A 144,179-nucleotide genomic window follows, 5' to 3' on the forward strand; every position below is an offset into this window, starting at 1 on the left:
CAGGCCCCATCAGTGATTGGGGCTTGGGGGCTGGGGGAAGCTCCTGCATTGAGCATCTGCCCACTGGTGGTCAGTGCTTGTCATAGTGACTGGTCATTCCAGTAGTTCCATTGTAACAGTCAGTTAGGCTGTTATATATATAGACTAGTGGCCCAGTGCATGAAATTCGTGCATGGGGCTGGGGTGTCCCTCAGCCCAGCCTGCACCCTCTCCAATCTGGGACCCCTCGGGGGAGGTCTGACTGCCGGTTTAGGCCAGATCAGGCCTAAATCAGCAGTTGGACATCCCTCTCACAATCCGGGATTGCTGGCTCCTAACAGCTTGCCTGCCTGCCTGCCTGCCTGATTGTCCTTAACCACTTCTGCCTGCCAGCCTGATCTCCCCCTAATTGCTTCCCTGCCAGCCTAATTGATGCCTAACTGCTCCCCTGCCAGCCTGATTGCCCCCAATTCCCCTGGGCCAGCCCGATCACCACCAACTGCCCTTCCCTGCTGGCCCAATGGCCCTCAACTGCCCTCCCCTGCCAGCCATCTTGTGGCAGCCATCTTGTGATGACATCACATGCAAGGGCATAAGGACCAGCTAGGCTTTTATTAGTATAGATAAGGAAAAATTGTTAGTAGAAAAGCTAGTATTGTAACTTTTATTTATAACTCCAAATCTTGTTTTCTACATTAAGAAACTAATGCATTTAAAGAATTATTAGTTTATGTTTGGGGGCACACATTGTATAAAGATGTAATTCAGTGACAGAATTATAAAGGAGCAGAGTTTTTGTATGTTATTGAAGTTAAGCTGGTATAAATTCAAATCAGAGTGTTATAACTAGGGTTTTAAATGTAATCTCTATGGTAACCACAAAGGAAATAGCTATGGAATATATACAAAGGGAAATCTGAAAGGAATTTAAACATTTCAATACAAAAAATCAATAAAACACAAAAGAAGACAATAAGGCAAGACATGGGGCACAAAAATGCTATAAAGCTTATAGAAAACAAATATCAAAATGACAGAAGTTCATCCTTTTCAGTGATTACTTTAAATGTAAATAGATTGAACTCTAATTAAAAGACAAAGATTGGCATAATGGTTAAAAACATGATTGAACTTGATTCTATTTACAAGAGACTCGCTTTACACAAATAGGTTAAAAGTGAAAAGATAGAAAAAGAGATTCCATGCAAATAGTAAGTAACCAAAAGAATGCCAGGGTAACTATGCTAATATTCAACAAAATAGACTAAATAAAAAAGAGGTAAAAAGTACACTATATATCAATAAAAGCTCCAACATGGCAAGACGATATAACAATTATAAATATTTATTGACAGCCCATCAAAATATATGAAGCAGCCCAGCCAGCATGGTTAAGTGGTTGAGCATTGACCTATGAACCAGGAGGTTATGGTACACATACCCGGGCTGCGGGCTTAATTCCCAGTGTGGGGCATGCAGGAGGCAGCCAATCAATGATTCTCTCTCATCATTGATGTTTCTATCTCTCTATCCCTCTCCCTTTATCTCTGATATCAATAAAATATGTATCTATATCTACATCTATATCTATCTATCTATTATCTATCTATCTATCTATCTATCTATCTATCTATCTATCTATCTATATGTCTATCTATCTATCATCTATTGTCTATCTAGATATACGAAGCAAAAACTGACAGAACTGCAGGGATAAACAGATCATTCTACAATAATACTTGGAAATTTCAACACCCCACTCACAATAATGGATCAAAAACCAGACAGAAGATAAGGAAGTAGAGGATTTAATACAATATACCACCTTGATCTAGCAGACATACACAAAACACTTGACCCAACAGCAGCATACACATTCTTCTTAAATGCACATGGGACATTTTCCAGGATAGACCTTCTGTTAGAACACAAATTAAGTCTCAGTAGATTTTATTTTATTTTTTAGAAGTGGATAACACATTTAGTTTTATTATAATCAAAATCACAACACTTTCTTTTTCAACTGATGCAAAGTGCCCCTGCAACTTACTATTACAGATCCACTTTAAAAAGGTTTCCTATGACAACACAGCAAGCCTCTTTTTCCCCTAGACAAATATTCCCAAATTCTTCCTCAAATAAAAATAACTCTATTATAGTAAATGGTAAGACATGAAATAACAGTAAACCAGGCACTTAAAAGGACAGCCAAGAAGTTTTCCAACAGCTTATTAAAAAGAATGTAGACATTTTAAAAAAAAATCCCCACTACCATGAACATAAATTGAAGTTTTCAGCCCTGGCACAAACAGAATTTTAAAAACAGAAATTTAAAAAAATCCAATAGTATATTAACATTTTTACTCATTTGCCATACTGACAGTACAAATACAAATTGGGTATAAGTCTACAGACTCTTGAGCAACAATGTACAGCCTTTCCTCATCCTCCATGCTAAAAAATGCAAAAGTTTAAGGGCCAAAGAATACCAAATGTACAGGTCTTTAAAACCATACAAGTTAGGGTATTCACTAGTTTTAGCTAGGATACATATGGAAGACTGACAAGGGGTCACTTATGTATTAGTATAATAATGTGAAGCAATTAAAAAAAAACTTTAGTGGAACAATCCTGAAGAACATACCAGAATGCAAGTTAGCAATATAAGGTATCGACTAATTTGTTTCAGCCAATTTGAAGCATGTTCCAAAATCTAAAACTTAAATTATTTTTCTGTTAACAAGAACTTCCTATGTTATGAAGTAAAAAAAGACTGAAGTGAAATGTTTTTTATTTATCACAAGTGCTGTATCAATTGCCTAGGACCTCAACAGTGTCATGGAAGTCTGTGAAATGTTCATGCATAATGTTATTGACTTATTTGACTTAAAATTGCCCCATAAAATGAAGTATTAACAAAAAAGAGGTTGAAAAATGGGTTAAAGGAGGCAAATGCAGCATCTCCATTTGGATTATATAAACTCATGATTTCCTCAATTTTGAAATCTTGCAGAGAAGTTATTTTTTGGTCTCAAAATTCAGTGATGACAACATTCTTTACTCCAGATCTTGCATTTTTTTTCATCATCACTGTCTTGTGAATCACCATCTGCTCCATCTACTTCTGGTAAAACTACATCCTCATCACCACCCATTCTGTTCATCATTTCAGAGAAATAATCAAAATTACATATGACTTCATCAGAATCATCTCCACAGTCTTTCCAATTCTTTTTGTAAACAACATAAAATTCACCTGTTCATTCATTTTTTATAATGAATACTAGGGGCCCGGTGCACGAAATTTGTGCACTGGGCCGGGTGGGGGAGGGGGTGTCCCCCAGCCCAGCCTGCCCCCTCTCACATACTGGGAGCCCTCAGGGGATATCCTAGTGACGGCTTAGGTCCAATCCCTGCTCCCCATGGGGATAGGGCCTAAGCCAAAGTCTGGCCTCCCTTTGTGGGAGGTGACTGGGCCGATCAGGGGAAGGCACCAGCCCCATCACTCCACTGCTGCAGCCACTGCCAGTCACCGAAGCCAGCAAGGTTTTTTCATCAACACGGACTCCAGTCCCTGCACCATGAAAAAATGACAACTTTCTTTTTTTTTTTAATTGAATCTTTATTGTTCACATTATTACATTTGTTCCTCTTTTTTTCCCCCCCATCCTCCCAGCTCCCACCCCACCCTCCGCCCTCACTCCCCACCCACTGTCCTCATCCATAGGTGCACGATTATTGTCCAGTCTCTTTTCGCATCTCCCAAACCCCTTTCCCCCCCAAGAATAGTCAGTCCATTCCCTTTCTATGTCTCTGATTCTATTATGAACACCAGATTATTTATTCACTTGATTCTTAGATTCACTTGTTGATAGATGCATATTTGTTGTTCATAATTTTTATCTTTACCTTTTTCTTCTTCCTCTTCTTAAAGGATACCTTTCAGCATTTCATATAATGCTGGTTTGGCGGTGATGAACTCCTTTAGCTTTTCCTTATCTGTGAAGCTCTTTATCTGACCTTCAATTCTGAATGATAGCTTTGCTGGATAAAGTAATCTTGGTTGTAGATTCTTGGTATTCATCACTTGGAATATTTCTTGCCATTCCCTTCTGGCCTGCAAAGTTTCTGTTGAGAAATCAGCTGACAGTCGTATGGGTATTCCCTTGTAGGTAACTGGGTTTCTTTCTCTTGCTGCTTTTAAGATTCTCTCTTTGTCTTTTGCTCTTGGCATTTTAATTATGATGTGTCTTGGTGTGGTCCTCTTTGGATTCCTTTTGTTTGGGGTTCTCTGTGCTTCCTGGACCTGTAGGTCTATTTCTTTCACCAGGTGGGGGAAGTTTTCTGTCATTATTTCTTCAAATAGGTTTTCAATATCTTGCTCTCTCTCATCTTCTGGCACCCCTATAATTCTGATGTTGGTGCGCTTGAAGCTGTCCCAGAGGCTCCTTACACTATCTTCGTATTTTCGGATTCTTTTTTCATTTTGCTTTTCCGGTTGGGTGTTTTTTGCTTCTTCGCATTTCGAATCTTTGACTTGATTCTTGCGCTCCTCTGGTCTGTTGTTGGGTGTCTGTATAATATTCTTTATTTCAGTCAGTGTATGCTTAATTTCTAGTTGGTTCTTTATCACAACATCAAGGGTCTCATTAGATTTCTTGAGAATCTCACTACATTTACCGGCGGCTTCTAGACAGTTCTTAAGAGACCTTAAAAGTGTGGTTCTGAACTCAATATCCTCCATTGACAGTTTTGTCCTGTTTCTTTGTCTCCGCATTTTTTATGCTTTCTTGGTACACCCCCAAGTGGTCTTTGTGCGCAGTCTTGTTGCCTTTAAGCCTTGATTGATGTCGGCAATACCGGGGGTGATTTGACCTCAGGACTAACTGGCTATGAGAGTCAGCTGTGTCTGCAGTGGGAGAGCTTCTGTGCTGGATCTCTAGGGCGGTGCTAATCTAGCTTTTGCCTGAGGCTATCCGGCAAATGGTTCTGCGCCAGGCTTGGGCTGGGCGGGTCCCCGGGGATCTACAGGGCGGGCCAGAGCGAGCAGTTATGGCTGCTCTCAGTTCCTTCCCCAGGGGCTCTGCCTCTCAGAGTCCCAGCAATGGCTGCAAACCTTGGAGAGAAAGCTGCCTTCGAGTTCCGACCGAAGTCAGACAGTCCCGCTTCTCCCGTTTGAGTTTTGGTCCCCAGAGACTCGCCCGGATCTGGAGCTCAGAGTCTGAAACTCCCTCCCGATTGAAAACAACAACCGCGCCCTCCGCCGCCAGCCCGCTCCGCACGCGCACTCCGCACCTCAGTATTTCACTTCAGCACTGCACCTCCTCTGAGTCTGGGTATGATATTCTCTTTCCTCCTACTTGTAGAATTTCCACTCAGCCAGCCTTCCTGTGGTTCTGGATGCTGTCTGTTCTGTCCTTTAGTTATATCTCTGAAGTGGTTGTTCGAGGGCAGCAATCTCCGGCGTTAACCTATGCCGCCATCTTGGTTTCTCAAAAATGACAACTTTTTAAAGGAATTTTCAAGATGTGACATTCACATAATAATAATTTCTTTATTATTTTTTTATCCTCACCTGAGGATATGTTTCCATTGATTTTTAGAGAATGTGGAAGAGAAAGGGAAAGACAGAGAGAAACATCAAAGTGAGAGGAACACTTTGATTGGTTGCCTCCTGCATGAGCTCTGACCTGGGCTCCGGCCAGGGAGGAGACTGCAACCTAGGTACATGCCCTTGGTCAGAATTGAACTCAGACCCTGCCATCAGCAGGCCAAGGCATTATCCACTGAGCCAAACTGGCTAGGGCAGGATATGACATTTCTTAGCCCTCCAGCAGCAGATCTTCGTTTTTTTTGCCAGGAGTATGCTGAAAAACCCTAGATCACCTTTTTGGATTCTTATTACCCAAGTTACTAAGAATATTACCAGTGGCATACAGGGAGCTTAACCAATGAGCGGTCAGAAAAGGTGTTTCCTCTGTAGTTCACACCAATCACTGGCTTAGGCCCCCCCTCATGCCTCATGCCTCTAGCCCTTGCCAGAGGCGTCGACCCCCTTCACCCTCCAATCGCCAGATTGGCCCCTTGCCCAGGCCTGACGCCTCCATCAGAGGTGTCAGGCCTGGGCAGGGGACCCCAATCTCTCCCTGATCACCAGCTTTTGAGCAGCTTCTGGGGCCAGCCTGTGGCTCAGGATGGTGGCTGGCGCTGGTGGCTGCACTGTCCCGCCCTGCCTGCAGTATGCAAATTAGCCACCATCTTTGTTGGCGGTTAATTTACATATCGTGCTAATTAGCCAATGGGAGGCACAGTGAAGGTACAGTCAATTACCATGTTTATCTATTATTAGATAGGATACTAGCATATTTTGAAAAAAACATTATACATTCCTAGTAAAAAGCAATATAATAAATATGAAATTTAAACTTAAAAAAGTCAAATTATTTGCATGAAAGGGGCTTTCATTAGGTAAAAGATGGTTACAAATTTTTTGCTCTTCCATTGAAAAGTAGAGTATAGTTCCCTCTCCTTGAATCTGAGTTGTCTTAGTGACTTGCTTGGCCAATAGAAGCAGCAGAAGTGATGTTGTAGGCATTTGAGGTCAGAACATAGGAACATTGGGAGCTTCCACCACAAACTCGGGGAGAATTCAGCTGCTGACCTTTCTATTCACATGACAGAGAGTGAGAAAAAGAATATTCACACATGCTCTGGGCTTTTCCTTCCCTTATAAAAGCACCAACACCATCGTGGGGGCTCCACCCCTATGACCTCAACCAAACCTAAGTACCTCCCAAAATCCCATCTCCAAATACCAATGGATGAATGGGGAGGGGAACAAACATTTAACCCATAACAATAAAGTTGTAGGCACATACACAGGTTGCAGGCTCAATCACTAGTGGGGGGTGTGCAGGAGGCAGCTGTTAACATAAAAAACCATTGAAACCTGTAAAGACTTTTTGTGAGTTTATTTGAGCCAAACTGTCGACATATGCCGGGAAGCAGAACCTCAAGTAATCGAGATAATGCTCCAGAGAATGGCAGGGTTACATCCGTATTTATACATGAAATTCATTGGTGACAGGAGATGGAAGATGGCAGCGATATAGGCAGACGCGTCCCAGGTCGTGTCCCGGAGCAAATGGAGTGAGCAGCTGAAACTAATAACACCCACCCTGAATTGGCAAAATTACTTAGCTGGTGAGACGGTTTGCAGCCGGGAAGGGCAGAACTCCCCTGGAAAGGTAAAAAAAAAAAAACACCAGGGATTTGGGCAGGAAAGTTTGCCAGACCTCTGAGCCCAGAGGGTTGGGGGGAGACCCCGTGGCAGACAGCCACGTCCCTTGGGACAGGCACAGCCCCTGACTGGGGAAAGGAGATCTGCGGGATTCCTGGCACCAGGGGATTTGAGACCTGGGTTCTGTGATCATGGAGGATGAGCCTAAAGGGGGCAGCCTGAAGAGCTGTCCAGACCATGCAGTGCCGGGAAGACAAGAGCTTACAGAAACTAAGCCTTTCCCATTTCCGCGGCCCGAGTTTGTTTGTTTGTTTACACTGAATCCTGTTCATAAGACATTTCGGATACAGACACTCACCTGTGCTGAAGAGAGGTAGAAGGTGCGGATGAGTGGAATCTGGGGAGAGACTGAGGAGAGAGGGGGGGCCGGGAGAGGTGGCAGCGAATTGAGTGCTGAGACACCCCTGGGCCCAGGATCCAGGCAGCCATTCTCTCCGGAGGTTGGGTCTCCTCCACCTAACCCCCAGGCAAGGAGCACAGCCACACCCAGATTCCACCCTGAATGAGATCAAGGATTAAAAAAATCTCATCAGTCCCTGGGAGTTAACAGGGTCTGGCCTATAGAGGGATTTTCAATCCCAGCAACAACACAGAGCGGGTAAATATTAAGGAACCAGCTCTGGGCAGTGGACTTCCCCCCACCAGTTTTAAGTGCAATAGAGACGATAAACCCAAGCTACTGGACAGAGAGGCCATATAGCCTCAGAGGCCATCCCAAAAGCACTGCCACCCAGAGGCTGACCCACAAACTGACTCTTAGCTAAATACAAATTAAGGCAGTCTGGGAAACAAATACAGCCTGCTTTAAAATCAGGACTGTGGTTTACAACACGGAGGAACAGTGTATCGCAGGGAAATTCAACACTCTCCTGAATACCTGACAGGACTAAGAAACCATTTTTTTTCTTTTTTTTCCATCACCTGATTTTATCCTTTTAATTACTACATTTTTATTTTTAACCAGTGTTATTACTGCTACCATTTTACCATTTTTTAAAGTGCCATTTTATTTTCTCTTTATTTTATTTTGGGATTAGTGTTCTCTATTCTATTTTCATCATTCCTTTAGCATCAATTTTCCCTACCTCAATTTTACCTCTATGCTAAAACCCTTTCCCTCACTTTTCCCCTTTTGTTGTCCTGTTTCTCTTACCCTATTCCTGCTTTAGATTTTCCCTATTCCTTCTGTTTACCTCCTGTCAAAATTTCACCCTACTTATATATCCTATTTCCAATCCACTGCTCTAAATCCTTATACACATATCCCTTATCTTTCTTCACTATCCAATTTTTTTTTCTTCTTTTATCTTTCTATTGTTTTGTTGCTGTTTGTTTGATTGTTGAGTATATTGGTTTTTTTGTTGTTGTTTGTTGTTTTTTTGTGTCTGTGTGTGTGTGTGTGGTGTGTGTGTGTGTGTGTGTGTGTGTGTGTGTTTAGGACTGGTTGTGAGGCTGTTTTGCTTTTTCTTTTTATTTTCTGCTGGTTTTTCCCCTCCCTCTACCCCCCCCCCACCCCGCCCCGGTTATTTTTGTGCTTCTGTTTTCCCTTGCCTCTCTGGATATTATTGGTTGTTTCTAGTTTGCATTTATCTCCAGGGAGCTGTTGCTGGAGTTTGTTGGGATTAGTGGTGGTTCTATAGGAGTTTCCTCCTCATATACATAGCCTCTTCCCCTCTTCTACTTCATTCTCTCTTTTCGCTCTTTTTTTCCCCTCTCTCTCTTTTTTTTCCTCTTTTCTTTCCCCCTCCTTTTTCCCAATTTCATTTTTGCACTACTTTTTTTTCTTCTTCCCTAGTTTTCTTTTCTCTTCTTTTCTTTTCTTTTCTTTCCTTTTCTTTTCTTTTCTTTTCTTTTCTTTTCTTTTCTTTTCTTTTCTTTTCTTTTCTTTTCTTTTTTCTCTTTTATCTTTTACTCTTCTTTCTTCCTTGTCCCCTAATTCTCTTAATTCGGGTGGTCACCTTTATTTGGGGTTATTAATATCGTGAATATATTTGTGTTTAGTGCCTGGTACGTGGTGCCTTGTTGTGTTGTATTTTGTGCCTTTAAATCAACGCAGCAGACCCAAGCAACAGCAGCCTCCTGAGCACCACACCCTCTGTCTGAGGAACAGCAGCTGTACGTGAAGCCTCCCCCCACCAGCCAGAAGAGCCACCACAGCTGTGAACAGCACCCACCAGAGGAGCTGCTGCCAACTGAGGAGCAGCTGCTACCACAACTGCCCGAGGAGCCACTGCCACCCAGGGAGCAGCCACTGAATGACTCAACATCTAGATATGTCAGTGAGATCAAACATGGGTAGACAAAGAAACCCCCAAAGGAAAGAGAAGGAGGACTCTCCAGAAAAGCAGCTAAGTAATACAGAGGCATGCAACACGACAGAAAAAGAATTCAGAATAAGGGTCCTAGAGTGCATAAACCGGATGGAGGAAAAAATCAACAACCTCTGCAAGAAGCTAGAAGAAACAGATGAAAAAGTCAACTACCTATGCAAGAAGCAAGAAGAAACAGATGAAAAAATCAATAACATATGGAAGAAGCTAGAAGAAACAGGTGAAAAAATCAACAACTTAAGTAAGACCCAAGAAGAAATGAAGAGTGACATAGCTGCAATAAAAAACACCATTGAAAGTATCAACAGTAGACTAGGAGAAGCAGAGGACCGAATTAGTGAATTCGAAGACAAGGAAGCAAAACACACCCAAAATGTACTGCAATTGGAGAAAAAAATTAAAAGACAAGAGGAGAGCCTAAGGGAGCTTTGGTACAACATAAAATGAAGTAACATACATATAATATGGGTGCCAGAACGACAAGAAGAGGACAAGGATTAGAAAACCTATTTGAAGAAATAATGACAGAAAACTTCCCCTAATTTGGGGAAGAGAAAAGTCACACAAGCACAGAGGTCCCAATCAAGATAAACCCAAAAAGAAGCACACTGAGCCACGTTGTAATTACAATGGCAAACATTAACAACAAATAGAGAACCTTAAAAGTTGCATGAAAGAGGCAGAGATCTCCCATTAGATTATCAAATGATTTCTCAACAGAAATGCATCAGGTCAGAAGGGAATGGAATGCAGTATACAAAATGATGGAAAGCAAGGTACTGAATCCAAGAATACTATATCCAGTAAGGCTATCATTCAAAATTGATGGAGAAATCAGGAGCTTCACAGAAAAAAAAAGTCTAAGGGAGTTTATCACCACCAAGTCAGCAGTGCAAAAATACTAAAGAGACTGTTGTAAATAGAAGAAATAGAAAGGAAAGAAGGAACACAGGAACAAAGAATAAAAATGGCACAAATCAGTATCTATCCTAATATGTAAAAACCCAGGGTCAGTAACATCCAAAACGACTGAAGGAAGGCTCAACCGATCAGAAGTCAGTGCTGGGTTGCCATGGCAACTGACTGCCAAGGAGGCTGGGGATCAGACCCAAAGAGAGGCCTTGAGAAAGAAGTAGATTCTGATCTATAGCCCCCATGGCAGCAGTTGATCAGCACTTGCCTCTCTCTTTCTCTCTGGGCCTGGCCAGTAGCCATGCCTCTCTTTCTCTCTGGCCTCTGCTGGGGCTGCTGATCAGCCCCGCCTCTCTGATCAGGCCTGTTGATAGGCCCAGAGAAGCTGACTGGCATGGAAACAGACCAATCAGAACCAAATCTGGGTGAAGTGTGAAGAGCCAATGGCTGCCTAGGAGGCGGAGCTTTTGACTCTGACTGGCATAGAAACTGACCAATCAGGACCTACTGGGGTGAACTGCAATGGCAGAACCTAGGTGGGGGCTGAGGAGGGGGTTTTAAGGGCAACAGCTGTTTGGTGTAAGGTGTAAAAAAGCAGTTCAATTTTTTAATGAACTGGTTTGGCAGTATAGGGCATATGGCTGATTATGTATTTTTGTCTGCCAAGAGCATCTCCTCTTGATGAAAAAGGCTCCCCCTCCCCATTTAAGCAATCCTATCCTATATAATCTATCTATACTACTAAAAGGGTAATGTGCTAATTAGACTGGGTCGACCGGCCATCTTTCGGACATCCGAATTCCTTCTGGACAAAGCCATGGTGGTGGGGGCCGAGGCAAAGTTCATTAGGGGTGATCAGGCCGGTAGGGGAGGGCAGTTAGGAGTGATCAGGCCAGCAGGGGAGGGCAGTTAGGGATGATCAGGCAGGCAGAGGCAATTAGGGGCTATTGGGCTAGCAGGGGAGAGCAGTTAGGGGTGAGACCAGGCCAGCAGGGGAGGGCCATTGGGGATGAGATCAGGCCAGCAGGGGAGGGCAGTTGGGGGCAACCAGGCCAGCAGGGGAGGGCAGTTGGGGACAAGATCAGGTCAGCAGGGTAGGGCAGTTAGGAGTGATCAGGAAGGCAGAGGCACTTAGGGGCTATCAGGCCAGCAGGGGAGAGCAGTTAGGGGTGAGACCAGGCCAGCAGGGGAGGGCCATTGGGGATGATATCAGGCCAGCAGGGGAGGGTAGTTGGGGGCAACCAGGCCAGCAGGGGAGGGCAGTTGTGGTTGAGATCAGGCTTGAAGGGGAGGGCCGTTGGGAGCGAGATCTGGCCAGCAGGGGAGGGCAATTAGGGGCAATCATGCAGGCAGGCAGAGGCAGTTAGGTGCAATCAGGCAGGCAGGCAGAGCGGTTGGGGCAATCAGGCAGGCAGGCAAAGGCAGTTAGGGGCAATCAGGCAGGCAGGCAGGTGAGGGGTTAGGAGCCAGCGGTCCCAGACTGTGAGAGATTTATTCAACCACCAGGTTAGGTCTGATCCTGGGCCTAAACTGATGGTTGGACATCCCCCAAGGGGTCACCTATTGGAGAGGGTGCAGGCTGGCCTGAGGGAACCCACCCATGCATGACTTTCTAGTCTATACTAATAGACTATACTCATGCCCTTAGTCTATACTAATAATAGAGAAATATGCAAATTGTCCAGGATGCCTTCAAAGTAACTAATGACCGAACATGAGGCTGCATGGGGCAACAGGCCAGCAGGGGGGTTAGTGAGTGGTGACCAAATGACTGAACAGCAGGCTGCGTGTTGTGACCAGGCCAGCAGAGAGGGCAGTTGGAGGCGACCAGGCCTACAGGGGAGCAGTAAGGGGCAACCAGGTTGGCAGGGGCAGTAAGGGGCAACCAGGCCCACAGAGGGGGGCAGTTGGGGGAAACCATGCTGGCAGAGGGGGCACTTGGGGGAGACCAGGCTGGCAGGGGGACAGTAAGGGGCGACAAGGCCTGCAGAGGGGAAGTTAGGGGTGATCAGGCAGGCAGCCAGGTGAGCAGTTAGGAGCCAGTGGTCGCGGATTGTAAGAAGGATGTCCGACTGCTGGTTTATGTCTGATTGCCCGGACCAGGCTTAAACCGGAAGTCAGATATCCCCCGAGGGGTCCCATATTGAAGAGAGTAAAGACTGGGCTGAGGGGACTCCCCCATGCATGAATTTCATGCACCGGGCCTCTAGTCAATAATAACCTTACATGTAAATAGACTAAATGCTCCAGTCAAAACACTGAATAGATTAGAGTGACTGAATAAATTAGAAAACATGGCCCTAACCTGTTTGGCTCAGTGGATAGAGCGTCGGCTTGCAGACTAAAGGGTCCCAGGTTCGATTCCAGACAAGGGCATGTACCTTGGTTGCCGGCACATCCCCAGAAGGGGGTGTGCAGGATGCAGCTGATCGATGTTTCTCTCTCATCAATGTTTCTAACTCTCTATCCCTCTCCCTTCCTCGCTGTGAAAAAATCAATAAAATATATTTTTTTAAAAAAAGGAAAACATGGCACATATCTAATCTAATAAAAGAGAAACATGCAAATTGACCACACCTCCGCTATGCCCCAAGCCACGCCCACCAGCCAATGAGTGTCAGGGCCAGCCTGACAGGTTGAACCAGGCTGAGGTAGGGAGGTGGGAATTGAGAAAAGAAAGAAAGACAGGAGAATGGGATCGGGAGGATTACAGGTCAATCGAGGAACTGCAGCAAGTTTATTAACCACGCAATGCCTTTTATACACAAAACACTGAATAGGAGGTCTGTCAAGAAGAATGTATTCTTTGTTCCTCTTAATTTCTAAGGGAGAGACAGAGCAGAAGGACAGATTTTCGGTACAGCAAATCTCAGTAAATAGTTACAGACTTCTTGGTAAGCCATGAAAGGCTGTTCTCATTCTACAAAGGTTGCTCTCATTCTACTGATAACCGCCATCCAAACAAGTCTGGGAAAACTGTGTGGGTAAGGGTCCCAGCCTTGCTAGCCCCTTCAGGTGCAAGGACCGTGTCAGCTTACACCTGGTCTCCAACAGATCCCCCTCCTTTTTTTTTAGGCGAAGTTCATGTAGTCCTATTTGCAGGGATCGGATGCTGGATCCGATGGTTTGGAAGCAGACTGGAAGTAAACAGAAAATAATGACAGCAAGGATAACAACAATTAATAGAGACCAAATAAAAGTCTGTAATCCATGAAAGGACATAAGGCTTTGAATTTCATTAAAAATATTCTGTGCTACTTCGCTAGGAGGCAACAGAGCAGAACCTGCATCATTAATAGCTTGAATCTCTCCATGTAATCTACTGATATCTAAAGTAAAGTTAGTCTGATCCCAAACTCCTAACAGGTGGTTGCGAACTCGATCCCAATGCCACATAGTACCATTATATATCTTAGGGTTGACACAAACCCAACCAAACTCAGCATGACACCGAAGGGTAGAATACACTTTCAAGCTATGCATTTGATATCCTATAAGGAGCACAGCTTCTTCTAGTGCATTGAGCCTTTGTTCTATTTTCTTATCTATGAGCTCTTGAGCTCCTAAGGCATCCAAAACGTTCTTCGCCAAGCCATCCACAAAGTGAGCTGTGTGTATTTCTTGGGTTAAAGCTATGGCTGCAGTAGTGGCAGTAGCAATGAGGGAGACTAGAGCCACAAGGCCAGCAATAAGCACTCTGATGAACCTCTTAGGGAGGCTTAGCAAATCATTCCGTTCCCTTAATACCTGGGAGCCTGTATCCCTGTACCAAGGTCCAGTAATATTAACTGGGAGCATGACAAGGGAAGGCTGATGTAATACAACCACCTCATAACCAAAGTTGTATCTAGACACACAGTTAGACAAGTTGCAATGAGTACAAGAAATTGTATACAAGTTGCCCTTAAGTACAATATCTACAATTCCAATAAGGAGAAGGTAAGGAGGAGGCACACAAGCAGTAAGACCTGTGATCACTGTAAGGTTATCATGATGCAAAGAAATGCTACCTAAAGCGGCCATAAGCTTAAATATTTCTAACTGTACTCCTCCCCGCTTGGTGGTGAGTATCTCTTCTACCCAGCCTCCAGGGGTCTCTCTAGCCTTAAAACTACTTCTGCTAGATAGCGGGCTGGGATAGGACCAATCAAGTAACTGGAACTGGAGAGCATTATGCTAAGTGAAATAAGCCAGTCAATAAAGGAAAAATACCACATGATCTCACTCATTCGTGGACAATAGAGACCATTATAAACTTTTGAACAATAATAGATACAGAGGCAGAGCTGCCTCAAACAGATTGTCGAGCTGCAGCGGGAAGGCCGGGGAGGGTTGGGGGGCAGGAGGTAGGGGGGTAAGAGATCAACTAAAGGACTTGTATGCATGCATATAAGCATAACCAATGGACATAAGACACTGGGTGATAGGGGAGGCTAGGGGACTGTCTAGGGCGGGGGGATAAAATGGATACATATGTAATACCCTTTGTAATACTTTAAGCAATAAAAAAAAAAAAAGAAAAAAAAAAAAAAAAAAAAAAAAAAAAAAAAAAAAAAGTAACTGAAAGGAATTGCTAATGGGAGTATGTACCACAGCCAACTCATGACGCAACGCCGCCAAGGTGGATACTTCAGAAATAGCCTGTATTCATTATACAAACATGGAGGCAACTTGGGCGGGATGCCCTGAGAGACGGTACGGGTGATGTCAGACAGGCCATATATAGTAAGGAACCATTCTCGTCGGATCCACCCCTCATACTCTTCAGGGTCTCCACCTCTGCTAATGCCATGGGTATACCTTGGTGAAGGTTCTACAGTAAGACAGTTATTCCAATATTTAATGGCTGTAAAACATATGGGGACCCTGGTTGACCTTCCCTCATATCTATAATCTCCCACCCATTGAGGAGTAAGATAATCTGCACTTGGGTGGCCCATGGTATCTGTATCATTAACAAAAACAGGAACGCTGGGGTCATCCCAAGTAATGGCCCTGAGAAAGGGCGGATCTGGAATGTATGCCCAGTATGGAATCTGAGCATCACAGACCTGAACAGTCAAAATTGACAGCATGGCTAGAAACAAAGTCTCAGCAGTTCGTTGTGCTCCTTGGCGAACGGCCATGGCCTCGGCCTCCGTTGTCAGCTTCTTCAACTGTCCCGAAGTTGGTGGAGATGTCCTCCGGGTCGTCCGCGGTCTCCGTGGTGGCGGTGGCGGCACGGGCGCTAGTGGACCATTCGTAGCCTCTTGAATGGTGGAGTGAGTTCTTGTTCCACTTCGTCCTCCATCTTGACCTTGAAAGGGCTGGACATAGCGGCTGGGGATCCAACGGGGCTCAGGGTCCCCTTCAGGAAATACACAAACAGACCCCCGAGCCCATATCAGAACAGGGTCGGGGCCATGCCATTGTCCTGTAGGTAAGTCTTTCCACTGTACCCAAGGGTGGGATCTGGACAGTGAGGACCACTGTCGCTCCGCAGCGGTTTTGCTCTGAGCATCACTATTTAAAAAATTAAGGGAATGAAGAGCTCTGTTAAGTAAGTTAGCAGGGGTATCTACATACTCCACCTTCGTTATTTTTTCAATTTGCCTTGTTAAAGTCTGATGAGCTCGCTCAACTATTCCCTGCCCTTGAGGATTGTGTGGGATGCCTGTCTTATGCTGGATTCGAAAAGTAGCACAAAACTTCCGGAATGCTGTACTTGTGTAGGCTGGACCATTGTCAGTTTTAATGGTATGGGGGATGCCTAGGCAAGTAAAAGCTTGTAAACAGTGAGCAATAACATGTTTAGCAGCTTCTCCTGTACGAGGGGATGCAAAAATAAAACCAGAAAAAGTGTCAATAGAAACATGGACATAAGCTTGTTATCCGAAAGATGGAATATGGGTTACGTCCATCTTCCATAGTTGGCCTGGTTTGTAGCCTCACGGATTGACTCCTTCTGTGGGAGGAATGAATGTGGTTAGAGGGCATTGAGGACAGAGTTTAACAATTTGCTGAGCCTGTTGCTTTGTGATTCGAAACTGCTGACGTAGGCCAGTGGCATTTTGATGATGGAGAGAATGTGAGGCTTTGGCTGCATCTAAAGGAGATAATGTTAGATAGGCAGTTTTATTAAGTTGATCAGCACAAGTATTTCCCGCAGAGAGAGAGAGAGAGATCCAGGTAAATCTGTATGAGCTCATATATGGCCAAAGAAACAAGGGTGAGAACGTTTCCTGAGTAAAGCTTGAACCAGTAGTAAGAGAATAATCACTTCATATCGGTTAGTGTCATGTAAATTAGCAGTTTCTAAGTGAATCATAATATTTACAATATAACGAGAGTCTGAGTAAAGGTTAAAAGATTGAGTGGAAAGTTTGCATAACGCTTGATGTACTGCTTCGAGCTCCACGTGTTGTGCTGAAGTGTGGTTAGTCTGAAAAACAAAGGGTTGATAATTGATAACTAGGGCAGCTGTGCCATTACTAGAACCATCAGTAAACACCAGAACTGCATGAGAAATTGGTTGAGTCTTGACTACCTTGGGGAAAATGAAGGAATGCTCTGTAAAAAATTGTATGAGTTTATTAGATGGGTAATGAGAGTCTACTGTACTGTGATAGCCCAGGAATGAAAGAGGCCATTTATCATCCATATGAAATAGCCATTGCCTTTGTTGAGCCTTATAAGGTACCACGATGGTATGGGGTTCTTGACCAAAAAGTTCCAGAGATCTGAGACGTCCTGCAAAAATAAGATTTGCTACTGCTTCTGAGTAAGGATAAACTACCTTTTTAGGGGAGGAGTGTGGATGAATCCACTCCAAAGGTCGCTGTTGCCATAAGAGGCCAGTAGGATATACTGGTGTAGCCAATACTAAATACAGCCATGGCTGTGAGTAATCAATTTTTTGTACAAATTGTTTCTTTAAGGCAGCTTCTATGTGGCAGATAGCCTTGCGAGCTGCAGGAGTAAGCTGATGAGGGGAGAGTGGGTTGCTATCCCCACGAAGAATATCAAACAAAGGTTTAAGGTCATTAGTAGTTATGCCTAAAGTTGGCCTAATCCAGTTGACATCCCCTAAAAATTTTTGAAAATTATTTAAAGTCTCTAGCTTGTCTATCCTGAGTTGAATCTTTTGAGGACGAATTTTTCTTCCTTCTATGGTATGTCCAAGATATAGGTAAGGGTCTCGTCTTTGAACTTTTTCAGGTGCAATAATTAATCCAGATTTAAGAAGAGCCTGTTGTAAGTCATCATACACTTGTTCTAATTGACATTCCGTATAGTGAGCTAAAAGGCTGTCATCCATATAGTGTATGATATAAGCCTGCGGATGTTTCTCTCGAACTCCGCGAATTGCCTGACTAACAAACTTTTGACACAGGGTAGGGCTATTAGCCATTCTCTGAGGCAATACCTTCCAATGATAGCGGCACATGGGTTCCTGAAAATTAGTAGATGGGACACTGAGTGCAAATCGTTTGCAATCAGAGGGATCCAGAGGAAGAGTGAAAAAACAATCCTTTAAATCTAGTACTAATAGCTTCATCCCATTAGGGATTGCTACAGAGAAAGGGAGACCAGGCTGTAAAGGTCCCATAATTTCCATAGTCTTGTTTATTGCCCTTAAATCCTGTAAAAGGCACCAATTTCCTGATTTCCTTTGTATGATAAAAATAGGAGTATTCCAAGGACTGGTAGTCTCTTCTATATGCCCTAGCTGGAGTTGTTCCTGTACCAACTCATGAGCAGCTTGTATTTTTTCTTTGGAAAGGGGCCACTGCTCTACCCATACAAGGTCATCTGACTTCCAAGATATCTTGTCAGCTGTGTGGATAACAGGAGAAACAATGACCGCCTGCCCCCCCTCCCTAGAAATTTCCTTGAGCTGGGCTGGTAACAAGGGCAACACCCAGGGCAGACAGAATGTCTCGTCCCCATAAATTCACAGATATCCCTGGCAAGACATATGGCTGAAATAACCCAGAGTGACCTTCATTGTCTTGCCACTTTAACATTTGTGAACTCTGTAAAGGAGAGTTGGTCTGACCTATTCCTTGAAGTTGTGTCATAGCTTCTCTATAGGGCCACTGTTTAGGCCAGAGAGCTAAGCTTATGACAGAAATATCTGCTCCTGTATCTAAAATCCCTGTAAATCTTTTCCCTTGTATAGGTAAAGTTCTCTCAGGCCTTGCATGAGAAATAGCTTGTACCCAATATGCCTTGTCCGAGGAGCCAAAACCCCTGGCCCCCCGAAACTCTGTGGAAAGTAGATTGCCTGTGGCAGGCAGAGGGAGCAAAATCAATTGAGCAATTTTCATGTCTGAGGTGATGGTGATGATATCTCTGGGGGCAGACACCATAATTTTAATTTCCCCCTCATAATCTGCATCAATTACTCCTGGAAAAATTTGTAATCCTTTCATAGTTAAGCTGCTTCTACCTAGTAAAAGGCCAAATATCCCTTTAGAAGTAGGTCCATACACTCCTGTAGGGATGGCCTGTGGTCCCAATTCTGGAGTTAATACATATCACCCTATGGATCCAAGGTCCAACCCGGCACTTCCGGGGATTGCTCGGAATAACTCTTGTATCCGTTTTGCTCCCTGGGGCAGGCTGGGTGCTGTGCAGCCAGCTGGCCTTGAGACTGCACAAGGACAGGAGGGTAAACAGACAATGCCCCTATTATTTGCCCTGTGCTAAACTGTTGCTGAAGAATTCCTTCAATGGTGGTTCCCTTTAATGCGGCCGCAATGGCGACTCCTTGCATATATGAGGGACCAATATCTGTGCAAATGCGGATATAATCTGAGAGAGTCCCCTTTCTTTGATAGGGCCGCAATGCAGCTTGACAAGCAGTGTTGGCATTTTCATATGCCAGCTGTTTAACTATTAACATGCCAGCCTCTCCATCCACCACTACTCGGCCAACAGCCTGTAATAGCCGAGAGACAAAATCCTGATACTTTTCATCTGGCCCTTGAATAATTTTTGAGAGCTCCTCTGTTTTCTGACCAGAGGTGGGTAACTTTTTCCAGGCTCTGATCCCAGCTCCATTAATCTGTCCATAAGCTTCCTGGGGGTATTGAATTTGATTATGGGTATCAGCATAGACTCCTTCACCTACCAGCATTTCATAAGAAATATTAATCTGGGCAGCTTGTTCCTTAGCCTTTTCATCATATTCTGATTTCCACAAGAGATAATCCCCTCCTGATAAACAAGCCTTGGCAATAGCTCTCCAATCATTAGGTGGGAGATCCTCTGAGGCTATAGTTTCCAAGATGGTTAAAGTATAAGGGGAAGTAGGCCCATACTGAGCACAGGCTGTTTTTAACTCCTTCAAGGTTTTAAAAGGCAGCGGGTCATAAGTACGCTCACGCTGTCCCGTGTGAGGGTTCACCTGTTCCATAACCGGGAAGGCGTGAATGCCCAATTCCTCACCACACTTTCGTGCCTCCTTCAAAGCCATCTGGAGAGGGGAAAGTGGAACTGGTGCTGCACAAGGCAGCAGAGAGCACCGGGATCGGCCCCTGCGGCTTCTCTTTTTCTTGCCAAGAAGCTTTAATGTTTCTAAAAAGTGTTCTAACACATTCTCCATATCACTACCCTCTTCAGTTCCAGCAGAAAAATATTCTTCTTCCTCTTTTGCCTGAACAACACCTGTATCATCATCATGATAAAGGGCAGCAGCTTCCTCAAGATCCTCCTCATCTTGAGGATTTAATTTGTCTTTAAAATTTACATTATTTCTTTTTAATATACTGTCTTTTTTAGACCCCTGTTTTGTGCCATCGCACTGCTTCTCTTTTTATCCTGGCTTAAGAGACGGTGGGTTATGGTCATGCCTGGGATCTGAACAATCCCGTATCAAATTCCATAAGGAAATGCATCAACCGGGGTCTTCCTTGGCCCACGGGCTTTATAATGATCGCGCATTTGTTCTCCAACTTTCTGCCACGTTTCTAAGTTAATGGTTCCTTCCTCAGGAAACCAAGGGCAGACCTCCTGAATGAATTTTAAAAAATTTTCTACTTGCTTGTCATTAACCTTAGTTCCTTTACTGTTGAGCATAGACTTTAACATTTGCCCATAAAGGGCATTTTCCCTAGATTCTAACTGTCCCATGCTTTACTCCCGACTATCAAAAAATTGCTCCTCCCTTACATTAATGAGTGCACTCTTTATCTGGAGGAGTTCCTCACCGTCTGCTTCCCAAGTCCTCAGGACCCTGGTTTCAGGAGCCAATTTTTCAGAGCCAGCCTGACAGGTTGAACCAGGCTGAGGTAGGGAGGTGGGAATTGAGAAAAGAAAGAAAGACAGGAGAATGGGATCGGGAGGATTACAGGTCAATCGAGGAACTGCAGCAAGTTTATTAACCACACAATGCCTTTTATACACAAAACACTGAATGGGAGGTCTGTCAAGAAGAATGTATTCTTTGTTCCTCTTAATTTCTAAGGGAGAGACAGAGCAGAAGGACAGATTCTCGGTACAGCAAATCTCAGTAAATAGTTACAGACTTCTTGGTAAGCCATGAAAGGCTGTTCACATTCTACAAAGGTTGCTCTCATTCTACTGATAACCGCCATCCAAACAAGTCTGGGAAAACTGTGTGGGTAAGGGTCCCAGCCTTGCTAGCCCCTTCAGGTGCAAGGACCGTGTCAGCTTACACCTGGTCTCCAACAAATCAGAGAGAGTATATGCAAATTAATGCAACCCAGATGGCGGCCGACAGCCATGGAGCTGGAGCAAGCAGGAGCCTTGGTTGCCCCGGTGATGGAGGAAGACACGCTTCCCACCTGCCCTGGCCGGCTGTAGCCTCTGTTCAAGGCAACAAAGTTTCAATTATAGAAGATACATAAATCCTAGATACCTGCTTCCAGCCAGCCTCCACCGGGAGCTTGGGTGGCTGGGACTGTTAGCCATTAGCCCCTCACCTAGGCTGGCCACACCCTTATGGGTGAGGGTCCCTGCTGGTGGGCTTGGCCAGACTGCAAACAGCCATGAGCCCCTCACCCACGCTGGCCAGGCACCCCAGTGGGACACCCACCCTGATCCAGGACACCCTTCAGGGCAAACCAGCTGGCCCCCACCCATGCACCAGGCCTCTATCCTATATAATAAAAGGGTAATATGCAAACTGACCCTAACAGCAGAACAACTGGGAATGACTGGTCACTGTGACACACACTGACCACCAGGGGGCAGATGCTCAATGTAGGAACAGGGGGAGCTTTGCTCAGCCACAAGCCAGGCTCATGGCTGCCAGTACAGTGGTGGTGGTTGGAGCCTCTCCTGCCTCCTCAGCAGCACTAAGGATGTCCGACTGCAGCTAGACCTGCTCCCTGCTGGCAAGTGGACATCCCCTGAGGGCTCCTGGGTTGCCAGAGGGATGTCCGACTCCAGTTTAGGCCCAATCTCCAGGGGAGCGGGCTAAAGCCAGCAGGTGGTCATTCTCCAAGGGGTCCCAGACTGCAAGAGGGCACACGTCAGGCTGAGGGACCCTCTCAAGTGCACGAATGTTTGTGCACCAGGCCTCTAGTGTGTGTGTGTGTGTGTGTGTGTGTGTGTGTGTGTGTATGATGCAAAGTGTCCCCTTGGGAGTTTTACCAGGAGACTGGGAGTTTGATCGTTAGCTATGATGTGCACTGACCACCAGGGTGCAGCACAGAACAAAGGAAGGGCCCAGCTGGCAACCAGAAGGCCCCAATCCACCCTGATTGCCAGCCAGGCCTAGGGACCATACCTGTGCACAAATTTATTGCACCGGGCCGCTAGTGTGTGTGTGTGTGTGTGTGTGTGTGTGTGTGTGGACACACACACACACACACACACACACACACACTAGAGGCCCAGTGCACAAAAATTTGTGCACTCGGTGGGGTCCCTCAGCCCGGCCTGCTCCCATTCACAGTCCAGGATCCCTTGGGGGATGTCCACCTGTCTACTTAGGCCCCACTCCCCAGGGCATTAGGCCTAAGCTTGCAGTCAGACATCCTTCTGGCAGCCAGGGAGCCCTCGGGGGATGTCCTACTAAAGGCTTAGGCCCCCAAGGGATCAGGTCTAAACCGTTAGTTGGACATTCTTAGTGCTGCCACGGAGGTGGGAGAGGCTCCTGCCACCACCACTGCGCTGGCCAGCTATGAGCCAGCTTCTGGCTGAGTGACACTCCCCATATGGAAGTGCACTAACCACCAGGGGGCAGCTCTTGCATTGAGCATCTGCCCCCTGGTGGCCAGTTTGCATCATAGCAACTGGTCATTCTGCCGTTCAGTCAATGTGCATAGTAGCCTTTTATTATTATTATATAAGATGTCCCCATTTCCCCCCTTTTGCCCCCTCTACCCAAGTCTTGCCCCCCACTTCTCTCTGGCCATCACCATACTGTTGTCTGTGTCCATGGGTTGTGCATATATTTTCTTTGGCTAATACCTTCTTTAAATTCACTTCTTTAAATTTTTATTTTTAGATAAGTGCTTATAACTGCACTATTATATATTTTCTATTATATCATTTAGAATTAAGATATTTTTTAATTGAACTCTTGTAAATTTTAGCACAATTTAATAAATTATGATAGAAGCAATTAGATTTTTCATGTAATGCAGATACATTTCAATTAATATTTTATTAATTTTTAATTTTTTAATATTTTAATTTGAAATAATCTCATACATGTAAAAAAACTATAAAATACTACAGCATATTATATGTACCCTTCACCCAATTTCTTAGGTGTTAATAATTTAAACATAACCATTATACAACTAACAAAATTTGGAATATATTTTTCTTATAGTCTCTTTAATGTTACTTAATCCATTTACTTTGCTTTTGTTAATCTTCACCCAAGGATATTTTTCCATTGAATTTTAGAGAGAGTGAAGGGAAATGGAGCGACACATTGATTGGTTGCCTCCTGCACATGCTCTGATAGGGACTGGGGATCAAACCAGCAACTGAGGTCCATGCCCTTGACTGGAATTGAACCTGGGACCCTTCAGTCACGGGCTAATGCTCTATCCACTGAGCAAAACAGGCTGCAGCTTAATTCATTTACTTTTAATCTGTATGTGTCTTTATATTTAAAGTGGGTTTTATTTTTTACTCACCCTCATAATCTGTCTTTTAATTGGTGCATTTATGCCACTGACTTTCAGAGTGCATGCTGATAAAGCTACTACCATATCAGGTGGCTTCTAGGGCTTCTGGGGCCGGGTTGCCTTGCCACCTGGGACTGGATCGGGTCCCGGGCGGCAAGGCAGGCCGGCTTCTTTTTTTAAAAAATATTTTTTAATTTAACTACACACAACAAATACTTTGATAGAGTTTAGCTTTACATTTGTATAGAAACAATCTGTGGAACTCCTCACCTCAAAACTAAGGTATCTAAAAACAGGGATTCATCAGTGTCGCTTTAAATAAGTGTGTGGTTAAGAGTTGCAGTTCCCATTTTCAACTGAAATGTGTCTCTCTGCTACTTCCCTTGGGTCCAAAACTTAAGGCCTTGGGAAAGTGGCCGAGGGAAAAAGGGTGGCTGCTCTCCTATCCTTCTTGTGTGTGGAGGACAGTGATTGGAACAGGGTTGTCATGGAAGCCAGGAAGTAAAGAAATCAATTGCACATTTCTAGTTGCCAAGGGTCAAAGTCATAACGCATCTTTCCACAACTCCCTATCTGTAGATGTAAAGTTCCGTTATAATGGCCCAAATGCTGTCCCCTCCCCGCACACTCCTTGCCTTCACTAATCATGTCAGTAATTATGGGTAGGCTGTGGCTACGGTCCATACGTCCTCCCTAAAGGCCGGTCATTTTGTCACATTTGGGTATCATTTTTTTGCATTATGTCACTTAGATGCTGTGTCTTGTGCCCAGTTAGGGTCTACCACCCACTAAGAAATGCCTCACCCCACCCTCCAATCCCCAAAGTGCCTAAGAGTTGAAGACCCCCTGGAGACAGTGACTTTTGTGGAGCACCTCCCAGAGATGCCTAGATCATGCCATTGATCTTAGTCCACTCGTAGATGTCCTGTTCGCACACTATGTCAGAGTTGATGAGCAGGTATCTATCACCAATGCAGAAATGCTTCTGGCAGGCGGCACATTTGAAAGACTCCAGGTGATACACCTTGTCTTTCACCCACATCGTCATCTCATAGGCATGGATCCACTTGTCACAGGAGGCGCAGAGACCATCTTGGCCAAAAAGCCCAAAATAGTCCCTCCGGCAGAGCTTGTGGCCCAACTTGTAGTAGAGGCGCCGCCCCACCTCGCCGAGCCGGCACCCGCAGAGGTCACAGCTGAGACAGTCCTCGTGCCAGTACTGGTCAATGGCCTTCAGAAAGTAGCGATCCCCGATGTTCTGCTGGCAGCCTCCATATGTCAGCAGGGATGGGGGAATCTGTAGCCCCTCATCCACGGGCTCCTCAGACGGGCCCAGCTCTTCCTCTTGATGGCCGAGTACATTGGGGAGGGAGGTGGCGTGCTAGGCCGCCGGGGCTCCCTTTATGACTCGGACCCGTGGAGTGCTCAGGAACCGCCGCTCCTGCGCCTCTTCTGGCCAGGGCACTTCGGCTGCGAGCTCACCCCTCCGCGCTCAAGGACAGTCACCGTGCTCCCTGCCTCTCCACAAGTTCCTTCAAGTCCAGGATGGAAAATAGCTTCTTTTCAGAACTGTTGTTCCAAAGATGATGTAATTTGGTGGCTTCTCCAATCAGACCGAGGCTGTCACTCCTCTGCCTCCTCAGCTAATTGCCCTTCTTCACACCTGTTGCTAGTTCCTGGCGCCTATGCCACCTCCTTTCTCCTCCCGGACACTCACAGGTCCTGGTGGACAGCAAGGCCTAGGGCTGATGGGGTGTATCCTTCCCACTTCTGCTCAAGGCCAGTTGCTGTTTGTTGAGTGTGTTGCAAACCCATGGTTAGGGGAGCTGGGCCCCCTGTAGCCCGGTAGTCTATCTGATGGGTGGAGTCTTCGCTCCTGCAGTGAGCTCTCACACTGCATGTGCTCTGCATGAAATCTCCAGATTTCCAGGGGAGAGCCTCTATGCTGTGCCAGATGGCAAGACTGGATGGCCCCAATCCTGCTCAGACCCTCAGGCCCTGGCTCAGAACGTAGCAGGCTGGCTTCTGGGGCAGCAAGGCAGGGCGGGCCTGCCCTGGATGGCTGCGTGCTGGCGGCTTGGCTGTCCCACCCTGCCTGCAGTATGCAAATTAGCCGCCATCTTTGTTGGCAGTTAATTTGAATATTGTGCTGATTAGCCAATGGGAGGCATAGCAAAGGTATGGTCAATTACCATGTTTGTCTATTATTAGATGAGAGAGAAAGAAAGAGAGAGAGAGAGAGAGAGAGAGAGAGAGAGAGAGAGAGAGAGAGAGAGAATGGGAGAAGGGTTTGACCTGGAATTCAGGAAATCGAATGCTGGACTCTGCTAAAATTCACTCTTCTTATGTATAAACTTATATTATTATTTAATTAGTCAATGGCCTCTCAATCTTATCCAACAATGTCCCCCTAATAGTAAAAAATAATGGATGCCTATTTTTGGGGGCAGTGGCAGAGGAAAAAACAGTTACTCTATGGCTGGCTTTGAAATAATCTTTCTTTTAAAAAAGATGTTAATTTTAATTTTGTAGTCTTCCCCATAATGCATGTATTTGCTCTGAGGAAAAAAAAAATCATTTATTTGCCAAATAAACTGATAACTTTTCCAGATCATCAAATTAGTGTTCAAGTAATAAATAATTGACCATCCATTGTTTTTTCAGTCACACAATGCTCTATTTCTAGTCGAACTCTTACAGACACTGAAACAGGTACAAGAAAAGTACATTTTACATAAAAAAAAATCCAGTCAGTTACGCAACCATACTGAATTATGGACACAAAACAAACAAGGCACAATAGCAGAGGTCCCTACTCTATCAGGCAATCCCACACAGTTATAAAAAATATGCCAAAACCATGTGTCTTCAAGTACGGATCACACCACACCCAACAGCAGGAAGAATCACACAAGGGGAGAAATAAACCCGGCCACTGAGGGACTCAGGGTGCCTGACAACATCTCGCGTTGTTTGACCCGCATTCACACATCTAAGGGCCAGGCGAGGCACAAAAAGGGTCTCTTGCTCATCCGAGGCTCTGGCTGGTCGCCGCCCCGCCCCGCCTCGCCCCAGCTCGTCCCCGGCAGTGGACACGCCGGCCCGTTCCACCCTCTGGTCGCATGGGACCCCAGGTCTCGGCCTCCCCCACCGCCGCTGGCGCCCGACGCCTGCGCCTTGCGGCCCTGGGCGCCTGCGGGTCCTGGCGGCGGGATCCGCGAGCCCCGCTAGGTGGCTGTATCGTTTAGCGTCTTCGCCGGCCAGCCACAGCCTTCCAGTGGTTGGACTACATTTCCCAGAGCCCCCGCTTCCTAAGGCGGCTTCCTTTCCGTTTGTTCGCGCGACTTGGGGGCCTCGCTTTGGGGGAGAGCTGTATTTGTGGAGGAGCTTGGGCCAGCGCCGGTGGGACCCGCGAAGCCGAAGTCGCACTGGACCCCGAGGGCGATCCTGAACTGCGCCTTCTGTCGAGGTGGGCGGCGATGCTCGGAGGAAGCGTCGGTGTAATTTCTTGTGTGGCCGTGTCTCTTGTGGATTTGTATTGTGAGACAAGCATGACGTGTTGGTGACTTGTCTAAGTGAATGGGCGTGTGCGACGGTGGTTTTGTGTTTAAGTGTTTGTGTGAGTTGTTTATGACTCTGACGGTTTGATAATACGGCTATGATTGGTGTTGTTACAGGTCCGCGACAGTGCTGTTGTGAAAGGATGTTTAGATGTTCTTGTGTCACTTTGAGGTTGTGGATGTGATCGTATCATGTGTATTACTGGGGTTTTCCGGTGACTTTGAGGTGTTACAAATGTTGCTGTGGTTTAGTGTTTGTGACTGCTTTTTCCTCGACCTGGTACTTGGTTGTGTTTTTTTGACTTATTGTATGACTTGTGTGGCCGTGTTGTCTTTGAGATTGTGAAAAGAGTAAAATTGCTGCTGTGAAAGGGTGTTTTGGGCCATTGTGTGTCCCTGACAGGGTGCTTGGATGTGCTTGAATGATAGGATTTTGTTTAAGACTTGGTGATCTGACAGTATAGTATTAACGTGGTGAAGGTGACTCTGGCTGGAAATGGGATTGTGTCCCTTTGTGTCATCATTTGTATATTTTATGGTCTGTGCCCATATGAGAGTTCAGTGGGATACAGAGGTAAAATTGTTTTTTGGTATTTCTGGGGTTCATTCTGGGGTAGAGTCGGCCTGTGGGTCATGAGTCCCACCTGGCTTTGTCCTTCCCTGAGGACTTCTTTCTTTTCTGGCCACAGTGAGGACCCTCTCCCTTTCCCCTGTTCAGACATGGCCTCTATTGATTGCTTTATTCTGTATTCTTACTTCACCCAGGGATTGCAGTTGTAGGTTCCTTGCTGCTTTCCGGTGCCTTCTCACTTTGGGTATTGGATGCAAGAAGTGACAAGAAGTCAGAAATTTGAGCCTGTGAATGAGTTATTTCTAAGCCACACACCTGGTCTTGGGATGAGAATTTTAGAGCTGGTAATACCTTAAAGAAAGGCCACATAAATGTAATGGGGCTTTCAGAGAGTGTGCTGTATGAGGCAAGCCACACACTTAAGAACTTGTAACACTCCCCTGTAGGGGTCTGTTTCCAGTGCACAACTTTGAATCCAGAAATAAATTCTAGCCCAAGACAGCTGTGATTTTCTTTCTGATACAGAAAGTGGAGGACTGTTTTGACTGCTCTCCATGTTAAATGAGGGTAGATTGGGGGATGGGAGACAGACAAAGGTATGGTCTAATTTAGAATATGACCTAAGAAAGGCCTCGTATTTCATAATTCCATTTTCTTTTCCTGAGAGTAGGGCCCAGAGGAGGAAAAATGGCTGTCATGCATTCAAAAGCAAAGTCCAGGGTGAGTAGATGTTTTCTCTATTTCCTGATCTCCCTCTGTTTGTTTCAGGACATAGGCATCTTTTTCTTTTTGAAATTTCCTAGCTAAAGTGTTTTCGAATAATGCAGGGACAAGGCAGTTTTCTATAGATTGGGAGCAAGGAATATGAGCAGTAAATTGTGATAGATGCTTCCCAATATTCGTTAAGTTAAGGAATAATGGATTTGAAATTCATATTTATGACATAGCAGCATAGTTTTTTTAACATTTTAAAATTTTCAAATGTACACAAAAGTATAATGAACCTGCTAAAATTTATCACTTGCCAATCTTATGTAATTTATTCTGTCTTCAGTTCAAAATCTGTCAGTTTCTGCTTCATCTATTTTGAAGCCCTACTATTAGGTACATAAATATTTTAGATTACATGTCCTAATGGTGGGTTGGCCCCTTTAATCATTATGAAATAGTATCCTTTATCCCAGTAATATTCTTTGCTTGGGACCTCTACTTTGTTTGATAGTTAATGTAGCCACTCCAGCTTTTTACATTAGTGTTAACATGGTATATCTTTTTCTATCCTTTTACTTTTAACCTATTTGTATTCTGATGGTTAAAGTGCATTTCTTTAAAAAAAATTGTAATTATTATTTGAAAGTATGACAGATGTCCCCTTTTCCCCTCCCTGCACTTGTTTCCTCTGTCTCTGTTTCCTCTGCCCCCTCCCCCCAGGCCTTTACCACACTATTGTCTGTGTCCACGGGTCATGCATATATGCATATAATTCTTTGGTTAATCTCCTTCTCCCCTCCCCGCCCTGCTGCCTACCTGCTTTCCCTCTGAGATTCAGCAGTCTGTTCCATGCTTCTATGTGCATTTCTTGTTGGCAGCATTTAGTTGAATCTTTAACTTTTTATTTAATATATATATTTTTTATTGTTGATAATATTACAGATATCTCCCATGTCCCCCCGCCCCTTTCCCCCTCTCCTCCCAGCCTGTTCCCACCACCCCTGGTCTTCACTACCCTATTGCCTGTGTCCATGGGCTATATAAGTACTTTGGTTTATCTCTTCACATCCCCCCAACCCCACATCGAGGTATGTCAGTCTGGTCCATGCCTCCCTGCTTCAGGTCTTATTTTGTTCGTCAATTAATTTTGTTCATTAGATTTCATAAGTAAATGAGATCATGTGATATTTATCTTTCTCAGATTGGCTTATTTCACCTAATATAATATTTTGCAGGCCTATCCATGCTGCCCTAAAGGATAAGCGGTCCCTCATTTTTACAGCTGCATAGTATTCCATAGTGTAAATGTCCCACAGTTTTTTTTAATCCATTCATCTACTGATGGGCACTTGAACTGTTTCCAAATCTCAGCTATTGTAAATAATGCTGCTATGAACATAGGGGTGTGTATATTCTTTCTGATTGGTATTTTGGGATTTTTAGGATATATTCCCAGAAGTGGGATTTCTGGGTCAAACAGAAATTCCATTTTTAATTTTTTGAGGAAACTCCATGCTATTTTCCATAGTGGCTGCACCAATCTGCATTCCCAACAGCAGTGAACTAGTGTTCCCTTTACTCCACATCCTCGCCAGCACTTGTTGATTTTTTGATAATAGCCATTCTGACAGGTGTGAGGTGATATTGTGGTTTTAATTTGCATTTCTCTGATAATTAGTGACTTTGAGCATATTTTCATGTGTCTCTTGGCCATTTATATGTTCTTTTTTGAAAATATATATTTTATTGATTTTTTACAGAGAGGAAGGGAGAGAGATAGAGACTTAGAAACATGGATGAGCGAGAAACATCAATCAGCTGCCTCCTGCACACCTCCTACTGGGCTGTGCCCGCAACCAAGGTACATGCCCTTGACTGGAACCAACCTGGGATTCTTCAGTCTGCAGGCTGACGCTCTATCCACTGAGCCAAACTGGTTAGGGCTGTATGTCGTTTTTGGAGAAATGTCTGTTGAAGTCTTCTGCCCATATATATTTTTTAAAGATATTTTTATTGATTCCAGAGAGGAAGGGAGAGGGAGAGAGAGATAGAAACATCAATGATGAGAGAGAACAATTGATTGGCTGCCTCCTGCAAGCCCCCCACTGGGGATTGAGCATGCAACCCAGGCATGTGCCCTTGACCAGAATCAAATCCGGGACCCTTCAGTCCACAGGCCAGCACTCCATCTACTTGAGCCAAACCAGTTAGGGCTGCCCATTTTTTAATTGGATTGATTCCCTACTTTTTGTTGAGTTGTATAAATACTTCATTCATTCATTTATTTATTTATTTATTTATTTATTTATTTATTTATTTATTTAATTGACTAAGTCAGTGGTTATCAACCTTCCTAATGCTGCTACCCTTTAATACAGTTCCTCATGTTGTGGTACCCCAACCATAAAATTATTTTCGTTGCTACTTCATAACTGTAATTTTGCTACTGTTATGCATCGTAATGTAAATATCTGATATGCAGGATGTATTTTCAGTGTTACAAATTGAACATAATTAAAGCATAGTGATTAATCACAAAAACAATATGTAATTATATATGTGTTTTCCGATGGTCTTAGGCGACCCCCGTGAAAGGGTTGTTCAACCCCCAAAGGGGTCGCGACCCACAGGTTGAGAACCGCTGGGTTAAGTTATTACATATGTGTCCTTATCCCCAAGTTTCCCCCTATCACCCCCCACTCATGCCCTCACCCCCCTGTTGTCTGTGTCCATTGGTTAGACCCATATGCTTGCATATAAGTCCTTTGGTTGATCTTTCCCCCTTACCCCCACCCTCCCCTACCTTCCCTCTGAGGTTTGACAGTCTGATCAATGCGTCTCTGTCTCTGGATCTGTTTTTGTTCATCAGTTTATGTTGTTCATTATATTCCACAAATGAGTGAAATCATGTGGTATTTATCTTTCTCTGACTGGCTTATTTCACTTAGCATAATGCTTTTCAGTTCAATCCATGCTATTGCAAATGGTAAGAATTCCTTCTTTTTTACCGCAGTGTAGTATTCCATTGTGTAGATGTACCACGGTTTTTTAATCCACTCATTTACTGATGGGCACTTAGGCTGTTTCCAAATCTTAGCTATGGTGAATTGTGCTGCTATGCACATAGGGGTGCATATATTCTTTCTAATTGGTGTTTCTAGTTTCTTGGAATATATTCCTAGAAGTGGGATCACAGGGTCAAATGGGAGTTCCATTTTTAGTTTTTTGAGGAAACTCCATACTGTTCTCCACAGTGGCTGCACCAGTCTGCGTTCCCACCAGCAGTGCACGAGTGTTCCTTTTTCTCCACATCCTCGCCAGCACTTGTTATTTGTTGATTTGTTGATGATAGCCATTCTGACAGGTGTGAGATGGTACCTCATTGTCATTTTGATTTGCATATCTTGGATGATTAGTGACTTCGAGCATGTTTTCCTATGTCTCCTGGCCTTCTTTTTGTCTTCTTTTGAAAAGTATCTATTTAGGTCTGTTGCTCATTTTTTGATTGGGTTGTTTATCTTTCTTTTGTTAAGTTGTATGATTTCCCTGTAAATGTTGGAGATTAAACTCTTATCAGTGATAGCATTTGCAAATATATTCCCCCATGCAGTGGGCTTTCTTGTTGTTTTGTTGATGGTTTCCTTTGCTGTGCAAAAGCTTTTTATTTTCAATGTAGTCCCATTTGTTTATTTTCTCTGTAGTTTCCATTGCCGTAGGAGCAGTATCAGTGAAGAAATTGCTTCGGCATATGTCTGAGATTTTGCTGCCTGTGGATTCCTCTAGTACAGGGGTGGGCAACCTTTTTGTGAGTGCGTGCCCAAACCAGCAAAATCTCTGACTCAAAATTCTTCTGCCTGCCAACCCTAATTTTTTGAGAACATGTTACGCCTACTTGATATCTCTTAAGGTGTACATATGTGAGGAACCTTGAAGAAATAATAAAATTCATTTGAGTGACAAAAACACAGTATATAATGATGAAAAATACATTTATTTTTTAATGTATACATGTACACTGATAGTCCAACAGAAAACTTTATGACTCCGTTTGATATTATCAGTGGGACTTTTGCTGCTGCATCACTGATGACAGAGATTTTACATCAGGTTTATATTTTATGACCTTCAGAGATATGCATGAGCTACTACTTTCATCTATCAGGCTACTCCTATTAGGAGACTTAACAAAATTCATCACTGAGAACAAAGATTCACAAGCGTATGTGGATGAAACCAAAACACTGGTCGGATCTAGGAAGGCAGGGAGAGTTAAGGCAGAGGCATAGAAATTGCTCTTCACCTCTCTCGTCAATCCATGTCTATGGTCTTTTTTTTATTTTTTAAAAAACCTTTATTTTCACAGAATACATTTCACATTAAAGATTCTCACAGTGGCATGTTCTCAAAAAATTAGGGTTGGCACGCAGAAGAATTTTGAGTCAGAGATTTTGCTGGTTTGGGCATGCACTCACAAAAAGGTTGCCCACCCCTGTACTAGAGGAATCCACTAGGGAAAAATAACAATTTATTATTTAAAGTTTTATATTTGTGGATATTATTTTGGGACAAGTAAAATGAACATATTTGAGGAGTTAAGTCTGTTTAGAACATGTAATATTTTGATACCTCTACAGGGGTACCTCTTCTCTGCATGGAACTTCTCTATATTCAGAAGTTCTCCAGGCTCTTTTACCCAGGCTTTAGAAATTAGTAATGTGAAATATCAGCATTTCCTAACTTTAAAGTTTCCCAAAGACATATAACCATCAGTAATGATATCAACTAAACAAAGGGGGAAAGCTTTCAAACATTAAGTGATGCATAAGTTTCTGCAGTTTTTACTTATTTTTTTTTATGAAATAATTTCTTTTTTTTTATTGCTTAAAGTATTACAAAGGGTATTACATATGTATCCATTTTATCCCCCCGCCCTAGACAGTCTCCTAGCCTCCCCTATCACCCAGTGTCTTATGTCCATTGGTTATGCTTATATGCATGCATACAAGTCCTTTAGTTGATCTCTTACCCCCCTACCTCCTGCCCCCCAACCCTCCCCGGCCTTCCCGCTGCAGTTTGACAATCTGTTTGAGGCAGCTCTGCCTCTGTATCTATTATTGTTCAAAAGTTTATAATGGTCTCTATTGTCCATGAATGAGTGAGATCATGTGGTATTTTTCCTTTATTGACTGGCTTATTTCACTTAGCATAATGCTCTCCAGTTCCATCCATGACGTTGCAAATAGTAAGAGTTCCTTCCTTTTTACAGCAGCATAGTATTCCATCGTGTAGATGTACCACAGTTTTCTAATCCATTCATCTACTGATGGGCACTTAGGCTGTTTCCAGATCTTAGCTATGGTGAATTGTGCTGCTATGAACATAGGGGTGCATATATCCTTTCTGATTGGTGTTTCTGGTTTCTTGGGATATATTCCTAGAAGTGGGATCACAGGGTCAAATGGGAGTTCCATTTTCAGTTTTTTAAGGAAACTCCATACTGTCTTCCACAGTGGCTGCACCAGTCTGCATTCCCACCAGCAGTGCACAAGTGTTCCTTTTTCTCCACATCCTCTCCAGCACTTGTCGTTTGTTGATTTGTTGATGATAGCCAGTCTGACAGGTGTGAGATGGTAACTCATTGCTGTTTTGATTTGCATCTCTCGGATGATTAGTGACTTTGAGCATGTTTTCATATGTCTCTTGGCTTTCTGAATGTCCTCTTTTGAAAGGTTTCTATTTAGGTCATTTGCCCATTTTTTGATTGGATTGTTTATCTTTCTTTTGTTAAGTTGTATGAGTTCCCTATAAATTTTGGAGATTAGGCCCTTATCAGATATGACATTGGCAAATATGTTTTCCCACACAGTGGGTTTTCTCGTTGTTTTGTTGATGGTTTCTTTTGCTGTGCAGAAGCTTTTTATTTTGATGTAGTCCCATTTGTTCATTTTTTCTTTAGTTTCAAGTGCCCTAGGAGCTGTATCAGTGAAGAAATTGCTTCGGCATATGTCTGAGATTTTGTTGCCTTTGGATTCTTCTAGAATTTTTATGGTATCCTGTCGTACATTTAAGTCCTTTATCCATTTTGAGTTTATTTTTGTGTATGGTGTAAGTTGGTGGTCTAGTTTCATTTTCTTGCATATATCTGTCCAATTTTCCCAACACCATTTATTGAAGAGACTATCTTGGCTCCATTGTATGTTCTTGCCTCCTTTGTCAAATATTAATTGAGCATATTGGTTCGGGCCGATTTCTGGGGTCTCTATTCTATTCCATTGATCTATATGCCTATTCTTGTGCCAGTACCAGGCAGTTTTGAGAACAGTGGCTTTGTAATACAACTTGATACCTGGTATTGAGATCCCACCTACTTTGTTCTTTTTCAGGATTGCTGCAGCTATTCGGGGTCTTTTTTTATTCCAGATGAATTTTTGGAGAGTTCGTTCTAGATCTCTGAAGTATGCTGTTGGTACTTTAATGGGAAGTGCGTTGAATTTATAGATTGCTTTGGGTAGTATGGACATTTTAATGATGTTGATTCTACCAATCCATGAACATGGTATGTTCTTCCATCTGTTTATGTCTTCCTCTATGTCTTTTTTCAACGTCCTGTAGTTTTCTGAGTAGAGGTCTTTTACCTCTTTAGTTAAGTTTATTCCTAGGTAGCTTAATTTTTTTGGTGCAATGGTAAACGGGATTGTTTTTATAATCTCTCTTTCTGAAAGTTCACTATTGGTGTATAGAAATACCTCAGATTTCTTGGGGTTAATTTTGTATCCTGCTACATTGCCAAATTCATGTATTAAGTCTAGTAGCTTTTTGATGGAATCTCTAGGGTTTTGTATGTATAATATCATGTCGTCTGCAAATAAGGACAGTTTTACTTCCTCTTTTCCAATTTGGATGCCTTTTATTTCTTCTTCTTGCCGAATTGCAATGGCTAACACTTCCAGTACTATGTTGAACAGGAGTGGTGAGAGGGGGCATCCCTGTCTTGTTCCTGTTCTTAGGGGAAATGGTGTTAGTTTTTGTCCGTTGAGTATGATGTTGGCTGTGGGCCTGTCATATATGGCTTTTATTATGTTGAGGTATGATCCTTCTACTCCCACCTTGCTGAGAGTTTTTATCAAAAATGGGTGTTGAATTTTGTCAAATGCTTTTTCTGCATCAATTGATATGACCATGTGGTTTTTTTCTTTCAATTTGTTTATGTGATGTATCATGTTTATTGATTTGCGGATATTGTACCATCCTTGCATCCCTGGGATAAATCCTACTTGGTCATGGTGTATGATCTTTCTGATGTACTGCTGGATCCGATTTGCTAAGATTTTGTTGAGGATTTTGGCATCTATGTTCATGAGGGATATTGGCCTGTAATTCTCTTTCATTGTGTTGTCTTTACCTGGTTTTGGTATTAGGGTGATGCTGGCTTCATAGAATGAGCTTGGAAGTGTTCCTTCCTCTTGAATTTTTTGTAGTAGTCTGAGGAGGATAGGTTTTAGTTCTTCCTTGAATGTTTGGTAAAACTCCCCTGTGAAGCCGTCTGGTCCTGGGCTTTTGTTTGATGGAAGCTTTTTGATGACTGCTTCAATTTCTTCCATACTTATTGGCCTATTGAGATTTTTGGATTCTTCCTGATTGAGTTTTGGAATGCTGTATTTTTCTAGGAATTTGTCCATTTCCTCCAGGTTGTCTAGTTTGTTGGAGTAAAGCTGTCCATAGTATTTTTTAACAATCATTTGTATTTCTGTGGGGTCTGTTGTTATTTCGCCTCTATCGTTTCTGATTTTATTTATTTGGGTCCTCTTTCTTTGCTTCTTGGTGAGTCTGGCTAGAGGTTTATCAATCTTGTTTATCCTTTCAAAGAACCAGCTCTTGGTTTCATTGATTTTCTGTATTGTTTTTTGGTCTCTATGTCATTTATTTCTGCTCTAATCTTTATTATCTCCTTCCTTCTGCTCACTCTGGGGTTTTCTTGTTTCTGTCTTTCTAATTCTTTGAGTTGTAGAGTTAGATGATTTACTACCATTTTTTCTTGTTTTTTGAGATAGGCCTGTAGAGCTATAAACTTCCCTCTCAGGACTGCTTTCAATGTGTCCCATAGGTTTTGGATTGTTGTGTTTTCATTGTCATTAGTTTCCAGGATGTTTTTAATTTCTTCTTTGATCTCATAGGTAACCCAATCAATATTTAATAGCATGCTATTCAGCTTCCAGGTGTTTGAGTATTTTGGGTTGTTTTTATTGTAGTTTATTTCTAATATTATGCCATCGTGGTCTGCGAAGACGCTTTTTATGATTTCAATCTTCTTGAATTTGGGGATACTTTGCTTGTGACCCAATATGTGGTCTATTTTTGAATATGTCCCATGAGCACCTGAGAAGAACGTATATTCCCTGGCTTTGGGGTGAAGTGTTCTGAAGATGTCTATTAAGTCCATCTGATCTAGTGAGTTATTTAGGATTGCTGTATCTTTGCTGATTGTTTGTCTATAGGACTTATCCAGTGCTGTCAATGGTGTATTAAAGTCCCCTACTATGATTGTATTGTTGTCGATCTCTCCTTTGATATCTTCCAGGAGTTTTTTTATGAATTTGGGTGCTCCTACATTGTGTGCATATATGTTTATCAGGGTTATATCTTCTTGTTGTATTGATCCCTTTAGTATTATGAAGTGGCCTTCCTTATCTCTTGTTAAGGCCTTCACTTTGAGTCTATTTTGTCCGATATAAGTATTGCTACCCCAGGTTTCTTTTCCTTTCCATTTGCCTGAAAGATATTTTTCCATCCTTTCACTTTCAGTCTGTGTGAGTCCCTTCTAATGAGGTGGGTTTCTTGTAGACAGCAGATGTATGGGTCATGTTTTTTTATCCATTCAGCCACTCGATGTCTTTTGGTTGGAGCATTTAGTCCGTTTACGTTTAAAGTTATTATTGAAAGGTACTTGTTTGTAGCCATTTCTTTTTGTGTGTGTGTGTGGCTGTTTTCTTTCTGAGGTTTTTATTTCTACTTTTTATACCAGTCCCTTTAGCATTCCTTGCATTGCTAGCTTGGTGGTGACAAACTCCCTTAGTCTTTTTTTGTCTGTGAAGCTTCTTATTTCCCCTTCAAGTTTGAATGATAGCCTTGCTGGATAGAGTATTCTTGGATTCAGTCCTTTGCTTTGCATCACTTTGTAAATTTCAGTCCATTCTTTTCTGGCCTGATGTGTTTCTGTTGAGAAGTCATTTGACAATCTAATGGGAGATCCCTTGTATGTAACTTTCCGCCTCTCTCTTGCAGCCTGTAAGATTCTCTCTTTGTCCTGAACATTTGCCATGGTGATTATGATGTGTCTTGGTGTGGGTCTTTTCGGGTTCACCTTGTTTGGGACTCTCTGGGCTTGTGTGACTTTTTTCTTCCCCACCTCAGGAAAGTTTTCTGATATTATTTCTTCGAGTAGGTTTTCTAATTCTTGTTCATCCTTCTGTTGTTCTGGTACTCCTATTATTCGTATGTTGTTTTATTTCATGTTGTCCCAAAGCTCCCTTAGGCTCTCCTCCTGTCTTTTAATTTTTTTCTCCAATTGCAGTACATTTTGGGTGTGTTTTGCTTCCTTGTCTTCTAATTCACTTATTCGGTCCTCCGCTTCTCCTAGTCTACTGTTGATACTTTCAATGGAGTTTTTCATTGCAGCTATATCACTCTTCATTTCTTCTTGGGTCTTACTTAGGTTGTTGATTTTTTCATCTGTTTCTTCTAGCTTCTTCCATAGGTTATCGATTTTTTCATCTGTTTCTTCTAGCTTCTTCCATATGTTATCGATTTTTTCATCTGTTTCTTCTTGCTTCTTGCAGAGGTTGTCGATTTTTTCCTCCATCCGGTTTATGCACTCTAGGATCCTTATTCTGAATTCTTTATCTGTGATGTTGCATGCCTCTGTATTACTTAGCTGCTTTTCTGGAGAGTCCTCCTTCTCTTTCCTTTGGGGGTTTCTTTGTCTACCCATGTTTGATCTCACTGACATATCTAGATGTTGAGTTGTTCAGTGGTTGCTCCCTTGGTGGCAGTGACTCCTTGGTCTGTGGTTGCTCTTCGGGCGGTTGCGGTAGCATCTGCTCTTCAGTTGTCAGCAGCTCCTCTGGTGGGTGCTGTTCACAGCTGTGGTGGCTCTTCCGGCTGGTGGGGCGAGGTTTCACGTACAGCTGCTGTTCCTCAGCAGAGGATGAGGTGCTCAGGAGGTTGCTGTTGCTTGGATCTGCTTTCCAGGGGAGTTCTGCTCTTCCCGGCTGCAAACCCTCTCACCAGCTGAGCAATTTCGCCAATTCGGTGTGAGTGTTACTAGCTTCAGCTGCTCGCTCCATTTGCTCCGGGACACGACCTGGGACACGTCTGCCTATATCGCCGCCATCTTCGAAATCCCAGTTTTTAATTATTAATGAATAGTTTTTCCTTTCTCTGTAACTCCTAGGACAAATATAGCAGTTTGATTAGGTATTGAGAGTAATAAAACTGAATTCCCTTTAAGAGTTCAGTAAATTATAATGCAAAAGCTCATATATAATGTTCAGTTACATTGTGAGTCTTGAGAAGCTGGAGGACAACCTCATTCACTCACCAGAATGTGGAACTCTGTCTCACAATTTCTTGGATACAATTCCTCTCAAACCTTTTCCTCACAGATTAAATTCTAAAACTAGCCAGGTGATTAGGAGAAAAGATTTATCTCACTAGTGGACTTATCTGTTATTTCCTCCTTATTGTGAGATGAATGGCATGACAGAGCAGAGGCAAAGAGGTGTACAATCAATTTTCAAGGTAGTAAGTCAAGAAGACCAGAGCTTCCACAGCATGGCAACAGCTTTGCAGATGCCCACATCCTGATTGTTGAATTAACAAAGCCCAGCATAGGTGAAAGCCGACAGTGCCAAGAGGCCTGCCTTGTCAGCTTTTGCAATGCATCCTTTTGAACATAGTCAGTACCAACTTGTCCAAGGCCCCAATGACTATGGAGAGAGAGGACCGCAGCCAGGGAGTAGTCCATCGCAGTAGAAGGATTCAAATACGCAGCTGGAAGTAGGCCCAGGAGCAATACACTGACAACCCTCTCACCAGTCCAGTGGATAGACGCAGCCTTGGTACCAGAATGGCGGCTGGGTGACAAGTGAATGTGCTGTATTCCACACCATCCTGGGGTGGGTTGGTCCTGGAGAAATGCTGAGATTTGAGCAGGTCTGACCACGGGGTTCGGAGGAAGAGAGCTCGGCCTCCTCAGGCATGTCTATGGTCTTTAAGATAACTTGTTATGTAAAATTATTTATTTATCTAAGATGCACCTACACTGAATTTATCTGAAAAATAAAAAAGTCGATATTAAGAAAAAAATTGTAAATGGAAGTTTATAAGAGAGGGTTTCGCATGCCAGCAAAAGTTACTGGCGTGCCATGTTTGGCACGCGTGCTAGGGGTTGCCCACCCCTGCTCTAGTATTTTTATGGTTTCCCATCCTATGTTTAAGTCCTTTATCCATTTTTAGTTTATTTTTGTGTATGGTGTAAGTTGGTGATCTAGTTTCATTTTTGTGTATGTATCTGTCCAATTTTCCCAACACCATTTATTGAAAAGGCTGTCTTGACTCCATTGTATGTTCTTGCCTCCTTTGTCGAATATTAATTGAGCATAGTGGTTTGGGTCGATTTCTGGGTTCTCTATACTACTCCATTGATCTATATGTCTGTACTTGTGCCAGTACCAGGCAGTTTTGAGAACAGTGGCTTTGTAATACAGCTTGATATCTGGTATTGAGATCCTATCTACTTTGTTCTGATTTTGCAGGATTGCTGCAGCTATTCGGGGTCTTTTTTTATTCCAGATTAATTTTTGGAGAGTTTGTTCTATGTCTGTGAAATATTCTGTTGGTATTTTAATGGGGAGTGCATTGAATCTATAGATTGCTTTGGGTAATATGGACATCTTGATGATGTTGATTCTACCAATCCGTGAACAGGGTATGTTCTTCCATCTGTTTAAGTCTTCCTTTATCTCCTTTTTCAGTGTCCTGTAGTTTTCCAGGTATGGGTCTTTTACCTCCTTAGTCAAGTTTATTCCTAGGTATCTTATTTTTTTTGTTACGATAAGTACTTTATATATTTTGGATATTAACCCCTTATCAGATGTATCATTAGCAAATATGTTCTCCCATTCACTGGGTTTGTTTTCAATTTGATGGTGGTTTCTTTTGCCCTGTAGAAGCTTTTAATTTTGATGTAGTCCTATTAGTTTATTTTCTCCTTAGTTTCCTTTCTCCTAGGAGATGTGTATTGCTGCGTGAGATGTCTGAGATTTTATTGCCTATGTTTTCTTCTAAGATTTTTATGATTTCATGTCTTACATTTAAGTCTTCTCTCCATTTTTAGTTTGCTCTTGTGTATGGTGTAAGTTGGTGGTCTAGTTTCATTTTTTTTTGCATGTGTCAGTCCAGTTTTCCCAACACCAATTATTGACGAGACTGTTTTTACTCCATTGTATGTTCTTGCCTCCTTTCTCAAATATCAATTGACCATAATGGTGTGGGTCAATTTCTGGGGTCTCTGTTCTGATCTATTGGTCTATATGCCTATTCTGATGCCAGTACCAGCCTGTTTTGGTTATAATGGCTTTGCAGTATAGTTTGATATCCATTATTATGATCCCTCTTCTTTCTCAAGCTATTCAGGGTCCTTTTTGGTTCCATATAAATTTTTGAAGTGTTTGTTTTAACTCTGTGAAGTATACCATTGGTATTTTACTTTTATTTCATTTTATTTTTTAAATTTCAAGTAGGTATCTTATTTTTTTGTTGTTGTTGCAATGGTAAATGGGATTGCTTTTTAAGTTTCTTCTTATAACAGTTTATTATTGATGTATAAAAATGTCATTCATTTGTGGATGTTGATTTCGTAACCTGCTACTTTTCTGAATTCATTTACTAAGTCTAGTAGTTTCCCGATGGATTCTTTAGGGTTTTCTATGTACAATATCATGTCATGTGCGAATAATGAGCATTTTACTTCCTCCTTTCCAATTTGGATGCCCTTTATCTTTTCTTCTTGTCTGATTGCTGTGGCTAAGACTTCCAGAACTATGTTGAGTAAGAGTGGTGAAAGTGGACATCCCTGTCTTGTTCCTGTTCTTAAGGGAAACACTTACAGTTTTTGCCCATTGAGTATTATGTTGACTGTAGGTTTGTTGTATATGGCCTTTATTATGTTGAGGTATGATTCCTCTATTCTTACTTGACTGAGAGATTTTATCAAAAAAGGGTGCTGTATTTTGTCAACTGGGTTCTCTGCATCTATTGATATGACTATGTGGTTTTTATCTTTCAATTTGTTTATGTGATGTATCACATTTCGTGTGAATATGGTACCAGCCTTGCATCCCTGGAATAAATCCCACTTGGTCATGGTGTATGTGTTTGCTTTTAAATTTGTGATTTATTTATTTATTAATTTTTTTTTTTGATTGAGGCATTACATGTGTCTTTATCACCCCATTGCCCCCCAGCCCCCCACTCATGCCCTCAACCCCCCTGGTGTCTCTGTCCATTGGTTAGGCTTATATGCATGCATACAAATTCTTTGGTTGATCTCTCCTCCTTACCCCCACCCTCCCCTACCTTCCCTTTGAGGTTTGACGGTCTGATAGATCCTTCTCTGTCTCTGGATCTGTTTTTGATCATCAGTTTATGTTGTTCATTATTTTTACCTAATAATAGACAAACATGTAAATTGACCATCCCTCTACTATGCTCACCAGTCAATCAGGAGAGTATGCAATTAACCCAACAAAGATGGTGGTTAATTTGCATATGTAGGCACAAAGCTGCGGAGCGAAGACTGAAGGCTCTGGCTGGAGCAGGGAAGATTGAAGGATCTGGCCAGAGCAGTGAAGCAAAGGCCTGGGTCCCGGGTGCCGGAGGAAAACCGGTGCCGGCAGCCAGAGGAAGGGAAGGCCTATTGCACGAATCTCTTCGTGCTACAGGCCTCTAGTATTCTATAAATGAGTGAGATCATGTGATACTTATCTTTCTCTGACTGGCTTATTTCACTTAGTATAATGCTTTCCAGTTCCATCCATGCTATTGCAAATGGTAAGACTCCTTCTTTTTTACCACAGTGTAGTATTCCATTGTGTAGATGTACCACGGTTTTTTAATCCACTCATCTGCTGATGGGCACTTAGGCTGTTTCCAAATCTTAGCTATGGGGAATTGTGCTGCTATGAACAAGGGTGCATATATCCTTTCTAATTGGTGTTTCTAGTTTCTTGGGATATATTCCTAGAAGTGGGATCACTGGGTCAAATGGGAGTTCCATTTTTAGTTTTTTGAGGAAACTCCATACTGTTCTCCACAGTGGCTGCACCAGTATGCATTCCCACCAGCAGTGCACTAGGGTTTTTTTTTTTTCTCCACATCCTCGCCAGCACTTGTTATTTTTTAATTTGTTGATGATAGCCATTCTGACAGGTGTGAGATGGTACCTCATTGTCATTTTGATTTGCATATCTCAGATGATGAGTGACTTTGAGCATGTTTTCCTATGTCTCCTGGCCTTCTTTTTGTCTTCTTTGGAAAAGTATCTATTTAGGTCCTTTGCCTATTTTTTGATTGGGTTGTTTATCTTCCTTTTGTTAAGTTGTATGAGTTCACTGTAAATGTTGGAGATTAAACCCTTATTGATGATAATATTGGCAAATATGTTCTACCACGAAGTGAGCTTTCTTGTTGTTTTGTTGATGGTTTCTTTTGCTGTGCAGAACCTTTTTATTTTGATGTAGTCCCACTTGTTTATTTTCTCTCTAGTTTCCATTGCCCTAGGAGCTATATTGGTGAAGAAATTGCTTCAGCATATGTCTGAGATTTTGCTGCCTGTGGATTCCTCTAGTATTTTACTGGTTTTTTGTCTTATGTTTAAGTCCTTTATCCATTTTTAGTTTATTTTTGTGTATGGTGTAAGTTGGTGGTCTATTTTCATTTTTTTGTATGTATCTGTCCAATTATCTCAACACCATTTATTGAAGATACTGTCCTGACTTCATTGTATTTTCTTGCTCCTTTGTCAAATATTAAGTGAGCACAGTGGCTTGGGTCAATTTCTGGGTTCTCTATTCTTTTCCATTGATCTATATGTCTGTTCTTGTGCCAGTACCAGGCAGTTTTGAGAACAGTGGCTTTGTAATACAGCTTGATATCTGGTATTGAGATCCCACCTACTTTGTTCTGATTTTTCAGGATTGCTGCAGCTATTCAGGGTCTTTGTTTTATTCCAGATGAATTTTTGGAGAGTTTGTTCTATGTCTGTGAAATATTCTGTTGGTATTTTAATGGGGAGTGCATTGAATCTATAGCTTGCTTTGGGTAGTATGGACATTTTAATGATGTTGATTCTATCAATCCATGAACAATGTATGTTCTTCCATCTGTCTGTCTTCCTCTATCTCTTTTTTTCAGTGTCTTGTAGTTTTCCGAGTACAGGTCTTTTACCTCCTTAGTTAAAGTTATTCCTAGGAATCTTAATATTTTTGGTGCGATGGTAAATGGGATTTTTTTAAGTCTCTCTTTCTGTAAGTTCACTATTGGTGTATAGAAATGCCAGACTTCTTTGCATTAATTTTGTATCCTGCTACATTGATGAATTCATTTATTAAGTCCAATAATTTTTTGATGGAGTCTTTAGGTTTTTCTATGTACAGTATCATGTCATCTGTGAATAATGACAGTTTTACATCTTCTTTTCCAATTTGGATACCTTGTCTACTTGCTATAGCTAGCACTTCCAGATTTATGTCGAACAGGAGTGGTGAAAGTGGGCATCCCTGTCTTGTTCTTGTTCTTAGGTGAAATGCTTTTAGATTTTGCCTGTTGAGTATGATCTTGGCTGTAGATTTGTCATATAAGGCTTTTATTATGTTGAGGTATGATCCCTCTATTGCCATTTTGCTGAGGGTTTTTATCAAGAAAGGGTGTTGGATTTTGTCAAATGCTTTTGCTGCATCAATTGAAATGAGTATATGATTTTTATCTCTCAATTTGTTTATGTGATATAGCACATTTATTGATTTGTGGACATTGTATCATCCTTGCATCCCCAGGATAAATCCTATTTGGTCATGGTGTGTGATCTTTCTGATTTAATGCTGGATCCGATTTGCTAGAATTTTGTTGAGGATTTTGGCATCTATGTTCATGAGGGATATTGGCCTTTAATTCTCTTTCATTGTGTGGTTTTCAGCTGATTTTGGTATTAGGGTAATGCTGGCTTCATAGAATGAGCTTGGACATGTTCCTTCCTCTTGAATTTTTTGGAATAGGCTGAGGAGGATAGGTTTTAGTTCTTCCTTGAATGTTTGGTATAATTCCCCTGTGAAGCCGACTGTCCCAGGCTTTTGTTTGCTGGAAGCCTTTTTATGACTGCTTCAATTTCTTCCGTAGTTATTGGTCTGTTGAGATTTTTAGATTCTTTCTGGTTGAGTTTTGGAAGGTTTTATTTTTTCTAGAAATATGTCCTTTTCCTCTGGGTTGTCTAGTTTGTTGGAATAGAGTTGTTCATAGCTGTTTTTAACAATTCTTTGTATTTCCGTGGGGTCCGTTGTTATTTTGCCTCTTTTCATTTCCGATTTTGTTTATCTGGGTCCGCTCTCTTTGCTTCTTGGTGAGCCTGGCTTTAGGTTCATAAATCTTGTTTATCCTTTCAAAGAACCAACTCTTCGTTTAATTGATCTTTTGCATTTTTTTTTTTTGGTCTCTATGTCATTTATTTCTGCTCTGATCTTTATTATCTCCTTCCTTCTGCTCACTCTGGGCTTTTCTTTTTGCTCTCTTTCTAATTCTTTGAGTTGTAGAGTTAGATGACTTACTACCATTTTTTCTTAATTTTTTTAGGTAGGCCTGTAGAGCAATAAACGTCTCTCTCAGGACTACATTCAATGTGTCCCATAGATTTTGGATTGTTATGTTTTTATTGTCATTCATTTCCAGGATGTTTTTAATTTCTTCTTTTATCTCTTTGGAAACCCAATCATTGTGTTTTTTTTTTATTGCTTAAAGTATTACAAAGGGTATTACATATGTATCCATTTTATCCCCCCGCCCTAGACAGTCCTCTAGCCTCCCCTATCACCCAGTGTCTTATGTCCATTGGTTATGCTTATATGCATGCATACAAGTCCTTTAGTTGATCTCTTACCCCCCTACCTCCTGCCCCCCAACCCTCCCCGGCCTTCCCGCTGCAGTTTGACAATCTGTTTGAGGCAGCTCTGCCTCTGTATCTATTATTGTTCAAAAGTTTATAATGGTCTCTATTGTCAATGAATGAGTGAGATCATGTGGTATTTTTCCTTTATTGACTGGCTTATTTCACTTAGCATAATGCTCTCCAGTTCCATCCATGACGTTGCAAATGGTAAGAGTTCCTTCCTTTTTACAGCAGCATAGTATTCCATCGTGTAGATGTACCACAGTTTTCTAATCCATTCATCTACTGATGGGCACTTAGGCTGTTTCCAGATCTTAGCTATGGTGAATTGTGCTGCTATGAACATAGGGGTGCATATATCCTTTCTGATTGGTGTTTCTGGTTTCTTGGGATATATTCCTAGAAGTGGGATCACAGGGTCAAATGGGAGTTCCATTTTCAGTTTTTTAAGGAAACTCCATACTGTCTTCCATAGTGGCTGCACCAGTCTGCATTCCCACCAGCAGTGCACAAGTGTTCCTTTTTCTCCACATCCTCTCCAGCACTTGTCGTTTGTTGATTTGTTGATGATAGCCAGTCTGACAGGTGTGAGATGGTACCTCATTGCTGTTTTGATTTGCATCTCTCGGATGATTAGTGACTTTGAGCATGTTTTCATATGTCTCTTGGCTTTCTGGATGTCCTCTTTTGAAAGGTGTCTATTTAGGTCCTTTGCCCATTTTTTGATTGGATTGTTTATCTTTCTTTTGTTAATTTGTATGAGTTCCCTATAAATTTTGGAGATTAGGCCCTTATCAGATATGTCATTGGCAAATATGTTTTCCCACACAGTGGGTTTTCTCGTTGTTTTGTTGATGGTTTCTTTTGCTGTGCAGAAGCTTTTTATTTTGATGTAGTCCCATTTGTTCACTTTTTCTTTAGTTTCAAGTGCCCTAGGAGCTGTATCAGTGAAGAAATTGCTTCGGCATATGTCTGAGATTTTGTTGCCTTTGGATTCTTCTAGAATTTTTATGGTATCCTGTCGTACATTTAAGTCCTTTATCCATTTTGAGTTTATTTTTGTGTATGGTGTGAGTTGGTGGTCTAGTTTCATTTTCTTGCATATATCTGTCCAATTTTCCCAGCACCATTTATTGAAGAGACTATCTTGGCTCCATTGTATGTTCTTGCCTCCTTTGTCAAATATTAATTGAGCATATTGGTTCGGGCCGATTTCTGGGGTCTCTATTCTATTCCATTGATCTATATGCCTATTCTTGTGCCAGTACCAGGCAGTTTTGAGAAAAGTGGCTTTGTAACACAACTTGATATCTGGTATTGAGATCCCACCTACTTTGTTCTTTTTCAGGATTGCTGCAGCTATTCGGGGTCTTTTTTTATTCCAGATGAATTTTTGGAGAGTTCGTTCTAGATCTGTGAAGTATGCCGTTGGTATTTTAATGGGAAGTGCGTTGAATTTATAGATTGCTTTGGGAAGTATGGACATTTTAATGATGTTGATTCTACCAATCCATGAACACGGTATGTTCTTCCATCTGTTTATGTCTTCCTCTATATCTTTTTTCAACGTCCTGTAGTTTTCTGAGTAGAGGTCTTTTACCTCTTTAGTTAAGTTTATTCCTAGGTAGCTTAATTTTTTTGGTGCAATGGTAAACGGGATTGTTTTTATAATCTCTCTTTCTGAAAGTTCACTATTGGTGTATAGAAATGCCTCAGATTTCTTGGGGTTAATTTTGTATCCTGCTACATTGCCAAATTCATGTATTAAGTCTAGTAGCTTATTGATGGAATCTCTAGGGTTTTGTATGTATAATATCATGTCGTCTGCAAATAAGGACAGTTTTACCTCCTCTTTTCCAATTTGGATGCCTTTTATTTCTTCTTCTTGCCGAATTGCAATGGCTAACACTTCCAGTACTATGTTGAACAGGAGTGGTGAGAGGGGGCATCCCTGTCTTGTTCCTGTTCTTAGGGGAAATGGTGTTAGTTTTTGTCCATTGAGTATGATGTTGGCTGTGGGCCTGTCATATATGGCTTTTATTATGTTGAGGTATGATCCTTCTACTCCCACCTTGCTGAGAGTTTTTATCAAAAATGGGTGTTGAATTTTGTCAAATGCTTTTTCTGCATCAATTGATATGACCATGTGGTTTTTTTCTTTCAATTTGTTTATGTGATGTATCATGTTTATTGATTTGCGGATATTGTACCATCCTTGCATCCCTGGGATAAATCCTACTTGGTCATGGTGTATGATCTTTCTGATGTAGTGCTGGATCCGATTTGCTAAGATTTTGTTGAGGATTTTGGCATCTATGTTCATGAGGGATATTGGCCTGTAATTCTCTTTCATTGTGTTGTCTTTACCTGGTTTTGGTATTAGGGTGATGCTGGCTTCATAGAATGAGCTTGGAAGTGTTCCTTCCTCTTGAATTTTTTTGTAGTAGTCTGAGGAGGATAGGTTTTACTTCTTCCTTGAATGTTTGGTAAAACTCCCCTGTGAAGCCGTCTGGTCCTGGGCTTTTATTTGATGGAAGCTTTTTGATGACTGCTTCAATTTCTTCCATAGTTATTGGCCTGTTGAGATTTTTAGATTCTTCCTGATTGAGTTTTGAAATGTTGTATTTTTCTAGGAATTTGTCCATTTCCTCCATGTTGTCTAGTTTGTTGGAGTAGAGCTGTCCATAGTATATTTTAACAATCATTTGTATTTCTGTGGGGTCTGTTGTTATTTCGCCCCTATCGTTTCTGATTTTATTTATTTGGGTCCTCTCTCTCTGCTTCTTGGTGAGTCTGGCTAGAGGTTTGTCAATCTTGTTTATCCTTTCAAAGAACCAGCTCTTGGTTTCATTGATTTTCTGTATTGTTTTTTTGGTCTCTATGTCATTTATTTCTGCTCTAATCTTTATTATCTCCTTCCTTCTGCTCACTCTGGGGTTTTCTTGTTGCTCTCTTTCTAATTCTTTGAGTTGTAGAGTTAGATGATTTACTACCATTTTTTCTTGTTTTTTGAGATAGGCCTGTAGAGCTATAAACTTCCCTCTCAGGACTACTTTCATTGTGTCCCATAGGTTTTGGATTGTTGTGTTTTCCTTGTCATTAGTTTCCAGGATGTTTTTAATTTCTTCTTTGATCTCATTGGTTACCCAATCAATATTTAATAACATGCTATTCAGCTTCCAGGTGTTTGAGTATTTTGGGTTGTTTTTATTGTAGTTTATTTCTAGTATTATGCCATCGTGGTCTGCGAAGATGCTTTTTATGATTTCAATCTTCTTGAATTTGGGGATACTTTGCTTGTGACCCAATATGTGGTCTATTTTTGAAGATGTACCATGAGCACCTGAGAAGAACGTATATTCCCTGGCTTTGGGGTGAAGTGTTCTGAAGATGTCTATTAAGTCCATCTGATCTAGTGAGTCATTTAGGATTGCTGTATCTTTGCTGATTGTTTGTCTATAGGACTTATCCAGTGCTGTCAATGGTGTATTAAAGTCCCCTACTATGATTGTATTGTTGTCGATCTCTCCTTTGATATCTTCCAGGAGTTTTTTTATGAATTTGGGTGCTCCTACATTGTGTGCATATATGTTTATCAGGGTTATATCTTCTTGTTGTATTGATCCCTTTAGTATTATGAAGTGGCCTTCCTTATCTCTTGTTAAGGCCTTCACTTTGAGTCTATTTTGTCCGATATAAGTATTGCTACCCCAGCTTTCTTTTCCTTTCCATTTGCCTGAAAGATATTTTTCCATCCTTTCACTTTCAGTCTGTGTGAGTCCCTTCTAATGAGGTGGGTTTCTTGTAGACAGCAGATGTATGGGTCATGTTTTTTTATCCATTCAGCCACTCGATGTCTTTTGGTTGGAGCATTTAGTCCGTTTACGTTTAAAGTTATTATTGAAAGGTACTTGTTTGTAGCCATTTCTTTTTGTGTGTGTGTGTGGCTGTTTTCTTTCTGAGGTTTTTATTTCTTCTTTTTATACCAGTCCCTTTAGCATTCCTTGCATTGCTGGCTTGGTGGTGACAAACTCCCTTAGTCTTTTTTTTGTCTGTGAAGCTTCTTATTTCCCCTTCAAGTTTGAATGATAGCCTTGCTGGATAGAGTATTCTTGGATTCAGTCCTTTGCTTTGCATCACTTTGTAAATTTCTGTCCATTCTTTTCTTGCCTGATGTGTTTCTGTTGAGTAATCATTTGACAGTCTAATGGGAGATCCCTTGTATGTAACTTTCCGTCTCTCTCTTGCAGCCTGTAAGATTCTCTCTTTGTCCTGAACATTTGCCATGGTGATTATGATGTGTCTTTGTGTGGGTCTTTTCGGGTTCACCTTGTTTGGGACTCTCTGGGCTTGTGTGACTTTTTTCTTCCCCACCTCAGGAAAGTTTTCTGATATTATTTCTTCAGGTAGGTTTTCGAATCCTTGTTCATCCTTCTGTTGTTCTGGTACTCCTATTATTCGTATGTTGTTTCGTTTCATGTTGTCCCAAAGCCCCCTTAGGCTCTCCTCCTGTCTTTTAATTTTTTTCTCCAATTGCAGTACATTTTGGGTGTGTTTTGCTTCCTTGTCTTTTAATTCACTCATTCGGTCCTCCACTTCTCCTAGTCTACTGTTGATACTTTCAATGGAGTTTTTCATTGCAGCTATATCACTCTTCATTTCTTCTTGGGTCTTACTTAAGTTGTTGATTTTTTCATCTGTTTCTTCTAGCTTCTTCCATATGTTATCGATTTTTTCATCTGTTTCTTCTAGCTTCTTCCATATGTTATCGATTTTTTCATCTGTTTCTTCTTGCTTCTTGAAGAGGTTGTCGATTTTTTCCTCCATCCTGTTTATGCACTCTAGGATCCTTATTCTGAATTCTTTATCTGTCATGTTGCATGCCTCTGTATTACTTAGTTGCTTTTCTGGAGAGTCCTCCTTCTCTTTCCTTTGGGGGTTTCTTTGTCTACCCATGTTTGATCTCACTGACATATCTAGATGTTGAGTCGTTCAGTGGTTGCTCCCTGGGTGGCAGTGACTCCTTGGTCTGTGGTTGCTCTTCGGGCGGTTGCGGTAGCTGCTGCTCTTCAGTTGGCAGCAGCTCCTCTGGTGGGTCCTGTTCACAGCTGTGGTGGCTCTTCTGGTGGTGGGGCGAGGTTTCACGTACAGCTGCTGTTCCTCAGCAGAGGATGTGGTGCTCCGGAGGTTGCTGTTGCTTGGATCTGCTGCATTGATTTAAAGGCACAAAATACAACACAACAAGGCACCACGTACCAGGCACTATACACAAATATATTCACGATATTAATAACTCCAAATAAAGGTGACCACCTGAATTAAGAGAATTAGGGGATAAGGAAGAAGGAAGAGAAAAAGATAAAAGAAAAAAAGAAAAGAAAAGTAGGGACCAAAAAAAGGAGTGCAAAAATGAAATCGGGAAAAAGGAGGGGTGAAAATAAAAGCGAGAAAAGAAAGGAAAGAAAAAAAAAGAGCGAAAAGAGAGAATGAAGTGGAAGAGGGGAAGAGACTTTTTATATGAGGAGAATACTCCTATAGAACAGCCATTAATCCCAACAAATTCCAGCAACAGCTCCCTGGATATGAATGCAAACTAGAAACAACCAATAATATAACAATGAAAATAGAATGGAGAACACTAATCCCAAAATAAAATAAAGAGAAAATAAAATGGCACTTTAAAAAATGGTAAAATGGTAGCAGTAATAATACTGGTTAAAAAATAAGAAGGTAGTAATTAAAAGGGTAAAATCAGGTGATGGAAAAAGAAAAAAAAAAGAACAGAAAAAAAAATAAAAAAAAATTGATTTCTTAGTTAAAAAGTGAAAAAAGAAAAAAAAATGCAGTAGTGAAGGTCCTTCGGTTCTTCTATTCTTCAGTGTGGCTCGCCTTAGACCTTCCAGGTATTCAGGAGAGTGTTGAGTTTCCCTGCGATATACTGTTCCTCTGTGTTGTGAACCACAGTCCTTATTTTAAAGCAGGTCGCATTTATTTCCCAGACTGCCTTATTTTGTGTTTAGCAAAGAGTCAGTTTGTGGGTCAGCCTCTGGGTGGCAGTGTTCTGGGGTTGGCCTCTGGGGCTATAGGGCCTCTCTGTCCAGTGGAAGTTCACTGCCCAGAGCTGACTGCGTAATAGTTAGTTACCGGCTATGTTGTTGCTGGGATTGAAAATCCCTCTATAGGCCAGACCTTGTTAACTCCCAGGGACTGATAAGGTTATTTTAATCCTTGATCTCGTACAGGGTGGAATCTGGGTGTGGCTGTGCTCCTTGCCTGGGGGCCGGGGGGAGGAGCCTCACTCTCTGGAGAGAGTGGCTGCCCCAGTCTTGGGCTCAGGGGTGTCTCAGCACTCAATTCGCTGCCACCTCTCCCGGCTCCCCCTCTCTCCCCAGTCTCTCCCCAGATTCCACTCCTCCGCACACTCTCCCTCTCTTCAGCACAGGTGAGTGTCTGTATCCGAAATGTCCCATGAACAGGATTCAGTGAAAACAGACAAACAAACGCCGGCCGCGGAAACGGGGAAGGCTTGGTTTCTGTAAGCTTCTTCTCTTACCGGGACTGTATGGTCAGGTCAGCTCTTCAGGCTGCCCCCTTTAGGCTCAGTCCTCTGCGGTCACAGAACCCAGCTCTCAATTTCCCTGGCGGCGCCAGGAATCCCGCGGTTCTCCTTTCCCCCGTCAGGGGCTGTGCCTGTCCCAGGGGACGCGGCTGTCTGCCACGCGGTCTCCCTCCGACTCTCTGGGCTCAGAGGTCTGGCAAACTTTCCTGTCCAAATCCCTGGTTTTTTTACCTTTCCAGGGGAGTTCTGCTCTTGCCGGCTGCAAACCCTCTCACCAGCTGAGCAATTTCGCCAATTCGGTGTGGGTGTTACTAGTTTCAGCTGTTCATTCCATTTGCTCCGGGACACGACCTGGGACGCGTCTGCCTATATCGCCGCCATCTTGGTTCTCCCCCAATCATTGTTTAATAGCATGGTATTCAGCTTTCAAGTGTTTGAATTTTTTTGATTGTTTTTTTATTGTGGTTTGTTCCTAATATTATGCCATTGTTGTCTGAGAAGATGCTTGATATGATTTCAATCTTCTTGAAAATGGAGAGACTTTGCCTGTGGCCCAATATGTGCTCTATCTTTGAAAATTTCCCATGTGCACTTGAGAGGAACGTATATTCCATGGTTTTGGGGTGAAATGTTCTGAAGATGTCTGTTAAGTCCATCTGATCTAGTGAATCATTTAGGATTGATGTTTCTTTGCTGATTTTTTGTCTAGAGGATTTATTTAGTGATTTCAGGGGGGTATTAAAGTCTCATACTATGATTGTATTGTTGTCGATCACTCCCTTGATATCTTCCAGGAGTTTTTTTTTATGTATTTGGGTACGTATATGTTAATCAGGGTTATATCCTCATGTTGTATCGATCCCTTTAGTATTATGGTGTGGCCTTCCTTATCTCTTGTGTTGGCCTTCACTCTGAGGTCTAAATGAAAAAAAAAAAAAAAGAAAAAACAACAAAAAAAAAGCAAGCTGGGGTAGCAATACTTCAGATATAAGTATTGCTACCCCAGCTTTTTTTTTTTTTTCCATTTCCATTAGCCTGAAAGATATTTCATCCCTTCACTTTCATTCTTGTGAGTCTCTTGTACATTCTCGTGGGTCTCTTGTAGACAGCATATATATGGGTCATGTTATTTTTATCTATTCAGCCACTTGATGTCTTTTTTATTTATTTATTTAATTTTTTTTTTATTGCTTAAAGTATTACAAAGGGTATTACATATGTGTCTTTTTTCCCCCCACCCTTGACTATCCCCTGGCCTCCCCCACCCCCCAGCATCCCATGTCCATTGGTTATGCATATATGCATGCATACAAGTCCTTCAGTTGCTCTCTCATACCCCTCCCTCCTGCCCCCCAACTTTCCCTGGCCTTCCCACTGCATTTGACCATCTGTTCGAGGCAGCTCTGCCTCTATATGTATTACTGTTCAAAAGTTTATAATGGTCTCTATTATCCATGAATGAGTAAGATCATGTGGTATTTTTCCTTCATTGACTGGCTTATTTCACTTAGCATAATGCTCTCCAGTTCCATCCATGCCGTTGCAAATGGTAAGAGTTCCTTCTTTTATACAGCAGCATAGTATTCCATCGTGTAGCTGTACCACAGTTTTCTAATCCATTCAAATACTGATTGGCACTTAGGCTGTTTCCAGATCTTAGCTATCGTGAATTGTGTTGCTATGAACATATGGGTACATATATCCTTTCTGATTGGTGTTTCTGGTTTCCTGGGATATATTCCCAAAAGTGGGATCACAAGGTCAAGTGGGAGTTCCATTTGTAGTTTTTGAGGAAACTCCATACTGTCTTCCATAATGGCTGCACCAGTCTGCATTCCCACCAGCAGTGCATGAGTGTTCCTTTTTCTCCACATCCTCTCCAGCACTTGTCATTTGTTGATTTGTTGATGATAGCCATTCTGACAGGTGTGAGATGGTACCTCATTGTTGTTTTGATTTGCATCTCTCGGATGATTAGTGACTTTGAGCATGTTTTCATATGTCTCTTGGCTTTCTGAATGTCCTCTTTTGAAAGGTGTCTATTTAGGTCCTTTGCCCATTTTTTGATTGGATTGTTTATCTTCCTTTTGTTAAGTTGTATGAGTTCTCTATAAATTTTGGAGATTAGTCCCTTATCAGATATGACATTGGCAAATATGTTTTCCAACACAGTGGGTTTTCTTGTTGTTTTGTTGATGGTTTCTTTTGCTGTGCAGAAGCTTTTTATTTTGAAGTAGTCCCATTTGTTCATTTTCTCTTTAGTTTCAAGTGCCCTAGGAGCTGTATCAGTGAAGAAATTGCTTTGGCATATGTCTGAGTTTTTGATGCCTTTGGATTCTTCTAGAATTTTTATAGTTTCCTGTCGTACATTTAAGTCCTATATCCATTTTGAGTTTATTTTTGTGTATGGTGTAAGTTGGTGGTCTAGTTTCATTTTCTTGCATATATCTGTCCAATTTTCCCAACACCATTTATTGAAGACACTATCCTGACTCCATTGTATGTTCTTGCCTCCTTTGTCAAATATTAATTAAGCGTATTGGTTGGGGCTGATTTCTGGGGTCTCTATTCTATTCCATTGATCTATATGTCTGTTCTTGTGCCAGTACCAGGCAGTTTTGAGAACAGTGGCTTTGTAATACAGCTTGATATCTGGTATTGAGATCCTACCTACTTTGTTCTTTCTCAGGATTGCTGCAGCTATTCAAGGTCTTTTTTTATTCCAGATGAATTTTTGGAGACTTCGTTCTAGATCTGTGAAATATGCCATTGGTGTTTTAATGGGAAGTGCGTTGAATTTATAGATAGCTTTGGGTAGTATGGACATTTTAATGATGTTGATTCTATCAATCCATGAACACGGTATGTTCTTCCATCTGTTTAGGTCTTCCTCTATATCTTTTTTCAACGTCCTGTAGTTTTCTGAGTAGAGGTCTTTTACCTCTTTAGTTAAGTTTATTCCTAGGTAGCTTAATTTTTTTGGTGCGATGGTAAATGGGATTGTTTTTGTAATTTCTCTTTCTGAAAGTTCACTATTGTTGTATAGAAATGCCTCAGATTTCTTGGGGTTAATTTTGTATCCTGCTACATTGCCAAATTCATGTATTAAGTCTAGTAGTTTTTGGATGGAGTCTCTAGGGTTTTGTATGTATAATATCATGTCATCTGCAAATAAGGACAGTTTTACCTCCTCTTTTCCAATTTGGATGCCTTTTATTTCTTCTTCTTGTCTAATTGCAATGGCTAATAATTACAGAACTATGTTGAACAGGAGGGGTGAGAGCGGCTATCCCTGTCTTGTTCCTGTTCTTAGGGGAAATGGTGTTAGTTTTTGTCCATTGAGTATGATGTTGGCTGTGGGCCTGTCATATATGGCTTTTATTATGTTGAGGTATGATCCTTCTACTCCCACATTGCTGAGAGTTTTTATCAAAAATGGGTGTTGGATTTTGTCAAATGCTTTTTTTTGCATCAATTGATATGACCATGTGGTTTTTTTCTTTCAATTTGTTTATGTGATGTATCACATTTATTGATTTGCAGATATTGTACCATCCTTGCATCTCTGGGATAAATCCTACTTGGTCATGGTGTATGATCTTTCTGATGTAGTGCTGGATCCGATTTGCTAAGATTTTGTTGAGGATTTTGGCATCTATGTTCATGAGGGATATTGGCCTGTAATTCTCTTTCATTGTGTTGTCTTTACCTGGTTTTGGTATTAGGGTGATGCTGGCTTCATAGAATGAGCTTGGAAGTGTTCCTTCCTCCTGAATTTTTTGTAGTAGTCTGAGGAGGATAGGTGTTAGTTCTTCCTTAACTGTTTGGTACAATTCCCCTGTGAAGCCGTCTGGTCCTGGGCTTTTGTTTGCTGGAAGCTTTTTGATGACTGCTTCAATTTCTTCCATAGTTATTGGCCTATTGAGATTTTTAGGTTCTTCCTGGTTGAGTTTTGGAAGCTTGTATTTTTCTAGGAATGTGTCCATTTCATCGAAGTTGTCCATTTTGTTGGAGTAGAGGTGTTCGTAGTATTTCTTTTAACAATACTTTGTATATTAATGGGATCAGTTGTTACTTCACCTCTTTCATTTCTGAAATTATTTATTTGGGTTCTCTCTCTTTGTTTCTTGGTGAGTCTGGCTAGAGGTTCATCAATCTTGTTTATCCTTTCAAAGAACCAGCTCTTGGTTTCATTGATCTTTTGTTTTTTATTTTTTGGTCTCTATGTCATTTATTTCTGCTCTAATCTTTATTATCTCCTCCCTTCTGCTCACTCTGGGTTGTTTTTTTTGTTGTTCTCTTTCTAATTCTTTGAGTTGTAGAGTTAGATGATTTACTACCATTTTTTCTTGTTTTTTGAGATAGGCCTGTAGAGGTATAAACTTCCCTCTCAGGATTGCTTTCATTGTGTCCCATAGGTATTGGATTGTTGTGTTTTCTTTCTTTCTTTCTTTTTTTTAATATATTTTTATTGATTAAGATATTACATATGTGTCCTTGTCCCCACGTTACCCTCTACCCCCCCCCGCACATGCCCTTACCCCCCCAACCCCCCCGTTGTCCGTGTCCATTGGTTAGGCCTATATGCCTGAATGTAAGTCCTTTGGTTGATCTTTCCCCCTTTCCCCCACCCTCCCATACCTTCCCTCCAAAGCCCGACAGTCCAATCAATGCCTCTCCGTCTCTGGATCAGTCCTTGTTCATCAGTTTATGTTGTTCATTATATTCCACAAATGAGTGAGATCATGTGGTATTTATCCGCTCTCCAGTTCCATCCATGCTGTGGCAAATGGTAAGAGTTCCTTATTCTTCTTCCTCTTCTTAAAGAATACCTTTCAGCATTTCATATAATGCTGGTTTGGTGGTGATGAACTCCTTTAGCTTTTTCTTATCCGTGAAGCTCTTTATCTGACCTTCTATTCTGAATGATAGCTTTGCTGGATAAAGTAATCTTGGTTGCAGGTTCTTGCTATTCATCACTTTGAATATTTCTTGCCACTCTCTTCTGGCCTGCATGGTTTCTGTTGAGAAATCAGCTGACAGTCGTATGGGTACTCCCTTGTAGGTAACTGACTGTCTTTCTCTTGCTGCTTGTAAGATTCTCTCTTTGTCTTTTGCTCTTGACATTTTAATTATGATGTGTCTTGGTGTGGTCCTCTTTGAATTCCTTTTGTTTGGGGTTCTCTGTGCTTCCTGGACTTGTAAGTCTACTTCTTTCACCAGGTGGGGGAAGTTTTCTGTCATTATTTCTTCAAATAGGTTTTCAATATCTTGCCCTCTCTCTTCTTCTGGTACCCCTATAATTCTGATGTTGGTACGCTTGAAGTTGTCCCAGAGGCTCCTTACACTATCTTCATATTTTTGGAATCTCTTTTCTTTTTTCTTTTTCAGTTGGGTATTTTTTGTTTCTTTGTATTTCAAATCTTTGACTTGATTCTTGGGATCCTCTTGTCTGCTGTTGGATCTCTGTAAATTATTCTTTATTTCAGTCAGTGTATGCTTAATTTCTAGTTGGTCCTTTTTCATGTCCTCCATGGTCTCACTATACTTATTGAGGGACTCATTAAATTTATCGGCGGTTTCCATAAAATTCTTGAAAAACCTTATAAACGTGGCCTTGAACTCTCTATCCAGTTGTTTGCTTTCCTCCGTTTCTGCCATTTGTGACCTGTTTCTTTGTCTCCGCATGTTTTATGCTTCCCTGTGTTGATAGAGTGGCTTTGTGTGCTAGGTGTCCTGTAGGGCCCAGTGGCTCAGCCTCCCCAGTTACCTGAGGTGGACACTCTTGGTGCACCCCCTTGTGGGCTTTGTGCACAGTCTTGTTGTAGCTATGCCTTGGTTGTTGTAGGATCACTGGGAGGAATTGACCTCCAGGCCAATTGGCAGTGAGAATCAGCTGTGTCTGCAGTGGGAGAACTTCTGTGCTGGAGACACCCTTCTGGGGCAAGACTTGCTTCAGTGGGGCTTTGGTGCTCACTGAGACTGCACCCTGAGTGTGTCCCTTATGGATCTGAGGAGTTGTGATCTGGATGGTCCCCCTCTGACCACTGGGTACAGTGGCTCTTGGATCTAAGGAGGTGCTAATTTAGCCTCTGCCTGAGGTTACACAGCAGGAACTACGAAGAGAACTGCAGATTCCCCTTCCTTTTTTTGGAGTTTGGAAGTGCCCTGATGATGCTCAGCTGTGTAGCAATGCAAGCCGCTGTGGGGCCTTGGGCCTTCTCTTGGAAGCTCTGGGTCTATCTGGCCAGGCTGCGGTTAGGTAATTACAGGTTGCAAATGGCCGGGGCATTCATATGCAAAAGCCTCTGCTGCAGCCTGGGCGGGGCGGGGTCTCAAGGAATCAAAGAGCGGAGGAAGCAGCTATGGCGGAGCCTCAGCCCCGCCCTAAGGAGTCGCGAGTCCCAGTGTCCTGGCAATGGCTGCAAGCACCTCTGAGGGAAAGCTGCCCTCAAGCTGGCCCGCTGCCAGAGAGACCAGTTTTTCACCGGTATGAGTCCTGGGTCCCCAGAGACTTCCCAGAGCTGGATTTCAGAGCCGTCGGGAGCTTGTGTCTCCCTCCGGATTCAAAAAGATAGCCGCGTTCTCAGATGCCAGACCCTTTCCGCTCGCGCCGCGAGAGCCCCCGTACCTCTGCACTTTACTTCCGCAGCTCCTCTGGCTCTCAGCGTGCTTTTCTTTCCTTCTAGTTGTAGAATTTACACTCAGCCAGCTCTCCTGTAGTTCTGGATGAGTCCAGCTTGTGTTTTTGATGCATTTATCAATTGTTGTGGGAAGCAGCAATTTCCCGGTGTTTATCTATGCCGCCATCTTAGTTTCTCTCTGTTGTGTTTTCATTGTCATTTGTTTCCAGGATGTTTTTAATTTCTTCTTTGATCTCATTGGTAACCCAATCAATATTTATTAACATGCTATTCAGCTTCCAAGTGTTTGAGTATTTTGGGTTGTTTTTATTATAGTTTATTTCTAATATTATGGCCTTGTGGTCTGAGAAGATGCTTGGTATGATTTCAATCTTCTTGAATTTGGGGAGACTTTGTTTGTGACCCAATATGTGGTCTATTTTTGAATCTGTCCTATGAGCACTTGAGTAGAATGTATATTCCATGGCTGTGGGGTGAAGTGATCTGAAGATGTCTATTAAGTCCATCTGATCTAATGAGTCATTTAGGATTGCTGTTTCCTTGCTGATTGTTTGTCTAGAGGATTTATCCAGTGATGTCAGTGGTGTATTAAAGTCCCCTACAATGATTGTATTGTTGTCGATCTCTCCTTTGATATCTTCTAGGTGTTTTTTTATGTATTTGGGTGCTCCTCCATTGGGTGCATATATGTTTATCAGGGTTATATCTTCTTGTTGTATTGATCCCTTTAGTATTATGAAGTGGCCTTCCTTATCTCTTGTTATAGCCTTCACTTTGAGGTCTATTTTGTCCGATATAAGTATTGATACCCCAGCTTTCTTTTCCTTTCCATTTGCCCGAAAGATATTTTTCCATCCCTTCACTTTCAGTCTGTGTGAGTCCCTTCTAATGAGGTGGGTCTCTTGTAGACAGCAAATGTATGGGTCATGTTTTTTTTATCCATTGAGCCACTTGATGTCTTTGATTGGACCATTTAGTCCGTTTACGTTTAAAGTTATTATTGAAAGGTACTTGTTTGTAGCCATTTCTTTTTGTGTGTGTGTGTGGCTGTTTTCTTTCTGAGGTTTTTATTTCTTCTTTTTATACCAGTCCCTTTAGCATTCCTTGCATTGCTGGCTTGGTGGTGACAAACTCCCTTAGTCTTTTTTTGTCTGTGAAGCTTCTTATTTCCCCTTCAAGTTTGAATGATAGCCTTGCTGGATAGAGTATTCTTGGATTCAGCCCTTTGCTTTGCATCACTTTGTAAATTTCTGTCCATTCTTTTCTGGCCTGATGTGTTTCTGTTGAGAAATCATTTGATAATCTAATGGGAGATCTCTTGTATGTAACTTTCCGTCTCTCTCTTGCAGCCTGTAAGATTCTCTCTTTGTCCTGAACATTTGCCATGGTAATTATGATGTGTCTTGGTGTGGGTCTTTTCGGGTTCACCTTGTTTGGGACTCTCTGGGCTTGTGTGACTTTTTTCTTCCCCACCTCAGGGAAGTTTTCTGATATTATTTCTTCGAATAGGTTTTCTAATCCTTGTTCCTCTTTCTGTTGTTCTGGCACCCCTATAATTCATATGTTGTTTCGTTTCATGTTGTCCCAAAGCTCCCTTAGACTCTCCTCCTGTCTTTTAATTTTTTTCTCCAATTGAAGTACAGTTTTGGTGTGTTTTGCTTCCTTGTCTTCTAATTTGCTAATTCGGTCTTCTGCTTCTCCTATTCTACTCTTGATACTTTCAATGGTGTTTTTTATTGCAGCTATATCGCTCTTCATTTCTTCTTGGGTCTTACTTAAGTTGTTGATTTTTTCATCTGTTTCATCTTGCTTCTTGCATAAGTTGTCGATTCTTTCCTCCATTCAGTTTATGCACTCTAGGACCTTTATTCTGAATTCTTTTTCTGTCATGTTGCATGCCTCTGTATCACTTAGCTGCTTTTCTGGCGAATCCTCCTTTTCTTTCCTTTGGGGATTTCTTTGTCTACCCATGTTTGATCTCACTGACATATATAGATATTGAGTCGTCCAGTGGCTGCTCCCTAGGTGGCAGTGGCTCCTCGGACTGTGGTTGCTCCTTGGGCGGTTGTGGTTGCAGCTGCTCCTCTGTTGGTGCAGGTCCTTTGATGGGTGCTGTTCACAGCCGTTGTGGCTCTTCTGGCTGGTGGAGGGAGGCTTCACACACAGCAGCTGTTCCTCAGACAGAGCGTGTGGTGATCAGGATGCTGCTGTTGCTAGGATCTGCTGCGTTGATTTCAAGGCACAAAATACAACATAACAAGGCACAACATACCAGGCACTGAACACAAATGTATTTACTGTATTAATAACCCCAAATAAAGGTGGCCACCCGAGCTAAGAGAGGTGGGGTATAAGGAAGAAAGAAGGGAAAAAGATAGAGAAGAAAACAGAAAAAAAGAAAAAAAGAAAGAGAGAGAGAGAGAGAGAGAGAGAGAGAGAGAGAGAGAAAAGAGAATGAAGTAGAAGAGGGGAGGAGACTATTCATATGAGGAGAAAACTCCGATAGAACCGCCACTAATCCCAACAAATTCCAGGAACGGATCCCCAGAGTGAATACAAACTACAAACAACCAATAATATCAAGTGAGGCAAGGGAAAACGGAAGCACAGAAATAACCGGGCAGGGGGTGGGGCAGATGGGAAACAGAAAAATAAAAAGAAACAGCAGGACAACCTCACAAACAATCCTTAAAACAACAACAACAACAACAACAACAACAACAACAAAATAATATACTCAACAATCAAGCAAACAGCAACAAAACAATAAAGAAAAGAAGAGAAAAAAAATTTGGATAGTGAAGAAAGATAAGGGAGAGGTGTATAAGGATTTAGAGCAGGTGATTGGAAAAGGGATATATAAGTAGGGTGAAATTTAGACGGGGTAAGAATAGGGAAAATCTAAAGCAGGAATAGGGTAAGAGAAACAGGACAGCAAAAGGGGAAAAGTGGGGAAGAGGGTTTTAGCACAGCATCACAATTGAGGTAGAGGAAAATGATGCTAAAGGAATGATGAAAATAGAATGGAGAACCCTAGTCCCAAAATAAAATAAAGAGAAAATAAAATGACACTTTTAAAAAAATGGTAAAATGGTAGCAGTAATAATACTGGTTAAAAATAAAAATGTAGTAATTAAAAGGGTAAAATCAGGTGATGAAAAAAGAAAAAAAAATGGTTTCTTAGTTAAAAGGTGAAAAAACAATAAAAAAATAAATAAAAATTTGCAGTAGTGAAGGTCCTTCGGTTATTCAACTCTCCATTCTGGCTCGCCTTAGTCCTGCATTCTTGTGAGTCCCTTGTTCATTCTTGTGGGTCTCTTGTAGACAGCATATATATGGGTCATGTTATTTTTATCTATTCAGCCACTTGATGTCTTTTTTTAAAAAATATATGTTTTATTGATTTTTTTTTTACAGAGAAGAAGGGAGAGGGATAGAGAGTTAGAAACATCGATCAGCTGCCTCCTGCACACCCCCTACTGGGGATGTGCCTGCAACCGAGGTACATGCCCGTGACCGGAATCGAACCTGGGACCCTTCAGTTCACAGGCCGACACTCTATCCACTGAGCCAAACCAGTTAGGGCCACTTGATGTCTTTTTATTGGGGCATTTAGTCCATTTATGTTTAAAGTTATTGATAGGTGCTTGTCTGTAGCCATATTTATTTTTTGTGCCTCTGTTCCTTCTTCCCTTTGTATTTCCTCTTTTTACACCAGTCCCTTTAGCATTCATTTCTTGCATTGCTGGCTTCATAGTGATAAATTCCCATAGCCTTTTTTTTTTTTTTTGTCTGTGAAGGTCCTTATTTACCTTTCAATTTTAAATGATAGCGTTGCTAGATAGAGTATTCTTGGATTTAGTCCCTTGCTTTGCATCACTTTGTAAATTTCCTTCCATTCTTTTCTGGCCTGATGTGTTTCTATTGAGGAATCATTTTTTAATCTAATGGGAGGTCACTTGTATGTAACTTTCTATCTCTCTCTTGCAGCCTTTATGATTCTCTTTTTGTCCTGAACATTTGCCATCATAATTATGATGTGTCTTGGTGTGGGTCTTTTCTGGTTCATCTTGTATGGGACTCTCTGTGCTTGTGTGACTTTATTCTTCCCCACATCCGGGAAGTTTTCTGACATTATTTCTTCAAATAGGTTTTCTAACCCTTGTTCCTCTTCCTGTTGTTCTGGCACCCCTATTATTCATATGTTGCTTCATTTCATGTTGTCCCAAAGGGCCCTTAGGCTCTCCTCCTGTCTTTTAATTTTTTTCTCCAATTGCAGTTCAGTTCGGGTGTGTTTTGCTTCCTTGTCTTTTTATTCGCTAATTCGGTCATCCACTTCTCCTAGTCTTCTGTTGAAACTTTCCACGGTGTTTTTGTATTGCAGCTATATCATTCTTTATTTCTTCTTGATTCTTACATAAGTTGTTGATTTTTTCATCCATCTGGTTTATGAACTGTATGACCCTTATTCTGAATTCTTTTTCTGACAGATTGCATGCCTCTATTTTACTTAGCAGCTTTTCTGGTGATTCCTACTTTTCTTTCCTTTGGTGGTTTCTTTGTCTACCCATTTTTGCTCTCACCGAAGGATCTAGGTGTGTGGTCATGCAGGGGTTGCTTCTTGGGTGGCAGTGGCTCCTTGGGTGGTGGCTGCTCCTCAGGCTGTTGCAGCAGTGTCTGCTCCTCAGTTGGCGGTGGCTCCTCTGGTGGGTGCTGTTCTCAGCAGTGGTGGCTCCTCTGGCTGGTGGGGGCAGGGTGCTTGTGCAGCTCCTGCTTCTCGGACAGGATCAGGCTGCTCATGAGGCTGCTGCTCCTTGGACGGGGGCTGGCTGCACACAGCTACTGCTCCTCAGACTGGGACAGGCTGCTGATGGAGCTCCTGCTCCACAGGAGGAGGCAGGCTTCTTGCACGGCTGCTGCTCCTGGGATGGGGGCAAGCTGCTTGTGAGCTGCTGCACCTCAGGTGGGGGCGGACTGCTCTCGGGGGCTGCCGCTCCTCGGACAGTGGTTGGTTGCTCGCAGTTCTGCTCCTCCTCGTACAGGGGTAGGCTGCTTGCACAGCTGCTGCTCCTCAGATGGGGGCGGGCTGCTCATGCGACTGCTGCTCCTTGGACGGGGGCGGGCTGCTTGTGTGCTGCTGCTCCTCAGATGGGTACGGGTTGTGTATGGCTCCTGCTCATGTGACTGCTGCTTCTCGGACGGAGGTGGGCTATGCTCAAAGCTGCTGCTCATCGGATGGAGGGGGCTGGCCATTCGCACAGCTGCTGCTCCTTAGATGGGGGCATGCCGCGTAAGGCTGCCACTCCTTGGCCTGGGGTGGGCTGCTCATGGGGCTGGTGCTCCTCGGACAAGAGTGGGCTGCTCATGTGGCTGCTTCTTGCGTGGTCACAGTGCCCTTAGCTAAAGTGTTGGGCCAGTCAGAGGGTAGCATGCTTCGGAACTCACAGGACCCTTCACCTGGGGTGGCTGGTGTCTCAGTGACCATGAGACCACACCTGAGGCCTCTGAGGAAGAGCCGGCCACTCCAGGACTATTTGCAATGGTAGCAGAGGCTGCCTAGTTAGGCGAGCCTGGTTAGCCTGCCCCCAAAGGTCTTGCAGGATCTAACTATTCCTCATTCACACACCCACACGACCACACACTCCTCTTTTCTCAGTCACTCGCGCTCTCTCTCTCACTGCTGCCTTCTTCCTGCCTCTGTAGTTGTTTCTGGAGTGTTATTGACCCATTCATGGGTGGAGTCTCCTCTCCAGGTACCTGCTTCTGTGGCTTTCTCTCGAGCATATTGGCCAAACAGGATAAAATTCACCTTGACAAGACATGACACAAAGGGAACAAAACACGAATGTACTCACAACACTGATAACCCCAATATAAGTGACCACCAGAGAAAAGAGAATTAGGGGAAAGAAAAGAGAGCACAAATGATATCGAAGAGAGAAAACATGGTATGAGAGAAAAGAAAAAGAAGAAAAAGGAAAAAAATATATATATTTGGGGAGAAAACACCAGAGAACAAACAGGTAAACCAGAACATACAAACACCAAGTACCCAGTAAAGAGGGTGGGGGCAGAATCTTATATACAGAAAGTAAGGTTAAGAATTGGATAAATATGGAGAGGACCTCAGTTCTGTATAGAGGAAGTAGAAAGAGGATGAATGGATAAGAAGAAAGAGAAAGAAAAGAAAATAATAATAATAATAATAAAAGTTAAATTGATTAAAAAGTAGGATTAAAAAGTAAAGTAAAATAAAATGAAAAAGTGAAGTGTCATTCCTTTGGCTGGTTTTAAGATCCCACTCTTCTGTACTGTGTGTGGGACTGAAGGCCTCTCTTTAGGCCAGCCAGGGGGACTATTCCGATTTTTTAAAAAAATTATTCTTTGTGCCACTCAGGGTGTAGTCTGGGTGTGGCTGTATTGGTTGCCTGGAGACTGCAGAGAGGGGCTATCTCTTCAGGAGAAAATGGCTACGTAGGTTGCGCGTGTCAGGTATGACTCAGTGCCAGACTTGCGGTCACCTGTCCTGGACCCTCTCCTCACCCCAGCCTCTCCCCAGACTCCACAAGTCCTGTACCTCCTCCTGCACCTCAGCCACAGGTGAGTGTTTGTGTTTGAAAGGTCCTATGAACTAGGTTCAGTGAACAAAAGCAAAGACCAAAAAGAGGGGAAAGAACTGTGCCTGTGTGAACCCCTCTCCTCCCTGCACAGTGCGGTCTGGGCAGCCATCCAGAATGCCCCCTCTGGGCTCAGTCTCTATGACTGTGGACCCAGATCTGGAATCCCCTGCTACCAGCAGTCCTGCAGACCTTTTCACAGTCAAGTCAGAAGCTGTGGCATGCACACATGCCACAAAGGACAAGGCCTCAGTGCCATGCAGTTTGCCTCTGACCCTCTGGGCTTAGAGGTCTCAGTTCTCTCCAGCCCAGGTCCCTGATTTTACTGTTCTCCAGGTGTCCTCTTTCCTTCCTGGCTGGGGATTGTCTCACCAGCTGTATATACTTCACCAATTCCAGGTGGATGTTATTTGATTTAGTTGCTTGTTCTATCTGCTCTGGGACAAGGCTCGGGACACATCCGTCTATTCCACTGCCATTTTGTCTCTGTGTATGATCTTTTTAATATATTGCTGGATCTTATTTGCTAATATTTTGTTGAGGATTTTAGCATATGTGTTCATCAGGCATATTGACCTGTAATTTTCTTTCTTTGTCGTGTCTTTATCTGGTTTTTGAATTAGAATAATGCTGGCTTCATAAAAAGAGCTTGGAAGTGTTCCTTCCTCTTGAAGTTTTTGGAATAATTTGAACAGGGTAGCTGTTAGTTCTTTGAATGTTTGCTAAAACTCACCTGTAAATCCATCCAATCAAGGACTTTTGTTTGCTGGAAGTTTTTTTAGTGCTTCAATTTTATCAGTTGTTATTGGCCTCCTCAGGTTTTCTGATTCTTCCTGATTGAGTTTTGGAAGATTGTATATTTCTAGAAATTTGTCCATTCCATCTACATTGTCCAGCTTGTTGGCATATTTGTTCATAGTATTTATATTTCTTTGGTGTCTGTTGTTATATTGCTTCTTTCATCTCTGATTTTATTTATTTGGGTCCTCTCTCTTTTTGTTTCTTGATGATTCTGGCTAGCAGTTCATCGATCCTGTTTATCTTTTCAAAGTAAACCCACTCTTGGATTTATTGCTCTTTTGTACTGTTTTTTTGTTTGTTTGTTTGGCTTTTTGTCTCTATGTCATTTATTTCTGCTCTGATCTTTATTATTTCCTTCCTGCTTTCTCCAGGTTTTTCTTGCTGTTCTCTAATTCATTTTGTTTTAGGATTAGATAGTTTATTAGTCCTTTTTCTTGTTTATTGAGGTAGGCCTGTAGTGCTATGAACTTCCCTCTCAGGACTGCTTTTGCCATGTCCCATAGGTTTTGGGTGGTTGTGTATTCATTTTCATTTGTTTCCAGGAAGTTTTTAATTTCTTGTTGATCTCATTGGTAACCCATTCATTGGTTTAGCTTCCATGTATTTCAGTGTTTTAGAATTTTTTAAATTGTAGTTGATTTCTAACTTTATCCCATTGTAATCTGAGAAGATGCTTGGTTTTATATCAGTCTTCTTGAATTTGTGTAGACTTGTTTTGTGCCCTAACATGTGGTCTATCTTTAAGAATGTTCCAAGTGCACTTGAGAAGAATGCATATTCTGTTGCTTTAGGGTGAAATGTTCTGTAAATATTGGTTAGATCCATCTGATCTAGTGTGTCTTTTAAGTCCTCTGTTTCTTTGTTAATAGTTTGTCTGGAATATCTATGCAGTGATGTCAGTGGGGTGATAAAGTCTCCCACTATGACTGTTGTTGTTAATCTTTCTCCTAATGTTCATCAAGAGTTTTTTAATGTACTTGGATGCTCCTATATTGGGTGCATATATGTTTACAAGCGTTATATTTTCTTGTCAAATCATTCCCTTTAGTATTATGAAGTGGCCTTCCTTGTCTCTTGTTATGGCCTTTGTTTTGAAGTCTATTTTGTCTGACATGAATATTGCTATGCCAGGTTTTTTCCCCCCTTTCCATGTGCATGACTCATCAAAGAGAAACAAAGATAGAGGATCCAAATAAATAAAATCAGAAATGAAAGCAGAGAAGTAATCACTGACACCACAGAACAACTATATGCCAACAAGTTTGACAATGGGGATGAAATGGATAAATTCCTAGAAAATACAGTCTCCCAAAACTGACCAGGAAGAATCGGAAAACCTGAATAGGCCAATAACAACTGATGAAACAGAAGCAGTTATTAAAAAAATCCCAGCACATAAAAGCCCAGGTTCAGATGGCTTCACAGGGCAGTTTTACCAAACATAGAAAGGAGAACTATCACCTATACTCCTCAAGCTATTTCAAAAAATCCAAGAGGAAGGTACACTTTCAAGCTCTTTTTATGAGTACATCATTATCCTAATTTGAAAACCACATAAAGACACTAAAAAGAAAGAGAATTACAGGCCAATATTCCTGATAAACAGATGCTAAAATCCTCAAAAAAATATTAGTAAATCGGATCAAGCAATATATTAAAAAGATCATACACCAACCAAGTAGGATTTATTCCAGGGATGCAAGGCTGGTACAATATTTGTAAATCAATAAATGTGATATATCACATAAACAACATAAACAAATTGAAAGACAAAAATCACATGGTCATATCAATAGATGCAGAAAAAGCATTTGACAAAATCCAATACCTATTTTTGATAAAACTTTCAGCAAAGTGGGAATAGAGGGAGCATATCTCAACATGATAAAGGTCATATATGACAAACCTATAGTGAACCTATGAGCAAAAACTAAAACCATTTCCACTAAGAGCAGGGACAAGACAGGGATGTCCACTCAACTCTTATTCAATATAGTACTGGGAATCCTAGCTATGCAGTTGGACAAGAAGAAGAAACAAAAGGCATCCAAATTATAAAGGAGAAGTGAAACTCATTATTTGCAGATGACATAGACAACCCTAAAGACTCCACCAAAAAACTGCTAGATTTATTAAATGAATTTGGCAATGTACCAGGATACAAAATCAACACCCCAAAATCAACACCCATTATTGATACACCAATAATGAATTCTCAGAAAGAGAAACTAAACAAACAATCCCACTTTTCATTGCAACAACAACAAAAAAAGCAGATATTTAGGAATAAACTTAACCAAGGGTGGCAAAAGACTTGTACTCAGAAAACTACAGGATGTTGAAAAGATAGAAGAAGATATAAACAAGTTGAAGAATATACCGTGTTCATGGATTGGTAGAATTAACATCATCAAAATTTCCATACTACCAAAGGCGATCTACAGATTCAATGCAATTCCTATTAAAATAACAACAACATATTTTACAGAGCTAGAACAAATACTACCCAAAATTATATGGAATCAAAAAGAACCTGAATAGGTGCGGTAATCTTGAGAAAGAAAAAAAGTGGGAGGAATCACAGTACCAGATTTTAAGTTCTACTACAAAGCCACTGTAATAAAAATAGTCTGGTACTGGCACAAGAACAGGCATATAGAACAGAACAGAAACCCCAGAAATCGTCCCAAGCCATTATGCTCAATATTTGACAAAGGAGACAAGAGCATACAATAGAGTCAAGACAGTCTCTTCAATAAATGGTATTGGGAAAATTAGATACATGCAAAAAAAAATGCAACTAGACTGCTAACTTCCATCATACACAAGAATAAACTGAAAATGGATAAAAAACTTAAATGTATGCTGTGAAGCCATAAAAATCCTAGAAGAAACAATAGGCAGCACAATCTCAGACATCTCGCATAGCAATATGTTTACAGATACATCTAGGGCAATGGAAACTAAGGAGAAAATAAACAAATGGGACTACATTAAAACTAAAAGCTGCACAGCAAAAGAAACCATCAACAAATTGAAAAGGGAGCCCACAGTATGGGAGAACATATTTGGCAATGATATATCTGATAAAGGGTTAATATCCAAATTATATAAGGAATTTATACAACTTAGCAAAAGGAGGACAAACAATCCACTAAGAAAATGGTCAAAGGACCTAAATAGACACTTCTCCAAAGAGGTCATACAGATGGCCAAGAGTCATATGAAAAAATGCTCACAGTCACTGATAATCAGAGAGATGCAAATTAAAACGACAATGCAGTGTCACCTCACACTTTTCAACAAATGACAAGCGCTGGCAAGGATGTGGAGAAAAGAGGACCCTAGTACACTGCTGGTGGGAATGTAGATCAGTGCAACCATTATGGAAAACAGTATAGAGCAGTGGTCAGCAAACTCACTAGTCAACAGAGCCAAATATCAACAGTACTTCTTCAAAATAGACTCGCCCAGGCCGAAAACTGACTTCTGCACATGGGCCACAAAGTTTCAACCGCACTGAACGCACGCCTGCACATGGTATTTTGTGGAAGAGCCACACTCAAGGGGCCAAAGAGACGCATGTGGCTTGCGAGCCACAGTTTGCTGACCATGGGTATAGAGTTTCCTCAAAAAATTAAATATGGAACTGGCAGTTGACCCAGTGATCCCACTTCTAGGCATATATCCTACAAAACCCGAAACACCAATCAGAAAGAATATATGCACCCCTATGTTCATAGCAGCATTATTTACTATGAGAGGCCCAATGCATGAAATTCGTGCATGAGTAGGCCTTCCTTCCTCTGGCTGCTGGCACCGGCTTCCCTCCAGCCACTGTAGGCACCCGGGACCTGGCCTTCCCTCGCAGAGGGAGGCCCTGGTAACCCGCCACAGCCCGCTGGTCAGTTGCAGCCACGGCAGCTTGCCTCGACCCTTGTAGCCCTGGCTTCATCTGGAAGGTTGTCTGGAAGGATGTCTGGTCTAATTAGCATATTACACTTTTATTATAGACTAGGGGCCCGGTGCACGAAATTCGTGCACTGGGTGTGGGGCGGGGGGGAGTGTCCCTCAGCCCAGCCTGCCCCCTCTCACATACTGGGAGCCCTCAGGCGTTGACCCCCATCACCCTCCAATCACAGGATCGGCCCCTTGCCCAGGCCTGATGCCTCTGGCCTAGGCGTTCGGCCCGGGCAGCGGGGACCCACAGCTGCAGCGGCCCCGCGATTGTGGGCTTCACTTTAGGCCCAGGCAAGGGGCCCCTAGCTCCCGGGACTGCCAGCTTTGACCGTGCCCAGCTCCCATCGCTGGCTCCACCCCTACTTCCTGCTATCACTGGCCAGGGCGGCAAAGGCAACTGATTCTCCGATCATGGCTGGGGGGCAGGGCAAAGGCGGCCCCAGGGCCACCTTTGCCCTGCCCCCCAGCTCTTAGCTCCCCCCTGGGTTTCCGATCACTGTCAGTGTCAGGGGGCTTCTTCCTGCTTTCCCTTTTGCCTCCCTGCATTGTGCCTACATATGCAAATTAACCACCATCTTGTTGGCAGTTAAATGCCAATCTTAGTTGGCAGGTAACTGCCAATCATAGTTGGCAGTTAATTTGCATATAGCCCTGATTAGCCAATAAAAAGGGTATCGTCGTACGCCAATTACCATTTTTCTCTTTTATTAGTGTAGACTAGAGGCCTGGTGCACAAAAATTTGTGCACTGGCAGGGAGGGTGTCCCTCAGCCCCACTTGTGCCCTCTCACAGTCTGGGACCCCTTGGTAGATAATGACCTGCTGGCTTAGGCCCCCTCCCGGGTGGCAGAGGGCAGGCCCAATCCCTAGGTGCAGCCCCTGGTTGGGCTCAGAGCAGGGCCGATTGGGGAGTTGGGGCACAGTCCCCTGTCACACACAGAGCAGGGCCAATCAGGGGTTGGGGCACTCCCCCTGTCACACTCAGGGCAGGGTTGATGGGGAGGTTGCGGCACCACCCCCTGTCATGCACAGAGCAGGGCCGATCAGGGGGTTGGGGCGCTGCCCCCTGTCATGCACAGAGCAGGGCCCATCAGGGGGGTTGGGGCTTCGTACCCTGTCACACACACAGCAGGGCCGATCAGGTGGTTGGGGAGCCCCCCCGTCACCCACAGAGCAGGGCCAATCAGGGGGTTGGGGCACTCCCCCCGTCACACCGGGGCTGGGCCGATGGGGAGGTTGCGGCTCCACCCCGTCACCCACAGAGCAGGGCCCATGGGGGGGTTGGAGCGCTGCGCCCTGTCACACACAGCAGGGCCGATCAGGGGGTTGGGGAGCTCCCCCCTATTAGGCACAGAGCAGGGCCGATCAGGGGGTTGGGGCGCCTTCCCCTGTCATGAGCAGAGCAGGGTGGATAGGGAGGTTGTGGCCCCGCCTCCTGTCACACACAGAGCTGCAGGGCGATCAGGGGGTTTGGGTGCTGCCTTCTGTCACGCTGCTCCAGGGGCCAGGAGGCCTTGCTGCTCCTCTGATCCTGGTGCTAGGAGGCCTCGCGGCTCTGCTTGACAAAGGGGCAGTGAGGCCTCACTGCTCCACTGATCCTGGTGCTAGGAGGCCTCGCAGCTCCGCTGATCCCGGTGCCGGGAGGCCTCGCGGTTCCACTGATCCTGGGGCATGAGGCCTCGCGGCTCCGCTGATCCTGGGTTCGGGAGGCCTCGCAGCTCTGCTGATCCCGGTGCTGGGAGGCTTCATGGCTCCGCTGATCCCAGGGCGTGAGGCCTCGCAACTCCGCTGATCCCGGGTTTGGGAGGCCTCGCGGCTTCACTGATCCCAGTGCTGGGAGGCATATTACCCTTTTACTATATAGGATAGAGGCCTGGTGCACTGGTGGGGGCTGGCTGCGTTGCCCTGAAGAGTGTCCTGGATCAGGATGGGGGTCCCCACTGGGGTGCCTGGCCAGTCTGTATGAGGGGATGATGGCTGTTTGCAGCTGGTCACACCCCTTCAGGGTGGGGGTCCCCACTGGGGTGCCTGGCCAGTCTGGGTGAGGGGCTGAGGGCTGTTTTCAGGCTGGTGGGTGACTGAAGCTCCCAACTGCTCCTTTTTTTTTTTTTATTCTGGGATTTATTTACCTTCTATGGCTGTCACTGGAACTGAGAGCCGGCTTTACCTCTGAGGCTCAGCTCCAGCTCTGAAACCTCGGCTGCTGAAAGCAGGTATCTGGTTAGTTTGGCTTCTATAATTGAAACACTGTTGCAACTCCAGCTCAGCCAGCTGGCTGAAAGCATGGGGATTGTTTTAGCTTCTATAATTGCAACAATGTTTCTTAGACTGCAAGCTCAGAGGCTGGCAGCGGTAGTCGGGGAACCTTGGCTTCCTCCTTCACTGGAGCAAGCAAGCCTCCTGTTCACTTCAGCTGCCTGGCTGCCGGCCACCATCTTGGTTGGCAGTTAATTTGCATATCGCCCTGATTAGCCAATGGGAAGCATGTTGGAGGTACGGTTAATTACCATGTTTGTCTATTATTATATAGGATAGCTAAGATCTGGAAACAGCCCAAGTGCCCATCAGTAGATTAGTGGATAAAAAAAGCTGTGGTACATTTATACCATGGAATACTGTGCAGCAGTAAAAAACCCTTTGAGACCATATGTTGGGACCTGGAGAGTATCATGCTATGTGAAATAAGACAGTCAGAGAAAGTCATGTATCACATGATTACACTCATGTGGAATCTAAGTAACAAAATAAACTGATGAACAGAGTCGATTCAGATACATGGAAGCATGGAACAGAGTGCAGAATCTCAGAGGGAAGACTAGGGTGGGTGGGTGGATGGGAGGTAATCAGTCAAAGACCTTGTATTCATATATGCATAACCCATGGACATAGACAGTAGGGTGCTGAAAGCTTGGGGTGGGGGATGTGGGGCCTGGAGGCAGTCAATTGGGGAAGAAGGGGGCCATATGTAATACTTTCAACAATAAAGAATTTTTTTAAAAAAAAATACCTGCAAAAAAAACCCCTAAATAAACAAATGAACAACAAAAAAACCTTACAAAATAAAATACCTGCAAAAAAAACCAAACAAACAAACAAAAACCATAGCTGAGGAAAAAAATAAGTTTATAATTATATGGATCTAGAACCTCTCACAGAGAGCATTTTTGTCAAATATCTAGATTTATCATCTACTTTAGTATTATTGCTAAACCAGGAAGGCTGGTTTGTTTGAGAAAGATTTATCATCTTGTAAACTTTGTTTTATTCTGAAATTTACTGAGATATTTAAAAACAACTTTAAAAAGTCTCAGCACTAATGGCAACACTACTTGTGTCATTTGACTTATGAATAGCACACACTTGTAGAAGCCTTAATTTGTAGATAATAAATTTCACTTATTCTACACACTTACTTGTATACACACATACTTAATATACATGTCACTTTTTTCAAAATGGCAAACATAAATAAAAATATGTCCACCATACTTAGTTGAATATTATCATCTTATAAATCTAAATTTGTTCATTTTATTTAGTTGTAAGCATTTAATTATTTGTGCCTTCTGTAGTTGTGTGTGATCATTAATATACTTAAATATAACAGCTGGTCATTATCCATTTTTGGCATAATGTATAAATGTGTTGTCCATAAGTTTTATTTGAGGAATGGTAGAGTCGTTTTTTGTATATATATATCTTAATATAGAGAGCGCTGAGTTTGACAGAGATATGAACCACCACCTATATCCTGCTTAGTGTGTATTTTAGGAATGGGAGCAAGTGACAGGAAGAGGAGTGTAACAAAGGTAATTCTAATATAACTCATTTGGAGCTTTGTGAAAGGCATAGTCTCATGGTTCTGTTTTCTCCTCTCCAGCACTGCCTTTTCCAGATGCTGTGCCTCTCCAAGATAGGAATCCAGGAGAGGATTAATAATTTCATGTAGCCATAAAAATCATGGCTCAGGTAACTTGGTGTTTTCTCCTTTCACTTTTTTTGTTGTTTTTGTTTTGTTTTTACATAGTATGTGCATATTTGCATTCCTTATTTCTGAAACTTCCTTCCTAACTGACCCCATTCAGGAATATGCTCCCCAGTTTATTCCATTCTTATAAATGACTAGAGGCCTGATGCACGAAATTTGTGCAAGGGGCTCAGCCCCTGCAGCCATAGTGGCTGCCTCGGTCCTTACAGCCCCGGCTTCATCTGGAAGGTCATCCAGACAAGTGTCCGGACAATTGTTCTGCTGTTCGGCCGTCTGGTCTAATTAGCATATTATGCTTTTATTATTATAGACTAGAGGCCCAGTGCACGAATTTGCACACAGGTAGGGTCCAGCCAGTTCGGTCTTAATCAGGGCAGATCGGGGCTGGGCCTGTGAGGAGGAGGAGATGGTGGGAGGTTGGCTGGCCAACCCTGATCGGGCTGATCAGGGCCGGGCCGGCTGGGGGAAGGGGCCACGAGTAATTGGCCGGTGGGCCCCGCCCCCGATTGGGGTTGGGGGGCTAACTGGGGGCAGGGCCTGCCATGGGGAGGGGCAGTGGGCTGGCTGGCCCAGCCCCCACCACTGAATAGGGTGCGGGTGCTGATTGGGGACCAGCAGCCTGGGGGAGGGGCAATGGGTGGTTGGCTGGCTGACCCTGACCCTGATTGGGGTGGTGGGGGCCCACAGGGTATGGGCTTGGCTGGGGGGAGGAGCTGTGGGAGGTTGACCAGCCAGCTCTGCCCCCTATTGAGTTGGGGGGGCTACCAGGGGTGGGGCTGGCCAGGGGTAGGGGCTGAAGGCCAATCAGGGTGGTGGGGGCCCATCAGGGGCATGGCTGGCTGGGGGAGGAGCTGCAGGAGGTTGGCCGCCCAGCCCCGACCCCTATTGGGGTGGGGGGTGCCATCATGGAAGGCTGGCCAGGGGGTGGGGCTGCAGGCCTATCATGGTGGGGAGGGCTAATTGGGGGCAGGGCTGGCCAGTGGGAGGGGAAGGGGCATTTGGCTGGCCACCCCACTCTTGATCAGGGTGGGAGAGTTCGATCAGGGGCAGGCCAGCAGTAGAGGGGTCATGAGGTTGGCCTGCCAGCCCCATGCCCCATGGCCTGATCAGGCCACATTGCTAGTTTGGTCTTGATGCCGTTCCGGCATGACTACCACAGGCCTTTTATGATACAGACTAGAGGCCCAATGCACGAAGATTTGTGCAAGAATGGGCCTTCCTTCCCCTGGCTGCCAACACCGCCTTCGCTCTGGCCAGAGCCACCTTTCTGCCTTTGCTCCAGCTCGGAGCCGCCTTTCCGCCTTCCCATGCTGCCCAGGGGCCTGGAGCAGCTGGGGCAGTGCATAACACCCGCATCGTCGCCATGTTGATGATGCAAGTGTCCCACCCCACCGCTCGGCACCTGCATATGCAAATTAACCTGCCAGCTTTGTTGGATTAATTTGCATACTCACTCCTGATTGGCTGGAGGGTGTCATGAAGGTACAGTCATTTTGCATCATTCTCTTTTATTAGTGTAGATAGTGTCATCTCTAAGTATGTCTGTCTAATCTAACCTATATTCATATACTTATTCATTAATTTATTGAACATCTTTAACTAGAATCACTGAGTGATACAGCAAAAGAAAATTTCCCGATTTTACAAGATAGAGAAGAATGTTAAATGGTACTATACCTGAGAAAACTTTGATCTATTCTTTAGACCTAAATTTCCCAGTTAAGCAAGGTAGGAGTTGGTTTTGACTCTGCTCAGTCTCCATAAATTGAAAATCCAGGCTTTGTGAGCTTTATGATTAAGGATTGAATACAGAGAGATCATGGATCTTCCCGGGGAATCCATAATTGATACCAATAATATAGGTGATTTTGAGATTCAATATTGTGTGCTAATCTTGAATGTTTAAGTTTGAATTAATCTTTTCCATCTTTATGTTGCTTAAGACAAGAAAAAGTCATGTTCATTATGTTCATCATCTTGATTAATAATAAGACAGATCATCATTCACATGCAAAAGCTATTGAGAATTATAAACTCCCCAAATGAAGAAATGCTTATGAGATTTTTATATAACCTACAATGTTCAAATATTCATGCCATTAAATCAAGATATATTGATTATTTGGAGCAATTCTGCAGCCTGTGAAAAATACTTACTAAATTATTAGTAACAAGGAAAATGCCTATGATGCAATATTCTAATATAACAACAAACTTGAAGTTTTAATATATTCATTTTTTTGCAAATCTTATTTTATAATAGATATAAGATTTTACAGAAACATTTACCCAGTTATTTTTCTTATTTCTATTTTAGTACATTTTTTATTTTTCAATTATAGTTGATATATAATATTATATTAGTTTCAGGTGTACGGCATTGCTCACCCTGATAAAACTAGTAACCATCTGACACCATACATAGTTATTACAAATTTTGACTACATTCCCTATGTTATATTTTACATGATTATTCTGTAACTACTAATTTGTACTTCTTAGTCCTTTCATCTTTTTCACCCATGCTCCTAATCCTCCCTCCCATCTGTCAACTGTCAAAATGTTCTCTGAATCTTTGATTCTATTTCTATTCTGCTTGTTCATTTATTTTGTTTTTTAGAAATCATATGAAATTTTTCTTTGTCTGACTTATTTCACTCAGCACAAAACTCTTTAGGTCTATTCATGTTATTGCAGATGGCAAGATTTCATTCTTTTTTTTTTTTTATAATTGAGTCGTATCCCAATGTATATATGTACCACTTTTTTTTATTCATTTACCCCTATTGATGGACACTTAGGTTGCTTCCATATCTTGGCTGTGTAAATAATGCTGCATTGAGCATGTGGATACATATATATTTTTGAATTAATGTTTTGGGTTATTTTGGATAAATACCAATAAGTGGAATTGCTGGGTGCTTCTTTGTCTCATTATAACCTTTGTTTTAAAGTCTATTTTGACCAGTATAAGTATTGTTACACCAGCTTTTTTGTTTTTGTTTTCTTCCCATTTTCATGAAATATCTTCTATCCCTTTACTTTCGGTCTGTTTGTGTCTTGATTTTAAGTGAGTCTCTTGTGGACAGCATATGTAAGGGTCTTGTTATTTTATTCATTTAGCCACCCTGTGTCTTTTGATTGGAGAATTTAATCCATTTGCTTTTAAAGTAATTATTCATAGATATATATTTATTGCCATTTTATTACTCATATTTTTTTTTATCTTTTTATTTCCTCTCCTCCTTTCTTCTTCTTTTCTTCTTTCTTCTTCTCCTTATTTTCTTCTTTCTTCTTTCTTCTGACCCTTTGATGTTTCTTGTAATACTGGTTTAGTGGTGATGAATGCTTTAACATTTTATCTCAGAAGCTCTTTGTCCTCTGATTCTAAATGATAGCTTTTCTGGGTAGAATAATCTTGGTTATAGGTTCTTGTTTTTCATCACTTCAAATATTTTATGCTAATCTAGCTTGCAAAGTTTCTGTTGACAGCGTTATGGGGCTTCCTTTTAGGTAACTAACTGCTTTTCTCTTGCTACTTTTCAAGATTCTCTATCTTTAACCTTTGGCATTTTAATTATGATGGTACTCATAATTTTAATTGGGTGGTACTCCAGTGGGCTTCTTGGGTTCATCTTGTTTGGGACTCGCTGTGCTTCTTGGACTTGAGTATCTTTTTCCCTCACCAGGTTAGGGAAGTTTTCAGTCATTATTTTTAAAGCATGTTTTCAATTCCTTAATCTCTCTCTTCTCTTTTTGCTACCCTTATGATATGAATGATGGTATGCTTGATATTGTGTCAGAGTTTCCTTAAACTATCCTTTTTTTTGCTACACTAATTGGGTGTTTGTTTCCTGCTATCTTGACTTCCAAATCGCTGATTTGATCCTCTTGATCCTCTGCTTTATCTAATCTGCTGTTGATTCTTTCTAGTGTATTCCTCATTTTAGTTAGTGTATTTTTCATTTCTGAGTGGTTCTTTTTTTATGATCTCTAGGTGTGGTTTTTTAAAATGCTGTTGAAGTTTTCTCACTAAGTTCCCCAAGCATTCTTATAACTGTTGTTTTGAAGTATCTGGTAATTTGATATCCTTTATTTCATTTACTTCTTTTTATGAGGATGTTTCCTGTTCTTCCATTTGGGACATGTTTCTTTGTCTCACCATTTTGGCTGCTTTCCTATGTTTGTTTCTGTATAGTTGGTAGATCTGCTATATCTCCAAGTCTTAGTAGTATGTCTTTTTTTAAAAATATATTTTATTGATTTTTTACAGAGAGGAAGGGAGAGAGATAGAGAGTTAGAAACATCGATGAGAGAGAAACATCGATCAGCTACCTCCTGCACATCTCCTACTGGGCATGTACCTGCAACCAAGGTACATGCCCTTGACCGGAATCGAATCTGGGACCTTTCAGTCCACAGGCCGACGCTCTATCCACTGAGCCAAACTGGTTTTGGCTTAGTAGTATGTCTTAATGTAGTAGGTGTTCTGTAGAGCTCAGTGGGGTAGCCTCTCCTATCATCTGAGCTGGGCAGTTTATACATACCCTGTGTGTGGGCTATGTGTATCCTCCTTGATTGTTGTTGGTTTATCAGTGGGAGGGATTGACCAGCCATGACTACAGTAGAGGAACTACAGTGTAGAGCAGTGATGGCGAACCTTTTGAGCTCGGCGTGTCAGCATTTTGAAAAACCTTAATTTAACTCTGGTGCCGTGTCACATATAGAAATTTTTTGATATTTGCAACCATAGTAAAACAAAGACTTATACTTTTGATATTTATTTTATATATTTAAATGCCATTTAACAAAGAAAAATCAACCAAAAAAATGAGTTCACATGTCACCTCTGACACGCGTGTCATAGGTTCGCCATCACTGGTGTAGAGGCTGACCCCCCAGAGTAGAACTTACCTCTGCGGGGCTCTGGTCCCCGCCAATTCTGCCCCTGGAGTGTGTTGCTTGTGGACGTGGTTGGGTGGTACTCCAGTTTAGTATGAAGCTGGCCACACACTGGCTCTGGGCCTTTTTGGAAGGTTCAGACTAAGGTTAGCTGCTACCTGTGCCTTGTCCAGGGCTAGTTGGCATGAGCTACAAAGTGATCTGCAGATGGGTGCTACTTGTGCTGGGAGGTGCCTTATATGATGTTATTTCAAGGTTGTTTTTGAGTAATTGACTGAATTTTTTCTTATTCTCAAATGAATGGATTTAAATTAGTAGAGGTAGTAATTTATTCTCAAATGAATGGTTTTAAATTACTTGGAGATGCCTGGGAGAAATCAAGGTGTGAACCAAGTTTGTCTGCTGCTAGTGCCAGGTCTGGGACCACTTAGCAAGAGGTACGTGGCATATTGAGGCCAGATGCTGTGAACCTTTGAGCGAATTTAGGAAAGTCCACAGCATGAGCCAAGACAGGCCATTTTTATAGAAAAGCCACTGGAAGTGGCTTAAATGGACCTGCAAATTGGGTGGGCAGAGTGTCAGGGACTCTTATTTCTTAAATAGTAATTAAAAAGGGAAACTTTCATTTATTGGGCATGTAGGATATACAAGATAAGATTGTACAGGGTGCTTCTGTACGCTATTTCTTTTAATTGGGACATTGCATTTAAAAAATAATTTTACTTATTTAACTTTATTAATTCCCAGACTATGTTCATAATGAGACGTTCTATATTCAGGAAATGGCTACAACAACAGGAATAAAAAGGAACATGTTGTCACTTCAGAAGCACCAATTTTTGTAGTATCATCCATGTGAGAGATACTTCCTAGCATGTTTGTTCTGTTATCTCTGTGGTTAAGAGCTCTGCATCATCTCCCCCTACACTGAAAATACATTTTCTTTATATCCACTAGAAGTATTATGTTTGTTGTTTCAGAGATTGGTGATGTTCAGGGATGTTGCCATTGACTTCTCTCAAGAAGAGTGGGAATGCCTGGACTTTGCTCAAAGGGATTTGTACAGAGATGTGATGTTGGAGAACTATAGTAACTTGGTGTCACTAGGTAAGAATACCCCATAGTATTTTAGGATCTGTCTTTGCAATCAATCCTTATATGATGTTATTTCAAGGTTGTTTTTAAGTAATTAACTGGGTTTCTTCTTTTTCTCAAATGAATGGTTTTAAATTACTAGAGGCAGACATAGATAGTTTCATATAGGGCACATTCATATAGGGCACATTTATCTTTAAAATATAGTTACCTATCTTTCTTCTGTCTTCCTTCCTATCTTCCTTAATGATCAAGGGGCTAGATTTGAATTCTGGGACACTTTTGCTATTTGTTGTTATAATTTAGATCTGCTAAAAGAGTTTAATATTAAAAAAAATAGATGCATAAATAAATGTTGTTGTTTTTTTACAACAGAAGAGCTTATTTTATTTATATAGTGACTAGAGGCCCAGTGTAGGACTTTGTGCATGGGTGGGTTCTGGCCGGCCTGCCCTGATTGGGACCAATCAGGCCAGGCCAGCTGGGGGGAGGACCTGCAGGCAGTTGGTGGGCTGCTCCTACCCCCCTCCCCCCCATTGAACTCCGGTGGAACTCCGGTTGAGGGGACAATTTGCCTATTACCCGTTTATTATATAGGATATGATGGCTCAATGCATTTCACTAACAATTCATGTGTACCCGATCCATTGCAACAAGCACATTCTCTTACTTAGGTTTTGTAGTTGAATATTACACTTTAAGAACTTTGTATTTCACATTGAATGAGTATGCTAGAAACACTTTTTATTATAAAATAGCTCAGGAAGAACCTGTGATTGTTTAAGAAAGTTTTTTTTAGGAGAGAGTCTATATACATTAAAACTTTAATATTAAAGTGATTTTCCCACCTAACTGATCACTTTATTCTTTGGACTCTTTATGTTACTGGAATATAACTATCTCTTGCCCCTTCAGTCCTCTTTCCAATGAAGGCTTTATGAAGTTACTGTGTGGTACATTCTTCAACAGGGCCCAAGTCTTGTGAAAAAATGCCTCTGACTTCAGAAGAAAAGCATGGAGGCACTCTTCTTTTCCTCAGTGACAACCCTTTTATATAAACTTGTTGGTCAATTCCTTTTCATATATTTTTTTGTGTTTAGACATTTCATTATCTGCATTCTTTAAAATGTTTTCATTCATTAAAAATATATTTATTGAGGGCCTGTTTTGTGCCAAGGACTGTAGTAGGCATTGTAGAAATAAAGAACTAGACAAGTTTCATATTCTGTTGAAACTTACATTCTTGTGGGAGAAATAAAAAATAATTTGAAAACAAAAATACAGTGTGTCCCCCCAAAAATGCATACACACTTTAACGGCCTAAACAAGGATTGGGCCTAAACTGGCAGTCGGACATCCCTCTCACAATCTGGAACCGCTGGATCCTAACCATTCACCTGCCTGCCTGCCTGATCACCCCTAACTGCCTCTGCCTACCTGCCTGATTGCCCCTAACCACTCTGCCTGCCTGATTGCCCCTAACCTCTGCCTGCCTGCCTGATCGCCCCCAACTGCCCTCCCCTGCCGGCCTGATCTTGCTCCCAACTGCCCTCCCCTGCCGGCCTGGTTGCCCCCAATTGCCCTCCTCTGCCGGCCTAGTTGCCCCCAACAGCCCTCCCCTGCCAGCCTATTTGCCCCCAACTACCCTCCCCTGCTGGCCTGATCTCGCCCCCAACTGCCCTCCCCTTCCAGCTTGGTTGCCCTCAACTGCCCTCCTCTGCTGGCCTGATCTCACTCCCAACTGCCCTCTCCTGCAGGACTGATCTCACCCCCAACTGCCCTCCCCTGTGGGCCTGATCTCACACCCAACGGCCCTCCCCTGCAGGCCTGATCTCACCCCCAACTGCCCTCCCCTGCAGGCCTGATCTCGCCCCCAACTGCCCTCCCCTGCAGGCCTGATCTCACACCCAACGGCCCTCCCCTGCAGGCCTGATCTCACCCCCAACTGCCCTCCCCTGCAGGCCTGATCTCACCCCCAACTGCCCTCCCCTGCAGGCCTGATCTCACCCCCAACTGCCCTCCCCTGCAGGCCTGATCTCGCCCCCAACTGCCCTCCACTGCAGGCCTGATCTCACACCCAACGGCCCTCCCCTGCAGGCCTGATCTCACCCCCAACTGCCCTCCCCTGCTGGCCTGGTTGCCCCAACTGCCCTCCCCTGCTGGCCTGATCTCGCCCCCAACTGCCCTCCCCTGCAGGCCTGATCTCGCCCCCAACTGCCCTCCCCTGCAGGCCTGATCTCACCCCCAACGGCCCTCCCCTGCAGGCCTGATCTCACCCCCAACTGCCCTCCCCTGCTGGCCTGGTTGCCCCAACTGCCCTCCCCTGCTGGCCTGATCTCGCCCCCAACTGCCCTCCCCTGTGGGCCTGATCTCACACCCAACGGCCCTCCCCTGCTGGCCTGATCTCGCCCCCAATTGCCCTCCCCTGCCAGCCTGATCACCTCTAACGGCCTCTGCCTCAGCCCTATCCACCATGGCTTTGTCCAGAAGGAAGTCGGATGTCCAGAAGATGGCCGGTCAACCCGGTGTAATAAGCATATTACCCTTTTATGAGTATAGATAGATTATATAGGATAGGATTGCTTAAATGGGGAGGGGTAAGCCTTTTTCATCAGGAGATGATCTTGGCAGACAAAAATACATAAACTTTATATCTGGACTGATGCACTATATGCACTATACTGCTAAACTGGTCATTAAAAACTTGAACCACTTTCTTACACCTTACACCAAACTGCTGTTGCCCTGAAAACCCCTCCTCAGCCCCCACCACCTTAGCTTCTGCCTTCGCAGTTCACCCAGATTTGGTTCTCATTGGTCGGTTTCTATGCCAGTTAGCATCAAAAGCTCTGCCTCCTAGGCAGCCACTGACTCCTTGCACTTCACCCAGATTTGGTTCTGATTGGTCGGTTTACATGCCAGTCAGCATCCCCGGGCCTATTAGTAGGCCCGATTAGAGAGGTGGGGCTGATCAGCAGCTCCAGCGGAGGCCTGAGAGAAAGAGAAGCGTGATTGCTGGCTAAGCCTGGAGCTAAAGAGAGAGGCAAGTGCTGATCAACAGCTGCCACGGAGGCTACAGATCAGACCCTGCTTTTCTCTCCAGGCCTCTCTTTAGGCCTGATCCGCAACCCCCTCGGCAGTCAGTGCTGGGTTGGGCTCCCACAGCGGCAGCAGTCAGTGCAGCACTGACTTCCTGTCAGACGAGCCTTTGGTCATTTTGGATGTTACAGACCCTGGGTTTTTATATATTAGGATACCCTAGATTGGCAAAAAATAAAGAACTCTGACAGTCTTCACAACTTCTGGAGGTAGAAGTGCTGTATACTTCATTATTCACAAGTGGAAACCCTCCAAATGTCCCCCAGCAAATAAAATGAGTGAATACAATGTAATATTATTTATTAATTAAAGGAACAAAGTTCTGATACATGCCACAGTGTGAAAAAATGCTCAGTGAAAGAAGCCAGACACAAAGCCTATATAATGTATAATTCCATTCATATGAAATGTCCACAACAGACAGACATATAGAGAGAGAAAGTAGATTAGTGGTTGTCCAACCCTGGGAAGTGGGGATGGACTGGGGAATAAGAGTGGGGACACTGAAAAGGACTGCTAATAGGCATGGATTTCTTTCCAAGGTGATACAAATGTTATAAAATTACATTGTGGTGATTGTTGCACAACTCTGTGAGTATACTAAAAACTATTGAATGTATACTTTAGATGAATGAAAGTGAATTTTATATATTTTAACTGCTCTATACCTTACTGATAGTAGTATCAATTGGCACAATCACTTTGAAAAAAATATGAAAATGACTTTAAAACTTGTATGTACTTTGGAAGTAGCTTTCGTCCTTTTAAAAATTCCAGAACACAGGCCATACCCTAGTCCAATGATGGCGAACCTATGACACACGTGTCAGAGGTGACACGTGAACTCATTTTTTTGGTTGATTTTTCTTTGTTAAGTGGCATTTAAGTATATAAAATAAATATCAAAAATATAAGTCTTTGTTTTACTATGGTTGCAAATATCAAAAAATTTCTATATGTGACACGGCACCAGAGTTAAGTTAGGGTTTTTCAAAATGCTGACACGCCGAGCTCAAAAGGTTTGCCATCACTGCCCTAGTCCATTTAAAACACAGTCTCTCTAGGCATGGGACATAGGTATTTTGGGAAGCTCTTTTTTAAAAAATATTTTATTTTTTTAATCCTCATTCGAGGATATTTTCCATTGATTTTTAGAGAGAGTGGAAAGGAGGGGAGGGGAGAGAGAGAGAGAGAGAGAGAGAGAGAGAGAGAGAGAGAGAGAGAGAAACATTGATGTGAGAGAGACACATTGATTGGTTGCCTCCCACATGCACCCCAACCAGGGGCCAGGAATAGGCCTGCAACAGAGGTATGTGCTCTTGACTGGAATTGAACCTAGGACCCTTCAGTCTGTGGGCTGATGCTCTATCCACTGAGCAATACCAGCTAGGGCTGAAGCTCTTTAGATTGTTCATATGTTTAGACATATTTGGTAACCAATGCAATGATATTATCTGAGAATTTTTTGTTCACTTTATTTATTGTTATTGGCAATATGATTGGATTTATGTCTCCCCTTTTTTATGGTTTTTTGATTACTATTTTAATATTCCTGTTTTGCTTTGTAAATCTTTTTCATTAATCAGGATGAATACAGTTTAGTGTTTTTCCTTTAATTCAATGTTGCCCTTATTAAGTGTGGAAGACATACACTATGTATATTCAGTGGTTATCTTTAATTTTTTATTACATGTACTTCATTCTCTTAATACAAATACAATTTTGTAGTTTTTATTAATTTTAATGATATTTGAAAAAGTAGTTATGAAAATTAAATATTTTATTGTATTTAAATGTTGTAATTAATATTCAAATGTAGTTTTTCAATCCACATATAATATTTAGTGTGCATACTACTTTACAGAGTTTATCTTGTAATAAACTATCTGTACCACTATCATCCCTAGGATTTCAAGGCCAACAAATTGAGAAATAAAGATATGAAGGGCTATATCTGCCTACCTTGAAATAAAGTAGTGGCTGTTGTGGCAGTGAGTTGAGATTCTATAAGAGATTGACATCTCACTGTCAGTTATATATCTCACTGTCATAAAATTCTTATTGAGGTGTACTAGCAATATAGGATTTTACTCTTTTTCTACATTTGTTACCAACACTAGAAAATATCACTTAAAAAGCTTTGCCAATTTATAGATTAAAAAATTGAACAACATATGCCTATGATTTCTGGTGAATTTAAATATTTTGGGAATATTTCTGACTGTTGGTTTTTAAATCATTATCATTATTGTTTGTCACTTAACAAATTCATACTTAATGAAAGCTAATGTGTCCTCTCTCACAGGACAGTATAAAAGATCTTAGATGCTTTAACTTTGATCAGTCTTTCCCATCTAATTTGCTAGTATTGTATGGTATTTTTTCTGTTTTTTTTTAACCCCAAAATGGGCATTATTTTTATTTCATAATGACAACCTTTGCTTATAGATTTATCTATGTGATTTTTCTTTTATTTGTATACTATTTTTCTTCCATCATACCTTCCTACTGGGATCATATTATTTAACATGAAATATATTAGGCAATGGCTGTTGTTACTAAATGCTCTTGGTTTTTATTTTTGTTATTCCAGAATAATTTTGTTTCACATAAATTGTTGCTTGGTGATTTAACTTGGCACTCTGACAATATTATTCCACTGTCTTGTGGCTTCTATTGTTGCTCACGAGAAATCTAACATCTGTCTCATTGTTGTTCCTTTTGTAAGTAATCTAATTTCTCTCTGGCTGCTTTTAAGATTTATTTCTCTAAGATTTTAATATAATTGATTATATTGTTTTATTTCTAGAAGTTTAATACTTTTCTCCTGCCCTAGATCTTACTTTTGAAAAGATGTCTATGTAGTCTCTTTCTCATGGGTTTGATTTTATATTTTTATATATTTTAAGTATTTATGTTATACTAGGGGCCCAGTGCACAAATTCATGCACCTTGAAAGGAACTGTGGGCTGTGAGGCTGTGTTAGGCACAGGGGTGGGTCTCGGCCCATCTCTGTGCCCCAACCCGACCCCTCCTGCAGCAGCTCCTGGTCCTCTGTCTGCTGGCAGCTCCACTCCCCTCACAGTTCCCATGCACTGACAGCGTTGGGCCCACTCACACCTGCTCATGGCGCGGAGTGATTGGGTCTGGTGCTAGCAGAGGGTGCAAGTGGGGCCAGTGCCATCAGCGGGTGCAAGTGGTGGCTGTTGCCCCTATTGCCCCTCAGGAGCAGGGGGAGGTGGAGAAGCCCTCAGGGGTGATCAGAGCCTGCAGCTGCTGCTCGCACCAGCTGATGGTGCCGAGTGATTAGGACTGGCGCTGGGCACAAGCAGCAGGTGCGAACGGCAGCTCTGGTGCCAGCTGCAGGTGCAAGTGGGACTGGTACTGGCAATGAGTGCAAGTGGCAGCTCTGGCACCGGCAGCAGGTACAAGCACCGGGTGGGACTGCGGCACATGGGAGCAAAGAATTTTCAGTAAATACCAGAGGCTCACCCTGATGACAGCAACTGGTGCCCCACCTTGGTCTGGCACCCCCACTCACCTCCTCCACCATCCCGCAGCGGCAAACGCCCTCCATATTCTGCACACACCCCCTGGTGGTCAGCACATGTCATAGGGACCAGTTGTTCCACCGTTCAATCTATTTGCATATTAGCCTTCTATTATATAGGATACTGGAGGCCCGGTGCATGAAATTTTTGAAGTGGCGGGGGTGTCCCTTAACCTGGCCTGTGCCCTCTCGCAGTCCGGGAACCCTTGGGGGATGTCTGACTGACGGCTTAGGCCCGCTCCCCCCAGGCCTAAGCTGTCAATTGGACATCCTTAGCACTATCGCAGAGGTGGGAGAGGCTCCGCCACTGCCGCTGCGCTCACCAGCCGTAAGCCCGGCTCAGGGCTTCTGGCTGAGTGGTGCTCCCCCTATGGGAGCACACTGACCACCAGGGGGCAGTTCCTGTGTTGAGCATTTGCCCCCTGGTGGTCAGTATGCATCATAGAGACCGGTTGTTTTGCCGTTTGGTCGATTTGCATATTCACCTTTTATTAAATAGGATCTTTTATTTCTAGAAGTTCCACTTTGCTCTTTTTTTAAAATTTTATATATATTTTTATTTATTTCAGAGAGAAAGGGAGATGGAAAGAGGCATAGAAGCATCAGTGATGAGAGAGAATCATTGATTGACTGCTTCCTGAATGCCCCCCCACTGGGGATCAAGCCAGCAACCCAGACATATGCCTTTGAGTGGAATCAAACCTGGGACCCTTCAGTCCATGGGTCGACACTCTATCCACTGAGCCAAACCAGCTAGGGCACACTTTGCTCTTTTCTATATCTTCTATTTATCTCCTTATTATGTTCATGCTTTCCTTTAAGTTCCTCAACATATTTATAATAGCTGTCTAAAATTCTTATCTGCTTTCGATCATTATTGTTTTTTTAGTCTATTTGTATTTCCTGATTTTCATTCTCACTTTCCTGCTTCTTCCCAGTAATTGCTAAGTGTCTAAATTTTTTGTTCTTTTTTTAAAGAGCAGCTTTACTTGGAAGACAGTTAAATTGCCTGCAGATCAGCTTTCAAGACTTGAATTTAAGCTCTGTTAGTATGGATTTATGGTGGCCTTTAATCTAGGCTGCAAGCAGGCACCTGGCGCCTGTGACCCAGGCTTCCCTCGCAGCCCCAGCTTCATTCAGAAGGTCGTCTGGCCTAATTAGCACATTGTGCTTTTATTATAGATAAATTCAACAATGGCAGTTTCTGGGGAACAGATCTGATTCTTGAGTTTCTTGCACACATGAGGGCTCCTTTGTACTGATGAATTATCTATAGCATTTTTTTTTCTTTTGAAAGTCTAGGCCAAGAATGAAATATAACTTGTAATTTTCTTTTGAGGTCAGATGGATTTTTTCCCCTCTTTGAAATAAAAGCCTTGGATAGTCCTGATTTTCAGAAGGGGTTCATTACTAATCCATGACCATTTGTAGGCCCAAGAGTTTGTCTCCTGGATATTTTTCAGAATATTAACATACACATTTTAAGGCACTTTAAGTCAGGAAATACCCTGAGTTCTGTGACTTCATAGCATGCTTAACTTTAGTTTCTGGTTCTCATGTCATTGTGCCTCCTCTGGATGTTCTTTACTTTCTTTTAAAAAATTTTTTAAATTTATATTATTGTTGAAAGTATTACAGATGTCTCCCTTGTTCTCCCCATTTACCCTCTCCTCCCCACTCCTGCCACCTCCCCAGTTTCAGCACACTATTATCTGTGTCTATGAGTTATGCATATTTGCATATAAGTTCTTTGGTTGATCTCTTCCCACCCCACACCCTGCTCTTCCCTCTGAGAATCATTAATCTGTTGCATGCTTCCATTTCTCTGGATCTATTGTGTGGGTCAGTTTATTTTGTTCATTAGATTCCACATATAAGTCAGATCATGTGTAATTTGTCTTTCACTGAGTGGCTTATGTTGTCTCAAAGGGTAAGATATCCTTCTTTTTACAGCTGCATAGTATTCCATTGTGTAAATGTGCCACAACTTTATCCATTCATCTAAAGATGGGCACTTGATTGTTTCCAGATCTCAGTTATTGTAAATAACACTGCTATGAACATAGGGGTACATATATTCTTCTAATGTTTCAGGATTCTGGGGATACATTCCTAGAAGGGATATCACTGGGTCAAATGGCAGATCCATTTTTAATATTTTGAGAAAACTCCACACTGTTTTCTATAGTAGTACCAGTCTGCATTCCCACCAGCAGTGTACAAGGGTTCCTTCCCCCCCCACCCCCGCCACATACTTTCCAGCACTGTTTATTGAGTTATTGATGGTTACAATGAGGTGATACCTCATTGTAGTTTTAATTTGCATCTCTCTAATGATTAGTGACATTGAGCATTTTTTCATATGTCTCTTGGCCATTTTTATGTCCTCTTTGTAGAAGTGTCTATTTAGCTCCTCTACCTATTCTTTAATTGGATTGTTTGTCTTCTTTTTGTTGAGTTGTATGAAGTATTTTATATATTTTGGAAATTAAGCCCTTATCAGATGTATCATTGGCAAATATATTCTCCCATATAGTGGGTTACCTTTTCATTTCAATGATAGTTTCCTTTGCTGTGCAGAAGCTTTTTATTTTGATGTAGTCCTATTTGTTTATTTTTTCCTTTGTTTCTCTTACCCTAGGAGACATATTGGTGAAAATTCTGCTACCTGAGATGTCTGAGATTTTCCTGCCTCTGTTTTCCTCCAGGATTTTTATGATTTCACAGTTTACATTTAAGCCTTTAACCATTTTGAGTTTATTTTTGTGTATGGTGTAACTTGGTCATCTAGTTTCTTTTCTTTATTTTTCCTTTTCTGTATGTACCTGTCTAATTTTCCCAACACCATTTATTGAAGAGACTGTCTTTACTCCATTGTATGCATTTGCTTCCTTTGTCAAATATTAATTGAGCATAATGACTTGGGTGATTTCTGACTTCTCTGTTCTGTTCCATTGATCTATATGCCTGTTCATGTACTTGTACCAGGCTGTTTTGATTACTGTGGCTTTGTAGTGTAGCTTAGTATCCTGTATTGTGATTTCCTCCAACTTTGTTCTTCTTCTTTTTTTAAAATTAAATCTTTATTGTTCAAATTATTACATTTGTTCCTCTTTTTTCCCCCCATAACTCCCCTCCTCCCAGTTCCCGCCCCACCCTCCGCCCTCACTCCCCACCCACTGTCCTCATCCATAGGTGCACGATTTTTGTCCAGTCTCCTCCCGCATCTCCCACACCCCTTCCCCCCCAAGAATAGTCAGTCCATTCCCTTTCTATGTCCATGATTCTATTATGATCACCAGATTATTTATTCACTTGATTCTTAGATTCACTTGTTGATAGATGCATGTTTGTTGTTCATAATTTGTATCTTTACCTTTTTCTTCTTCTTCCTCTTCTTAAAGAATGCCTTTCAGCATTTCATATGATACTGGTTTGTTGGTGATGAACTCCTTTAGCTTTTCCTTATCTGTGAAGCTCTTTATCTGACCTTCAGTTCTGAATGATAGCTTTGCTGGATAAAGTAATCTTGGTTGTAGGTTCTTGGCATTCATCACTTTGAATATTTCTTGCCATTCCCTTCTGGCCTGCAAAGTTTCTGTTGAGAAATCAGCTGACAGTCGTATGGATATTCCCTTGAAGGTAACTGAGTTTCTTTCTCTTGCTGCTTTTAAGATTCTCTCTTTGTCTTTTGCTCTTGGCATTTTAATGATGATGTGTCTTGGTGTGGTCCTCTTTGGATTACTTTTGTTTGGGGTTCTCTGCGCTTCCTGGACTTGTAAGTCTATTTCTTTCACCAGGTAGGGGAAGTTTTCTGTCATTATTTCTTCAAATAGGTTTTCAATATCTTGGTCTCTCTCATCTTCTGGCACCCCTATAATTCGGATGTTGGTACGCTTGAAGCTGTCCCAGAGGCTCCTTACACTATCTTCGTATTTTCGGATTCTTTTTTCATTTTGCTTTTCTGGTTGGGTGTTTTTTGCTTCTTCGCATTTCAAATCTTTGACTTGATTCTTGCGCTCCTCTGGTCTGCTGGTGGGTGTCTGTATAATATTCTTTATTTCAGTCAGTGTATGCTTAACTTCTAGTTGGTTCTTTATCACAACATCAAGGGTCTCATTAGATTTCTTGAGGATCTCACTACATTTATCGGCGGCTTCTAGACAGTTCTTGAGAGACCTTAAAAGTGTGGCTCTGAACTCTATATCCTCCATGGACAATTTTGTCCTGTTTCTTTGTTTCCGCATTTTTTATGCTTCCTTGGTGCACCCCCTAGTGGTCTTTGTGTGCAGTCTTGTTGTAGTTAAGCCTTGATTGTTGTCGGCAATACCGGGGGTGATTTGACCTCCAGGCTAACTGGCTATGAGAGTCCACTGTGTCTGCAGTGGGAGAGCTTCTGTGCTGGATCCCTAGGGCGGTGCTAATCTAGCGTTTGCCTGAGGCTATCTGGCAAATGGCTCTGCGCAGGGCTTGGACGGGGCGGGTCCCCGGGGATCTACAGGGCAGGCTGGAGCGAGCAGTTATGGCTGCTCTCAGTTCTGTCCCTAGGGGCTCTGCCTCTCAGAGTCCCAGCAACCACTGCAAACCTCGGAGAGAAAGCTGCCTTCGATTTCTGACCAAAGCCAGACAGTCCTGCTTCTCCCGTTTGAGTCTGGGTCCCTAGAGACTCGCCCGGCTCTGGAGCTCAGAGTCTGAAACTCCCTCCCGATTGAAAACAACAACCGCGCCCTCCGCTGCCAGCCCACTCCGCGTGCACTCCGCACCTGAGTATTTCACTTCAGCACTGCACCTCCTCTGAGTCTGGGTATGATATTCTCTTTCCTCCTAGTTGTAGAATTTCCACTCAGCCATCCTTCCTGTGGTTCTGGATGATGTCCGTTCCGTCTTTTAGTTGTTTTTTGAAGTGGTTGTTCGAGGCAGCAATCTCCGGCGTTAACCTATGCTGCCATCTTGGTTTCTCTGTTCTTCTTTTTAAAAATCTTTATTGTTGAGGATATTACAGATGTCCCCCTTTTATTCCCCATTGACCCCTCCCCTCCCCATGCCTTCACCACCCTATTGCCTATGTCCATAGGTAATGCATAGCCTATATAATAAAAGGCTAATACGCAAATTTTCCCCTAGGGAGTTCGACCAACTGGGAATTCAGCTACTCGCCATGACGTGTACTGACCACCAGGGGAGGCATGGAACGAAGGAAGGCCCTGGCCAGCAGCTGGCAGCCGGGGGAAAGCAGACCCCGATTGGCCCTGGTTGCCAGCCAGGCCTAGGGACTCTACACATGCATGAATTTCATGCACTGGGCCTCTAGTATGTATATAAGATCTTTGTCTAATCTCTTTCTGCCCCGCCTCCCTGCTTCCCTCTGAGATTAGTCAGTCTGTCCCATGTTTCCACGCCTCTAATGCTATTTTATTCACCAGTTTATTTTGTTTTTAGATTTCTTGTTCATTTATTTTGCTTTATAGATTCAATTGTTGATAGATATGTATATATTGCCATTTTAATGTTCACATTTTTTATCTTCTTCCTGTTCTTAAAGAATACCTTACAACATTTAATGTAATACTGGTTTGGTGGTGATTAACTCCTTTAGCTCTTTCTTGTCTGTGAAGCTCTTTATCTGACCTTGAATTCTAAATGACAGCTTTGCTGGGTAGAGTAACCTTGGTTGCAGCTCCTTGCTATTCATAACTTTGAATATTTCTTACCAGTCCCTTCTGGCAAGAAATCATCTGACAACCTTATGGGAGCTTCCTTTTAGGTAACTGTTTTTCTCTTGCTGCTTTTAAGATTCTCTCTTTGTCTTTAACATATGGCATTTAATTATGATGTGTTTTGGTGTGGGCCTCTTGTTTGGGACCCTCTGTGCTTCTGGACTTGTAAATCTATTTCTTTCATGTAGGGGAAGTTTTAAAACCTATTTCTTCAAGTAGGTTTTACTATCATACTCTCTCTCATCTCCCTCTGGCAACCCCAAATGCAAATGTTCGTATGCTTAAAGTTGTCCCAGAGGCTCCTTACACTATCTTCATATTTTTGAATTCTTTTTCTTTTGGCTCCACTGATGGGGTGTTTTTTACCTTCCTCATATTCCAAATCATTGATTTGATTCTCAGAATCCTCTACTCTACTGTTGATTCCCTGTAAATTATTCATTATTTTAGTTAGTGTATCTTATTTTCTGACACATCCTTTTTCATGTCTTTGACTTTCTCACTAAGATCTTTGAAAGTCTCACTAAGTTCTGTGAAGCTCATTTTTAGTCTCTTGAAGCTTTCATTAAGATTCTTGTGTAATCATATAACCATAATTTTTAATTCTCTATCCAGCAGTTTATGTGCTTCCATTTCTTTCATTTGTGACACATTTCTTTGCCCCCCCCCCCCCCATTTCGGCTGCTTCCCTGTGTTTGTTTCTATGTATTAGGTAGAGCTGCTTTGCATCCTGGAATTGGAGTGGCCTTGTGTATTAGGTGTCCTGTAGGGCCCAGTAACTCAGCCCCTCCCACTCCCCCACCCCCCCAGTCACCTGAGCTGGGCATTCTAGGTGCACCCCTGTGTGGGGCTGTGTGCACAGTCTTATTGTAGTTGAACCTTGATTGCTGTTGGTGTCATTGAGAGGAATTGACCTCCAGGCCAATTGGCTGTGAGGACCAGTTGCGACTACAGTGGAAGAGCAGCTGTGCAGTAGACACCCCTATGGAGCAGGACTTGCTTAAGTGGGGCTTTGAAGCTGAGTCTGCCCCTTTAGTGTGTTTCTTGTGGATGCGTGTAGTTGTAATCTGGTATGGTCTGAAGCTGTCCACTGAGTACACCGGCTCTGGGGTCTCCTGGGAGGTGTAAAGTCAGCCACTTCTTGGGGCCCACCCAGCAGGAGCTACAGAGAAGTCTTCAGATGGCTGCTACTTGTATTGGCCTTGTGAAGTGGCCAGGTGAGACCCAGCTCTGAAGCATGGCAGGCTGGTGCTAGTGCCAAGTCTTAGGCCTTTTATTGATAGGCTTGGGGCATGATGACACCATCTGCTGCTGTTTGAGAGATTTTAGCAGTGTGAAGCCTGAGCCAAGTCAGGTCATTCATATGCAAAAGCTACTGCAGGCATCTTGTATAAGGCTGAAAATTAGATGGGGCAGGGTTTCAGGGAATCACTGGGGCAAAGTGAGCAGTGTGAGCCAGGCTGATGGAAACTCAGATATAGTTACCAGTCAGCTCTGCAACAGGGGGAGGTCCCAGCACAGAAACAATGACCCCTGCAAAGACCCCCCTCCCCCACCCCATCTGGGAGAAAGCTGACCCCAAGTTCCTGCCTTGATGTCAGACAATCCAGTTCTTCCCCATATGTCCTTGGGTCCCCCAAAGCCGCCTGACTCTGGAACTCAGAGTGATCGAGTCTGAGTAATTTTATGTGTTGGACCTTTAAGAGGAATACTTGGGACTCCAGCAGACCTCCATGTCATTCAGCCACAATACCCACTAGTTTTTACATCCCAAAGTTAGGTGGACTGCCCAGCTCTGGAACCCTGGCCTGGGGGTTTGGTGTGGGGCTGGGACTCCTTGCTCCTCATGCAGGGGCTCTAAAGCTGAGATATCCCTTCCGTTTAAAAAAACAGCCCATGTGGATGTCAGAACAGCCTGTTCTGTGCCTCCACTCTTCCTACCAATCTCAGTGGGCTTTCTTCTTCACTTCTCTAGTTGTAGGACTTCCATTCAGCCTGCTTCTAGGCAGTTCTCTTTTGTATTTCAGTTATAATTTTGATGAGGTTTTGGGAGGTGGCAAGTACCCGCGTTTACCTATGCCACCATCTTGGTTCTCCTCCACCTCTTTTCTTAAGATTGCTGAAGCTATTCATGGTCATTTTTGGTTCCATATACATTTTTGGAGTATTAGTTATAGATCTGTGAATTACGCTGTTGGTATTTTAATAGGGATTGTATTGAATCTATAGATTGCTTTGGGTAGTATGGACATTTTAATGATGATAATTCTACTAATTTATGAACACAGTATTCCTTGAGTTGTTTATATCTTCTTCGATCTCTTTTTTCAATGTTCTGTAGTTTTCTGAATATAGGTTTTTTACCTCCTTGGTTATATTCCTAAGTATCTTAATTTTGGGGTTGAAATCGTTTTTTACAGATTTTCTTTCCTAGAGTTCATTATTGGTGTGTAAAAATTCCATCGATTTCTGCATGATAATTTTCTATGCTGCTACACTGCAGGATTTATTTATTAAACGTAATTTTTTTGTGGAGTCCTTAGGGTTTTCTGTGTACAATATCATGTCATCTGCAAATAATGACAGTTCTGCATCCTCTTTTTCAATTTGGATGCCTCTTACTTTTTATTCTTACCTGATTGCTGTGGCTAGGACTTCCAGTACTCTGTTGAGTAAAACTGATGAAAGCAGATATCCCTGTCTTATTCCTATTCTTAGGGGAAATGGTTTTAATTTTTTCCACCGATTATGATGTTGCCTGTAAGGTTGTCCTATATGGCCTTTTTATGTTGAGGTATGAACCAAACCCTCTATTCTCATATTGTTGAGAGTTTTTATCAAAAATGGGTGTTGGATATTGTGGAATTCTTTTTTATACATCTATTAATATGAGCATGTGATCTTTGTCTTTCAATTTGTTTGGTCCTGGGAGAGTGTCAGTGTAGCTTCCTCTTACTCTGCCACAATTTTTCTCTTATCAGTACCCTGTTCTTTTTTCCGATAGGTACTTATTTTTTGCCATTTTTATTATTTTTGCCTGTGTTTCTCTCCTTTTCTCTATTTCTTCCTCTTCTTCCATCAGTCCCTTTAGCATTTCTTACAGTGCTGGTTTGGTTGTAATAAACTGTTTTAGTTGTTTTGTTTTGTTTTGTTTTGTTTTGTTTTGTTTTTTTTTGTCTAAGGATCTCCTTATTTCACCTACAATTTTGAATGATTGCCTTCTTGGATAGAGTAGTCTTGGATTAAGTCCCTTGCTTTTTATTTCCTTGTATACTTCTTGCCACTCTCTTCTGGCCTGAAGTTTTTCTATTGAGAAATCAGTTGACAATCTAATGGGAGCTCCCTTCAGGGTAACATTCTGTCCCTCTCTTGCTGCCTTTAAGATTCTTTCTTTTTCTTTAATGTTTGCCATTTTAATTATAATGTGTCTAGGTGTGGGTCTTTTATGGGGGGATCACCTTGACTGTGACTCTCCATGCTTCTGGACCTGTGTGACTTTCCTCTTCATCTTGTTAGGGAAGTTTTCTGTCATTATTTCTTCAGATTCTCTGTTCCTCGTTCAAATTCTTCTCCTTCTGGGATTTTGTTAAATTTTATGTTGTCCCAAATTTCCTTAAACTCTCCTCCTGCCTTTTAATTTTTGTTAAAAGTACCTGAGGATATTCTTCTTTTGAATTTGGAGAGAGTGGAAGGAAGAGGGAGGCAGAGGGAGAGAAACATTGATGTGAGAGAGACACATCAACTGTTGCCTCCTCACACCAGTGCTGAGGATTGAGCCTGCAACCAAGGTATGTCCCCTTGATTAGAATCAAACCTGGGACCCTCATTCCACAGGCTGATGCTCTATCCACTGAGCCAATCCAGCGAGGGCTAATTTTTGTTCTTATTGCTGCTCTGCTTGGGTGATTTTTTTTTTTTACCTTGTTTTCTATTTTGTTGATCCTGTCCTCACCTTCTTCTACTCTATTGTGATTCCTTTCAGCATATTCTTTATTTCAATCATGTCATTCTTCATTTCTTATTGGTTTTAATTCATGCTTTCTATAAATGTTTTCATGTTGATATAGTTTCCACTAAGTTCTTTATAGTTTTCATTATATTGCTTATAATTTTCACTAAGCTGAGCATCCTTATAACCATTACTCTGAACTCCACTAGTATATCTGATAAATTGCTTTTATCCATTTCATTTAGCTCTTTTTCTGGAGATTCCTCCTGCTCTTTCATTTGGGGCCTGTTTCTTTGTTTCCACATTTTTCTATTTCTTTGTGTTTGTGTGTTGAAGAAGACTTCTGTGCCTCCTATTCTTGGTGCAGTGGGCTTCTTGTGGGCACCAGGAGTGTAGTTTCCTTGATCTTCTGAGCTGTGCTCTAGGAGTGACTCTTTTGTGGGTTATGTGAGTTCTCCTGTTGAGTTTGGGTCTTGGTTGCTGTTGTTCCATTTGTGGTTAGGCTCAGCCCTCAGTCTTGTTGACTGTGTGTCTCAGCCCCGACCACATCATGCCAGTTGTTATATAGGTGCTGACAGAACAGAACAAGACAGAACCAGACCAAACCTAAAAGAACACGAAGAAAAAAAGAAAACAAACAAAAATTTAAAAAACCACACAAACACTAATTAGAACACTATCTTCAATAATAAGACTAAAAAACAACTAAAAAAACCCTCAGACATTAAAAAAGAGAGAATACGAAAAGGCATAATACTAGAATTAGAAGAGAGTGGGAAACACCTGCAACAAAATTAAATAGAAAAGAGAATATGAAGGCAAAGAAGGAAGAGACCAGAAATAGGGCAATTAAAAAAAAAAAGTTGAAAATAATGAATAAATAATAATTTTAAAAAGTAAAAATGCCAAATAAAATAGAATAGGAAAACAAAAGAATAAAAAAGTTAATTAAAAATAAGAATTAAGAAGATCCAAGATGGTGGCTGACAGGATGGCAGAGAGGGCGAGAGTGTGAATGAGTGAGGGAGTGAAAGGGGAGTGTGTGGACGTGTGGGGCATGTATGTGTGTGTGTGTTTGAGTGAGGGACAGTATATTCCACAGGACTTTTGGGGGCTGGTGGACCAGGCTCTGCTAGCCAGGCAGCCTTTACTACCACTGCAATCTCTCCTGGGGCAGCTGACTTTGCTGCAGAGACCATGCCAGCTTGAAGGGGAGAGCAGCTGTGACTGGGAGCCCAGCCTCACCTCCACTCAGGGAGCCCTCAGACACCACCCGGGACACTACAGCCACACCACCAGGGACTTGCTGCCTAGGCTGCAAACCCACAAACACCGAGACTCCAGCCTCCCTGGCCACGGCTCCTAAAAAGTTTGTCCAGGGGAGACAAAATGGTGGCCAAATAGGTGGATGTGTCCTGCGCCTTCTCATGGAGCAGATAGAAGAAACAGCTGCATTGAATAACATCCACCTGGAATTGGTGAATTAAACACAGCTGGTGAGACAATCCATGGCCGTAAAGTATGCAGGATGCCTGGAGAACAGTACGATTGGGGAACTGGGCTAGGGAGAAACTTTCACAATCGGGACTAGAGGGTCAGAAGGAAACTGCACTGCACCAAGTCTGCATCCCTTGGGGACACGTGTCATACTCAACTTTGTAAGGTGGTCCACAGGGCAGCTGGCAATTGAGGACTCTAGATCTTAATCCAGTGATGGCGAACCTATGACATGCATGTCAGAGGTGACACGCGAACTCATTTTTTTGGGGTTGATTTTTCTTTGTTAAATGGCATTTAAATATATAAAATAAATATCAAAAGTATAAATCTTTGTTTTACTATGGTTGCAAATATCAAAAATTTCTATATGTGGCACGGCACCAGAGTTAAGTTAGGGTTTTTCAAAATGCTGACACGCCGAGCTCAAAAGGTTCGCCATCACTGTCTTAAGCCATAGCCATGGGAGGCTGTGCCCAGAAAGGCAGCCTGAAGTTCTGCACCAGCCACGCAGTGCCAGGGTGAGAGAGATCACAGCGGCGCAGTTGCTCTTTCTTTATATTTTCCTTGCTTCTACTAGGTAAACCCAGTGCATAGGATTTCAATTACAAACACTCACCAAGACTGCAGTGCAGAAGGTGGTTTTGTGAAAGCTGGGGAGCAAAATAGGGAGAGGTGACCAGGAAGCTAGCTCTGGGACAACCAGTCCCTCCAACCCTGAACAGACATTTTTTCTTCTGAAGACCAGATTCCTCCTAGCAGCACAGCTGCACCCATCCTTGAGCTCGGCAGAGGAAACAAGGATTCTGAATACCCCCAGAGAACCCTCAGGGACTGAGTAGAGGGGATATTTTGTCCTTGAAACTAATACAAAAACATCACCACCTAGAGCCCATCTCAGAAATTGATGCCTGTGTAAATATGACTGAAAGCAGGCATAAAAACAAAGAGAAATAAGCCAGTCAGAGAAACATAAATATCACATGATCTCACTCATATGTGGGATATAATGAACAACATAAACTGATGAACAAAAATAGATCCAGAGACAAGGTAACACTGAACAGACCATCCAACCTCAGAGAGAAGGCAGGGGAGGGGTTTAGAGATCAACCAAAGAACTTGTATGCATGCATATTAGCAAAACCAAGGGACACAGACACTGGGGTGGTAGGGCTTGTCCTAGGGAGTGGGAGTGGAGAAAGGAAAAAAAAAAAAAAGAGACTAAAATAGATGACAATTGGAGAATATGGGAAAAAAGATAGAAGAGACCGAAAATCCAAACCAAACAAAAATAAACAAACAAAAGACAAAAAACAAAACACACACAAAAACATAAAACCAACCAACCAAAAAAAAACAAAACCTTTGGGTCTGCTATTTGTGGAGCGTGCTGGATTTTATTTTGATGCTGTTGTATCTGGTCCTTTGGTGTGTGGGTCCTGGGTCTCCTGGTCAGTTTTCTGGTCCAGGCCAATGTGATTTTCTGTCTGTGCCTGTCCCGGGGCAGCCTGGCTGAAGACCTGCAGTGTGGATCCCAATAGAGGCTTTGTCTGCTTGGGGTTTGCCCTTTTAACGTATCTGTTCTGGGCACCTTTCTATCCCCCCCATGGAACTGGGGCTCTGCAGGGTATCTGTTCCCAGTTAGGATGGTTTCAAGAGATTTGTGTTAGGGGTGCCCATAGCTTGTAGAAAAGGTGGGTGAGGCCTTCCTCTCCTTCCAGTGCCTCAGCTTTGCCTGGGTCACTGTCACTGCCTTGTCATCACCTTTACTCTGTGTCTTCTCTGGTCCTTTCTCCTCACTCCCCACTCCCAATATCTCTGATCACTGAGAATAATTGCAAAATAAGAGAAAGAATACAACTTCATTTTGCCTGTATCATCCTATTTCGCATGCTGCCCGGATTGTTCAGCACCAGAAATAACTTTCCCAGCTTGAGAGAGTTTTCCGAAAAAGAACAACCTTTTTTCTTTTTTTAAAACCTCCTTCCTAGGAGCATGATGTTTATCTTTTTTTCTTTCTTTTTTTTTAAATAAATTTTTATTGTTGAAAGGTCCCCTTTTTTTCCCCATTGACACCCTCCAGCCCGCCCCCCTGCTCTTTAGCACCCTATAGTCTGTGTCTATGGGTTATGCATACTAGTATATGCATACAAGGTCTTTGGTTGATTACCTCCTACCCACCCTCCCTCCCCCACCTTCCCTCGAAGATTCCACACTCTGTTCCATGCTTCCTTGTCTCTGGATCCACTCTGTTCATTAGTTTATTTTGTTACTTAGATTTCACATATGAGTGTGATCATGTGATACTTGTCTTTCTCTGACTGACTTATTTCACTTAGCATGATACTCTCCAGGTGCCTCCATGCTGACTCAAAGGGTAAGAGATTCTTCTTTTTTACTGCTGTATAGTATTCCATGGTATAAATGTACCACAGCTTTTTTATCCACCAATTTACTGATGGGCACTTGGGTTGTTTCCAGATCTTAGCTATTGTAAATTGTGCTGCTATGAACATAGGATACATATATTATTTGTGATTGGTGCTTTGGGTTACTTAGGATATATGCCTAGAAGTGTGATCACTGGGTCAAATGGCAGATCCGTATTTAATTTTTTGAGGAAACTCCATTCTCTTTTCATAATGCTGGCACCAATCTGCATTCCCACCAGCAGTGTACTAACATCCTCTTTTCTCCACATCCACACCAGCACTTGTCATTTGTTGATTTGTTTATGGTAGCCATTCTGACAGGTGTGAGGTGATACCTCATTGTCATTTTAATTTGCATCTCTCTGATGATCAGTGACTTGAGCATTTTTTCATATGTCTCTTGGCCACCTGTATGTCCACTTTGGAGAAGTGTCTGTTTAGGTCCTTTGTCTATTTTTTAATTGGATTGTTTGTCTTCCTTTTGTTAAGTTGTAGAGTTCCTTATATATTTTGGATATTAAATGTTTATCAGATGTATCATTGCCAAATATGTCCTCCCATACTGTGGGCTTCCGTTTTGTTTTATTGATGGTTTCTTTTGCTGTGCAGAAGATTTTTATTTTGATATAGTCCCATTTGTTTACTTTCTCCTTAGTTTCCTTTGCCTCAGGAGATGTATTTGTAAACATAGTGCTACGCAAGATGTCTGAGATTTTGCTGCCTATATTTTCTTCTAGGATTTTTATGGTTTCATGACTTACATTTAAGTCTCTTATCAATTTTGAGTTTATTCTTTTGTTTTATTTATTTATTTTTAATTTAATTTAAATTCTTTAGTGTTTCAAATATTACATGGGTCTCTTTTTCCCCCATTGACCTCTCCCCGGCTGCTCCCACCCACCAGCCCACGCCGTCACCCCGCTACGGTCTGTGTCCATTGGTTATGCTCATATACATGCATACATGTTGTTTGGCTGACCTCTTAAACGACTCCCCTCCCCACCCCCCACCTTCCCACATAGGTTGGACGGACAATCTGTTCGATGCTTTTAGGTCTCTGGTTCTATTTTTGTTAATCAGTTTATGTTGTTCATTATATTCCACAAATGAGTGAGATCATGTGATATTTATCTTTCTCTGACTGGGTTATTTAACTTAGCATAATGCTCTCCAATTCCATCCAAGCTGTTGAAAATGGAAAGAATTCCATCTTTTTTACAGCAGCATAGCATTCCATTGTGTAGATGTACCACAGTTTTTTAATCCACTCATCTGTTGATGGGCACTTAGGCTGTTTCCAAATCTTAGTTATTGTAAATTATGTGCTATGAACATAGTGGTGCATATATCCTTTCTGATTGGTGTTCCTTGGGATATATTCCTAGAAGACGGATTACTGGGTCAAATGGGAGTTCTATTTTTAATTTTTTGAGGAAATTCCATACTGATTTCCACAGTGGTTGCATCAGTCTGCATTCCCATCAGCAGTGCAAGAGGGTTCCTTTCTCTTCACATCCTTGCCAGCACTTGTTGTTTGTTGATTTGTTGATGATAGCCATTCTGACAGGTGTGAGATGGTAACCCATTGTCATTTTGATTTTCATCTCTCAGATGATTAGTGACTTTGAGCAAGTTTTTATATGTCTCTTGGCCTTCTGTATGTCCTCTTTTGAAAAGTGTCTATTTAGGTTCTTTGCCCATTTTTTGATTAGATTATCTTCCTTTTGTTAAGTTGTATGACTTCCCTATAAATTTTGGAGATTAAATCCTTATTAGAGATAAAATTGGCAAATATGTTCTCTCATGCAGTGTGCTTTCTTGTTTTGTTGATGGTTTCTTTGGTTGTGTAGAAACTTTTTATTTTGATGTAGTCCCATTCATTTATTTTCTCTTTAGTTTCCATTGTCCTAGGATCTGTATCGGTAAAGATATTGCTATAACATATGTCTGCTATTTTGCTGCCTACGGATTCTTCCAAGGTTTTTATTGTTTTCCATCTCACGTTTAAGTCCTTTATTCATTTTGAGTTTATTTTTGTGTATGGTGTAAGTTGGTGGTCTAGTTTCATTTTTTTTTGCACTTATCTGCCCAAGTTTCCTAGCACCATTTATTGAAGAGACTGTCTTGACTCCATTGTATGCTCTTGCCTCCTTTGTCAAATATTAATTGAGCATAATGGCTTGAGACTGTTTCTGGGTTCTGGGTTCTGTTCTATTGATCTATATGTTTGTACAGGTGCCAGTACCAGGCAGTTTTGAAAATAGTGGCTTTGTAATGTAGCTTGATATCTGGTATTGTGATTTCTCCAACTTTGTTCTTCTTTGTCAAGATTGCTGCAGGTATTGGGGGTCTTTTTTAATTCTATATGAATTTTTGGAGAATTTCTTCTAGGACTTTGAAATATGCTATTGGTATTTTAATGGGGATTGCATTGAATCTATAGATTAGTTTGGGTAGTATGGACATTTTAATGTTGTTGTTCTACCAATTCATGAACACAGTATATTCTTCCATCTGTTTATGTCTTCCTCTATCTCTTTTTTCAACGTCCTGTAATTTTCTAAGTACAGGTCCTTTACCTGTTTGGTAAAGTTTATTCCGAGGTATCTGACTTTTTTGTTGCAATGGTAAATGGGATTGTTTTCTTAATTTCTCTTTCTATGAATTCATTATTGGTGTATTAAAAAAGCCGTAGATATCTTGGGTTAATTTTGTATTCTGCTACATTGCCGAATTCATTTATTAGGTCTAGAACTTTTTTTGATGGAGTCCTTAGGGTTTTCTAAGTAAAATACCATATCATCTGTGGATAATAACAGTTTCATTTGTTTTCCAATTTGGTTGCCATTTATTTCTTCTTCTTGTCTGATCACTATAGCTAGCACTACCAGTACTGTGTTGAACAGGAATGGTGAGAGTGGGCATCCCTGTCTTGTTCCTGTTCTTTTTTTTTTTTAAATATATTTTTTATTGATTAAGATATTAGATATGTGTCCTTGTCCCCACGTTACCCTCTACCCCCCCCCCCTGCTCATGCCCTCAAGCCCCCCCCCCCCCTGTTGTCCGTGTCCATTGGTTAGGCCTATATGCTTGCATGTAAATCCTTTGGTTGATCTTTCCCCCTTTTCCCCACCCTCCCCTCCCCTCCCTCCAAAGCCCTACAGTCCAATCAATGCCTCTCCATTTCTGGATCAGTCCTTGTTCATCAGTTTATGTTGTTCATTATATTCCACAAATGAGTGAGATCATGTGGTATTTATCCGCTCTCCAGTTCCATCCATGCTGTGGCAAATGGTAAGAGTTCCTTTTTCTTCTTCCTCTTCTTAAAGAATACCTTTCAGCATTTCATATAATGCTGGTTTGGTGGTGATGAACTCCTTTAGCTTTTTCTTATCCGTGAAGCTCTTTATCTGACCTTCTATTCTGAATGATAGCTTTGCTGGATAAAGTAATCTTGGTTGCAGGTTCATGCTATTCATCACTTTGAATATTTCTTGCCATTCTCTTCTGGCCTGCATGGTTTCTGTTGAGAAATCAGCTGACAGTCGTATGGGTACTTCCCCCTGTAGGTAACTGACTGTCTTTCTCTTGCTGCTTTTAAGATTCTCTCTTTGTCTTTTGCTCTTGGCATTTTAATGATGATGTGTCTTGGTGTGGTCCTCTTTGGATTCCTTTTGTTTGGGGTTCTCTGTGCTTCCTGGAGTTGTAAGTCTATTTCTTTCACCAGGTAGGGGAAGTTTTCTGTCATTATTTCTTCAAATAGGTTTTCAATATCTTGCCCTCTCTCTTCTTCTGGTACCCCTATAATTCTGATGTTGGTACGCTTGAAGTTGTCCCAGAGGCTCCTTACACTATCTTCATATTTTTGGAATCTCTTTTCTTTTTTCTTTTTCAGTTGGGTATTTTTTGTTTCTTTGTATTTCAAATCTTTGACTTGATTCTTGGGATCCTCTTGTCTGCTGTTGGATCTGTGTAAATTATTCTTTATTTCAGTCAGTGTATGCTTACTTTCTAGTTGGTCCTTTTTCATGTCCTCCATGGTCTCACTATACGTATTGAGGGACTCATTAAATTTATTGGCGGTTTTCATGAAGTTCTTGAAAAACCTTATAAACGTGGCCTTGAACTCTATATCCAATCGTTTGCTTTCTTCCATTTCTGCCATTTGTGACCTGTTTCTTTGTCTCCGCATTTTGGCTGCTTCCCTGTGTTGATAGAGTGGCTTTGTGTGCTAGGTGTCCTGTAGGGCCCAGTGGCTCAGCCTCCCCAGTTACCTGAGGTGGACACTCTTGGTGCACCCCCTTGTGGGCTTTGTGCACAGTCTTGTTGTAGCTATGCCTTGGTTGTTGTAGGATCACTGGGAGGAATTGACCTCCAGGCCAATTGGCAGTGAGAATCAGCTGTGTCTGCAGTGGGAGAACTTCTGTGCTGGAGACACCCTTCTGGGGCAAGACTTGCTTCAGTGGGGCTTTGGTGCTCACTGAGACTGCACCCTGAGTGTGTCCCTTATGGATCTGAGGAGTTGTGATCTGGATGGTCCCCCTCTGACCACTGGGTACAGTGGCTCTTGGATCTAAGGAGGTGCTAATTTAGCCTCTTCCTGAGGTTACACAGCAGGAACTATGAAAAGAACTGCAGATTCCCCTTCCTTTTTTGACCCTTATGAGGCTCAGCTGTGAAGCAATGCAAGCCGCTGTGGGGCCTTGGGCCTTCTCTTGGAAGTTCTGGGTCTGTCTGGCCAGGCTGCAGTTAGGTAATTACAGGTTGCAAAGGGCCGGGGCATTCATATGCAAAAGCCTCTGCTGCAGCCTGGGTGGGGCGGGGTCTCAAGGAATCAAAGGGCGGAGCAAGCAGCTATGGCGGATTTTCCGCCCTGCCCTAAGGAGTCATGAGTCTCAGTGTCCCGGTAATGGCTGCAAGCACCTCTGAGGGAAAGCCGCCCTCAAGTTCGCCCGCTGCCAGACAGTCCAGTTTCTCCACGTATGTGTCCTGGGTCCCCAGAGACTTCCCAGAACCAGAGTTCAGAGCCGTCGGGAGCTTGTGACTCCCTCCGGATTAAAAAAGACAGCCGCGTCCTCAGGTGCCAGACCCTTTCCGCGCGCCACAAGCCCCCGTACCTCTGCACTTTACTTCCGCAGCTCCTCTGGCTCTCAGTGTGCTTTTCTTTCCTTCTAGTTGTAGAATTTACACTCAGCCATCCTTCCTGTAGTTCTGGATGATGTCCGTTTTGTGTTTTTGACGTATTTTTCAATTGTTGTGGGAGGCAGCAATTTCCCGGTGTTTATCTATGCCACCATCTTAGTTTCTCTTGTTCCTGTTCTTAGGGGAAATGGTTTATAGTTTTTGCCCATTGAGTATGATGTTGGCTGTATGTTTGTCATATAAGGCTTTTATTTTGTTGAGATATGATCTCTCTATTCCCACTTGGCTTAGAGTTTTTTTGTTTGTTTGTTTGTTTTTTATCAAGAAAGGGTGTTGGATTTTGTCAAATGCTTTTTTCTGCATCAATTGAAATGAATCTGTGATTTTTATCTCTCAATTTGTTTAGATGATGTATCAGTTTGATTGATTTGCAGATATTGTACCATTATTGCATCTCCGAAATAAATCCCACTTGGGGATGGTGTATGATCCTTCTAATATAATTCTGGATCTGAATTGCTAGAATTTTCTTGAGGATTTTAGCATCTACATTCATCAGAAACATTGGCCTGTAATTCTCTTTATTCATAGAAAGAGCTTAGAAGTGTTCCTTAACCTTGAATTTTCTGGAATAATCTCAGGAGAAGGTTTTAGTTCTTCTTTGAATGTTTGGTAACACTCCCCTGTGAAGCCTTCTGGCCCAGGACTTTTGTTTGCTGGAAATTTTTTTGAGTACTGCTTATATTTTCTCTATAGTTATCAGCCTTTTCATTTTTTTAAATTCTGATTGAGTTTTGGAAGGTTGTATTTTTCTAGGAATATGTCCATTTCTTCTAGATTGGCCAGTTTGTTGGAATAGAGTTCTTCATAGTATCTGTTTACAATCCTTTATTTCTGTGGGGTCTGTTGTTATTTTGCCTCTTTCATTTTTGATTTTGTTATTTTGTTCCTCTCTCTTTGCTTCTTGGTGAGCCTGGCTAGAGGTTCATTAATCTTATCTATCCTTGCAGAGAACTAGCTCTTGGTTTCATTGATCTTTTATATATTTTTTTGTTTTGTTTTTGTTTTTTGTCTCTATTTTACTTTTTCCACTCTTATTTTTATTATCTCCTTCTTTCTGCTCACTCTGTGCCTTTCTTGTTGTTCTCTTTCTAATTCTTTAAGTTGTAGAGTTAGATAATTTATTACCAGTTTTTTGTTTGTTTTTTGAGGTATGCCTATAATGCTATGAAATTCCCTCACTACTGCTTTCACTGCATCCCATAGATTTTGGATTGTTGTGTTTTCATTGTCATTTGTTTCCAGGATGTTTTTAATATCTTCTTTGATCTCTTTGGTAACCCAGTCATTGTTTAATAACATGCTATTTAGCCTCCAAGTGTTTGAATTTTTTGAATGTTTTTATTGTAGTTTATTTCTAATATTATGCCATTGTGATCTGAGAAGATGCTTGATATGATTTTAGTCTTCTTGAATTTGGAGAGACTTTGCCTGTATCCCAATATTTGGCTTATCTTTAAAAATGTCCCATGTACATTTGAGAAGAATGTATATTCTGTATCTTTGGGGTGAAATGTTCTGAAGATGTCAATTAATTCCATCTGATCTAGGGAGTTGTTTAGGATTGCCGTTTCTTTGCTGATTTTTTTGTCTATAGGATTTATCCAGTGATGTCAATGGGATAAAAAAGTCCCCTACTGTGATTGTATTGCTGTCGGTCTCTCCCCTAATATCTTTTTTTTACTATGGTTGCAACCATAGAGGGTTTTTTTTTAATGCATTTGGGTGCTCCTACATTGGGTGCATATATGTTTATCAGGGTTATAGTTGCTTGTTGGATCAATCTCTTTAGTATTATGTAGTGACTTTTGTTGTCTCTTGTGATGGCCTTCACTTTGAGGTATATATTGTCAGATATAGGTATTGCTACTCCAGCTTTTTTTTCTTTCCATTTGCATGAAAAAATTTTTTTTCCCATACCTTCACTTTCTTTCTGTGTGAGTCTCTTGTTCTGTGGTGGGCCTCTTGTAGACAGCATATAGTTGGGTCATGTTTTTGTATACATTCATCTACTCTATGTATTTTGACTGGAGCATTTAATCCATTTGTATTTGATGTTATTATTGATAGGTACTTATTTATTGCCTTTTAAATTCTATATGGCTATGTTTCTCTCTCTGTTTCCTCTTCTCATTACAACAGTCCCTTTAGCATTTCTTGTAATGCTGGCCTGGTGGTGATGTATTTCTTTAGTCTTTTTTTTTTTTGTCTGGGAAAGTCTTTATTTGTTTGTCTATTTTGAATGATAGCCTTGCTGGATATAGTAATTGTGCTCTCAGATCCTTGCTTTCCATTACCTTAAGTACTTCATGCCATTCTGTTTTGGCCTGTAGAGCTTCTGAAGGGAAATCAAGTGTCAGATTTATGGGAACTCCTTTGTAGGTAATAGTTTGTTTTTTCTGTTGCGACCTTTAAGATTCTCTCTTTCTCTTTAATTTTTGGCATTTCAATTATGATGTGTAAGGGTATGGGCCTGTTTGGGTTCTTCTTGCTTGCGGTTCTCTGTGCTTTCTTAACTTGTGTGACTTTTTCCTTTACTTGGTTAGGGAAGTTTTCTGCCATTTTTTCTTCAAACACGTTCTCTATCCCTGTCTCCCTTTCTGCCTCTTCTGGCACACCTGCTATTCTAATATTGTTACATTTCACATTGTATCACAGCTCCCTTAAGTTTTCCTGATGTTTTTTAATTGTTTTTTCTTTTTGGTTCTCTGATTGAGTGATATTTTCAACTCTGCCTTTTAATTCACTGATTCAATCCTCAGCTTCCCCTAATCTGCTGTGAATTCCTTCCAATATATTATTTTTGTGTGTGTTATATCATTCTTTATCTCCGGCTGTTCTTTTTGCAGGGTTACTGTATCTTTTTTTCATGCTATTGAGCATTTTTATCATCATTACTCTGAACTCTTTTTCAAATAAATTTCTTATCTCTGCTTCATTTATCTCTTCTTCTAGAGAATTCTCTAGTTCTTTCATTTGGGGTTGTTTCTCTGTCTCCTCATTTTGGCTGTCTGTTTGCATTTGTGACTGTGTATTATTTAGATCAGTGATGGCAAACCTTTTGAGCTTGGTGTGTCAAAATTTTGAAAAACCCTAACTTAACTCTGGTGCTGTGTCACATAGAGAAATATTCATAATTTTTTTTGATATTTGCAACCATAGTAAAAAAAAGATTTATATTTTTGATATTTATTTTATATATTTAAATGCCATTTAACAAAGAAAAATCAATGAAAAATATGTATAAAATGAACAAAAACAGGAAAACAATGTACATTTAGGAAAAAATAATAAAAAATGATAATCAAATGGTACGAAAACTAGAAATTAGTGACTTTTTTTGTGCTGAAGTTTGTCTGCTAATTCTTTGATTGCAGTTTCATACTTGGTGCACTTCAAGGCCAAGCAAGTGCCACTAACTTCATCTGTTAGCAGGTTTCTTTTGTTCGTTTTAATATTACTTAATGCTGAGAACAAAGTCTCAGAAAAATGTGTTGATGAAAAAATTGTTAGCAAAGCCATCGCTAGATTTTTTATGTCGCTAAAAGTGTCAGGTACTCTGTTGCAAGCACTCGAAATTTCTTGTTCGTAGTTGCACTCTTCATTATTCAAAAGATTTTGTTTCAGATTTTCAAGTTTCAACCTTAAGTCAACAAACACATGAGACCAATTGCTACCTTGAAAATCTGCAAGTTACATCTCTAAATCGTCAATTTGCATCTATTGGAAATCCTTTAATTCCAAAGTACTATAAATAAATACATCTGGATACTTAATTATCTTAACGGTCTGTTCTAGGCTTCTAAATTGGTTGAATCTTTCACTGAACTGTTCAGATAATGAGTTTACTATATTCTGGTACATAAGTATGGACTCCATTACACTCGTTGTAGTGGCCTTCTCGAAATACTTTTTTATCCCAGGAAAATACTTATAAGTTTTAGTTTCAATATCTCGCTTGAAAATTTTAAGTTTACTTTCAAAAGATTTGATGTATCCAAACATAACGTCAATACTTTGTAATTTTAAGTTCAGTTCATTCATATGAACAAAGAGATCTGTAAAAAACATCAAATTGCTGACCCACTTACGATCATTGATCTGAGGAAAGTTTGCCAGATCCTTTTTCTCAATAAATACCATAATTTCTTCAAAGCACTCCACAAATTGCTCAAGTACTTTACCTCGACTCAGCCATCTCACATTATTGAACATCAGTAGTCCACTGTAGGTTGAATCAACTTCCTGTAAAAGTGCAGAAAATTCTCGCTTGTGAAGGGGTCGAGAAGCTATAAAATTCGCAATTTTTGTTACAACTGATATTAAATCATTCAATTCTGAGAATCCCGATTTGGCACACAACACCTCCTGATGGATAATGCAATGAAAAGGTACAAGTGGATGTCTAATAGCTTCCAAAAAGAATTTCAGGAATCCTACATTTTTCCCACCATATTTGGTGCCCCATCTGTCGTGACTGACACAATTTTAGAGATATCAATGTTTAGGTCACTGAATGTTTTTATAACAACCTTACATATTTCGTTTCCTGATGTACTTATTGGCACTGATTCTAACTTTATCAACTCTTCTCTCATTGTGAGGCCATCAGAATATCTAGCAATAATGGCCAACCAAGCATTTGATGTGACATCAGTAGTTTCATCAAGAGAAATTGAAAAATATTTACAATTTATTTCTTTTTTTAATTAATGTTTTACGTTTTTGTTAAGATCTATTATCCTGTCTTTGATAGTATTTCTACTGAGTGGTAACTCAAATTCTTTTATTAATATCATCTTTATTTTTCATATTGTGAAATAGAGCTGGTGCACATCTTAGAAATGTTTCGTTAATAAATTCTCTGTCACTGCAGGCTTTACCATGCTGAACTATGGAGTGAGCAATACAGTAACTTGCTAATGTTAAATTTGTAGAGCATCTTACAAATTTAATGATGGAATTTGATTGACTTTTATAGAGGTGTAGATGCCTAGAAATGTATTCCTTCCTTTCATTGATACTTTTTTCAAGACCTGACAATAATTAGTTTCAAAATGTCTCTTTAATTCCATGTTCTGCTTACTACCATTTCATTACACAGTATGCACAATGATCTGTTGTTTTTGTCGACAATCCCTTACATCTAGGTCCATATGTCTTGAAAGGGTAGGCTACTGCTACTTCCACTTCCTTTATCATTCAATCTTGCTTTTTTATTTATTTTTTATTCTCCATGACAAGGCTGCAAAAATGAATAAATATAAATCACGGCGTTTTTTATAAAAGGTTGATAGGTTTCTTATCTATTAACTTTTTGCAGTGTTGTTGCACTGACTCCTGGTGCAAAACAATTCAAAGATAGTATGTATAACCAACAAATATATGGTGCTGTAATCAATTATCCGACATGCAGAATGTCTCGCTGAGCACTGTTGCACTGTATTTCTTTTTCTTCTAACCCTCCCACTCCTGCCTCCTAACGAACATGGTGATCAAGTGCTCCGTTTGCCGAATGCATGCGAACGCACGGGAAGCTTACCTGAGGCATATGTTGACAATAACGAGGCCATTTCCAGAATTGGGCATTTTGTCACTCGAGTAAAAATAAAATGTCATGAGTAAAGATTAATCTCTTTATATTGCAATTCTTAACCTTTTTATATTAATGTCTATATTGGAACAATGTACCTTGGATGTTTTCACTATGTATCTTTGCTACGCAACACCGATGTACATGTTTACATCCGGTTTTAGAATTGCATTACTGATCATGAGTAATGTGAGTAATAATATTACTCGAGTGATGCCCAACGCTGGCCATTACGAGAGACATATATTTGAATTATGCAATTTTTTGTCTCTGTCGATGCGTGTCACCCAAAATGAGTTAGCATGTCACCTCATAGGTTCGCCATCACTACTATAGGTCATAGTAAGCAATATTTCAAAAACACATGTATCTAAGCCAGTTATTTCTTATGGGTATAATTTCCCTATATATTTTACTATGTAGTCCTTTTTACTATGGAAATTTTACTTCTAAAACGACAACCAAAATTATTATTATTTTTTTAATCCTTCAGATTTGTCATCAAGATATGCCAATAATTACTTACCTCCAAAAGAAGATACTTATGAAACAGAATTATTTCAATGGGAAATGAATGACAGGCTTCAAGTCTATGATATTAAGAAGTCTATTCCTAGAGATTATTTGGAAGTCAGAGGCACATTGGAAAATCAGAAGGAATTTTTCAGGCAAGGAATGATTATATATGAAAAAATGTCTATTTTCAATCAGCATACTTACTTATCTCAATATCCCACATGTAATTCTGAGAAGCCCTATAAATGTAAGGAATGTGGGAAGGCCTTTAGACGGGCCTCACACCTAACTCAACATCAGAGTATTCATACTGGTGAGAAACCCTATCAATGTAAGCAATGTGGGAAGGCCTTTAGTCGTGATTCACAGCTCAGTCTTCATCATAGACTTCATAGTGGTGAGAAACCATATGCATGCAAGGAATGTGGGAAGGCCTTTACTCAGAGCTCACAACTGATTTTACATTACAGAATTCATACTGGTGAAAAACCATATAAATGTGAACAATGTGGGAAAGCTTTTATTCGTAGTTCACAACTAACTCGACATCAAAAAGTCCATACTGGAGAGAAACCTTATGAATGTAAAGAATGTGGGAAGGCCTTTACTCAGAACTCACAACTTACACTGCACCAGAGACTTCATACTGGCGAGAAACTCTATGAATGTAAAGAATGTAGAAAGGTTTTTACTCAGCTCTCACAACTTATTCTACATAAGAGAATCCATACTGGTGAAAAACCCTATGAATGTAAGGAATGTGGGAAAGCTTTTATTTGTGGCTCACAGCTTTCTCAACATCAGAAAATTCATAATGGGGAAAAGCCATATGGATGTAAAGAATGTGGGAAGGCCTTTATTCGTGGTTCATTACTTATGCAACATCAGAGGATTCATACTGGCGAAAAACCCTATAAATGTGAACAGTGTGGGAAGGCCTTTATCCGTGGTTCACAACTTACTCAACACCAGAGAATTCATACCAATGAGAAGCCCTATGAATGTAAGGAATGTGGAAAGACCTTTAATCATGGTTCACAACTTACTCAACATCAGAGAATTCATACTGGTGAGAAACCCTATCAATGTAATGAATGTGGAAAAGCCTTTAATAGAGGCTCACTACTTACTCGGCATCAGAGGATTCATACTGGTGAGAAACCCTATGAATGCAAAGAATGTGGAAAGACCTTTAGTCGTGGCTCAGAACTTACTCAACATGAGAGAATTCACACTGGTGAGAAACCCTATGAATGTAAGGAATGTGGAAAGTCTTTTATTCGTGGTTCACAGCTTACTCAACATCAGAGAATTCATACTGGTGAGAAACCTTATGAATGTAAAGAATGTAGAATGGCCTTTACTCAGAGTTCACATCTTTCTCAACATCAGAGACTTCATACTGGTGAGAAGCCATATGTATGTAATGACTGTGGAAAGGCCTTTGCTCGTGGCTTACTACTTATACAGCATCAGAGAATTCATACAGGTGAGAAACCTTATCAGTGTAAGGAATGTGGGAAGGCCTTTATTCGTGGTTCACAACTTACTCAACATCAGCGAATTCACACTGGAGAAAAACCCTATGAATGCAAGGAATGTGGGAAAGCCTTTAGTCATGGTTCTCAACTTACTTTACATCAAAGAATCCATACTGGTGAGAAGCCCTATGAATGCAAAGAATGTGGAAAAGCCTTTACTCAGAGCTCACACCTTTCTCGACATCAGAGAATTCATACTGGTGAGAAACCATATCAATGTAAGGAATGTGGGAAGTCCTTTACTCGTGGTTCACAACTAACTCAACATCAGAGAATTCATATCAGTGAGAAATCTTTTAAATATAAGGAATGTGGAATAGACTTGACTCATAGCTCACAAGTTTATATATGAATTTGAAACTTTGTGATTAATAAAGAGATTTCTGTGATCATTAATCCATTATAATCAAAGAATTCTTAAAATGTGAATATGGGAGTACACTTTCTCATAAAACTCTGCATCAGTGAATTTATTTGGGGAAGAGTGATAATGTAATCCATATAGAAAAGTTTATTACTAGAAACTGATTAAACTTTAGTGAATTTTAATCAATAGTAATGTAATAAATATTAGAAGGCCTTCAGCCATAGCATGTCTTTTTAAGCATTATCTTGACTCTGTCAGTTGCTTCCCTTTGTGACATTTGTTATGATAACCTTTAGTTTAGTCATTTGTAAGAAAACTTAATACCTTCCTTATCACATTCTTGAAAGTATTATGTGAGTTGTTACATGTAAAGCTTTTAGAGCAGTGCCTTGGACATAGCATAGCACAAATATTAGCTGTTATTATAGTGTTAGATAATTTGCATGAGAGGAGGACACTTATGAGTATAATGAATATTGAAAAATATTCCATTTAACCCCAATTATTTGAATGGGGAACACTGTATGCTATAATAAATGTGAGGAAGCTTTTATTTAGATTTGATCCAATATGCTACAAGAGGAAATTCATACTGTATATTTTAAAAAACCACTGTAGGTTTAGTGAGTGGATTGTTGACGAGGTTTTAAGTGAATTGTAACAAAGTCCAAAAACTCATATTTTCTCTTTCTGACCACAATTCAAGAATATTATTTAGAAATGGATAACCATAATAAATCTTTCTACTAGGAACTTTTTAAAAACTTGGGTTTACAGATTTTGATTAACATGAAAATAAAAACTGACATTACAGACTGTTTTGCAATGAAAAAATGAGTCTATGTCAGAGACTGCTGTTTTTCTGCCCAGTATCCATTTCCCTTTTTTAGTAACTGAATTCTTGATTGAAAACCTATGTAAGATTTCCTTGCTGATTAAACTGGAAATGATATTTTGTATGATTAGGACATTTAACCCTTTTTCCTCTATTTTCCCTCTGTCTACAATGTGGACATTTAATCTGTAGCACTGACAGTTTTATGGGAACTTTGAGAATGGGTATTAAGGATGGTGGAGCAGAAAAACAAAATATACACCTCTGCTGATTTTATACAACAGCCACAACAACTTTGGTCTTCCTGTATTTCTTTATATAGAAATGAAAATAAACTTACTTATTGATACTATTGTTATTTTCTTGTTGACAAAATTATTAAGGATATAAAATTTTATATCTGGATGTGGAGTCCTGTGGGTAAGGAAATCTCAAATGTGGCACTGCTTTAAGGCCATGGAGAATGAGGATCTACCTATCTCAGACTAGAAAACTGACGATTGTTTTTATACACAAGACATTTGGTCAGACTCCCACTTTATCTCACAAGGCATATTTTGTGCCAATTAAGACTATGATGTTAGGAAAAATAATAGGAGTGATTCAGAATGTGGGTACTGGATGCTTCTTTCTGAATTTGGTAATGCCCTGTGAAAGAAATTTAGTGGAGAGTTAGATACCGAGGGTGCTTTCAGAGATTGAAAACAATATTGATTTGTTGAGAGATGTAGGTGCTCAATCCAGGTTGATGGTAAATTTTAGAACTTTGATCCTTGTGGGATTCAAAATGCCAAACGCTTTAACTGAAGCAACTTACAATGATTTAAAGTAGCAGCTAAACAAGAAATGAGACCATTGCTAATCCTTGTAAATGCAGTGAATCTGTTAGCAAAAGAAAAAAAGAATTTAAAATGCTTTCCCAATGTTTTTATTTATTAAGTACTTAATATTTCAGCTACTCTTTTAGGTATTTGGTGTATATCAATGAACAATTCTAGAAGGAGAAGATAGAATAATACATTGTAGAGTATGTTAGAACATACGTGTTATAGGGGGAAATTTTCAAAAGGAGTGGAGGGGGATATGACAGTTTAGGCTGCTATATGAAATAGAATGATCAGGGTAGACCATGGAGAAGGAAATATTTGAGTCAAGATTTGTAGAGGTGAAGGAGTAAATCATTATCTAAGGGAAGGGAATTCCAGGCAGAGGAAAAAGAGCAAAGGCCCTTACATTGCTGGTGTGTTTGAGGAACACCAGTGGAGATATTGTAAAGGTTTGTGCTGATGGATGATTGATAAAGGAGGTAAGAGAGATAATGACTATACCTTGTAAGTTATTTTGTATTTTGAGCAGAGGACATGATCTGACATATTGCTATTGTGTTTAAAATTTTAAAAGTCTAAGTGGCTATGAGTAGAGGTTATGGCATTAATTCAGATAAATGATGATAGTAGCTCAGACCAGAGTAGCAACAATGGTGAGAAGTGGTTGGAGTCTAGATATATGGTAAATATGATGGAGCAAGCAAAATTTGTTTGAGGGTTAGATGTCAGATGTAAAAGAAAAAAGTCTAGGGTACTGACCCAAAAGTTTAGGGCTCAAGTAACTGGAAAGATGTTCTCATCAGCTGAGATGGGGAAAGGTACAGTTCCATCAGGTTTGTGGGGGAAGATTGGAAGTACATTTGTTGGACATACTGAGTTTGGCATGTCTTTTTGACACAAAATAACAATATTGAGTGAGCACTTGGATGTTCTAATTTGTACTATTCTAGAGATTATATTAATTATTACCTATAGTTATTTAAAATCATGAAGCAGGACAAGATCATTAAGGACCTGAGTGTGGCGAGAGAAAAGAACATAAAGGACTGATCCACCTTGAGAATTCAAGGATAAAAGACAATCAAAACAGGATCAGTGAGATGGAAAGACAATAATAGTTGTACCACAGAAGCCAAATGAAAGTGAGTCAAAGGGAGAGGATGGCTGCTGACAGGAAGGCAGACTGCAAGATAGTGTGTGAGTGAGAGAACAAAAGGAGAGTGTGTGGACATATGGGGAGTGTTTATTTGTGGGTGAGGGACAGCTGTATTCCAAGGGACTGTTGGGGACTGCCCGACTGGGCTCCCCTGACCAGGCAGCCTCCACTGCTGCTGAAATCTCTCCTGAAGCGACCAACTCTGCTGCGGAGACCACGCCATCTTGAAGGGGGAGAGTATCTGTTATCAGAAGCCTATACATCATGGGACTCTACAACCACAACACCCAGGGGCTAGCTGTGAACCCAGGAACACTCAAGCAGCATGAATACGCAGAGTTGGATGAGCTCTGCACCTTCTCATGGAAAGGTCAGATTTCACCTAGGGAAAGGTGAGATCTGCAATCCAGGCAGGAGAGACAAATGTGCGAATGGGATCTAGAGGTTCGGGGGAAGTCTGTGCCCCACAAAATCTGTGGCCATTGGGGCTAACGTGATCCGTGAATGTGGAAGGAGATCCACAGGGATCCTGGAAGAACTGTAAAAATCAATCCATAGCTGGACTGGGCGCAAAAAGGCACCCTGAAATTTTACCAGTGTGCCAGCTGCTTAGTGCCAGGGGAAAAAAGACTGCACAGAAACATTCACAGAGTTGTGTGCAGTTCCAGAGGGTAAAAGTTGCAAGTTCACACACTTACTCTGGCTCTTTTTTTTTCTCTTTAAATCGTTGCTTTTGATTACAAACCCCAGTACATAGGATCACCCAATTGGGGACACTCTAAGAGACTGCAGGGGAAAGTTGTTTGCGTGGAACCTGGGGATCAGAGCAGGGAGTAACGATCAGAGAACCAGCTCTGGGGCAATCCATTCTCCCAAGTCAGTATTAAGTGCGACAGGGAAAACAAAATCTAAATACTGGCTAGAGGGGATTATAGCCCCGGAGGTCAATCCAGAAACACTGCCACCCAGGGGTTAAATCACAAATTGACTCTTGTATAAACACAAATAAAGGAGTCCAAGACACAAAGAAATACTGCCTGCTTGAAAATCAGGACTGTGGCTTACAACACAGAGGAGCAGTTGAACGCAGGGAACTTCAATATTCTCTGACAATTTACAGGAAACAAGTGGGCCAAACAGAACAGTAGAGGAAGTGAATGACCTTCACTACTGCACATTTTTATTTTTTCATCTTTTACTTAAGAAACTATTTTTTTCCTCACTTGATTTTACCTTTTTAATTATTATATTTTTATTTATTTATTCATTTATTTATTTTACAGGAACCAGGACCAATGATCACCAGGTGCCCAAGTACCAAAAAATTATGCTTCTGAAATCTCTTGATGTCGATTCCACACATAGAGCAATCAGGCTGCTCTATGTGTGCCACGCATGACAGAAGCCTATATTTTTATTTTTAATCAGTATTACCACTACTATTTTACCTTTTTTTAAAGTGTCATTTTCTTTTCTCTTTATAATATTTTGGGATTAGTGTTCTACATTCTATTTTTATTTTTCCATTAGCATTGTTTTACTCTATCTCAACTTTACCTTTATCCAACACTCTCTTACTCACTTATCCCATTTTGTTGTCCTGTTTCTCTTACCCTATTCCTGCTTTAGATTTTCCCTATTCCTTCTTTTCACTCCATTAAAAATTCATCCTACTTATACATCTAATTTCCGATCCCCTGTTCTAAGTCCATACATACCTCTGTCTTCTCTTTCTTCACTATGCAATTTTTCTTTTTTCTCCCTTCCCTTTTTATTTTTGTTATTGTTTTCTTGTTTTGTTTTATTCTAGGTTTTGTTTTGTTTTGCCTTGCTTTCTCTCTGTCCTATTGTTGTTTGCTTTATTATTGATTAGATTTTTTTGTGCCTGTTTGTGAGATTGTTTCTCTTTTTTGTGTTGTTTTTATTTATTTTTTGCTTCTATTTTCCTTCTCCTTGCTTGATATTAGTTGTTTGTAGTTTGCATTAATCTCTGGGTGTTGATTGCATTTTTTGGGATAAGTGGTTGTTCTATTGGAGTTTTCTCCCCATATAAATAGTTTCCCCCCCCTTCTTTTTTATTCTTTTTCTTTTCTCTCATTTTTTTTTTTGCTTTTTTAAAAAAATATATTTTATTGATTTTTTACAGAGAGGAAGGGAGAGAGATAGAGAGCTAGAAACATCGATGAGAGAGAAACATCGATCAGCTGCCTCCTGCACATCTCCTACTGGGGATATGCCCGCAACCCAGGTACATGCGCCTGACCGGAATCGAACGCGGGACCCCTCAGTCTGCAGGCCGACGCTCTATCCACTGAGCCAAACCGGTTTTGGCTTTTTTTTTTTTTTTTGCTTTTGTCAGTATCATTTTGTACTCCTTTTTTTCTTATCCCCTAATTCTCTTTTTTTCTGGTGGTGATCTTTATTTGGAGTAATTAGTATCATGAATACATTTGTATTCAGTGCCTTGTGCGTTGTGCCTTGTTGTGTTGTATTTTGTGCCTTTAAATCAATGCAGGAGAGAGAGAAAGATACATAACCAGACACTAAGAGAAGAGACCTCATGAGGAGGGGGGCAAAGAAACAGCCCGCATATGAAAGAAAAGGAGGCATCACCAGAAAAGGAAGTAAACGAAAGGGAGGCAATCAATATGTCAGAGAAAGAATTCAGAGAAATGGTCATAAAGTCGCTGAAAAGAATGGAAGACAAATTCAACAATATAGGTAAAAACCAACAGGAAATGACGGAGAACCAAGAAGAAATGAAAAATGACATCACTGCTATAAAGAACTCAATAGAAAGCATCAACAATAGACTAGAAGAAACAGAGGACCACATCAGTGAACTAGAAGACAAGGTAGGAAAAAACACCCAAGCAGAGTAGCATCTAGAAAAAAAAACTTAAAAAACAGAAGGCGAGACTAAGGGAATTTTTGGGACAACACAAAACAAAACAACATCCACATAATAGGGGTGCCAGAAGGAGAGGAAACTGAGCAAGGAATAGAAAACATGTTTGAAGAAATAATGACAGAAAACTTCCCAGATATAGGGAAGAAAAACTCACACAAATCCAAGAAGCTCACAGTCTTAAACAAAATGAACCCCAAAAGACCAACGCCAAGGCACATTATAACTAAATTGGCAAACACCAACGACAAAGTAAGAATTTTAAAACTGGCCAGAGGGAGAGACAGAAAGTTATCTACAAAGGATCCCCCATCAGACTAGCGACTGATTTCTCAACAGAAACACATCAGGTAAGAAAAGAATGGGCCGAAACCAGTTTGGCTCAGTGGATAGAGTGTCGGCCTGCGGACAGAAGGGTCCCCGGTTCGATTCTGGTCAAGGGCATGTGCCTGGGTTGTGGGCACATCCCCAGTGGGGGGTGTGCAGGAGGCATCTGATCGATGTTTCTCTCTTATCGATGTTTCTAACTCTTTATCTCTCTCCCTTCCTCTGTAAAAAATCAATAAAATATATTAAAAAAAAGGATGGAATGAAATGTACAAAGTCATGCAAAGGAAGGGTCTGGATCCCAAGAATACCATACCTAGCAAAGCTATCAATCAAAATTGAGGGTCAAATCAGGAGACAAAAAAAGACGAAGAGAGTTTACCACCACCAAACCAGCAATGCAAGAAATGCTAAAGGGTCTGCTATAAAAAGAAGAAATAGGAAGCGAAGGAGGAACACAGGGGCAAAAAATAAAAATGGCGACAAACAAGTACCTATCAATAATAACTTTAAATGTAAATGGATTCAATGCCCCAATGAAAAAACAGGATAGCTAAGTGGATAAGAAAACATGGCCCATATATCTGCTGTCTACAGGAAACCCACATCAGAATAAAGGACACAGACTGATGGTGAAGGGATGGAAAAAGCTTTTTCAGACAAATGGAAATGAAAAAAAGCTGGGTAGCAATACTTATATCTGACAAATTAGATCTCAAAGTGAAGGACATGACAAGAGATAAGGAAGGCCAGTTCATAATACTAAAGGGAGCAATCCAACAAGAAAGAATAACTCTGGGAAACATATACACACCCAATACAGAAGCACCCAAATACATAAAACATCTTATGGAGGATATCAAGGGAGAAATTGATAGCAATACAGTCATAATAGGGGACATTAATACCCCCACTATCACCTTGGACAAATCCTCTAAACCAAAAATCAAAAAAAAAAATCAATCCTAAATGACTCAGTAGATCAGATGGAATTAATTGACATCTTCAGAACATTTCACCCCAAAGCCACAGAATATACATTCTTCTCAAGAGCACATGGGTTATTTTTAAAGATAGACCATATATTGGGTCACAGGCACAGTCTCTTCAAATTCAAGAAGATTGAAATCACATCAAGGATCTTCTCAGATCACAAAGGCATAAAACTGGAAATCAACTACAATAAAAACAATCCAAAAAAAAATCAAACACCTGAAGGCTAAATAGCATGCTATTAAACAATGACTGGGTTACCAGAGAGATTAAAGAACAAATAAAAAGCATCATGGCAACAAATGACAATGAAAACACAACAATCCAAAATCTATGAGACATAGTGAAAGCAGTCTTGAGAGGGAAGTGCATAGCTCTACAAGCCTACTGCAACCCCCCCCCCTAAAAAAAAACCAAGAAACAATGGTAATAAATTATGTAACACTACAACTCAAAGACTTAGGAAGAGAGCAACAAGAAAAGCCCAGCATAAGCAGAAGGAAGGAAATAATAAAGATCAGAACGGAGATAAATGAAATAGAGACTTAAAAAAACCACACACACACAATACAAAAGATCAAAACCAGGAACTGGTTCTTTGAAAGGATAAACAAGATTGATGAACCTCTAGTCAGGCTTACCAAGAAGCAAAAAGAGAGGTCCCATATAAACAAAATCAGAAATGAAAAGGTGAAATAACAACCGATCCCACAGAAAAATAAATGTTTTTGAAAAATATTGTGAACAACTCTATTCCAACAGAAAGGACAACCTAGACTAAATGGACATATTCTTACAAAAATACAAGCTCCCAAAACGTAACTAAGAAGAATAAAAAAACCTGCATAGGCAGATAACTACCGACAAAATTGAAGGAATGATAGAAAATCAGCAAACAAAAGCCCTGGTCTGGAAAGCTTTACAGGGGAGTTCCGCCTAGCATTCAAATAAGAACTAAAACCTATCCTCCGAACTATTCCAAAAAATTCAATAGGAAGGCACACTTCCAAGCTCTTTCTATGTGGCCAACATTACCCTAATCCCAAAACCATATATAGACACCATAAAAAAAAAAGAGATCTATAGGCCAATATCCTTAATGAACATAGATGTTAAAATCCTGAACAAGATTCTAACAAATTAGATTCAGTAATACATTAGAAAGATCATACACCATGACCAAGTGCAATTTATTCCAAGGATGCAAAGCAATAAATTTGATACATTATATAAACAAACTGAGAGACAAAAATCACATAATCATATCAATTGATGCAGAAAAAGCATTTGACAAAATCCAACACCTTTTCTTGATAAAAACTCTCAGCAAAGTGGGAGTAGAGGGATCATACCTGAAAATAATAGAAGCCCTATATGACAAACCTAGAGCCAGCATTATACTCAATGGGGAAAAACTAAAACCATTTCCCCTAAGAACAGGAACAAGATAAGGATTCCCACTTTCACCACTCCTGTTCGACATAGTACTAGAAGTACTAGCCATAGCGATCAGACAAGAAGAAGAAATAAAAGGCATCCAAATTGGAAAAGAAGAAGTAAAACTATCCTTATTTGCAGATGACATGATACTATACATAGAAAACCCCAAAGACTCCATCAAAAAACTACTAGACCTAATAAATGAATTTAGCAATGTAGCAGGATACAAAATTAACACCCAGAAATCTATGGCCTTTTTATACACCAATAATGAACTCGCCAAAAGAGAAATGAAAAAAATCAATCCCATTTACTATTGCACCAAACAAATTAAGATACCTAGGAATAAGCTTAACCAAGGATGTGAAAGACCTGTACTCAGAAAACTACAGGACATTGAGAAAAGAGATAGAGCAGCGGTTCTCAACCTGTGGGTTGCTACCCCTTTGGCGGTCGAATGACCCTTTCACAGGGGTCGCCTAAGACCATCCTGCATATCAGATGTTTACATTACGATTCATAACAGTAGCAACATTACAGTTATGAAGTAGCAACAAAAATAATTTTATGGTTGGGTCACAACATGAGGAACTGTATTTAAAGGGCCACAAGGTTGAGAACCACTGAGATAGAGGAAGACATAAACAAATGAAAGAACATACCATGTTCATGGATTGGTAGAATCAACATCATTAAAATGTCCATACTACCTAAAGCAATCTATAGATTCAGTGTAATACCTATTAAAATACCAATGGCATATTTCAAAGATCTAGAACAAACTCTCCAAAAATTCATCTGGAATAAAAATAGACCCCGAAGAGCCACAGTTGTGCTGAGAAAGAACAAAGTTCGAAGGATCACAATACCAGACATCAAACTATATTACCAAGCCACAGTTCTCAAAACTGCCTGGTACTGGCTCAAGAACAGAATAGAGGACCCAGAGATTGACCCAAGCCATTATATTCAATTAATATTTAATAAAGGAGGCAAGAGCATACAATGGAGTCTAAACAGGCTCTTTATAAATGGTGCCTGAAAATTTGGTCAGATACATGCAAAAAAAATGAAACTAGGTCACCAACTTACACCATACACAAAAACAAACTAAAAATGGCTAAAGGACTTGAATGTAAGATAGGAAACCATAAAAATTCTACAAGACTTCATAGGAAGCAAAATTGCAGATATATGTTGTAGCAATATCTTTACAGACACAGATCCTAGGGCAAGAGAGACTAAGGAGAAAATAAACAAATGGGACTACATCAAAATAAAAAGCTTCTGCACAGCAAAATAAACCATCAACAAAACAGCATGAAAGCCCACTACATGGGAGAACATATTTGCCAATGTTATCCTATCTAATAAAAGAGAAAAATGGTAATTGGCGTACGACGATACCCTTTTCATTGGCTAATCAGGGCTATATGCAAATTAACTGCCAACTAAGATTGGCAGTTAACTGCCAACAAGATGGCGGTTAATTTGCATATGTAGGCACAATGCAGGGAGGTGAAAGGGAAAGCAGGAAGAAGCCCCCTGCCACTGACAGTGATCGGAAACCCAGGGGGGAGCTAAGAGCTGGGGGGCAGGGCAATGGCGGCCCTGGGGCCGCCTTTGCCCTGCCCCCCAGCCATGATCGGACAATCAGGCGCCTTTGCCGCCCTGGCCAGTGATAGCAGGAAGTAGGGGTGGAGCCAGCGATGGGAGCTGGGCACGGTCGAAGCTGGCAGTCCCAGGAGCTAGGGGTCCCTTGCCTGGGCCTAAAGCGAAGCCCACGATCGTGGGGCCACTGCAGCTGTGGGTCCCCGCTGCCCAGGCCAGACGCCTAGGCCAGAGGTGTTAGGCCTGGGCAGGGGCGGAGCCTGCAACCACGGGGAGCTGGGGGTCCCCTGCCCAGGCCTGACACCTCTGCCAGAGGCCTCAGGCCTGGTCAAGGGACCGATCCGGTGATTGGTGATCGGAGGGTGATGAGGGTCAACTCCTCTGGCCGAGGCATCAGGCCTGGGTGGGGGGCAGAGCCAGGGATTGGGGGGATACGATGGTCCCCTTGCCCAGGCCTGAAGCCTGGGTCAGAGGCATCAGGCTTGGGCGGGGGGTGGAGCAAGCGGTCAGAGGGAGATGGGGGTCCCCTGCCCAGGCATGATTCCTGGGCCAGAGGCCTCAGGCCTGGGCGGGGGCCAGAGCCAGTGATCAGGGGGAGATGGGGGTCCCCTGTCCAAGCATGACACCTCTGGCGGAGGCGTCAGGCCTGGGCAAGGGGCCGATCAGGCGATCGGAGGGTGATGGGGGTCTATGCCTCTGGCCGAGGCATCAGGCCTGGGCTGGGGGCAGAACCAGTGATGGGGGAAATGAGGGTCCCCTGCCCAGGCCTGACGTCTCTGTCAGAGGCGTCAGGCCTGGGCAAGGGGCCGATCCTGCGATTGGAGGGTGATGGGGGTCAACGCCTGAGGGCTCCCAGTATGTGAGAGGGGGCAGGCTGGGCTGAGGGACACTCCCCCCCCCACACACACACACCCAGTGCACGAATTTCGTGCACCGGGCCCCTAGTCTCCAATAAGGATTTAATCTCCAACTTTTATAAGGAACTCATACAACTTTACAAAAGGACTATAAACAATCCAATCAAAAAATGGTCAAAGGACCTAAATAGACACTTTTCAATAGAGGACATTCAGAAAGCCAAGAGACACATGAAAATATGCTCAAAGTCACTAATCATCTGAGAGATGGAAATCAAAACAACAATGATGTACCACCTCACATCTGTCAGAATGGCTATCATCAACAAATCAACAACTGACAGGTGCTAGAGAGCATGCAGAGAAAAAGGAACCCTCCTTCACTACTGGTGGGAATACAGACTGGTGCAGCCATTGTGGAAAACAGTATGGTGTTTCCTCACAAATTTAAAAATGGAACTGCCATTTGACCCAGCAATACCACTTATAGGAATATTTCCCAAGAAACTAGAAACACCCATCAGAAAGGATATATGCATACCTATGCTCATAGCAGTACAATTCACCATAGCTAAGATTTAGAAACAGCCTAAATGCCCATTAGCAGATGAGTGAATTAGAAAACCATGGTACATCTACACAATGGAATACTACACTGCTATAAAAAAGAAGGAATTCTTAACATTTGCAGCAGCATGGATGGAACTGGAGAGTATTATGCTAAGTGAAATTAGCCAGCCAGTAAAAGAAAAGTACTACATGATATCACTCATTTATGGAAAATAAACAACATTATAACCTGATGAATAAAAAGATGGATACAGAGGCAGAGAAGTATTGAACAGACTGTCATATTACAGCAGGAAGGCTGGGGCGTGTTGTGGGGAGGGTAAGAGATCTACCAAAGGACTTGTATGCATGCATTTAACATAACCAATGGACACAAGACACTGGGGAGGTGGGGTAAGGGCATGTACCAGGGGTTAGGGGAGGCCGGGGGAAGCTCAATGGGGATAAAAAAGAGACATATGTCCCTTTTGTAATACTTTAAAGAATAAAATAAAATGAAAAAGAAAAGTGAGTCAATGGAAGGATGACCAATGCTATTAGATACTGTTTTCAGATCATGTAATAGGAAGCTTATGAACTGGCTATTGGATTTAGCTATAGTGAAGCTTTTGTTGATCTTGAGAAGAGCAAGGGTATTTTGTTTGTGCGTTTGTTTGCTTTGGAGTGGTAGAAGTAAAAGGCAGATAAAGACTGAAAACTGATGACTATGCATAGAGATAACTACTGATAGGCATTTTGCTGCTAAAGGATGTGGAGAGATAGGTTTATAATTATGAGCAATAGGAATAGGAGAATGTTTTAAGGATGGGAGATGTAATAGCAATTCTGTATGCTGGTTGGAGTAATCCACTAGAAGGGAAAAATGACAAAGAAGGAAGAATCACTGGAGGAATGACCTCACAAAGGTTAAGATTTAGTGCATGAAGGATTAGCTTTAGATAATATGGAAAGTTTATTCCTAGTAACAGGATGGCAGAATATGGGATGCAGGTGCTGGGAAATGAGTACATGAGGTGGAAGAAATATTGCGAAATGTTTCTCTGATTCCTTCAGTGATACGAAGTGGTAAGCAAACATAGATGAAATTTATGGGGGTTGAGAGATTTGTGGTTTCAAGGAAAAGATATGAAATAGTTGTTAGAGTGAGAGATATTTAATGGTCTATGGATGTACAGTATGATTGCCTGGAAGCATTAAGGGCTAGTAAAATGAAAGAGCAAAGGTGCTAGGTAAGCAAAAAGAATATTCAGGCTTAAAACTGTTTATACAAGGTATTTGGCATTATAGTTAAACAGCAGCAAGTAGTTTGAAAGCCTATTAAGTTTTTGAGGGAAATGTACTGCTAATGAAACTCTGTTGCAGGGTTTCATAACAGTTCTCAGGCTGTGGTACAAATCCATCAGGAAATGATCCATTTATGTAATTTTTCCAAGGATATATATGGAACAATATATGTTATGAAAGCATATCTATATACATATCTAGAATGTAGTCTTTCCATTTGCTTTTTAAAAATATGTAAATGGTATATTCTGTTTATAAAATGTGCCTTGCTTTTTCACTTACATATTTTGGCAATCTTTCAAGTTTCTATTGCTGCATAACAATAACCCAAACTTGACTTAAAATATAGTGATCATTTATTTAGTTCACACATCAACAAAAATTTGGACAGGGCTTGGCAGCAAAATCTCATCCCTGAATCATACAGTATCAGATGGGGTGACTTGAAAGCTAGGAGTTAGTTGACAGCTAAAGACTGGGATAATCTAAAAACTCACTTGTCTGGTAATTGATTCTGGCTGTCAACTGAACCTCAAATAGGGCCATTATGCAAAATACCTACATGTGATATTATCATGTCGCTCTAGTATGTCCCAAAGAACAAGGTTTATGCAGGTTTATTGATTGATTGTTGACACTATTACAGATGTCCCATTTTTTTCCTTTGCCCACTCTACACAGCCCCAACCTCCTTTGGCCTTTACCAAACTGTTGTCTGTGTCCATGGCCCATGTATATATATTCTTTGGCTAATCTTTTTGCTTTTTTAAATTAATACTCACCCAAGGCTGTTTTTCCCTTTGCTTTTCAAATGGGGCGGGGGACGAGGGAGGGGAAGGCGGGAGTGAGAGAAACATTGATGTGAGAGAGACACATTGATTGCCTCCTTGCATGCACTCCAGCTACGTGTCCTTGGCCAAAAATCGAACTCGAGACCCTTCAGTGTGTGGGCAATGCTCTAACCACTGAGTTACATCAGCCAGGGTTCTTCACCTTCATTTCCCTCATGCCCCTCTCCTCTGACATCTGTCAGTCTGTTCCATGTATCTATGCCTGATTTTATTTTGTTCTTCAATTTACTCATTAGGTTATACATGTAAGTGAGAGCATATGGTATGTCTTTCTCTGACTGGCTTATTTCACTTAGCATAATAATCTCTAGATCCATGCTGTCACGAAGGGTAAGAGTCATTTCTGTTTTTACAGCCTCATAGTATTCCATTATGTGAATGTATCATATAATTTTAACCCATCCATATATTTATGGGTAAATGCGCTGTTTCTAGATCTTGTCTCTTATAAAAAGTGCTACTGTGAACATAGGGGTGCATATATTCTTTCTGATTAGTGTTTTGGGATTCTTAGGATATAGTCCCTAAACAGAGATCACTGGGTTAAAAGGCAGTTAGTTCCATTATTAGTTTTTTTGAGGAAACTCCCCACTTTTTCCATAGCGGTTCTGAACCAGTCTGCATTCCCACCAACAGTACACTAAGGTTCCCTTTTCTCCACGTCCTCACCAGCACTTGTTAGTTGACTGGTTTATTGATGGTAGCCATTCTGGCAGGTGTAAGGTGATACCTCATTGAGGTTTTAAGTTGTATCTTTCTTGTGATTAGTGATGTTGAACATCTTTTCATGTGTTTCTTGGCCATCTGTATGTCCTCTTTGGAGGAGTGTCTATTCAGGTCCTTTGCCTATTTTTTATTTTTTTATTTTTTATTTTTTCCTATTTTTTAATTAAGTTGTTTATCTTCCTGGTTTTGAGTTGTATAAGTTTTTTATATATTTTGGAAATTAACCCCTTATCAAATGTATCATTAGCAAATATGTTCTCCCATTTAGTGGTTCCTTTTTCATTTTGTGGATTTTTTTTTTTTTTACTGTGCAGCTTTTTATTTTGAGGTAGTCCCATTTGTTTATTTTTTCCTTTGTTTCTCTTGCCCTAGAAGATACAACAAAAATATTGCTTAGTGAAGTGTCTGAGATTTTACTTCCTATATTTTGTTCTAGGATGTTTATGGTTTCACAACTTACATATAAGTCTTTTGTCCATTTCTTGTTTATTCTTGTGTATGGCATATTTTGGGGCTTTAGTATCATTTTTTTTCATATAGCTGTCCAATTTTCCCAACACCATTTATTGAAGAGATTGTTTTTTACTCCATTGTATGCTTTTGCCTCCTTTGTCAAATATCAATTTACCATATTGATATGGGTTGATTTCTGGGCTCTGTTATGTTCTATTGATCTATATGCCTGCAGGAACTTTTTATGATTTAGTCTCAGAAATTACATATCACTCATGCTATACTCCTTTTATTTAGGCAGTCTCAGCTCAATGAAATGTCCACATTATAAGAGGAGCCTGTGGGATGGGATATATTATGGCCACTTGTGTAAAATACAGTGTGACATAGAGATGTTTTCTTAACTAGCTTTGGAGTCACATAATATCACTCCTGTCTTTCCTTATTGGTTTAGGCCAGTGGTCGCCAACTGGTGGTCCATGGACCACTGGTGGTCTATGAGATCAGAAAGGTTGGTAACTACTGGTTTAAGGAAGCCTTTGGAGCAGTGGTCGCCAACCGGTGGACTGTGAGATCCGAAAGGTTGGCAACCACTGGTTTAGGCAGTTACATCTTAGTGGGAAAGTGTCACATTGTAAGTAGAGCATATGAGGTGGAATATATTTTGGTGGGCAATTTGGAAAATACATTCTGTCACAGGAAACCTTTCATGTATAAAGTTTCCTTAATTTTTGATGGTATATGTATTAGCTATAGCTAATATATGTATTATTTTTATTGATGTACTATAATTTTGGCAGACTACTGGAATTCTAATTTTTCTCTGGCCACATATCTACCAAGCTGTGTACCTAATTTTCCATTCTCCCTTGTGGATCTGTGACTCCTTGCAGGACATTTGGTCCTGTCCAAAACATCAGTGGAGATATTTGGTACATGCCCAAAGGTCCTTGTTATTTAATCACATTTGGCTAGACAGCCACAATTCAACTATTGGACCAATAAAACATAACTTTTCTGATGTACTAATCCTGTAAACTGAAAGTATAAGTAAATGTCATGGGACATTTTCTAAGCATGGACATTTTGGACAAGACTAATTTTTTTGTGACTAAATAAAACATCAGAAATCATACTCAATTTCCCTATCATTTGCTAAAAAGTAATTTCCATAAGAGTGTAAAAATACTAGTACGTGATATCCTATAAAATAAAAGCCTAATATGCAAATAGACTGAATGGCAGAATGACTAGTGAAATAACCGGTCACTAAGACATGCACTGACCACCCAGTGGCAGATGCTTAACACAGGAGCTGCCCCCAGCCTGCAGGCCCCAGGCCAGCCAAGGCAGGTGCCAGCAGGGGACCACCAACTGCCCTGTTGGTTGCCCTGCAGAGGGAGGTGACCAGCAGTGGTGATGGGGGGAAGGGCTGGCTGGTGAGTGGGCTGGTGACTGGTGGTGGCGTCAGGGCGATTGTGGGGCGGGGCTGGCCAAGGGAGGTGACCAGTGGCCACAGTGGGGGGTGGGGCTGGTGACCTGGTGGTGCCAGGCTGGCCAAGGTGGGTGCCAGTGGGGGCCCCCCAATCACCCTGTGGTCACCCCACAGATCGACCCTGATCACCAACCAGGTTGTAAGTTGCATCTTTACCAAAGGCACCTAGGGACCCTACCCATGCATGAGTTTCATGCATTGGGCCTCTAGTGTATATATAAAAGCCAAGCAACTGAAACGATGGAATGACCAGAATGACTGGTCGCTACGACATGTACCGCAGTGGCCAACTGGCCCGATCAGGGCCCAATTACCACCCCCCCACACACACAACCTCCCACAGCCCAGCTGGCCAGGCTGGCCAACTGCCTGCAGTCCCTTCCCCTGGCCAGCCCTGCCCTGATCGTCCCCCACCTTCATTAGGGGCAGGGCTGGACAGCCAATTTCCTACGTCCCCTTGTACTGGGCTGCATATCGGGGTGCGCTGTACTGTCTGTTCCTGGAACAGACAGATAGGAAGGTACTGACATCAGGTCAGGCCTTGAGATATGGTCTCATGGTCCCTCCTCAATATACTGTGCTCTCTGTTCCCGGAAAACATAGATAGGAAGGTGATAATGCTATACTGTGTTGGGAACAAATTGTGTAAACAAGGCTTTGTAACTTTGTAGTTTTTGCAAATAAATAGGCTGTAACGCTTGCAGTCCTTGCTGCAGTTCAGCCTTTGCTTTGGTGGAGTGCTGGGACTGCAGACAGCTGGCCAGCTTAATAAAGGTTCCTAAATTTAAATTCTGAGTCGGTGGTCTATCTTGCTGAGCCAGCCCATAACATTTGGAGGCCGCAGCGAGATACCCGGCAGCGAGGAGAGGGACCCCTTATTTAGGGCTGGAGGCTCTCCCCCGGCAGGGAGGAGAGGGACCCCCTATTTAAGGCAGGAGGCTCTCCCCCACTTGTCGCCGGGCACTCAGCGAGATACCACACACCTGTGGAGAACGACTACCAAGGAGGCCTCCACTCCACCCAAAACTTTCAATTCGGAAACCGAGCCACCTGGACTCTTGAGAGAGGTAAGGACCGGTTGTTAAACAGGAATTGGGACGTCCCACAGAAGGGCCTATATGGAGGGCTGGACGCAGCAGTACTCCTGGTCCTGACCCGCGGCCACGACGGTGGCCAGGGTCCCTGGTTAGTGCGGCTGTAGGCTGCACTGGGTTTGTCTGTCTGGTATTTGTTTGTCTTGGTGTTTATTGTCAAAAAGTTGTTTGCCTCTGTGTACACCCTGCTACAATGTTTTTTGAAAAATTTTCAGGACTTCAAGGAGTGAGCTGCAGGTTCCGGGCAACCTTAGGTTGCATTTGGCTGATTTATTTTGTCTTTGTTCTTTGTTGTCTTTGTCTTTGTCAAATGGGATAGGGTCAGTCATCTTCGTCGACACCCTATCAATCAGGCCCACTCCGAGTGAGTGGAAGGGGAGCTTGATCACCTCCCGGGAAGCCATAGAGCTCCCTTAGACAATTAGTCAGGAATTGGTTGGATTGTTTAAACTCTGAATAAACATTTGGTAGAAGTCAAAAACTCGGACTGTCTGGTGTATGAATGTAAGTATGAGAGTCTGTGTGAAGTGAAAGAAACTGAAGTTCTGGGGTAGATTTAAAAGTTATAATGTTAATGCTTTTTTATTTACAGCGATTCTGTGAACGGGAGTGGCCCACTTTCCAGGAGGGGTGGCTGGATGCAGGGTCTTTTGATCTGACCACTGCCTACCAGGTCCATTATGTCATATATGGCCACCCAGAGCATCCTAATCAAATTCCTTATATTCAGGTTTGGGTTGACATATTGTCCAAGAAACCCCGGTGGATGACGGCTTGCCTCCCGAGGGGAAAATTGGGACAGAGACAGACAGTCCTCTTGGCTTTGGCCCAGAAGGACAAAACTCCCCCTGTTCTCCAGAGTCCAAGTGAGGAGGCACTCCCCAGGGTCAGGCCTCCCCCGTATGCTCCCCACCCGCTGGCCCGACGGTGGCTAAAGACCCTGGCCTGGGACCTCTGCCTCCTCCACAGCCGGTTTCTTTTCCTCCGAAAACACCAGTCCAGGACCTGGCTTCGATCTCCCCTCCTCACACTAGGCAAGGGACAGCATATGGAGAGAGAGAGGGAGAGGGGAAGAACCTGCAGGACCCAGCGGCATCTGCCAGTCCTGCAGTTCCTATGCTGCCACTACGGCAGGCAGGCCCTTTAGATTTGGGTCCGGACGGGCAACCTTTCATGGTCTATGTCCCCTTTTCTACCAGTGACCTGTACAATTGGAAGAACCAGAATCCTTCTTTCTCCCAGAACCCACTCTTTTAGAGTCTGTGTTTTTTTTTACCCATCAACCTACCTGGGATAATTGCCAACAGTTGATGCAAACTCTTTTCACTTCAGAGGAGAGAGAGAGTCAAGGCGGAAGGGAGGAGATTTGTACTGGGGCCGGATGGGCAGCCTACCTCTGACCAAGATAGATTAGAGGCTGTGTTTCCCTCCAGGCGACCTGACTGGAATCCCAATAGTGAGAGGGGAAAGGAGGCTCTCGATTGGTATCACCAGACTCTATTGGGGGGCATCCAAGCTGTTGCTCGGAGACCCACAAACCTCTCTAAGGTGACAGAGACAGTCCTGACCCTAATGCCCAGGAAAGTCGAAGGGCTGTCATTGTAGCATTTGTTTCCCAGTCGGCCCTAGATATTAGAAAAAATTGCAGAAGTTAGAAGGCTTTGAGGGGAAATCAATCTCTGAGTTGGTTGAGGTGGCCCAGAAGGTTTTTAACAATCGGGAGGACCCTACAGCAGGTTTAAACACCCAGATGGCCAAGGTCCTCCTGGCCCTAAACGAGGAAAAAGGCCCAAGGGGCTGGAGTGACAATAAGAATAAAGGAAAGCCTCGTGGGAGAAAAGGAGTCCAACCCAGGCTTGGAAAAAATCAGTGTGCACTTTGCAAAAAGGAAGGACACTGGAAAAGGGAGTGCCCTGAACGTGCGGGGGAACCGACTCCCGTGCTGGTGGAGGAGGTGGATTAGGGTTGTCAGGGCTCAGCTGGCCCCCAAGAGCCCAGGATAACTCTGACAGTGGGGGGCCAAAAGGTGGACTTCCTTGTGGACACGGGAGCCACCTTCTCTGTCGTGCAACAGCCAGTGGGTCCGGTCTCTAAGACCAAAATCCCCATCAAAGGGGCAACTGGAAAAGTGCAATCCTACCAATGGACTAAAGGTCGGATCAGCGACCTAGGAAACGGCTCAGTGACTCACTCATTCCTAGTAATGCCAGAGTGCCCTTACCCTCTGCTAGGCCGGGACTTGCTGAGTAAATTACGGGCCACAATCTCTTTTGAAGGGCCAGGGCCAGAGGTCAAGTTGCAAGACCCAGGGACTGCGGGGATCTATCTTCTGACATTGCCTTTACAGGAGGAATATTTACTACATGAGGAGGAGCCTGGGGAAGTCTCCGCAGATGCCTATCTCCAACAACTAAGACAGGCTATCCTGGGAGTTTGGGCAGAGGACAATCCGCCAGGGTTAGCTAAACACCGGCCTCCAATTGTAGTCTAGCTAACCAGCAGTAACACCCCAGTCAGAGTCCGGCAATATCCAATGAGCCAGAAAGCAAGAGTGGGAATCTCCAAGCACATTAAGAGGCTTAAAGAGGCTGGAATCTTGATTCTTTTCCAATCTGCTTGGAACACTCCCCTGTTGCCAGTACATAAACCAGGGACTGAGGATTTCAGGCCGGTGCAGGACTTAGGGGAAGTAAACAAGAGGGTTGAGACTATCCATCCCATGGTTCCGAACCCTTACACTCTTCTCAGCCTCCTCAAGCCAGAGCACCGGTTCTATACTGTTTTAGATCTAAAGGATGCCTTTTTCTCCCTTCCCCTGGCAAAGCAGAGTCAACCTATTTTCGCCTTTGAGTGGGTGGACCCGACAGAGGGAGAGTCTGGACAGTTAACTTGGACTAGGTTGCCACAAGGGTTTAAGAACTCACCCACTCTGTTCGATGAGGCCCTAAACCAAGACCTCCGGGAGTTCTGTCAGGACCATCCACGGGTGACTCTGCTCCAATATGTAGACGACCTCCTACTGGCCACGGAGGAGGAACAGGACTGTAGACAGGCCACTCGAGAGTTGCTGACCACCCTAGATCATTTGGGGTATTGGGTCTCAACCAAGAAAGCTCAGCTATGCACTACCCGAGTAACATATTTGGGTTACAACATAGAAGGGGGTAGGCGAACTTTATCCAGTAGCAGAATAAAGGCCATCTTGTCAATCCCCAGGCCTACCACCAAAAGGCAAGTCCGGGAGTTCCTCGGGGCAGTGGGTTATTGCAGGCTATGGATACTAGGTTTTGCAGAAATTGCGAGACCACTATACTCTGCAACGGGGGGAAAGGAGGCCGCCTGGTCTGGACAGAAAAGGAAGAAAAGGCTTATAAGAGACTGAAAGAAGCCCTGATAAGCGCCCCGGCACTCGCCCTGCCAGACCTAACCAAACCCTTTCTGCTATATGTAGCTGAAAACAAAGGGGTGGCGAAAGGGGTCCTCACACAACCCCTAGGACCCTGGAAACGCCCCGTAGCTTATCTCTCTAAGAGACTTGACCCAGTGGCCTCGGGATGGCCCAACTGCTTGAGAGCCATTGCAGCCACCGCCCTCCTGGTAAAGGAAGCCTCAAAGCTAACCTTTGGCCAAAATCTCCAAGTAGTTGCTCCGCATGCAGTTGAGACCCCCGGAGAGATGGATGTCCAACGCCCACATTACCCAGTACCAGGTGTTACTGCTAGACCCACCACGAGTCAGCTTCCTGAAAACAGCTGCCTTGAACCCGGCCACACTCCTCACTGACGAGGAGGCAGAGCCCCCTTTGCATGACTGCGAGGAGACATTGACTGCCCTCACTTCCCTCCAAGAGGACCTTGTGGACCAGCCCCTGCAGAATCCAGATGAGACCCTCTACACGGACAGGAGCAGCTTCATAGAGGAAGGTACCCGGTATGCGGGGGCGGCAGTGGTGACACAAAAGGAGGTTCTCTGGGCACAGGCCTTAGGACGAGGCACCTCAGCCCAAAAGGCAGAACTTATAGCACTCACTCAGGCCCTCCGTTGGGGAAAAGGAAAAAGAGTGAACATTTTCACAGTCGGTATGCTTTCGCCACTGTACACGTGCATGGGGCCCTATATCAGGAAAGAGGCCTCCTGACCTCAGGAGGAAAGGACATTAAAAATGCTTCTGAGATACTTCACCTCCTGGCAGCCATATGGGGGCCAAAAGAAGTGGCAGTAATTCATTGCCGAGGGCACCAGAAGGGCGATAGTCCCGAAGCACAGGGAAATCGACTTGCAGACCAAACCGCCAAGGACGTGGCTAAAAGACCAGTAGGGCCCCTAGAAGTTCTCGTAGCCCTGCCAGCATGAAGGCTCCCAGAGAAGCCTACTTATGTGACGGGGGAGCAGAGGCTAGCTGTGAAACTAGGGGCCCAGGAAGGAGAGGCTGAATGGCTAATCCTGCCAGATGGAAGGCCTATAGTGCCAGAAGCCCTGGGGCGGACCATCGCTTCCCAGACCCACCAGAGCACCCACCTGGGGGGAACGAAGCTATCAGAACTACTGGGAAGAGAATTTTGCATCCCAGGGCTCCAGAAAAATATCCCAAGATGTGGCTAGGAGGTGCCAAGTGTGTGGCCGGGTAAACCAAGGGCACCCTGTTGTGGCTGCGCCGGGGCAGCGATTCCGAGGACAGAACCCTGGAGAACACTGGGAAGTAGACTTCACCGAGATACCAGGAGGACAAGGAGGGTATAAATACTTGCTGGTTTTCATTGATACCTTCTCTGGCTGGCCTCAGGCATACCCAACCAAGGCAGAGACAGCACAGCTAGTAGTTAGAAAACTCCTCACTGAAATTGTCCCCCGGTTTGGCCTGCCACTATACATTGGGTCCGATAATGCCCCAGCGTTCATCGCCAAAGTTACACAATCCATAGTTAAGGCCCTGAGGGTTACCTGGAAATTGCATTGTGTCTATAGGCCACAGAGTTCTGGACAGGTAGAGAGGATGAATCGGACCTTAAAGGAAACATTAACTAAGTTAAAATTAGAGACTGGTGAAAACTGGGTAAGTCTCCTTCCTTTTTGCTCTCCTCAGAGCTAGGTGCACTCCATACATAAAGGGATTCACCCCTTTTGAAATTATGTTTGGCCGGCCACCACCTCTTCTTCCCCGCCGAAGGGAGGAAGAGCTTGCCCGACTGTCTACCCAAAATTTGCTTAAGTCCTTACAGGCTTTGCAGAGCAGCGCCTCGTCGGCACAATGGGTGGTGAGAGCCGTACGGCAGGAGGACGTGCTGAGATCCAGTCCAACACAGCCTGCCTTCTCTCCGGGAGATCTCGTTTGGGTGAAGCGTGACGACCCTGGCAGCCTGGAACCTAGATGGGATGGACCCTACCAGGTGGTGCAGAGCACTCCAACTGCCATCAAAGTCGCAGGAAAGAGGCAATGGATCCATTGTACCCAGGTTAAGAAAACAAACGACAGCATCGAGGGATGGTGGGTCCAGAAGACCGGAGACCCGTTGAAGGTCAGACTCACTCGGTGTTCTTCCTAACTCTCCTCATCTGCCTGCAGCCGGGACTGGGAAATCCCCATTCGGCCAGAAATTACTCTTGGGAGGTCACACGTACTATTGATGGGACTGTTATAGGCTCTGTTGTTGGAATAGGGGCGCCTGTCATCCCGACAGATCTCTGTAAACTGTTTGGAGAAAACTGGGGAAATTCCTGTAGCAAAACTGCATCGACTGGGTATGGCTCGGGGCGCCATCCCCGGGTCACCAAAGCCAGGGGTTACGGGTGCGGAGAACTAACCCTAGAGCAAGAATTGTGGCACACTCGACATTATGTCTGCCCCCGGGAAGGGGGTAGTAACTGTGAAGGAGAGGGTGACTTCTATTGTGCCTCTTGGGGTTGTGAGACCCTAGCCCCATGGAAAAAACCTCCCACCGACAAGCTCCTCCATCCGAACAGAGAGGTTCGACCTGGGGCCCCGAAGAAGAACTGCACGATCGGAAATTGTAACCCCGTCCTCCTCATGCCTCTCGCCTGGTGGACTAACCAATGGGAAGGGGAAAGACGTGGGGACTAAGACTCTATGTAAGCGGCCGAGACCCTGGCCAGCTCTTCACCATTCAACGCCGAACTCTTCCCCGGTGGTTCAACCCGATTGGCCCCTTGCGTCCCCTAGACAAGCCAGAGAGGCCGAGCCAGCCACAGCACCCAGCCCCAGCTAAACCTCCTGGTTCCCCTGGGTCACAAAGCTCTGGGAGCCCCAGCCCTACTCCACCTGCAGCCACAACCTCGCCAGCCCTTGGGGACCTGCAACAGCTTTTTGATACAGGCTGTAAAGTTAATGGTTTTATACACCCAATACTCCAGAATCTTAGAGGAGGACGCTGAATCAAAGATTTGATTCCCAATAAGACTAGTAGGGAATGTACTCGGCTGCATATCGGGGTGCGCTGTACTGTCTGTTCCTGGAACAGACAGATAGGAAGGTACTGACATCAGGTCAGGCCTTGAGATATGGTCTCATGGTCCCTCCTCAATATACTGTGCTCTCTGTTCCCGGAAAACATAGATAGGAAGGTGATAATGCGATACTGTGTTGGGAACAAATTGTGTAAACAAGGCTTTGTAACTTTGTAGTTTTTGCAAATAAATAGGCTGTAACGCTTGCAGTCCTTGCTGCAGTTCAGCCTTTGCTTTGGTGGAGTGCTGGGACTGCAGACAGCTGGCCAGCTTAATAAAGGTTCCTAAATTTAAATTCTGAGTCGGTGGTCTATCTCGCTGAGCCAACCCATAACACCCTCACCCCCACTAGTCTGGCCCCAATTGGCCCCCATCAGGGTGGGCCAGCCGGACCCAACCTGTGCATGAATTCGTCCTCCGGGCCTATAGCTAATTATAATTAACTAGGGCCCCAGTGCACAAATTTGTGCACCTTGAAAGGAACTGTGAGCCATGAGGCTGCAGTGGGCACAGGGGTGGGTCTTAGCTTATCCTCTGCGCCTCCACCCAGCCCCTCCTGCCATGGCCCCTGGTCCCCTGTCTGCTAGCAGCCACGCTCCCACCGCTCCCACTACTGCTGCTCCCATGTGCTGAGCTGACGGTGCTGGCCCCGCTCCACCCACTGATGGCATAGAGAGATCGGGGCAGTTTCCAGCAGTGGCTGTGAGCAGCGGCTGCTGCCCAAATCACCCCTCAGGTGCAGGGGGAGGTAGAGAAGGCCTCAGGGGAGATCGGGACCAGCACCAGGTGCTGGCAGCAGGTGTGGGCGTTGGCTGCGAATGTGAGTGGGGTCAGCACCAGCAGCAGGTGTGAGCACCCGGTGGGACCATGGCACAGGAGCAAAGAATTTTCAGTAACCACCAGAGACTCACCCTGATGACAGCGACCGATGCCTTGCCTTAGTCTGGTCCCCATTCACCTGCTCCACTATCCCGCCATGGCCAATGCCGCCATGTTCTGTACTCTGCTGCCTGCTGCGAATGCTCACCTGCCCTCTGATGGTCAGCACACTTCATAGCAACCGATTGTTCACTTGTTCTGCTGTTTGGTCTATTTGCATATTAGGGTTTTATATATATAAATGTAAATATTTAATTTGCTATTAAATAATATATTTTACTTCCAGTTTGGGACCAAGATGGAATATAAATAAATATTAATCTATGGTAAAAAAGTAACTATAAGATATAAAAGAACTCTGAAGAGTATTGAAAAGCTAAGGGAAAGTTTCCAAGGAAGGTGCATTCCATTTCTAAGTCAGATCATTAGGTGTAGTTTCAGCCTCACTATATTATAAAGAATCTTGGTGGGTTTCCTGGGGCAGAGCTAATCTAAAGTCATTTAGCAAGTAGAAAACAAACCTTGAGGACACAATTTAGTTGCATTTGGTAGAGTTGAGGTGCAAGGCTTGGAGAACACAATATCTACATTGAGAGCACCATGGGAAACCATGAAGGCTATAAGTAAGCCACAGCAAGTGGGCAGGCACCTAGGAAGAATCAGAAGCCGCTGTAGCCCAAGGACTACAGTTCACATGGTCTGTGTTGGGAAAGAAGTTGGCCTTGGCTGAGCTGCAGAGTTCCCAAGAGATTACAGTGATTGGCACATGACTGGGCAGAGTACCACTGAATGTTCTTATATACCCACACTACTAGACAACCATGTAGTAGGACAAATAAAATGCAAAATACCACATTAGGACCAGAAAGAAGCACCTATTGAAAAAATTAACATCATACTTACTGTAAAGAAGAAAATGCTTAGAATTTAGTCCATTATAGCAGAGCTGAAAGTTGAATTTGGAGTTGTGAAACAATGAACTGATAACTGGCACAACAGTGGATAAATACCTTGAAAATATAGGCTCCTTTCAGTAAAAAACTCAAGTTAATTGAAAAATAATGAAATGTATATACAGATAGTTCACGAGAGAAAGCATAAATTACCAATAAACATAAGCAAAGTTGTTCATCCTTATTAGTAACTAGGAAAATGTGAACCAGAACTACATTGAGATGCCATCTCACAGATATATCTGTTAGAAAAAATAAAGTTAGCAAGTATCAAGAGTTAGTGAGGAATGAGGATTTGGGGAAATGGTAATTTTGTCTGCTGGTAAGAGTAAAAACCATAACTACTTTAAAGAGATGGATAGTACTTATTAATTTTAAAAACCCACATATCCAATGACTTAGTGTGTTAAACTTTTAAAAGTCATATCTATAATTAAATATATTATTTACAGAGCAGACCACTAACAACAGAATGCACATTCTTTTAGGCACTCATAGAACATTTACCAAGATAAGGCTATATACTGGGTCTTAAATATCAGCAAATTAAAATAACCTAAAGTATAGAGAGTATGTTCTCTGCCCATAATGGAATCAAAGTAGTATCAATGAAAGCAATACCAACAGGAAACACAATTGGAAATTAAACTTCTAAACAATTTATAGATCAAAGAGGAACTCTCAAGGGAAATAAAAAGTATTGAACTGAATAAAATAGAAAGTACACAGACATTCATAGCAGTTTTATTTAAAATAGCCCCAAACTGAAAACAACCCAGATGTCCTTCAGCAGGTAAACTATTAAACAAGCAGTGGTACATCTATACCAGACACTAATAGCAATTAATTTTTTAAAGCATGAACTATTGATACAACAACTTGGATGAATTTTCAGGGAGTTATGCTGAGAAAAAAAGCCACTCTAAATAGGTTGCATAATGTATGATTCCATTTATTTAAAATGTCAAAATTATAGGAAGATAGAAAACATGCGTGGGTGTCATGGCTTAAGGATGGGGGAATAAAAAACAGGATGCATATGGTTATAAAAGGGAAACAAGGGATTAATGTGATGGAATTCTGTATGTAAGTTGGTGGTTACACAAACTTAAACATGATAAAAAATTTTTAGGACTAAACACAGACACATACACACAAGCACAAGTAAAACTAGGAAAATATAAATACTAGGTCTACTGGTTAATAATGCGGATTTTTTCAATAGATGTAGTTATACCTATGTTGATATATATGCAATTTGATATGTATGCTACTTTGTTGTATTGACAACAAGCTTCAAAACTTCACATGTCAAATTTTCTGAAGGTGTTAACATAATAGGTATCTTTACACTTAAAAATGTCGAATTTTGTGCCCCAAAAAAGAGCGTGTGTGGGAAGTTTTAATTCATTACTTTATTTTGAAGAAAATTGCTGCTGAAAGTTATCGTACACTTCGAGAAACTTATGGTGAACATGCTCCATCTCAAGATACTTGTGAACACTAGTTTAAATACTTTAAAAGTGATGATTTAGATGTGAAAGACAAAGAACGTCCAGGTCAATTTGAACCATGCTTTGATTGTGAAAGGACCAGAATGTGCCAGAAGACACAGCAGAGTAATTTTGCTTCATGATGACACACCATCACACACTTCAAAACCAGTTAAAGACACATTAAAAGATCTTGCCTGGGAAGTATTAACCCACAAACTGTATTCACTAGACCTTGCTCCTTCAGATTACTACTTGTTCCGATCGATGGCACATGCACTTTCTGAGCAGCACTTCAAAACGTACGAAGAAGTGGAAAATTGGGTCTCTGAATGGTTTGCCTCAAAACAAGAAATGTTCTATTAGGACGGTATCCACAAATTACCTGAAAGATGTGGGAAATGTATAGCTAGCGATGGACATTACTTTGAATAAATCACCTTTGATGTTCCTCTTGAAATTATCGCGTTTTCTTTGATTACAAAATCCGCATTATTAACCGGTACACCTAGTAATATCGGTGGATTGTATCAATGTCAATATCCTGGTTGATATTTCATTAGAATTTTGTAAGATGTTAATTTTTAGAAAACTGGGTAAACTATACACAGGATCTATATAATTAAATATAGTAAATGCTAACCTACTGTTTTACTAAAATTTTCCCAGTAAACTTGATTGGATTAAGTTTGCCCTCCAATAGATTTCTTTAAAAAGACTGGGTGTTTATACATATTGCAAAAATATTTTATATATCCTTGTACTTGAGGGAAAGTGGCTGGATGTAAAATCTTTGACCCATGATAGCCAGTTAGCCTGGAGATCAAATCACCCCCGGTATTGCCGACAACAATCAAGGCTTAACTACAATAAGACTTCACACAAAGACCACTAGGGGGTGCACCAAGGAAGCATAAAAAATGCGGAAACAAAGAAACAGGACAAAATTGTCCATGGAGGATATAGAGTTCAGAACCACACTTTTAAGGTCTCTCAAAAACTGTCTAGAAGCCGCCGATAAATGTAGTGAGATCCTCAAGAAATCTAATGAGACCCTCGATGTTGTGATAAAGAACCAACTAGAAATTAAGCATACACTGACTGAAATTAAGAATATTATACAGACACCCACCAGCAGACCAGAGGAGCGCAAGAATCAAGTCAAAGATTCGAAATGCGAAGAAGCAAAAAACACCCAACCAGAAAAGCAAAATGAAAAAAGAATCCGAAAATATGAAGATAGTGTAAGGATCCTCTGGGACAGCTTCAAGCGTACCAACATCCGAATTATAGGGGTGCCAGAAGATGAGACAGAGCAAGATATTGAAAACCTATTTGAAGAAATAATGACAGAAAACTTCCCCCACCTGTTGAGAGAAATAGACTTACAAGTCCAGGAAGCGCAGAGAACCCCAAACAAAAGGAATCCAAAGAGGACCACACCAAGACACATCATCATTAAAATGCCAAGAGCAAAAGACAAAGAGAGAATCTTAAAAGCAGCAAGAGAAAGAAACTCAGTTACCTACAAGGGAATACCCATACGACTGTCAGCTGATTTCTCAACAGAAACTTTGCAGGCCAGAAGGGAATGGCAAGGAATATTCAAAGTGATGAATGCCAAGAACCTACAACCAAGATTACTTTATCCAGCAAAGCTATCATTCAGAACTGAAGGTCAGATAAAGAGCTTCACGGATAAGGAAAAGCTAAAGGAGTTCATCACCACCAAACCAGTATCATATGAAATGCTGAAAGGTATCCTTTAAGAAGAGGAAGAAGAAGAAAATGGTAAAGATACAAATTATGAACAACAAACATGCATCTATCAACAAGTGAATCTAAGAATCAAGTGAACAAATAATCTGGTGATCATAATAGAATCAGGGACATAGAAAGGGAATGGACTGACTATTCTTGGGGGAGAAAGGGGTGTGGGAGATGCGGGAAGAGATTGGACAAAAATCGTGCACCTTTGGATGACGACAGTGGGTGGGGAGTGAGGGCGGAGGGTGGGGTGGGAACTGGGAGGAGGGGAGTTACGGGGGGAAAAAGAGGAACAAATGTAAAAAATAAATAAAATAAAATAAAATAAAATAAAATAAAATAAAATAAAATAAAATCTTTGACCCGTGTTACTGCTTGAGGTTTGGAAAATGCTCTTCTCTCTTTGGGTTTGTTCTTAATTTTTGAACAGTAAAGCTATTGCCCTCCCAAAAGAATGGAGAAATAAACGAAAACCAAGAGTATGCTAGAATTTTAAGAATATTTGCTTCACATTTCTAACTTCATTATTTTTTAGACTATGATATACTATAGAACTAAACCATATCTTTCATCTCTCTTTGCCAAGTGCATATTATATCTGATACAGAAATGTAGCAAACATTGTTGTACTCAATTCAACAAGTAAATAACTTTTAAAAAAGATACAGGTTACAGGAGATAAGATGCCTAGAGAGTAACTGGAGGCTGTGTACCCATGCTCCCAGCCAGGAACCAGAGTTACAGCTAAAATACTGAACACTCAACATGAAAAACCAAGAGAAGTGTAGCTAATTGGACACATTATATCTAAGGAGCACTGAAGAAACAACAAAAGGCTGGTAAGAGGAGAGGAGTCACTGAAAGGCGGAGCCGCCCCCCCTCCCCCAGAGCAGGTGTGCAGCTGAGAGGTCAAGTGATATGGGCTGCAAAGCCCCTTCCTCTTGAGAGTGCAGCATCTCAACCCCATGCAGGGATCCCAGACCCAGAGCAGAGACTGGAAGAAGAGCCTGTGTAACATTGAACAGAAGGAACCAAGGGAATTTGGAAGACTAAGATTGTATCTTCCCAGTGAAGGAGTGCTCTATTGTTGGTGCTGGAAAGGTGGTGGTGCTGTGGTGTTTGGGTCCAGCAGAGGAGCTTGTGGGCTACACCCACCAGTGACTTTGAGGGACACTGTACTTTCTATAGAGGCATTGTCCAGAGCCACAGTTAGTAACTAAACTGTTTAGCAAGGGGAAAAGATTCTCCTGTCTCCAGTGTGGGGTTGGAATTCCATCCTATGGGATTAGCAGCACAGTGGATCAAGAAAGGTCAGATTTTTGGCTGGCACTGAGAATTTCAGCCCTCACTTTGCTGAGACCAGCCACATGGATAGATCAAAGCCTGTGCGGGGCTGATTTTATATCCCCTCGTACTTGGACCCGTGGTGTGAGGATGCTGGTTCTGTGCAGAGAAGGGATTTTTGGACTGTGTCCCTTGAGAAAGCTTCTATCAG

The 144,179-nt window shown here is 42.0% G+C and overlaps 1 protein-coding gene, 1 non-coding gene and 1 pseudogene across 8 annotated transcripts; 1 reads left to right on the plus strand and 2 right to left on the minus strand.

Annotated features, from left to right (window-relative positions):
- Positions 1-23,841: 23,841 nt before the first annotated feature.
- On the minus strand, positions 23,842-27,168 carry LOC132216245 (rhombotin-2-like; annotated as a pseudogene).
- LOC132216951 (zinc finger protein 420) lies at positions 26,669-114,892 on the plus strand. 7 transcript variants are annotated; one of them, XM_059666706.1, is made up of 5 exons: positions 26,669-27,084; positions 28,417-28,466; positions 74,133-74,221; positions 80,123-80,249; positions 111,773-114,892. In XM_059666706.1, the coding sequence occupies exons 3-5, from the start codon at positions 74,213-74,215 to the stop codon at positions 113,686-113,688; spliced, it is 2,052 nt and encodes a 683-aa protein (XP_059522689.1). In that variant the 5' UTR covers positions 26,669-27,084; positions 28,417-28,466; positions 74,133-74,212; the 3' UTR covers positions 113,689-114,892. The 7 variants fall into 7 exon arrangements, with proteins under 7 accessions (XP_059522689.1, XP_059522688.1, XP_059522690.1 ...); XM_059666705.1 differs by lacking the exon at positions 74,133-74,221; XM_059666707.1 differs by lacking the exon at positions 28,417-28,466.
- Positions 114,893-117,800: 2,908 nt separating this feature from the next.
- LOC132217693 (U11 spliceosomal RNA) lies at positions 117,801-117,934 on the minus strand. The gene has a single exon (XR_009448967.1). It is a non-coding gene; the product is annotated as a U11 spliceosomal RNA (small nuclear RNA).
- Positions 117,935-144,179: the final 26,245 nt, after the last annotated feature.

Source organism: Myotis daubentonii, chromosome 15 (genome assembly GCF_963259705.1).
Source record: "Myotis daubentonii chromosome 15, mMyoDau2.1, whole genome shotgun sequence".
NCBI lineage: Eukaryota > Metazoa > Chordata > Mammalia > Chiroptera > Vespertilionidae > Myotis > Myotis daubentonii.

What these genes read in the sequence shown, in the direction of transcription:
- LOC132216951 (XM_059666705.1), top strand. Translation starts at nt 28,434, where the DNA reads ATGGCTGTCATGCATTCAAAAGCAAAGTCCAGG. An exon ending in ATTCAAAAGCAAAGTCCAGG is followed by an intron (nt 28,467 to 80,122) that starts GTGAGTAGATGT and finishes TTGTTGTTTCAG; the next exon opens with AGATTGGTGATGTTCAGGGA. An exon ending in TAGTAACTTGGTGTCACTAG is followed by an intron (nt 80,250 to 111,772) that starts GTAAGAATACCC and finishes TTAATCCTTCAG; the next exon opens with ATTTGTCATCAAGATATGCC.